This window comes from Culex pipiens, chromosome 1 (assembly GCF_016801865.2).
Source record: "Culex pipiens pallens isolate TS chromosome 1, TS_CPP_V2, whole genome shotgun sequence".
Taxonomy (NCBI): domain Eukaryota; kingdom Metazoa; phylum Arthropoda; class Insecta; order Diptera; family Culicidae; genus Culex; species Culex pipiens.
Genome location: NC_068937.1, coordinates 134,399,257 through 134,543,435, shown reverse-complemented (window position 1 = coordinate 134,543,435; position 144,179 = coordinate 134,399,257). Strand labels below are relative to the sequence as shown.

The window sequence follows — 144,179 nt, the reverse complement described above, 5'->3', positions numbered from 1 at the left end:
TTTCCCGACTTTCTGAGAAAAAATCACAAATTCCCAACTTTTTCCCGATTTTTGGCGGATTTTGACAAATTCCCGACTTTTTCCCGATTTCCCGACTTGAGTGGCCTGATAAAATTATTATAAAGTACAAATTGCTTATGGTACAAAATTGCCGTGCTTTCATTTGCAAAGCAGAGAAAGCTGAAGAAAAAAATTAGAGAAGAGAGTTGCTCTCTTACTAACTGTCCTGCCCGCTAAGAACGGATGAGACAACAATGAAAAAAAGGGATCACCTTTTCAGAACATACAAGAGTTTTGCAATAATCATAAAATTACTAAAATGTTCAGTTTTTATTTTGAGTTATGGTAAAAAGACGTTTTTGTCACTGTTTTGCAAAACTTTTTTTCAAAAATATCCAAGAATGAAAAAAACAATGACGCAACGCAAAGTTGGCAGCCCTGTCCCACTTTGACCGCTGAGAGCAAATCAAAACTCGAGTGTCGCCCTCCAAAGCAGAGAAGAAAAAAAAGAATCCAAATCTCAGCAAGCGCTGCGCTGCGCCCCTTTTTTCCCTCAACGCCCTGCCCTCAGCCCAAAACCGGAAATGGCTGCAGACGTTCTTTCCCTTACAGTAGGCCCTTCCCAAATGAAGTCCCCGGAAAGAAAAAAACAACCTTCCACCTTGGCCACGGCCATCCATGGAGGAACGTCCCCGCAAGAAAAAAAACGCATTGGATCGATTGGCGCACACACACACACGCGCACACACTTTTACCGTCACGGGAGAGGAAAATTTTTCCACGGTCGATTCTGCGGCCACCGGACCGTCCCCAGCACGACACTCGAGCACTTTCGGAGCACACGCGACACGGCCCCCCGTTTGGCACCGAATTCGGCACGAAAAAGCGCACTTTTCAGCCGGAAATCCGCGGAGCAGCAGGAGTTACCTTCATTCTTGAAGCACGAAAAAATCCCGACAGTACCAGACCACAGCACACAGCGACAGAGGGACGATCGATTTTGAAAACGCGGTGTTGCGAAAATGTGCGTGTTCTGACAGACGGAGGACGGAGCGCTGCGCAGCGGATGCCAGGCTGTGCGCTTTTTCTCTGCAGCGGATGTTGGGAACTCTGCGCAACTGGGTTGAGCTCATCTGTGAAAGTGGTGAATGAACTTTTTGAGCAACAATGAAGAAAAGTTTGAACGTTTTATGGCGTGTTCATATAAATTATATTTGAAATTGAATTTTATCCTAATCACAATTTTTTTAAAGTAATTTCTCATCAAGTCCTCCAGGAACATGTATGTAAAGGAACGTGTTTAAATCTGCAAACTTGACGGCATTTGGAAAATTGGCAACCTTGATTTTTTTGGCTCGCATGGCGCAATGTGGTAGTATGAAAGAGGTGTGCACAATTGCGTGACACTTCAAAACAGTGGAGTCCGAACACACGCTCACTAGTGCGCCGTAATATTTTCTAGCCGGTACAAATTTTAACCTCCCTTTCACGTGCGCGAATCAGCAGTGAAAGTGAATATTGCAACCAAATTCTCGCCCTGTTCAAATCATAAGGGAGCGTTCTTTTATTAGTGGTGGGGTTGAAGGCCTTGTTACGCTCCATACAAATTTTTAGAAATTTGTATGAAAATTTTGTTACGAGGGGGGTAGGGGATCAAATAAAAAAAAAATAAAAGAACGCTCCCTTACCACTTTCTGTCAAGAAAGGCCGCGAAGCTAGAGTGTCGAAAAGTAAAGAGAAAAATTTGGTTTGCTCAGATAGAAGAAAAACAAAAATTCCAAAATATGAAATCTAAAATACAAATATTAAAAGAAATAATAAAAAGAAATAGATGTAAATAATACTTATTCAGAAAAAAAACTGCATCTACTTAATCAGAAGTCAACGCCAAAATTTAACGGGTATCTTACTATAGGTTTCTTTCTTCCAAAAATTTTAGAATTTAAGAATTTTAGAATTATGAATCAATAATTAATAATTTAATAATTTAATGTACCGTTTTTATTTGGCTGTGTAAGCGCCAATGTATATTATTTGTTTAAAAGCAACGATATTAAAGTATTACAACAACTGCTAATAATGTTTCAGAGATGGCGAAAAAGATTCCACTTGGTGCAGGTGGGATTTGTACAGTTGTGGGTTCAAATCCCACCTGCACCAAGTGGAATCTTTTTCGCCATCTCTGAAACATTATTAGCAGTTGTTGTAATACTTTAATATCGTTGCTTTTAAACAAATTTAATAATTTAGTAATTAAATAATTGAATATTTAATTAATTAATTTAATAATTTAATAATTCAATAATTTAATAATTTAATAATTTAATAATTTAATAATTTAATAATTTAATAATTTAATAATTTAATAATTTAATAATTTAATAATTTAATAATTTAATAATTTAATAATTTAATAATTTAATAATTTAATAATTTAATAATTTAATAATTTAATTATTTAATAATTTAATTATTTAATAATTTAATAATTTAATAATTTAATAATTTAATAATTTAATAATTTAATAATTTAATAATTTAATAATTTAAAAATTTAATAATTTAATAATTTAATAATTTTATAATTTAATAATTTAATAATTTAATAATTAAGTAATTTAATAATTTAATAATTTAATAATTTAATAATTTAATAATTTATTAATTTAATAATTTAATAATTTTATAATTAAATCATTTAATAATTTAATAATTAAATGATTTAATAATTTAATAATTTAATAATTTAAGAATTTAATAATTTAATAATTAAATAATTTAATAATTTAATAATTTATTAATTTAATAATTTAATAATTTAATAATTTAATAATTTAATAATTGAATAATTTAATTATTTAATAATTTAATAATTTAATAATTTAATAATTTAATAATTTAATAATTTAAAAATTTAATAATTTTAGTATTTAATAATTTCAGGATTTAAGAAAATTAGAATTTAAGAATTTTAAAATTTTAGAAATTAAGGATTTGAGTCAAAAATCTTTAAAAAGTGGATTTTTTTTAATTTAGATTTTAAAAGAATTTTTTAAGTTTTAAATTTTAAACAGTTTTAAACAGCACCGAAAAGGACCTAATAAAAATAAGTTATGAATAAAAAAATATTTTTTTGTGCCTTAAATTTTTCTGCTGACGAAATTTTTCAAAAAAATCAAACGAATTCTATCTAAATCTTATTTTTATAAGGTCCTTTTAAGTACTGTGACCAGGTTAGGACCGACGATCAATAATACAAAAAATAATAAAAGAAAAGAAAAAAAAACCGTAACTGAATTAGATGATCATTTTCTCGTGCCATGTGTCAGCAAGTGTGCGATCACGTCAATCTGTTTCTCGGGTGTCTTGCACTGCCTCAAGCGAACTCTGTATTCTCGGTAAATGGACACAAAAAAAAACACTTGGTTATTGAAGAGTGTGGATTAAAACACGTCTGTAGGGTTTGGAGTTTATTCAGGAAATGAACTAATTTTATGTTTGACTTGAAGTCTTCCTTCTTCGTTAGCACCGGCCTACTCGGTTATCTCCAACACTCCTCCTCGAGGTGCTGGTGCTAATCCGCACGCTCCTGCCAGCTTGGACATCCTGACTCCCGGTAGTGGCTTCGTCAAGATGTCTGCTACCATCTCCTCTGTTGGGCAGTAGATGTACTTCACCTCGTCCTTCTCCTTCACGTCCCGGATGAAGTGGTACTTCGTCGCGATGTGCTTGGTGCGGTTGCTGAACTTCTCCTTCTCCAACATCTTGAGGCAGCTCTGGTTGTCCTCGTTGACCGTCACAGCGCCGTCCTCGTCCAGATCCTCCAGCAATCGCTTCAGCCACAAAGCTTCTTGTGTCGCTTCAGCCAACGCGATGAACTCTGCTTCCGCCGTTGACAGCGCGACGCACGTCTGCTTGCGACAGCTCCAGCTGATCGTCCCACCGTTGAACAGGAATATCTGTCCGCTGTTCGACTTCCTGTCCGCGGTGCTCTCCGCCCAGTCTGCATCCGAGTATCCGATCAGTCCAGCTCGTTCATCGGTCTTGCTCACCTGCAGACGATAGTGGCTGGTCCCCTTCAGGTACCGGATGATCCGCTTGAGCTCGGTCCAGTCCGTTTGAGTCGGTGCAGCTGTCTTCCTGCTCAGTATCGAAATCGCTGCGGAAATGTCCGGTCTCGTGTTCACCGACAGGTACAGCAGCTGTCCGACCACCTTCTGGTACTCGACGTTGTCCGGCAATGGCTCTCCTTCCGCTTCTTGCTTCAGATACCCAGGGTCCAGGGGCATCTTGGAGACCTTCGCATCGCTCAGACCGTTGCTCACGACGACCTGGTTGATGTACTTCGCTTGGTTGATGAAGAAGTCACCTTGGTCATCGCGCTCGACTTCAATTCCGAGATAGTAATGGATGTCGCCCAGTTGACTAATCTCGAAATTCTTCTCCAGTGCAGCTACCAGCTCTTGATGGAGTCCACTCGCATCGCTGGCCACGATCAAATCGTCGACGTACACCAGTACGTAGCAGCACTTGTTCGCCTTCACCTTCTTGTACAGGCAGGGGTCTGCCTTGCACCTAGTGAATCCTTGTTTGGCGAGTACGGTGTGCAGCTTGTTGTTCCACGACCTGGCTGCTTGCTTGAGGCCGTAAAGACTTTTCTTGAGTCTGCACACTTTCCGCTCGTTGCCGTCCGCAACAAACGCTGGTGGTTGGCGCATATAGATCTCCTCCTCAAGATCGCCGTTGAGAAACGCGGTCTTGACATCATACTGCTTCACCACCATGTTCCGCTTCGCAGCTACGGCCAGGAGAGTCCGGAAAGTCGTCTGTCGCACCACGGGCGCAAATACTTCGTCGTAGTCGTACCCGTACTTCTGCGTGAAGCCCTGTGCGACCAATCGGGCCTTGTGACGAACCACTGCGCCTTCCGAGTCACGCTTCGTTTTGAAGATCCATTTGCAGCCGACGATCTTCCGGTTCGGGGGTGGGTCCACCAGGTCCCACGTGCCGTTCTTCATCAGTGAGTCGTACTCCTCCTGCATCGCAGCCGTCCACTGCGCAGATTGCCCACCGCCGAGCGCCTCGCCCACGGTACATGGATCGTCAGTACAGCTGCTCGCTTTGTTCAGCCTCTTCCTTGGACGTCCAGCTGCAATCAGGCCTTGTCGATCGTCTGCCGGCGCAGGTCCAGAGCCGGGGTTGTCTGAAACATTGGATCGGGGTACACCTTTGTTGCCCAAATCAAAATCTTTCAACTTGCCTGGTAACGCGCGCTCCCGACCACTTCGCCTCAACACCTGTGACACGGGTGGATTTGAAGATGTGCGTGGAGGGAGCGCCGGAGAAAGCGTCACTGTCACGTCTGCTGGATCTTCTTCGACTGTCTCGTAGCTCGATTCTCCGGACGTTTCGTCATCCGAGGTGTCCTCGAACTGATCCTCTTGATCCGACGGAATGTCCGGCTCACGACTTGGCCCGGGTTGGCACAGCTCCGGCTGCTGCCCGGTTGGCGTCGTCCTAGTACCGTCCGTACCAGGTTGTGCCCGGTGGCCGCAACTGCCACGTGACTCGTTTCTCCTTCGCTGATGAACCTCACGTCCCGGCTGACCGTGACCGTCCGGGTCGTCTTGTTGAAGATTCGGTAACCTTTGGTGTCCTCCTCGTAACCGACTAGAACGCATTCCTCCGCCTTGGCATCCCACTTACGTCGCTTCTGTTTCGGTACATGAGCCATGACCGATGTTCCAAAGATGCGCAGGTGAGACAAATCCGGCTTCTTGCCAGACCAGACTTCCTCCGGAGTCTTCGCGTGTCCCTTCGTCGGTGATCGGTTCAGCAGGTACACCGCTGTGGATGCTGCCTCTGCCCAGAACCGCTTCGGTAGGTTCGCTTCAAAGAGCATGCACCTGGAGCGCTCGACGATGGATCTGTTGACTCGCTCTGCCATCCCGTTTTGCTCGGGCGTATAGTCAACCGTCGTTTGGTGCCGAATCCCATTCGTCTTCAGATAATCCTGGAACATGCGGTTAATGTACTCCTTACCGTTGTCCGTTCGGATTGTCTTCAGTTTGCGTCCAGTTTGCCTCTCGACCAGACAGTGGTATTCCCGGAACACGGCCAGGACTTCTTCTGCTGACTTGGTCTTCAGGAGATAGAAGTGGATGCGCCGCGACTTGTCATCAATGAAGGTGATGTAATATCGCTTGCCTCCCATCGACGTCTCCTCCATGGGTCCGCAGATGTCGGAATGGACCAATTCCAACAGCTCTTCAGCTCGAGACCCGGCCTTCCCGAACGGTAGTCTCGTCTGCTTCCCGAGGGCACATACCTTGCAATCGCCGATGCCGTCGTCGCTGAACTTGATGCCGGTTACCAAACCATTCTTGAGCTGCTTCAGTCCGTGCACGTTCAGATGACCCATCCGTTTGTGCCACAGCTCCGCTTGTCCAGATTCTCGACACGCCATCGCTCGGGATTGCTTCTCAGCGTCGAATCGGAAGAGATTGTTCACCCTGGTTCCAGTTGCAAACACATCTCCATCCGGGTTCACTACTTGGCAGCCACGCTTGTCGAAGATCACCGTGTTTCCCTTCTCAACTATTTGACTTACGGAAAGCAGGTTCGTGGTTAACTCCGGAATCAGCTGCACGTTGCGGACATCGAGGGCTGGGCTACCAGGGCAACAGCTTGCTTTCAGCTTCGCGTCCCCTGTGGCTACCACCTTCATGGCACCGTTGTTGGCTGCCGTCACTGTTCCGCTACCGTCTCGCAGGTTCTCCAGCAGACCTCTGTCCTTCGTCAGATGCGAGGTCGCTCCAGAGTCGAAATACCACTCGTCTTCTTCAGCTGCGCCAATCGTGGACAGAACGGTGCTTAGGGCGCTCTGTCCTTTTCCTCCTAGTCGGTTCTTGCTTTGGCAGTCCTTGGCGATGTGCCCGAACTTGTGGCAAGACCGACACTTCGGTCCTTTCGACTGACCTGCCGCTTGTTTGGTGGGATACCGCTTGTCCTTCGTTGCCAGGGCTACCGTGACTGGCGGTTCCTCGACCTCTTGCAGCAGTCTCGTCTTGATCACGTCCCCGTTGATCGGCAATCCGGAATTTGAGATCGCCATCACCATGGGCTTGTACTCCGGCGGCAAACCGGCGAGAAGTAGAGCTCCAACCCACTCCTCGTCGACGTTGAATCCGATCCCTCGCAGCTGCATCGACGTCGTCACGATCCGGTTGACGTAGTCGGCCATCGAGCTGCAGTTCACAAGCTTCGTGTTGATGAGCTTGCACAGCAGGCCAATCTTCCGCTCCGGTCCGAGATCTCCGAACGTCTCTTCCAGCTTCATCCACGCCTCGCGCGCCGTTTTCGCCTCCTGGATGTGAACGAAATTCTCCGGATCGACCAGCATCGCGATCTTCGCTCGCGTTTTCCGGTCCAGCTTGGCGTTCACCGCTGGCAACGTTCCGTCGGCGTTCGGGGTTGGCTGCACGATTTCCCACAGTTCTTCGTGTTCCAGGTACATCTGGACCGCGAACTTCCAGGTCGACCAGTTTTCGCGTCCAATCAGCCGTTGAATCGGTGGTAACCCGGCTAGACTTGAACTGGAGCCTGGGGGATTCGTCTGCGCACCATCGCCGCTTCCGGAAGCGTTCGGTAGAACCATCTTGACCAGCAAAACTTCTTGAGAAAATTTTTCAACTTCTAGAATCTTCCAAACTTCCTACTCTGGGCCCATAACCACTTGGTTATTGAAGAGTGTGGATTAAAACACGTCTGTAGGGTTTGGAGTTTATTCAGGTAATGAACTAATTTTAGGTTTGACTTGAAGTCTTCATTCTTCGGTAGCACCGGCCTACTCGGTTATCTCCAACAAAAACTTATTGGATTTGCGATATTCGAGCACATCTCCTTCAAACTGGACATTTTATTTTAAACACCCAAAGAAAAACAACTGTTGAGTAAAAAGTTTCGATGGTTTAGTTTAAAGAACGTATTGGTAGAGTAACAGATTGTGTGGTAAATTTCAGGACAAACCTAGGTACAAACCTACTGAGAATTTTGGCTCGAGCCTCGACTCGATCTGGCTCGAGTTCGAGCCTAAATCGACTCGAGGCTCGAGCCAACGTTCTCAGTGGGAAGTACTCTTGGTTTAAAAGCTACCGTTTGGACCATAGACTTACTACAAGCAACTATAATACTGAACTGTAGAATTCGTTTTGAACTCGCTTTCAAAAAGTGTTTGAGTTCGAAACACGGTTCGAAACTGCCAGCACGTAGAAAAATAAGGCATATTTGAATCAACAAAACGTTTTGTTGATTTGAAAATCAAGATTTTTGTTGAATCAACGCTAAACGTCAAAGCAACTTTTTCAAAACAACAAAATATTTTTGTGGAATTGAAAAAATAAAGATTTGTTTCACCGCAAAATCGGCGTTGATTATATTCAAAAAAAAATTGTTGAATCAATCCTCGTACAGGCTGATTCTACAAAATATTTTTTCTGCGTGAGAACTTGAAAAAAGAAAGTTGTCATTCCCCTCGATCACCCCCAAAATTCTATTCCACTTTCCTTCCGTTCCACCCGCTCACCTTCCTCCATCTACCTACCTTGCGCTTGCCGGTAAAACTTTTTTGACAGCTACCAGGGATGCCAGATTTGCAGATTTCTCTGCAAATTTGAAGATTTCCGAAATTTGTTGCAGACAACTTTTTTGTTGCAGATTTTTGCAGATATTTTACCGGCGAGGTTTGCAAAAAAAACTATAGTCCTTATGTGACATTTTTTTTTGAATAAGTTGAGTAACCCAACTGTACATAGCATTTACAAATTTAGAATTAATCTTCTTAGACCTATGTCAAGTTTGATAACTGTCAAAATATGCAAGTATTCCAAATTTTACCAACCATTTGTCGCAAAAAAAAATACAATTCAGATTGCGCGCTCTACAACATGGCTTTGGTGTACTGTAAGATTCCTACTCAAATCTAGGTGTTAAAAAGGTTGAAATTGCTTGGCTTCAAGATAATTCAATTGTAATTAATCCTTTTTAACATTCGTTTAAACAAGCTCAGTAAATGTTTTCCAAGATTTTGTTGAAAAAACGCTGTCCTTAATTATTTGAAGCAAATATTGTTGTTAACTTCATTGAGTTTTCAGATTCTTATATGGGACAATTTTGAAAACATAATGAGATGAGTTTTGGCATTTTTTATATTAATTTCTTTATGTTTTGTAAATATTAAGAATTAACGGTGAATTTGGTTTTCTACCTCTGTTTATATTTCAGAAACAAAAAAAAATGGAAATGCGAAGTTACATAAGATTTTCAATGCGGTTTTCAAAATATTTTTCTATCGGATGGAGAAGTAAAACGTTGGTCCCGGTCTCAGTTGTTTTTAGGCCGTTTATCCTGGTATATTGCTATTATAAGATTTGAAGAAGAATTTTCAATGGCAAATTCTGAATTAAACATTCAATTTAATTTAATTTACATTCGTTTTTACCTTAGTCGCCAAAAATATTGACCAAAAAACTTAACGAGCTTTTCCTTAAATCACGCAAAAACTCAATTTTCAACCGAAAATTGCGAAAAAGTCAAACAGGCTAAACTGTAGCGATTATGTATACATTATTTTTAAAAGTCCAGTTTTCTTTTTGCGGGAAGCACAGGTACAATATTGTTCAATCTACATGACATTTATGTGTAAGAAAATATTCCGGGGTTCTTTTTTTATTGAGCCGGTACAGTCAAATTTGTCGATGATTTGTTTCACAGTGAGTTTTGGTTTTGATAACTTATTCAGTTTTGTAAGCTTATAAAACGTATGACAAACAGCTAATTTCAATTTTCCAAAAAACATAAACTAACAAGTTATAAAAAATATTATCCCAATTCAATCAACAATGATGTTGCAAATATTTTCTTTTGTTTTTGTCCCCTCTTTTTTTCATAACTTATAAAGTTGAATAAGGAGACGACAAATTACCAACGAATCATATATGAATATGATTCCAAAGAAAGCTGGTCACTTTTTCTAATGAATTTTGTAGCACTTTCTGCATTACTGTTTGTATCACAATAAATATCTGCAGATTTTTTTTCGAATAGGTCCTATAAACATATGAAAGACAATAGCTAATAGGAAAAAACTCTAGATATAAAAGAAAAAAATCTTGTATGATTTTGTCTGATGTATAAAAAACCTAAGGCGTTCACATATAAAGAATGATAACCGTTATCAGGGGTGACATTGCTGAAATTTGTATGACCCAATCTCATCCCCCAGACCCAATGTCACTCCTGATGACGGTAGTTTAGTATTTTCAAGTCAAATGTTCAAACATTCTAAAAACATTTCAACATATATTGTTTGCCTTGTTTTTAATTTTGGGTTTGTGTTTCGAATCATTTCACAATATTTCTTAAATTGCACAAAAACGTTAGTTGCATACTTATTTATCTATGCCTATTATTTTTTTTATTTAATTGGATTGATTTAAATAATTATGATTCGAAATTTCTGAAAGACTATTATTTTAGTTTTAATTTTTTTCCCATTGAAAATTAAGCAGCAGTGCACACAAAAGAAATTTTTAAATTAATAGAATTTTAAAAACTAATGCAATTGATATTTAAAAAGAAATTTTGGCTCACATAAGGATGCAATGGAGATAAACTTAAAAATTTATAAAAATAAAATAAATCAAAGCGTTTCTAGTTTTCTGATAGGGCACAAGGCTTTAGTTTTGATTTTTTTTCTAATATTTAACACGAAATGCACGATTTTGCAGGTCTGATTTTTCGACCCCTTCCATTTTTGAACATGCGAAAAAAGAGGTGTTTTTCAATAATTTGCAGCCTGAAACGGTGATGAGATAGAAATTTGGTGTCAAAGGGACTTTTATGTAAAATTAGACGCCCGATCTGGTGGCGTACTCAGAATTCCGAAAAAACGTATTTTTCATCGAAAAAAACACTAAAAAAGTTTTAAAAATTCTCCCATTTTCCGTTACTCGACTGTAAAAAATTTTGGAACATGTCATTTTATGGGAAATTTAATGTACTTTTCGAATCTACATTAACCCAGAAGAGTCATTTTTTCATTTAGAACAAAATTTTTCATTTTAAAATTTTGTGTTTTTTCTAACTTTGCAGGGTTATTTTTTAGAGTCTAACAATGTTCTACAAAGTTGTAGAGCAGACAATTACAAAAATTTTGATATATAGACATAAGGGGTTTGCTTATAAACATCACGAGTTATCGCGATTTTACGAAAAAAAGTTTTGAAAAAGTTACTTTTTGCGTTTCTCTTTGTTTCGTCGTCCGTGTCTGTCGCGGGTGACCATGAACGGCCATGATCGATGACGACCAACTGTTTCAAAACTTTTTTTCGTAAAATCATGATAACTCCTGATGTTTATAAGCAAACCCCTTATGTCTATATATCAAAATTTTTGTAATTGTCTGTTCTACAACTTTGTAGAACATTGTTACACTCTAAAAAATAACCCTGCAAAGTTAGAAAAAACACGAAATTCTAAAATGAAAAATTTTGTTCTAAATGAAAAAATGACCCTTCTGGGTCAATGTAGATTCGAAAAGTACATTAAATTTCCCATAAAATGACATGTTCCAAAATTTTTTACAGTCGAGTAACGAAAAATGGGAGAGTTTTTAAAACTTTTTTAGTGTTTTTTTCGATGAAAAATACGTTTTTTCGGAATTCTGAGTACGCCTTCAAATCGGGCGTCTAATTTTACATAAAAGTCCCTTTGACACCAAATTTCTATCTTATCACCGTTTCAGGCTGCAAATTATTGAAAAACACCTCTTTTTTCGCATGTTCAAAAATGGAAGGGGTCGTACCGCCCCACCGTCACGAGATATCAAAAATCGGACCTCGGATTCGTGATCAGGGACAAAAGTTACCCCTTAGGACATAGTTTCACGCAAATCGAAGAGGGGTCGGGGCAACTGCTGTGTGAGTTGGCGGAGAATTACCCACAAATAAACTAAATAGTGTTGCAAATAAGATCAATTTATTTGGATTATAAGAAAGAAAAACAAAGATATCTTACAATGTGTTTATTTGATTTATTTTTATTTTGTTTAGAATATTATTGCAATTGTTTGGTCGATTGCATTTGAATACAAATGGTCGTAGCAAGTTTATAAAGTTTAATTTACTCAGCACAACAATATTTATGAAAAAATCGAAATGCACTTTTTGCGTTATTGTGCATTTTTAATCAAATATTTTATAAAATGTTTAAAAATAATTTAATTGCAGTTAATAATTTAAACACCATTTAAAAAAAACTATTCTTCGAATTTCTTCAAACAATTGAATTTTATTTACTCAATATATTTTAAAGTAATTTCTTGACACATTTTTGAACATTTTTTTTTTAAATATTGGCTTTTTAAAACTTTTTCAAAATATTCCTCAAAATAGAAATTTCAATTTAAAATTTATGTTTTAAATAAACACATATAAAAAAATAAAATATTAGAGCCATTCTGAACAATAATCCGAGTTTTTTTATTTTTGATATATTTAATTTTTTTACGAAATTGTTAATTATGTTTTCGGACCAAAAGCAAAAACAGATCAAAACGACAGTTATATATTTATGTATTTTTCAATTTTTGTTTTGTTCAAGAGTCAAGCTTATTGAGGAGGAATATCGCCAATAAAGTGTTGACTTTTACATGTTAACAAAAAAAAAACATTTTTTTAAGAGAACACATACAACTAGAGCGTCCAATTTCCCGTCCCAGGAATTATCGAGATTTCCCGAAAAAAAAAATCCCGAAAATTGTTGATTTCCCGGGATTTCCCGAAATTCAATCAAAAGTATACATTTTCTTATCCTTTTGGAACATTTTTTTAAATAAAAAATAGTTAAATACCATATACCATTTGAAAATAAAGTACCCCTTCCCACCAAGATCAAAATTACAGTATGTAAAAAAAGTATTTACACCCCTTGGGCACTATGCACATTTTGTGATGAAACATGTAAAAAATTTAAAGTTTGACAGGAACCTAGTACTACGTTTTGTTCAGAAACTCATACCAAACATTTTGCTAAAAAAAGCTCATGAAAAGATGATTTCTATAAAAAGTTATATAACAAATACTATTACGAAAATAAAAAAGGTGCAAAAAAAGTTTGTACACCTTTCGAAAAATTAACATAAATAATGTTATTTGTTGACAAATCACCATAAATCCAGTCTCCCAACTCCAAATAGGCATCCTTGACTGATTAAAAAAAGAATTTTCCTCTACGTTTTTGTTTACCATGACCAAATTAGATGAAAATTGAATTGATAACATTAAATGTCTCAAAAAGGGCTGTGCTAGGAGAATTAGGATAATTTGAGAATTTGTTCGAGAAATTTCAGTTTAAAGTTGAAAATGTATATGGAACTAGAGCTACCAAGGGCGTTAGAAGTTTAAATATGAAACTACTGAACTACTTTTTTGCTATGAAAATGATTTTAACCGAAGGTTGCATAATTAAAAAATCATTGAAAAACTTTTTCGTATTACACAAAAGTGCCCAAAACATGCAAACCTTTTTTCAAAAAGCTCGCTCCAAATATTTGAAAACTTTGAGGTGTGATTGCATAAAAATTGTATTTTAAGTGAAAAGGATTATTTTTAAGGCAAATTTAATGCTTATTTATTTATTGCTGAGCTCAAACCAGTAAATTTTTTTCTGGAAAAAATATTTGCCATGAAAAACATATTTTCTGCATTATATATTTTTCATTGCAACTTAATTATCAATATTATGCTTCAGTATATTCTCTCGAGCTGGTCACAGAGATAAATGTAAAAGCATTTTATGGTTTTTGAGCATGAATTAATTTTACTCACTGCCCAAACACTGTGATTAAAAAAATAATACCTACTTTAAAAAAAAAAATTTCATTCAGTGTTTATTAAAATTCAACAGTTCTACTCCAGGATGTTACATTTGCAATTCAGTGATTTGGAGAACCTTTCAACTGAGATCAATTCATAAGCCTTTACAGGGAGGGTACATAGTTCTAAGTAAAGATTTTGCTAGCTAGCTCTTTTAGGAAAAATTAATTTTGAGAAAAAACCCTAGAAAAAAAATACTTATAATTATTTTTTTTTATTTTGTATGCTTATAAATTGAAAAATACATATTTTCTTGAAGTCGTAAGTTTTTTTACAGGCAGTCAAGGTATTAATTGATTCTCACACTTATTTTACCATTGCTATTGCTATTCTCTACAATTTTGTTGCAAAATAATAATCCAAACCAGGATCAGATCAATTTTTGATAAATTTCTAAATTCCCGTTTCCCTGGAATTTTGCAACCCCGGAAAATTGAACGCTCTTCATACAACCCAGACTCGACTGATCAAAGTTTTACATTTATGAATTTCTACAGATTTACTTGTGATAAACAAACAAACACAATATTAAAAAAACATTCTATCGAACATTCTCTTAAGCTGTTGCTCTGGAAGTTTTTTAAAAATTCGTCTTTTTACTTACTTATTGTTCCACAATTTTCAGCATGAGTTACTTTACAAAATGTAGAGCTAGGTTTCAAGTTTTTTTTAATGTTTCAGAACATAAGGTGTTTTTTTTTTTTTATTTTTTTTACAAGGTCGGAATCTGCTACCAGACACCTGAGAATTCATTTCTCAGGTAGTGTGGGGTTGGGAAAACAAAAAGAGTTTTCCCGACCCACTAAACCAGTCCTTGAACGCCGTGCCCTTTTCCCCCCGGGACCACCTTTCGGTATAACTTCGGGGGGAGGCGTTGCATTTTCTGCACTAGTCTACTTACAGGATCCATGCCGGGTGCTAGAACCATTTCCTGTTCTACATACATATGAGTCCATGCGAGGGTTTAACCGCGCCCAAGAATCGCGTTGCTTTTGATCGGTTAGTCATATGCAGCCCTCTCCTTGGACCATCGAGACGTGTACCGATTTGGTAGAGCCGACCATCATAACGTGCTCTCCTTCACAGCCACACTCGTGGGTTTTCGACTAGGCTTCTAGTCGTTCCTCCTCTGGTCGTCTCTCCATCTCCGCTGGAGAGCCGAAGTGATCTGCGTCACCGCTCCGACGACCGCATTCCACTTGGCGATGTCGCTGCACATTCTTCGCACCACATTATCCGGGCTGGTGTCTGCTCCGATAATGGCCAGCATTTCGCTTCGCGCTGCCTCGAAGCGAGGGCAGCTGAACACCACGTGCTCCGGTGTTTCCTCGCAATCGACGCAGTCCGGACAGAGAGGAGACTCTGCATGTCCGAACCTGTGCAGGTACTTCCTGAAGCAGCCATGGCCCGACAGGAACTGTGTGAGGTGGAAGGTGACCTCTCCATGCCTTCTGCTCACCCACGTGGATACGGACGGGATAAGCCGATGCGTCCATCTGCCTTTCTCCGTGGTGTCCCACTCACGTTGCCACCTTAACAGCGATTCGGCTTTCGCAGCTTCCCGGATACCTCTCGTGCCTCTCCGGGTGTAGCGCACGGTGTCCTCCTCCAGTGTGATGCCGATGGGGATCATTCCGGCTATGACGCACACTGCTTCCGACGAAATGGTCCTGTACGCGCTTGCAACCCGCATGGCCATCAGTCTCTGCGTTCTGTCGAGCAGCGCTCGATTTCGCTTCGTCCCCAGCGCCGTCCACCATACCGGTCCGCCGTACCTAAGTATGGACGTCGCGACACTTGCCAAGAGGCGGCGCCTACTGCTCCTGGGTCCAGCGTTGTTCGGCATAATCCTCGACAGTGCCATGATCGCCTTAGCCGCCTTCTCGCAGGCGTAATCGACGTGGCTGTTGAAGTTCAGCCGGTCATCCACCATCACCCCGAGGTACTTGAGCGCTCTCTTCGAGTGCACGACGTGTTCTCCAACGTGTATCTGGGCCTGCTGCACCTTTTTGTGGTTACTAACCAGTATCATCTCCGTCTTGTGGTGAGCGATCCGCAGCTTCACCTCGAGCATCCAGTTCTCGATCATTGCGATTGCCTCCATAGCCAGCACTTCGACCTCCTCGACATAAGGACATAAGAACATAAGGTGTGAAATGCCTAAAGGGTACATATGTATAAAATTTTCAAAAACTGTACATTTTTCCAGATCACTTCGGATGTTTAAGGGGGCATATTAGAGTTCAACGACCCACAATAAGACAAAGACTAAGTTATTTTTAATGTGATTTGATTTTCCATAGTAAATTTTTAGCGAAGTCTTAGGAGATTTAGGTGTGGACGGTATTTTACAATTTTTAAAGTTTAAATTACAGATTTGTTAGCCATTTAATTATCACTTGGTTTTTTAATATTGAATATTTCCACTATCTTGGCTCAAACTAAACCAATTTTAGTTCTTCTGGGTTCGTTCGATCAGTAATTTAACACCGAACACGATGCATCGAAAAAACCTAGATTCCGGGTTCCTGGCCGGAGATATTCCGGATTCTCCAGGGCCAGACTTGAACTACGCTAGCCTGGTTATTTTTCTGATCACAAAAACATCCAAAAATGTTGTTAGCGATGAATTATTGAAATATTTTACCATCTATTGTTAACTGTTTTATTATTACTTTTGACAAAGAACTTTGTCCTAAGGTTTCTATACGTGGTGTCAATCCAAAATTTTCGCGAAGCGAAAACGTTACGTGACGAATTCCCCTCTCGGCAAATTTCCCCTCTTTTTGGTGCACGCTGGTTGGATGAGCGAACGTTTCCCAATCAGTCAATCGAGAGACGTGAGATTGATGTATCTAAAATCACCCCCACTCCACCTCATAATTTTCGGATCGTCGACGAGCCAACAAAACTCGGCTCGGTCGGTCCCGAAAATTCATTCTATTGCTGGACGTCGACGAGAACACATCAGAAGCAGATGGCCTGGTGGCCCGGTAGCAGACGGCCTGGAGGTCCGGGAGCAGATGGCTTGGAGGCAAGGACCAGCTAAGACATGCCAGTCGCGGGAGTCGATCATTGGAACTGGCCACCACCTGGACTGGAGTGGCCAGAGGCCCCGGGGATGTTCCGAAGGGGGGACAATTGCCGAACCGTAAGAGTTGGGGCAATATGGGTATCAAACTTTTGGGTTTTTGATAATGGACATGAAATTTGACATTTCGGCAGTAGTGGCCACAATCCGGAGTGGCCGGAGACCCCGCGGATGTTCCGATGGGGGGACATTTGCCGGACCGTAAGAGTTAGGGCAATATGGGTATCAAACTTTATGGTTTTTGATACTGGACATGAAATTTGACATTTCGGCAGTAGTGGCCACAATCCGGAGTGGCCGGAGGCCCCGCGGATGTTCCGATGGGGGGACATTTGCCGGACCGTAAGAGTTAGGGCAATATGGGTATCAAACTTTATGATTTTTGATACTGGACATTAAAAAGTTGCATTTGGCCATTATCTGAAGTTAAGCAGTTAAAATAAATTGCTTATTAGGCAGGAAGTAATAAATAGATTACTGCGACGCACATTTTTTTGTGCCACTGCGAAAATCTGTTCTGGAAATTTAGAATAACTATCTCGTAATCAATTAGAGCCCAGTAAAGGGCAGTTTTAATGTCTGCTGTTCAAATTTCCTTTACTGTCGCCGATTGCTTGCAACAGCCTTGCAAAAACATTCCCGCATCTTGGTAACTTTCGAGTGGTGAAGGAAAGTCAATTGATTTCACCTCGATTTCTATTTAAGCTCCACTTGCAATTTCCGTCCCCTTAGTTCGATAGGACGTTAATTATAAGGGAATCATGGGGAAATTTGGACCGGAAATTCTAATCGAAATTTCAACAATCATCTTGCAAAGTTCTTTGTCATACTGGTCATGTGTAATATAACCACCTGCACCTTTTTTATTTGTTGAGTAAGTCATCCTTTAATTACAAGTAAAAAAGCGAAGCGAAGCGAACAATGAATTTTCATATGAATGAATTAAGAATTCAGAGACCTACATTTGAAATAAATAAAAACTTTCGTATCAATTTAGAAAATTGTCGCATATGTATTTTTACAGCGAGATGCAACAATAACTCCTTTCCACTTATAAGAATTATGATAAATTTGAAGTTTATGAAAATAACTGACATGACCATACAAATAGTAAACAATTCAAGTAAAGTGGTGCAAGAAAAATAAGCCATTGAAATGGTTATCAAAAAATTAGACTTATCTGAAAATATGCTACATGGACTTTAAAGATTTAAAAATATAATTACGTGAAATCAGCTTAAACCGTTGATAGCCGTTGAAACAATAATTTAGATACAATACTGCACGAAATAATACTATCGCATATTTTTATTTAACTTTTTGTTAAGTTATTCAAAAGTATCACAAAATAGGCAAAACTAAAACCGTCGCGAAAACCATGCCGAAATTATTGAATTAAAATTATTTTAGAAGACAGTTAATTTTTTTTTGTCTTCGAAAACATTGAAAAAAAACCTTAAAAAGTATATTTATATTAGCCTAATCTGGAAATAGGAAAACACAAATTTGAGGAATAAAACATACAAAAGGTATCTTGACAAAAATATGTTAATTTTTAGAATACTGTTTGTATAATTTTAAAGTTATACTAAGGGTATCCTGCCGTTTATCGAAAAGGAATGCAGGTAAATAAGATTTAATTGAAGCTATAGTATATTTTATGAAGACTTTTTCAAATTATTTGAAAATATTGTAAATAATTTTAGCTAAATAGTTTGTTTTCACACAGATTTAAGTACATAAAAAAGACATGTGCACGTTGTTTGAGTTAAACACCATAATTTTGTTAAACAGAATTGTAGGATAGGAATCCATAAACCTAGTTTTTCGTGTATTTGAGTTTGCAGATTTTTGCAGATATTTGAAAAAAAATTTGCAGATAACTCAAAATTTCATCTGGCATCCCTGATCAGCTACCCCGCCGCCGCCGCCGCCATTTTTCTTCTTCTTCACGGGAACCAACCCGAAAACGAGCCGAGCCAGCTTCTTCACTTCACTTCAGTTTTGCCTTTCGTTGCGCGCGGGTCGTTTTCTCTCTGCCACGACTACGACCGATTGAAGAGAGAGAGTGAAAAAAGCAAGGAAAAAAAGCTGCAAGTGTGTTTGTTCCGCGCGCGCCCCTCTCCTTTGCTCGCCTACTTTGTTTCCGGTGCCAGTACTAAAACTACCGGAAGTCGAACCGGATTCGGGTGGAATCCAGTTTAAATTGTGACCAAGAAGGAAAATCTACCGAGCGAAATCATGAGCGAGGACCACCAAAATGGCGATCACCAGAACGGTGACGAGGTAAGTTTCGTTTGATTTGGGGGGATTTTCTGGTTGAAAATAGTGTAGTTTTGTGTCTAGATGTTTGATAGTTGTTTTAAAAGTAATTTGAAAGCTTGTCGAATGATATTTTTGCGAAAATTCTAGTTGAAAGAATCTGGCTTGGGTTTTTGGTGCTTGAAATTGCGCCGCCATGTTGGAAATTTCAAGAAAAAATCGACGCGTCGAAGAAAAAAGAAGCAAAGCAGGCGATGATATCATGCTGCAATCACACCAAAAGCTGAAGAAAATATCGCTCGGCACTTTTCACGACTGATTGATGATTAAACAAGAGTGTTTGTGGTTTGCTTGGTGTGCAAATGTAAACAACGCTTGAAGTTACTTTTTATTTTTCAAACATCTGGAAAATAACGGTGCGATAAGTACCGTGACGTTTTATTGCTTTGAGAAATAAACTCAAGCGATGTTTGCAAAAATGTCCGATTTTTCGCTCGATGCTTCAGTAAAAATTTTACTGTCGACGTGCCAACCGAGCGGTGATGTTATGAAGTGGGCTCTAAAAAATCGAACTCCTTCGACTCACTTCAGACAGTTTTGCTTGATCGCATTTTCTTCAATTAATGAACCGCGGCACGGCATGGAAATGGCTTCTTCGTTTTCTTGCCCTCTCGCGTGAGCACTTCTTTTTCGTTTTGTTCGGTCATTGCCCCCGCACACTTCTTCAACTTCACCCCCTCCCCAGCAATATTATTTCCCGAACGAGCACGTCCAACATTGAGAAACTGCCGCTTCAATGAAAGCCAATCAAAAGTCAGTCCGCCGCCGGAGAGACCGGAAAGCGTTCAGCTCAAAATATTCAATTTTATTTTTATCGATTGATGTGTGTGTGTGCCACTTTCGTGTTGATTTGACTTGTTACCCCCGCGACTTGCTGACTGACTGGAAGAGGAAGTAAGAAGGGCGGGAAGATTGTAACACGAGCGCGCAGGTCCCGGAACCCGAAGGGTGGATGGGGGAAGGGGTTGTAAACTAGAACATCGCGATTGGGCAATGTAAATTCACGTTAATCACGATTTCCGTCTCTCTTCCCCTCTAGGAGATCCGCGAGCCCGAGCACCTGCGCAAGCTGTTCATCGGCGGGCTGGACTACCGCACCACGGACGAAACGCTGAAGGCGTACTTTGAAAAGTGGGGCAAGGTCGTGGACGTGGTGGTCATGAAGGACCCCAAGACGAAGCGGAGCCGCGGCTTCGGCTTCATCACGTACTCGAAGCCGTACATGGTGGACGAGGCGCAGCAGAAGCGACCGCACAAGATCGATGGCCGCGTGGTGGAGCCCAAGCGGGCCGTCCCCCGGCAGGACATTAACCGGCCGGAGGCGGGCGCCTCGGTCAAGAAGCTGTTCGTGGGCGGCCTGCGGGACGACTTTGACGAGGAGCACCTGCGGGACTACTTTGGCAAGTTCGGCAACGTCATCTCGGCGTGCATCGTGACGGAGAAGGAGTCGGGCAAGAAGCGCGGCTTCGGGTTCGTCGAGTTTGACGATTACGACCCCGTGGACAAGATCATCCGTGAGTATTTTTGGGGCGTGGGTTGCGCGACATGACCTTGCGACTAATTTTCTATTTTTCCGCAGTCCAAAAGAGCCACACCATCCAGAACAAGATGCTGGACGTGAAGAAGGCGCTGCCGAAGCAGGAGATGGACCGGTTCAAGAGTGACGGAGTGCGCGGTGGAGGTGGCGGCGGTGGTGGAGCCTGGGGAAATCCGCCCCGTGGTGGTGGACCGTCCCAGAGCTGGGGCCAGGGAGGAGGTCGTGGAGGTGGCGGTTGGGGCCAGGGCCAGCGTGGCGGCCAGGGCGAGTGGGGTAACGGAGGTGGATTCCAGCAGCAGGGTGGATTCAGCAACGGAGGCTACGGAAACGGGGGTGGGTACGGCCAGACCGGAGGTGGCGGAAACTGGAACCAGGGTGGAAACCCGTGGGACCAGAGCTGTGGCCAGCAGGGTGGCTGGGGACAGCAGCAGGGCGGTTGGGGCCAGCAGCAGGGAGGCTTCGAGGCCGGCTTCGGCAACAACTACCAGCAGGGCTACAACGCCGGGCCGGTGCGCGCCGGAGGCTACCAGAACCAGCGGTCGGCACCGTACGGAATGGAATCGTACGAGGGGGGTACGTATGGTACGGTTACCGCTCCGAAACAGCATTACTTGACTGATACTTTGTACACGACTTGAGCACTTTTCACACTAACCAGAGACAAATATAAGAGGACTTTAACGTAAGAATTAGTTATATTTTTGTTTTGGCATGACGAAATAGAGCGTGAGGAAGCTAGCGAGGACAATACACAACCCAGCGAGATGATTTCAGCGAGGAGAAGGGTTAGGAGATCGTAGCGGTTTACTGCGTCCAATATTGTTTTCAGGTGCATGAAGAAGACGTTGATAATTCCAATCCCAAAGGTTTCCGAAGAAGCATAAGGTGCAGTTCTACAGGGATAGCAAATGATCTCAATACCCTAAATGGAAGCTGCAATCTGAGTGATAGACAAAAGAACTCTACATAGGTTTTTGTAAGAGCGCCTTGAGATGAAGTAAGAGAGGAACGGATGGGCATACACGGATGTAGAGTTAGATCAAAGGACACTCAATAATAGACGATAGAATTATCGAAAGATATCTGCTCGTAATCCTTCCATGCTACAAAAACTGTGTATGGGTGGGCCATCCAAGGAAAAAAAAAAAACGTTATTCAAGGACTTCCTTACTTGGAACCGGAATTCATCAAGAAGCTGCTCTCAGACCATCAGTTATATGTCTTGATAGTCTGCGCCATCAAGCGGAAGCAGCAGCTTCCCGCCGTAGATGAAACACCGTTCATCGTAATCGTCCCCAAGGGATATAGACCAGTCTCAAGAAGCTGACCAATGAACTTCACAGCAGCAGCACAGAAAAGTGTAAAGCCAAAGAAACGCAAGCCAAAAAGTGTGTCAACTGCTCCGGATCGGTTTCACCTCCGTTGGCGGGAGAGCGGTGCCCTGCGTTTATCCCAAAGAACAACTCCTCGTAGCGCAGAAAGAAGTCAAGAAAAAACAATCAGTTATGCCGCGACATAACCGGAATGGTGTTGAATAACGTAAACGCAAAATGTTGTGCATTCTTGGTACTTGAAGTTTACATCCGTGTTAGGGAAGCGCTTTTTCGGTGGCCAATTTTATGCATCCTAGGTACTTGACCTTCCCGTCGGTGTTAGGAAAGCGCTCATTTTGCTTGAAAATGTCGGTTTTTCGAAAACTTTTTTTTTGTTTAAATGAATTGATTTGATAGTAAAAATATTTCGCCAGTGTTGAATTGTCCCAGTTTAAGCGATTTGTGATAAGCGAAAAGTTTAAGTGAAAAGTGACCTTTTTCTGCTCGCATTCTTGTTTTGCTATTGAGCGACGGGAATAGGTGGAAATGTCAAGTTGGTGATTTCCTCTAATCAGCGTCTAATTTGTTCAACATTTCTGAAAAGTGCTCAATCGCCAATTACAATTGCGCAGCAACCAGCTAACCTCAACGATATTCCGTCTGTCCCATTCCAGGTAACCAGGGTGGATTCGGCAGCGGGGGCGGCTACGGAGGCGCCGGCAACCGAAGGTATTAAAATGGACCTTTTGGGGACCACCTTCGACAACGGCGGCCTGATGCACCTCTGGAGGACGGACAAAGCTACACATTCTACTGTGTACAAGGTAACTATCGGTTGATTTCGTTTTCCTCTTTTATTTTTCGTTCCTTAAACACACACACCCACCCCTGTTTCTTTTCCCTTCTTGAGTTTTTCGTTCTCCCTGTGTTGATTGCAATTTTTCGGCAAAACGTCTTTGCTGCTTCAGTGAGTTTGTTTCAATTTGTGCCAAGGTTGGGACGGGTGGGAGAGAAAAAGGTGTGAGTTTCAATCACTGTCGGGAGGTTTAGAAGGGCAGCCCAATTTCTAAAGAGCACAGCAGACAGTAATTTTGATTCACATTGAGATCTTCTTGTTCTTTGTTTGTTTTTGTTTTTTCCTTCATTTAGTTTCTGGCAGAGAAAGTAAATTAGTCTGAAAGCGCACTTCGTGAACAGCATTTACATTCAACCCCCCCACCAAAACAATCAAATTCTCTTTCCACTATCTCTAGTTGGTCATTTCTAATGCATGGTATATTCTCTTAATTTTTTGCATTTTTATTAGGTGTGTTGAGAAACAGACAGAGAGAGAGAGAGAGTAAGTCAAGCAAGTTGAGAGGTTCAGAAATCAGGAGTTGATTGACTGAAGCACAGACAAAAAGAAAGAGAGAGAGAGAAGTAAACAGAGGCAGAGAGAACAATAGGCATCAGCGCTCGCCAGAAAGAGGATAACGAAGAAGGAGAAGGATGGCAGATGGGATCGTGAAAGCAGAAACAGAGAAAGAGCGGGAGAGTGCAGGACGCGAAAGCATTCTTATTTTTTTTTATTACGCTAACCAAGAATACAGCAAATTGAGAAGGAAACAACAACACAATTATAATAGACAAATCATGCAAATTTGGGGTGAGGGAGAACTTTTAGTGAGAAGAAGAGGAGTAAGCAGTGGTGGGCAAAACTAGACACGAGAAGAACAAGAACACAACCACCAGCAAAGTACAATCAGTCGCTCGCAGATAAGCTGTTAGTGGAGTCCCGGAGAAACACGCGCGCTTTCTTCTTTCTCTCACTGGAATTTCTTCCCGCGAGAAGCAGATGTAAAAGAGCAGAAATTTTCGGGATCTTTTTTTTGTTTCGTTTTTCTTACGAATTGTGTGACAAATTGAGGTGAAACAAAGCAGAAGAAATATTGATTATGCAAACATTTAAACGTAGACAAACACTACTTTGTAAGGTTCGGTTGTAAGAACAAGTTATCCTTATTTTTCTCTCGCAATATACGCCTACACAAACACATTACACACACATCCACAAATATTACACACACAAAAAAAGAAACAATTAAGTATAGTAAAGGAATGTTTAGGTAAGAAAAAAAAACTCGTAAAAATCGTCCATCAAAAGATAAAGATTATACAAAAAACCACACTAAAAGCATACCAAAACAAAACAAATTTACTAGTTGAGCAGAAGATTAAACAGATGGTAGAAGGTACAGTGAAGAGAAGGCAAGTTATGAGAATCAAACTTAACGCAAACATCTGTACATATTTTCTATCAAATCTTTTTTTTGTTTTATAAATATTTTCTCGACTCAGCAAGTAACCGTTCTGAAGCGTGCTGTTTTTTTTTATGATTCTTGAAACAAATCTGCCCAAATTTTCCACGCAGATTTTCGTTTCCTTTCCTTGGTTTGGATTATTTATTGGTTGGCCTTCCGTCCCACAAAAACAAAGCAAATCCAACTATTTCCCTTTCGTTGAACGGATTTTTTAAACCTCAAACCCAACATTCTGCAGCAAGTCTCGCAGACGAAAACAATAGAATAAATGGTAGTTTGTAAACTTCTATGTCACAGAAGTAGAAAAGAGAGTGGAACGACAAAAGGCATAACAAAGAATGAGAAGCAAGTCACAACAGAAGCGAGAAGTAACGATTCAACTGTACTAACGTGTAGCATTAAAGAACAACTTAAGATTTAATCAAACTAAATGTTCAAATCAAGTAAAAATTTCGAGACTAGTAAAGGATAAAAAGTATAGTGAGAAAAAAACCAAAACCAGTTTGTTTTTCTTTTAGCGAGTAAGTTTGGCGTCAGATTTCACTTTTTTCCCCTTCCAATTAATATAGGTGTGGTAGAGCTTTGTCAGAGAGCGCAGACTATGACAGGGGCCAGGCCAGGCAGAGATCATGGTTAGTAAAAAGGAACGAAACCGCTAGTAAGTTACACGGTCGTGTAGAGAAACACCAACACCAAACAACCCATTCACACCACCACGATCCCTTTTTGATTCCCGGGCGCTGCTCTTAGAGCAAACAAGAGTCGTAGGAGCGAATCTGTCTCAGTTTGGCTGAGAGTTGTACAGAACCTTCTAGGCGAGATCGCTAACTAGACACAATTTCCCGACCATACAATGATTCAACAGCATACTAGATTTTATGTTTTCTCCCAATTTTTAAACGCTAATCCACTAATCGGTTTTTCCTTTCGTCTTCTTTTTGCGTTGGTGCTTTCCCCCAAATCTTGTTGTTGAAAAAACAATAACAGTCCGTAGTTCCTAGTTGCCAAAAGGTCTCACGACGGCGACTCTGGATGACTCCGATGAAAAGGTAAGTATCTGTTTGGCCGAAATTAACGTGACCGTTTGATTAGTTTGTGTTGCATGCATTAACTTGTCAGGTGAAACAAAATGTACAGTCGACCGGCTTCTGGGATCGGTTTGTTCCGGAAGTGTCACTGGTGACTATTGGTTGTGTTCGACGAATAAAAGAATGTCCATTGTAAGCGTAAAATAACTATTGTAAATCCATGATGACAAAATCCTTTAAACTCGACCAAAAAAATTGTCCTCCGGGCTTTATTTCTGATGCGGTGTCAATTCACAAAAAACGAACGATGTATTGCGCGTTACGTCACGTAACCCACGTTATGATTCCCCATTAGATACTTGAAGTTCCCGTCCGTGTTAGGGAAGTGGTCTGCAACGCAACAATTTACTATTGCATGGAAGTTTCAACAATACGCGCATCCAAAAGCGAATGACGTAGGTAGGGGCAGGAGGGGCAGAATGGTCCACCTAAGTAAAATGTACCGAAAACCATGAAATAACATACAATTTTATGAATCCAGTGTAGTAGGCTTATGCTTTGGAATGTTCCCTTCAATGTTGCATACTTGGTTGATGAAATTTTTTTACTTAAAACTATTTTTGAGCCACTTTAAAAAAAAAGTTTGTTCGACCAACTTTCCAGGGTGCGGGGCAGAATGGACCACCCTGTGGGGCAGAATGGGCCACCTTAGAAAACAAGCCATTTCTTCTAATACAACGTTGAAGGGTGATAAGAAATGACTTGAGGGACCTTTCCAACATAGTTTCCATGAAATTTGATCACTTTTATAAAAATAGTAACTTAACAAAACAAAGATTTTTGAAAATAGTGTAAATATGTCGAAAAAATACACATTTTTTATGAATAAGCATCAAAACAATTAAAAAATCAACCAATGTTGCATTGAACGTGATTTTTTAAGCTACCAGGAGTGAAAAAATCCATTTAATAAAAATTTCATAACTTTTGATTGTTTTTATAAGGCAGGATAAGTGTGGCCCATTCTGCCCCCAAGTGGATTTTTATTAAACACTTCCACCACCAAGTCTGTACATGATTTGAAGGTTCCGTTGTTGTTTGATTACCTTCGTAATAGCTCCTCGTAACATTATAAACATTGAACAAACTGTTTCCATCAATCTAACTTTCGAGAAAGCTTATTTAAGAACCTCGAAAAAAAAACAACATTTGCGTGGTTTTGTCAATAATTTACATTTTTGCTCATAATTCGAAAAATACAATGAATTCAAACTTCGTTTTCGGTGTGGTGATGATATTTGACGTCTTTTATAAGACCCTTGCAGGGTGGCCACTCAAGTCGGGAAATCGGGAAAGTCGGGAATTCGCCAAAATCCGCAAAAAATCGGGAAAAAGTCGGGAATTTGTGATTTTTTGTCAAAAAGTCGGGAAAAGTCGGGAATTCTGAGCATACTTGTTTGAAAATTATTTTTCAACTTTTGAACAATTTTAAAATTGAAGTCACTCATTTCTGCTTTAGTAACTTTCTTTAAATTTAAGGTTCTTTTGACTATTTCAATATATTTGAGTATTGAAAAGCTGTTTAAGACATTCAAAATCTTAATGAATATTGGGGTCTTTGACACAGATTTTCATAATATTTTTCTATGAATCAAATGATCGCTATTATTTTTTGTTCATTAAACAAGAGGTAAAGTCAATGAAAAACTAATATAAAAATAAATCCTAATAGATTCTATTTAATTTTGTCACATAAATTGAATATTTGAAAACAGATTCCAAATTGAATGTGGCAATGTTTTTTTTTGTAAATATTATTAATTGTTTAACTAAATTCATTAAGTAATTTAAAATATGTTTTTTTTCCAAATGTTACCCTTGAACATTTTTTTGTGAGTATGGGTAAATTACCTACCATAAATAAAGCTTTATTTTCAGTTTTCGGAAAACTTAATTATCACATAAAATCCAAAATTGAAAAAAAATTACGTTTTTAAAACATAAAGAAAATTTTGAAATTGCAAAAAAAATCAAGGAAATTTTGAGTTTTTTGCAATAAAATTGTTTAAAAAAATAGTCTCATCAAACATTTTGCTTAAAAAAAGTGGGAAAACATACAATCATATCAAACTGAATTTTAATTGAAAAAACAAACAGTTAAATACTGACCACTAGATAAATTAGCATTGATTAGAAAATTCAATATCAAAAATTACAAAATTAAAAAGGAAAAAAAACATTTTGTTATGAATTCCTTGACATTTTTCTAAATCCTTTAAATGAATAATAACAGCAATTGGGTCCTTAAATGAAGCTTAGATTGCTGATATTATTGTTTACAGCGATAAAGCTTATTTTTCTGAGTACAATGACCCTTTGTACGACCACAAAGAGCTTAAAATGGATTTTTAAATCAATTTTGAAAAATTAACCTCGCGGTCCTTCTTGACAGAAAAGCTCCTACTTGGGGTTTGTTCAAATATTACGTCCAGAGATTTTCGGGATTTCAAACCCCCCCCCCCTCCCCCCTGTCACGCACTTTTCCTATACCTTAAACATGGGCTGTCACAAACCACAGACCCCCCCCCCTCCCCCTATTCATGGACGTAATTTTTGAACGAACCCTTGACAGCTTGTTCCAAGGGGACCATAGTTGATCCATCGAAAAAATGTTGTCTTTTCAATATTTTTTTTTTTTTTGCATGAAAATTAAAAAAAAGTGATCAGAAGAGGTTTTTAATCGTGTTGAAAATTAAAAAAAAAAGTGATCAGAAAAGGTTTTTAATCGCGTTTTTTACCGTTGTATAAAAAATTGGCATAGGGCTTTAGTACCCAATTATGTTTGAATCATTCTTTGATTTAAAATGATGATGAAGTTTAAAAAACCAGGATCAAGATTTTAAATTCAGTTATCTTTAACTTGTTGTAATTTCCAGTTGAAACGAAGTATCAAAAACTATACGTTTGCCAATTTAAAAAATAACATGGAAGTTTTAAGTATTGTTGAACTTTCGATTATTTTTTCAAAGACTAATTGTTTGTGTTTCTACTCTGAATCATAATAATGAAATTCAATTTTTGAAGTTTTTTTATTTGTTGTTTAATTTCTGTAATTACAAAAAATGCCTATATTTGGATTTTTTTAAATTCATTGAGAATTTTTTTTTCGGTGGTTAATATTGACTTTTTTATAGAAAGTTTTTTGTTTGAAATCATTATTTAGATAACAAATGCCTATTATTTGAGCATTCTGGAAAAGTCTGGAAAAAAGTCGGGAAAAAGTCGGGAATTTGAAAATGGAATTTGAGTGGTCACCCTGCCCTTGCTTTATAGTTGGTCCAAATTCATTCTAAAGCTGAAATCCAAGGATGGCCCATTCTGCCCCCTCTGCCCCTATGGGATAAACTGTGCAAAGGGGCGGGGCATACGTCTCCATTCTAGGCCAATAAAATCCGGCTTGGCCAGTCCAGGGAAATCATTCTTTCGTTTGACGTCGGGAAGCAAACATCAACCTGGACCTGGCGTCTGGAAGCCCGGAAGCAGATGGCCTGGAGCAAGATGCAGCCCAAGCCGAGACTGGCCATCCAGAATAAAAAAAAGAAAATCATGGTTTTTGATACTGGCCATGAAAATGGACACTTCTGTTGAAGTGGTTAAAATGCTATAAAATAGAATAAATTTTAAGAGCTTTGTACAAAGTTCTTTGTCATATTAATCAAATTAGATCCCGTTTAATAAAATACTGCGTGTCCATTCAACGCTAAATGTTTAAGGTCGTAGATGGTAAAATTCACTTTTTGATTAATGACTGGCAATGATGGTTCCGGATACAGAGGCCAGAAATAGTAAATTCTAAAGAAAAATTACTAATTCTAATGAAACGTTTTTTTAAATTTAAAATATTGTTGAAATTTAAAGCCTAAGTATGCAATTATATCAAAGGTACTTGAGTATGAAGTCCGTAGTCGGCAGATGACAAGAACTAGCTTGCATGAAATTCTCAATTTTAAAAGAAACTCCTTATGTTCATATTTAGCGTAACTTACATAAAGCTTGACTGATGATTGCAAACGAAAGTATAACATATTTACAGAGAATTTATTTTAAACTCGCTTCACTACTTGGCGATTCCGTGGTCATCTTTGCTAAACTGGTCGTAAAAGCTGTGGTGAACCTGCGTGTACTGCGGGTTGAACGGAGTAAACAATCCGTTGACGGCGGCAAATGTCCTGAAAATTAGAGAAAAACATAATTTAGCAAATATCATCAACTGCTATCCCATTTCAAACCGCCCCCTCACCGGTACTGCTGGTCGATCTGGGCCTTTTCGATGCGTTTGTCCTTGGCGCGCCGGTTCTGGAACCAGATCTTGATCTGCGTCTCGGACAGCTTGAGCACCTCGGCCAGCTCGAAGCGGCGCCCTCTGGATATGTACTCGTTGCGGTGAAATTCCACTTCGAGGCGCAGGGTTTGCTCGCTGCTGAAAGTGGTCCGCTGGCGGCGCGGACGGCCTTCCTTTTTCCTCCGGCGTGCCACTGCAAGTAAAACGGTGAAGATTTGGGTTGAAATCTTTAAATCAACTTGTAGAAAGAAAGCCTCATTCAAAAGTGAAGAAGCATCCTTGCCCGAAACATATCTGCCTAGCGACCATCAGGTTCAGTTGAATGAGGGGAAGAAGGATGATGATTATTGTGGCGATAATGGTTATTATGATGGGCGAGTAGAGCATTCAGGAGCAGTTTTCTATTCAATTTCCTGTTGGGCATTTTTATTTTTATTATGAGCGACGATGGCGCAAAGTCGGCTCCGTGGAATAAGCTTATTAGAGCTGGACACGCGCCACGTGGACGGGTTCCCGCGCTCGATGGCCACGTTCTGATAACGCAATTTATCGCTCAAGTTGTGAATATTGTTGTTTGTAAGTTATTTTCAAAACCAAACAGATGGCTATCAACACGATCAATTTCTTTTGTTGATACACGCTTTTGTAAAATTTCATGAAAGTGAATCGATTGTACAATTTTAACTTTTTTTTTGTAATGATTTTTTGCCTTTTTTGTGCCAACTCAAAATATCTCGTTATTATTAACATTCTACTTTAAGACAATTGCGTTTAAAAACTTGTTTATTTTCATTATAATTCAGATTTTTTTGTGAAATTTTTACTAATTTTAATTTATTCATGGTTTAGTATTTAAAAACTTTTAAATGTCTGGATTTTCAAGTCTTTCAAGATATTTATAAAATAATTGTTCAGGAATCTGTGACATTTTAAAATGTGTCACTTATAATCATCACTGTATTACAGTCCAGACTCGATTATCCATACTTTTTATTTTTTTCTTGAATTTCATTTATTTAAAATGCCAAAATCCTTTTCATTCATTTCATTGATTTAAAATGTTAAATTCCGTTTCGTATGCTGGTTTCGTTTATGTTTTCATTTCTCTGCTAGCATTCAAAATGTTGCAAATCTTAAAAGTTTACCAAGGGGCCATCCATAAACCACGTGGACCCCCTGCAGTGTCCACGTGGTTTATGGATGGCCTCCTATGAAATGAACAAATAATCAAGATTCTTCTACCAAATGTATGCATTCAATAACAGTATTTTGATACTCAGGTCCGATTAAAAACAATGTTGATGCAGAAATTTCCTGCCAAATTCCTTCTGGACATTGGAGAGAGCCCCAGGTATTTGAATATCGAAATCTGGTGGCCAAGTCTTAGATAATTATTTTGTTTTAACACTCTACAACTCAACCCCGCCTTTAGTCGGGCTTCGATTTAAAAAATCGCCAAAAATCAAAGAATTTTTGAATTTTTGAAGAAGAACTTTTAAAGTTTTAGAAAATGTATGGATCGGAAATTTTACTTGTTTTATGTGACTTTGCCAATGTTTTAAAAAAATTCATTTTTTGAGGGGTCAACTGTGGTTGTGTTTTTTTACTAACATTTCCTTTATTTTAAGTTAAAAGAAGTATGCAGTTATTTTTCTAGTGTCCCAGACTATGCCTCTACGCATTTTTTTACAACTTAAATGATAATGGTGCCATTTTATAGCAGAAAATGTGAAAAACAAGCAAAAAATTTAAAAAGTGACTGTAAAAACATGAAAAAATTAGATAGGCAAAATGTAATGATAGGAGGTGGTAGAATAGGCCAAAAACTACCGAAAACAAACATAAACTAAACAAGATAAATGCAAATTAAAATACTAAAAATGAAACAAGAAAAACATATAACAAGAGAAGTAAAGTTTTCGTAGAACAAAAGTTGCTCAAAATGACCTCCTGAACACGGGAAAAATAAAAATTTTCGAAAAACAATTTGGGCAGTAGAGTGTTAAATTTTTGCTTGTTTCAGTTTTTTAAGGAAGTTTGCAAACTGAAGACGAAAGGTATTTTCCACATTTCAGCATTTTGGAACATAATGAAACTGCGCCATCCCGTTTTTGGCAACACGAATATTGTAAACATTTCTGCACTGCAAATGTTAATAATGACAAGAGGATGCTAGGCGTTAATCAACCTAAGGCATTTTCCAGGATTCCCTCGAAAGACTGGTTGCGATAATGTTAGATTAGATGTGTGAAGTTTTAGATTGCAATTCGATCAAAATCATGTTTCGAAAAGTTGTTGCCAAAAATGGAATGACACTGTCTGTTTCGTTCTAGGATCCCCGAGGACTTTAAAAGCTGCCCAAAGTTCTCTTAAGCTTACTTTCTTATTTTCATTTATGATGGATATTAAAAAAATAGATTAAAATCTCCTGTTAAAAAGTCATCAAATAGTAAAAGGAACTCAATTTTAAAACCTAATTCTTAATTCATATTCAAAATTATTAAAGGGAAATACCTAATGTCGTTTAGTTACAACTTAAAAAGGTTTTTAGTCTAAAATCAAGTAATGAAAAGCTTTATGAGAAGTAAGAAAGTCTGGTCTTCAAAAACAACATATTTTTTCTGTAGCATTTTGGTAAGTTTTTGCATTCGTACCTAAAAATTATTCCTTTTGTTCGGCTTTCTTTTTCATTTCTAAAACAATAAAAACAACTGTTTACATCGAGGTTTACATTCTGTTAAATGTCATAAAACACACCTACATACTATGGGTACATATCTAGAGTTTTTGTTTTGAATAGGTCATATAAACATATCAAAGAAAATAGTTTATAGGACCGTTTAAAAAAAACTCTAGATAGGTTCTGCTTTCTCTAAAAAGACAAAAATAAGCAAATTGAAATGTATTCTAAATATTTTACAACGGATTGTTTAAGTTCAAAGAAAATTTCTATTTTAGCATTTTTTCCATCTGATATTTTGAACAATCAAAAAATTAAGAGTGAGAAGGGAGATAAAAGCTACAAATAAAATTGGTGTTGGTGATTTGTATCTTTAATAATACTAAATTTTTATTCATCCCCTGAAGTGTTTTCTACTAGAGATGCCTTTACTATCAGTTTGAGAGCTTTTTCCTCTTGGTTTGATGCTGCGCGTCTTTGGGTGTACATATCATTTTTAGATTTTAGTTGAATCAATTTCCTCTAACACTTTGCATCAGTTCCCACGAATCTGTTTTCCATCGATGGCGTGGGTGGGCAGGGGAGTCCCAAACTCAGATCCTAAAATATTCCCAAAAACGATGCTGATGATTATGATTGTTATCAATGCACGGCAAATTCGAATCTCGTCAGCGCAGTGTCCAGCAGTACTTTCTCTCTTCATTCATCACCCACCGAAATCCAACCAATCCAATTCAAATCCGGGAAAGGATTTTTCCTCATCTTCTCTCGGCCAACAAAGTCTATTGTTGTGGCGATTGAAAGTTTTTCACGCCTGGTTGGACCTTCCGTTTTTATTAGCTCCTCCACTCCAGCTTGGGATGTTCCGGGATTTGTGCCGAGGCATGGAACACCAACCCCGATTGGGATTCCTAAAGTTAGGGTTACCAGAATATTGCTTTTTTTAAAGTATTTTGAAAAACTTAATCTTAAGGATGTTTTTATGCAAAACTTTAAATTAAGATTAGAATCTCATAAAATCTTATTATTTTGAATGTTAATTATTAAAAACTTTCCACCCTAATTTTGCACAATTTTCCACAATATCCTAGAACGAGACAGCAGCAAAACTGGGAGTGCGCCTCCTCTGTCGATACATTTATAGGAGGAGCTTAACACAGACAAACATACCCACACAACATATGGTTTTGTCTGTCTCGCCAGATGCTGGGAGACGACTTTCCGGTGCTCGGAAAAGCGGAAAATATGCTCCGTGCGCCGAGATTTCCCAGAAATTTCCTTCCTCTAAATTGTGAAGAGGGCGCAGGATGAGGGGGGAGAGGACGGTTGACAAACATAATAATTGTATAACAATAATAATCTGTGACGCTTCACAAGTGTTCGTCCATTGTGACTTGTGTGTGTCTGTGTTTGATAGTATCAGGGAAAATAACAATAATGGGATTATGCTCAGTGGTGAATAAAATTCTGCGCATTGTTCTTGTCTGCCAGTGTGAGTTTCCGTGGCGTTTTCACACTTGGGAAACGCGCGATCGCGGGAAAATCTGATGAGAGTGTTATGAGGATGTTAGGCTGTTGTCTGTGGCGGCGAGCTGTTTTTTCTCTTCTTTGGCGCGAATGCGTGAAAATCGATATGGTTTGGTGGGTTTGCAAGTGGTTGTATTGGTAGATTGACAATTGAGGAAATTTGTTTTGGAACATTTTGTTTGGGGTGGAAAATTTAGCAACGAATAATTGATATTTTTTATCAATTGAGTGGAAAAGATGATAAAGGAAAGCATTATTGTTGACGAATCATATGCATACAAAAGAACTTATTTTTCTAAAAACCATTAAGTTTTATTTCCTGGCATTAACATTCTTTATTTCTCCTGGATTTCATTTTGCACAATATTCGTAAATTTGTAAAGCACATTCTATTCTATCAACTCAAATAAAATTTGAATAGGCCTATTACACCGACAGTTTTCGTGCATTTCAGAAAAAATGACAAGCTGATAAATTTTCAAATAAACAAATCTAGAGTTTTTTTTTGAATAAGTCCTATAAACATATGAAAGACAATAGTTTATTGGTCCTTTTTTAAAAAAATAAATAAAAAATACTCTGGAAATAGTCCTAACGAAAACAATACACAGAATTGAGTTTGGTGGTTGTATATTAGGGTGACAAAAAAAAAAATCGACACTAGGGATAACCTCTGACTCGATTCCTTAGGCAAAAATAAGTATCTGTGCCAATTTTGAGCCAAATCGGTTAAGGTTTAAGGGTCGCTTTTTATAATTAAAGTTTATATGGGGAAAATCGCTAAAATGTATGCAGAAAAACATCGTTTCAGTATTTTTCTGCTAGGTGGCGCAGGTCTCGCCCAAAATTGTCCAAGTGTGAGATTTTTGTAGGAAATTCAATTTCCTACAATCTTGTCGAAGGGTTTCAGGTATATAAGCCAATTTATTTTCATCGCATTGCTCATCAGGATCAACTCGGATCTTCTTGCACCCTTCGACAAAGTTGGTATTTTTGGGAAAGTGTTATGCTTTTTGCTATTTAAAAATACTTCATGAAGGAAAGGCACCTTTAAAAAAAATATTTTCGAAAAGCTCCAAAAATGTCCTAAAATTTTGCTTTTTTTTACATTAGACTGGTTGTTGTAGAGATTCAGCCTCTTAAAGTTAAAATCTGGTAAAAAAATGTTTTTTGTGTCTTACGTATTTGTTTTTTTGACTCACAATATTTCGAAAATTAAGTTTGATTTTCAATGTTTACAAAATTAAACTTTTGTGGAATTTTCAGCTTTTTTCTGCAAAATAATATCGAATTTTTAGAATCCCTTTTTATGGACATTTTCATATGTTGGGCAATTTTTTTTATTTAGAATTTATTTTTATAGAAAAGTGCAGAATATTTCAAAAAAGTTATTTTTTTATTCTCTTTTTAAGTAGCGATTTTTTTCGGCTTATTGGCAGAGCCTCGTTGGATAAATGTACGACTCGTGCTGAAAAATCTACTTTTTGCACCTTACAGAAGTGTTTTTTTTCATAAAGTAATTACAAAAAAATAAACAAAACAAAAAATCAAAAAATACCTTGAAAAAAATAACTTAAAAACATGTCCCATTATTGAAACATGTGTGAAGTCATTTAGAACAGAAAAAAAGCAAAATTGATTTTTACCCTAAAATGATTGTTTTCGGCAATATTTTCGCTTTAACGGTGCACATCAACCAGAGCTTTTGCACCGAGATTTTTGTTACAGACATTTTAGTATCTTCAAAACTACGGGTAATATCGAAATATGTTTATATTCATCCCCTAAAGTACTGTCCACAAAGTAATTTACTACAAACTTTGACTATTTTTATAATCACGTTGTTGCAGGATTGGGTCCGTAAGTTTGACAATTTTGGAATAAGAAGACAACAACTTCCTTCGTTGCTGTGCACCCTTAAGCTCTTTTTTTTTTTTTTCGTAAAATGAATATTTGGTAACAGAACCATCATAAATGCTACAGCGCAAGACATGCCTTTTTTGGTCTCCTATAACAAACATGAAAATTTTAAATCTGAAGGCCATTTGGATTATGTAGGGGAAGGTGGGGCAAGACGACCATATGGGGCAAGAGGAACAATCGCTCGTAAGGCCGTAATTTTTACAATTTTGATTATTTCCAGTATGAGGAATTGTTGCTAGCAATGTAATTAGCTGATTGTACTACCACATAACCGCCAAAACGACGTAAACGCCACGGGGCATAAGATTGAATGAAGTTTTTTTCAAAACCTTTGTTTCCTTATAATATTTGGAAAGTACAAAATAAGGCTTAGGGTTCGTTTTAAGGCTCATTTTATCAAAATGCTATTTTTCCTAGATCAGTAGTGTCCCTACCAATGACTTGCACGTATTATAAAATATGATTTATGTTTTGGTTATTTTTGTAGAGAGCTTTTAAAAAATCTTGTTTTGGTGGGGTAAGTGTACCATATGGATTTTTAGTATGGAAAAAAATACGAATTGCTGCAGCAACATATTTTATTGTGAAAAAAATACATAAAAGTTCTTAAAAACTGATAAACAATTGTTTAAAAAATTGTCCATACACGATATAATAATATCATGAAAATTTACTATTTATCATCTAAGTAATATTTTTTTTCGTAAAAACGGTCAAATTTTTAGTAAAATATTATTTTTTAATCTAAAAATGAAAGAAACGTTTCAAATACATCCTAATCTGATGTATCAAAGTGATAATAGTTCAATTGTTAGTAAATTAGCATGTTTTTTCATGCATTGTTCTTCTTGCCCCAACGGGTTGTTCGTCTTGCCCCACTAGTTTAGTAGACCGTACGAAAAATCAAAAATTTTAAAATCATTTTTTTACATAAAAAAACAGAATTTTTTAAAAACTTGTTCTATCAAAGTCTCAGTCAAGACCTGGAATAAGATGATTCTAAAAAATCCGACAGATTTTTTAACGTTTTTAATGGGTTATAACGAGCATTTCCTTAGCTTGTTACACTTGCCCCACTTTCCCCTACGATCTCTTAATGTAAAGTCTAAATTTTAAATATTTTACAGTCCAGACTCGATTATCCGAAGTTTGAATTATCCAAAGTTCGATTATCCGAAGGTTTGTATGGGACTTCGAATAGTCGAATGAAAAAAATAAAACCGGCCTTCAGATAATCGAGTTTGCACTGTTTTAGAAATCCAAAAAATCATAATTAGGCTTTGTACAACAGATTAGATACATTAAACAATATTTAACACTACATTCATCAATCATCATAATTATAAAAATTGCACAACTGAAAATGCAAATAACATCATAACTGTGAAAGTGATGTTAACAAAACATTCCAAACCTCAACTCTGTGGCGAATCAGTTTAACGTTCATTAAGCCACCCTTCTTAAAAGTGCTCCCCCTAAATCAGAGTCAATATCGATGAAATTTGATCAGTAACAATGTTTATCCTTTACAAAAGTTCAAAAGGGGTTGTATACACAGGCTGCATCCGTGATTTACCGAAAAACGGAAAGACCACAAAACTGCAGTGTCCGGCATTTTTTTTTTGTTTGCTTGCCGCTACTCGGTAATTTGTAAGGCTTCACCGCATATTTCAGGTATTTACGCTTGCACGGTGTGCATGCGGTGGTACAAAGTAGCGTCGCTCAAGTATTAATTACCTCTTTTACGATGGGAAGGAACGGTTGACACGTCTTGGGGTCATTTTGCAAAGCTCTAATAAGCTGCCGCCAAATTCTCTCCCTCCCGGTTCGAGTAATGCATGCACTAATAAGCCATAAAAATTACCGAACCTGTGACATTATTGACATGCTTCCTGTCGTCTTGTACGGGGTGAAATTGTAGAACTAGGATCATTTTTGATCTGTTTTGCTGTCTCGTTTTTTTGGACAGAGATTATTAACTGTGATTTGTTGTTTTATTTTCCTTTGAAGTGCTTCTATATGTTTTGCCATCCTCGATTCAGAATTAAATTCCGAGCAAATGTCTGAGCGTGTGGGTGATAATTAGTTCGGCACTTGCTAAACCGATTTGGATTTTGGTCTCATAGTCCCTATTGGAAATTATGAAATTTAGTTAAGTTGTTCAAAAGTTATGCTTAAACCATGTTTCCATGTAAAATTATCATTTGAACTTCAAATATGACAAAAAATCGGTTTATCGACACATTAGCTCAATTCTGAGGGCAGATTCAGATTCAGCGGGAAAAATTACATGGAAAAACATATATTTTGACAATTTTCGAATTTCGCTAGGGTCCCTTAAAAATTAGACTTTTTCAAATGAAGATAACTCGATTTTAAAGAAAAACCAATCTTCTCTTTCAAATGTAACCTGGTGCTGAAAATTTGGCTTGCACCTTTTCGAGATATTTAAGTTTTAAATTCGCATCTTTTTAACCTTAAAACGGCTGTAACTAATGACTTGTCAAAAACTAGAAATGTTTGTTTTTTAGAGCTCTAAAAGTGCTCCGAATATCACTTTTCTCTAAAACTTAACCCTGAATTGCCACGTTCAAAAAACTGGTTTTTGAAGGTTTGCTCAGACGCTTTCTATAAATTTGGTCGTAGAAGGCGTAGATCACGAGATAAAATTTTGGTCTCTTGGATTGGCAAGCCCAACAACTTTCTCTAAAACGAAAAAAATCCCGAAAATATTACTGAAAAGTTAGATTTTTTAAATCACCCTAATCGTGAACCACCCTAATTTTCAACCAAACCAAATGTTGCCCCTATCCATTTGCAACAACTCTTCTGAAGACACCAAAACTCCAAAACATATAATTTTTCGGAAAATCAATTTTCCACTTAATTTTGCGATCTGGACTACTGTGCAGTGCTGAAAAGTTCATTATACACTCAAACCCCGATGGTTTGACACAAACTATTGTCAAATGAATGGGGTCACTTTTTAGTTTGACACCCCTTTTACACGGAGTTCACACACACTATCAAACGTTTGTTTTGATAGTTTGAAAGAAAATTTTCAAACGTGTTTTTTTTTGGAATAATAGCAAAACATGTTGACATGTAGACTCCCAAAATCTCAAGAAAAAGCGGGAATTTCAACAAAATTTCCCCTTTGTTCGAAGCCTGCACATTTAGAAGTTAGTTTTTTAAATTAACTGACATTGATATAATTCCAACTCATTTTTCAAATATGATTCAACCGATAATGCTTGTTTCAAAACTTATGTTTTTAAACCATTTATTGGGGATACTGGTAGATATCATAACAATCTAATGCAGACTGTTTTCGAACTTATCGAATTCATTTTCATTGAGAATATCATGCACTTTGAGAACATTTTTTGAAAAAAAAAAAACAAAATCACCCTAAAATGTTTTTAAACCTATCGAGGTTTTTAAGCGAAGATGGCGTTCGAATGGTGAACGCCCGAAATGTCAAAATCACGCAGTGGTACCAACATTACGGAAAAAGTGTGCCATGGCATGACAGCCACATTTTTTTCTAATGTTGGTGCTACTGCGCGATTTTGACATTTCGGGCGTTCACCATTCGAAAGCCATCTTCGCTTAAAAACCTGGATATTTGCCGAACCGTTAAAACCGTGTAATTGATTGGAACTGTGGGAAAAAAGTTGAAAAAATAAAACAAAAATCAAATTTTTTCAAGCCAGGTTTGACGCAGCTGCTACAGTCAAACTTTTATAACATATTAATGAATTCATAAAAAAAGTTGTTTCCTAAAGATTTATGTCTTTTCTGTTCCATGGTCTCAAAATTAGAAATTTGTAAATAGCCTTATATGTTTGAATTACTTAAAATATTTCAAAATGTACAAGGTGTTTCAATTAAAATTTAGCAACCTAATTTAGAGCAAAGCTTTTAACATTCCAACTTCCAAGGCTCCAAAAAAGTTGGAACGGTAACTTCAACCCGCTGCACAGTGGGCGAAATGGAACCAAAAATCGGACCTGATTGAACGCGGCTGGTTCCCTGGTATGAAAAATAGTGTTTCTTATGTGAAAAAATCCGGGAAATCGATTGGTGATGGTTTCATCCACCGCACGTAACGGCAAAGGGTTCATTTTGCCCCAATTCCCCATTTTTTTAACTTTTTTTTCTTGAAAATCGGTCTGTATTTAGAGCGGAGGCTTTTTGCGGCCAACAAAAATGCACTTAACTTATGTGAAAATGTCCCAGGAATTCAGTAAAAATAATCACTTGCACCACAAAAATCATCTAGGGTCCATTTGACCCCAATTCCGCTATAAAAGCATTTTTGGCCGTTTTCAAATGTTAGGTCAGATTTTAAAAATCCGAAAATATTTTTATCGTAAAGATCAGACAATTTAACACAAGAATAACGATTTGCACTTGATTGTTTGACACATTTGTGTTGATATAGAAATTAAACTAAATAAAAAAATTGAAAAATCAGTTTTGGGCCAATTTTCCCAAACGCAGAATAAACTGCCTTTTACATTATTTTTATTTTTATCAACATAAATGTGTTAAACTATCAAGTGCAAATCGTCATTCTTATGTAAAATTGTCTGATCTTTACGATAAAAATATTTTCAGATTTGTTAAATCTGACCTAACATTTGAAAATGACCAAAAATGCTTTTATAGCGGAATTGGGGTTAAATGGACCCTAGATGATTTTTGCTCTGCGAGTGGTTATTTTTACTGGATTCCTGGGGCATTTTCACATAAGATAAGTGCATTTTGGATGGCCGCATAAAGCCTCCACTCTAAATACAGACCGATTTTCAAGAAAAAATGTAAAAAAATGGGGAATTGGGACAAAATGGACCCTTTGCCGTTTCGTGCGGTGGATGAAACCATCACCAATCGATTCCCCGGATTTTTTTACATAAGAAACACTATTTTTCATACCAGGGAACCAGCCGCGTTCAATTAGGTCAGATTTTGGGTTCCAGTTCGCCCACTGTGCGCTGGTTCTCGGGCATAACTCAACCAATCAAGACGATTCTTTTTTCCAGTGATTTGTAAGGATGTCTAGATGTTCCAGAACTTTGCAGAACTCAATTTGATCAAATCTGTTAAAAAAAGTCGCCAAAACTTCCGCGGAGGCAGTTGTTTAAAACAAGTTGGAACGATGTTTTCGGTTGCAGAAATTACAGATTTGATCAAATTGAGTTCTGCAAAGTTCTAGACATCCTTACAAATCACTGGAAACAAGAATCGTCCCGATTGGTTGAGTTATGCCCGAGAACCAGCGAGTTGAAGTTACCGTTCCAACTTTTTTTGGGAGGCTTAGGCGTCCGTGTAAGTTGGGCATGAGTTGGGCATTCCAGTGTTAATAAAATTCAAATTCTACTTTCAATTGTTAAAACAGCCTTAATATTTGCATCCTGTCTTTTAATAAAATCTGATGTTTTTTAGACCTGATAATGGCAAATCAACCACCTTGAAGTCGGCTTTACAAAAAGAAGTATTCCATGAAAACTTTTGATGTTTAATGCTTTTCACATTGAAAAACAATAATCAAGGTTTTTAGATAAATCAGTGTAATAAACTTTCAATCAAACCGAAGTGACGTGTCATTTATATTCGAATTTCCACAGTTGAATTAAAGTTAAGTCACAAAAAATAAAAAAAAATATTAAACATAAACAACATTCATGAAGCTACAATCTAACTTCAAAGCACCGTTGAGACAAAATTAGATTCCAGATGAAAACACGTTCTTTTCCCTTGCAACTGTTTTCAAAATTTTGCTCAGCAAACCCCTCAATAAAAACTTACAAAAAGCGGACAACCCCGCCGGCAGGTGCGTTCCGTCGGCCGAAAGTCCAAAAAACGGTCGAAACGTTCCGGCGGTGGCGTACGCACCGCCTACTGCGGCCACCAGCGACGACGGCGGCTGTCCAAAATGCAACTGCTGCTGATTAATCTGCCCGACTGATTGAGCCATTAATCCATAAGGCTGCGAAAGCTGGTTCTGCTGCTGCGGATCGTAGTAGACACTTGCACTAACGTCTTGCCGCGTGACCTCGTCCGTTTCTTCAATATCCAGCAACGTTGGCGACGATCGGTTTGAACTACCGGAACTAACCGACGGTGACCGGATTGGAACGGGTTCCGGCTCTTTTGAACCGCTGTCTTTGTCGAGATGTCCGTACAATCGCTCGAAAAACTTCCGCGGCGAAGACGGTTTGCTTGGGAGTGTGGTTACAGTCGTCGCGTCACTTCCGGTTGTGAGGCCACTTTCCACTTCTTCTAAACTGTACACCGCAGCTTTGCCGGAATTATTGTCCGTGAGCATCATTGTTGTAAAATTATTATTGTCTTCCTTCCCGCACAGAGCACGTCCTGCCTGCTCGAGGATTAAATCTTAACTGATCGTCGCTACGTCCAACGGAACCATTTTCGTTACAGAGCCCGCCACCTGTTTCACCTTTTTCGAGTCTCACGCCCGAAAGGATATACCGTTTAGTCTCATGAACTTCCATTCTGCGCGGCGCGCGCGACACGTGGTGAGGATGGTTGGCGCGTGAAACTATCTTCTCTCTCAATTTCTCTCTCTCTCGAAAAATCTCTCAATATGTAGAATTTTGCTTAAACAATACAAGTTTTTTTTAACAAGTTCCCAAAACACAAATCAACAATGCGATGCCTACCCACAGGTGAACTTTTTTCTTTTTAAACCTCAACGTTTAAATAATAGATTAAAAAAAATATCTGTGTTATTTGTTCGCAGAGAGTTTAGTGTGAGTTTAGTAACGCCCCTTTTCACGCTCAAACAAAGCCGGTGATGAGAGCGAGATGACACGAACATTGGTTGCATACTTGCGGGCGCTATAAAAGTTGCTTCTTGCTGTCATTGAATAGAAACCGTTTTGTTGAGGGGTTGGACACGAGGAAATAACCCTTAAACTATTACGGATCTGTGAGTTTTCTGAGCACAACACTTTGGGCACAAACACACATTTTTGAGAACTTTTTTTCCAGTTTTTGTGCGTTAATAATTTCATAGAAATTTATCAATAAACAATTGGCAAACAATACGTTTAGGCAAAGTTGTTGTTTATTTTATTAACGTGACTTTAACCTAGAGAGGTCATTCGTCACTTGTTTAGGCAATGAGTTTGTGTTAAATATCTTACATCTGTGCTATTACACAACTTAAAAACACACTTCCTCATCTGGAATCAACACTTTGACTTTCAATCAAAAAGTGACATTCAACTGTAACCAAGTACTAAAAACTACTATTAAAAATAATTAATTTTTATCAAACAAAACAATGCAAGTGGGCCAATGTGATTTTGTGACCATAGATTGTTTTTATCCTGCTCACATCAGTAGAAAAGAATCATGAAAAGAAACTCAACTCGCAATACCTAACTCTCCTACCCCTCGGAATTTGACAGTCCGTGCTGTGTCTTCTTCGTCGCATCGTCCGTCCATCAACCTGCTCGCCGAGCGAACAACAACCGAACTGAGGGAAAGTGTCAGATAAATTTCACTCATCGGCCGCGACGGTTCGGTTTTTTGCGTGTCAAATTCCTCACGCAACACTCGTATTGTGTGGGAATCTGCTGTGGGGTTTCCCCGATTCGCGTCGTCCGGAAAACTCGAAACTTCAAATCATACCGAAATCCGCTTCCAGCAGCAGCGTGGTGTGCCAACCGGGAACCAAATGGTTGCAGAATTTTGCCGAGACAGCGAATTTGAACTGTGAAAAATGGCCGATTCGAGGTGGAAGGAGCGAGTCGGAATCGACATCAATTTCAGTTCCGGCGACGAGGACGACGACGATAGCAGGTACGTTCCCGGTGGCCTAGTACGTGCAAGCAAGATCGTAGCAGGCGAATAAATCAAAACAGATTGCGAGTAGAGAAGTGCGTGGCAAACGGCCGTGAACTTTGTTTTGGATAGTCTGGCCGAAAAAAAACGGGAAGAAAAGAGCAAAAGGTGGTCAAGGTTTTTTCTTCAGCCTGATGTAATCGAACGGCAACTCGATGGAAAGCTGAACATGGACAGGCGACGAGCGCGATATTTTTCGTTTACCTTGCTAATTAGCGTTTGGCAGTGTTTTAAACAAACACTGCGTTGCGGGAAAGAGGAAGCGAAAACGCGAATCGAAATCACCATCAAAGTTGGCCGTTTTGCGCAAATGTTGGTGACGACGACCCAATCCCAATACAAATAGTTTCGCCCCGCACACAGTTGGCGACGCCGCGCGCTATTTGTACAATGATAAGACGACTTTTTGCTGCAAAATGATTGATTGCAGAGTAGGCGCTGGAGCGGCCCGCTAATCTAGTATTCTCTGGGGGTGACGGTGCTGTTACATAGTCTTTGGAGAGCTAGGGCACTGGAACAGTAGTTTGATAAGCGCCGCGAGGGGGATTGGTCTTAGGGGGCGGCAGAGATGAAACCGTAGCGTTCGAGTGCTACACGGTATCAACAGATGTTTTGTTGTATTTGTTAATTATTTATAGCTTGGTTTTTTTCTGTTTGTTTTGATGTAAACCAGTAACCAAATTTAGACAAGGTCAGCGAGGTTTATGGAATGGCGTAGCTGTGACGTAGTAACGATTATCAACTGTGTCGATTTCGTTTTTAATAATTAATTTTAAATGTATTGTTTAGACCGCTGTATAGGTAGATAGTGCCAATATAGTTTGTAACATGAGTAATCCGGATCAACGAACCTTCTTAAAATAGCGCAAGTGGCTAAACGCAATTATCGCCACTTTCTAATAGGTCTAACTCGTTTGCGAATTGTGTTCTATTAGCACTTTGTCATCCCTGTCCACTGAAAAATGTGCTTCGGATTATAGTCCGGCCATGAATCAGCAATGTTGTTCTACCGTCCCTGTCGCTCGTTGAATCCGCTGAAACGAGACCACCGTATCGCTGCGGTCCCCCCAATACACGGTTTCGGCACGGGCTGTCGGACACAGTCTCATACTCGTTCGTCCGTACGTACATCCATCTCGAGATAAGATAACGGCCTCCGCTAGTTCTCACCGACAAGATGTTGCACCTATTCGCCTGACAATCTTGCTGCTGAAAAGTCGTCAATTTGCGCGTGAAGTTCTGTAGATTTCAAATTCTTGTGTTACATCAACTCTTTATTTCCGGTGCAGCTGCACGCTTCACTTTGGCGACGAGCCGGACTTTGTAGGATCGCTCGGTGGCTGTAACTCGCAGGATCTCGAGGAAGCGTTCCGGGTGTCCTCGGTGGACGACGTGCTCAGTCAGTACGAGCAGTATGGTAGTACGCCTCCGCGGACCAGAATAAAGAACAAAAACAGGAGCTCCCGGCAGAGGATGTAAGTATACAGCTTATAAGCGATGATCGCGGAAACACGATCGCGTGGTATCTCAGTAAAGGGCACTTTTCTTCTGCAAATCGGTCGCCATGTTGGATTTTGGAGCACTTTTTCGCTCGCCAAAGTGTGACGCGTGGTTGTGGATGTGGCTGATAAGATTGTCCGTCCGGTACAGGTACTCGACACGCAGACACAGGCGGAAAGATTCGACCACTGGTGTTCGGTGACCAGCTGAAGAATGCACTTTGATAAGATAACGCGTGCGATTGTCGATTGAATGGAGTACTGTAAATATTTTTGTTGTTATCTACACAGGGAAGGAAACGTCCGAATGCGAACCGGTGGACGGTTGGCGCGGCCACGTGCCGACCGGCGAAACACCGTCGATTGTGCCATCCTGAACCAGCTGATCATGGAGCCGACTGATGAAAAAGCACGCGGTGACAAGCGTTCGACGCAGCTGCTTCGTGAATCCGAACGGGACTCCAAGATGGCCACTGCAATCAATACCGTGATTGCGAGGAATTCAGCCAATTTCGGCATCCCACCGGGATCGATTGAAGAACGTGCCGAAAGTATGCCCATTCCTTCGCTCACCTCAGGAATTCCGCAGGCTGTAGTCGAGTCATGTAACAGGTTCATGAGCGTGAAATCACGCCCCGTAGGATGTCGAACGTCGGCTCCGCCATCCGCGTTTGCAAACTTCCGCGACAGTGTACACATTTCAAAGTCGGACATACCACAAAACCGGATTGCATTCCACGATACCTTTTCGAACCTGATTAAATTGGGTAGCATCGACAAGGATCGCACCACTAAGAACATAATTTCCACTGAGGAGAGACTGTGGCAGACGCACGTCAACGATCTTCTGTGGCTGGAACTGCAGGCTTGGCATGCAGATCGTTCCGTTGAGCAGCAGGATAAAATCCTCTGCCAAGCTCGCAACGAGATCGATAGTTTACTGAACGAAATCATGAACTTCCGCTTCCAGCGGCAACTGGCCCGCAATGTAAGTGATCTAAGCATGGCGGACAGTGGCTTTGGATCGGACGCCACGGCTTCAACCGCCAACGGTGAAACCAACAAGCCTTTTTGCTTCGGATGCCTGTCAATGTACTGCAAAGACTGTCTGGAGATACAGACAATTGCGTTGAAACAGGTAGAAGATCTGTTGCTCCGGCTAGAGTCGAAGGAAAGTCTGTTTCCATCGTCCAAGGCAATGGGAGCTGCCTACCCAATCTACCAGAGTGAAGCGTTTGTCGGCAGGGTGAAGGCAATGTGTCTCTGGTACAATATGACGAAACAACATCGACTAACGCTGCTGATCCTGGGCAAACTGCTGGCCAGACTGCAAGGCAACAAGAAATCGTACCACTGGCCAATCATGGAGACGGACAGCTCGACCAGTTCGTCGGTGCAGGAGGAGAACGGTGAGGTCGTAGATAGCGGACAGGGCGATTCGAGTACGACCAGTTCCGTCACCAGCTGTACGACAAAGCGTGTCCAGTTCATGGAAGAAACTGGAAGTGCAACCGAAAGTGCCAACAGTGACGAATCGGACGAAATGGACAACTTTTCGATTCGCAAACATTACGCCTTCACCGGCGATACAGAAATGAGTCAGTACATGAATACACTCAACTTTTACAGTGTCAATTCGATAACGGAAGTTACCTCGCATACGGCAAACAATTCAACCGCGTTGTACCGTAAATACATCGAAAACGTTCTCAAGTGCCGAGGATTGGGCAAGTCGCTAACGTTCCTGCATCGGCTCCACAATGTAGTGCTGCGGAAGGCCCAGCTGACGTTGGAGAAACCTGGCATGCAGGTGCTAGATGACGATTCTTTGTTTGTCGAGGAGGATGTCCCTTGCATCGAGCCACCGCTCGAGAAGGAGCAGGAAGGTGAACTGCGTCGTTTTGGTGCCGCTAGCAAAGAAGCCAAAGAGCTGAACCTTCCATCGTACGTGCCGGCGTTCATCTTCCTGTCGTTGATTCCGCTGGAGGTGATTCAGGAGTTCCTGAAGATGCGCTTGGAAACGCAACCTGTCCAGCCGAATCCGCTCAGCTTAGAGCAGCACATCAAGGAGCTGAAGGAGGGACTAACGCTAGCCATGATCCACCGGGATCGTTTCGAAAAGCACATCAATACGGCGCTGTATGATCGCGAGTCGGAACTGGACCGGTACATGACCGTGCTGGAGACGTTTGACGGGACGGTCAAGCGTATCTTCGAGTTGTATCTGGACTATGCGGAGCAGTGGATACTGGGTGCGACACCGGAATGCCAGCAAAAGTCTGCACTGGACGAGGAGTGGCGCTTTACCAAGTTGATCTGTCCGATGATTCCGGGGCAGCACGCGATCGCCGCTAAAGGGTTCTGTAAGATCGTGGAGAAAGTGTTGGAGAAAACTGGTCGGAAGATGATTACGAGTTTGCGGGAGCTGGAAGATCAGATCAAACAGATAGATAGTAGTGATATTGACCGTGGTGGGAAGAAGTGGCAATTTTTGGCGTTGTGTCGAGAGACGCAAGATGTGTTTACGTTTGCGCGGGAAAAGACGATGAAAACGATGGCCTTTACGAAGGGACTGTTCCGGGATTTGGAGAGTTGTGATTTTCACCGTGATCATTGTGATGATTGTGAGGAAGGGACGGAGGAGGATTGTGTGGTGCTTAGGAAGCCGACCAGTCACGTGTGCCAGGAAGTGGTGGAAGTTTTGCGCATATTGAAGAAGAATGTGTTGCTGTTTCGGAACAAGTTGACGTCGGTAATTGAAAATCTGCAAGACGAGTGCCACGTGCGAAACATGGCCGATATGGACGAAATAGATCGTATTGCGGTTTTGACGCGGACCCGGGAAATTCTTCACCAGGGGTACAAGTTTGGGTTTGAGTTCCACAAGGATCTGTCGAGGCTGTTTGAGTCTAAGGCGGAGATATGTCGAGATATGGAGGGAGAGCTGAAGCTGTCGAACGCGATTGTTCACTTTGCCAAGCTGTGGATGAAGTTTGTGATGGAACGGTGCGAACGAGGCCGCGGGTTACGTCCCCGATGGGCAAATCAAGGGCTGGAGTTTTTGATTTCGGCTTGTGATCCACACTGTACTAGTCATCTGAGTGATACCGAGTTTGAGGATCTAAAAACCAAGATGGACGCTTGTATCTCACACGTGATTGGCAGCATCCGTGATCCGGAGCGACTTCGGCGGTCACCTCGATCGCGCAAGAGCTCTCCTTCGCCGTCTCCGTCGCAAGGACGCGCTTCGATACCGTCGATAACGCTGACCAAAACATTCCAAAACCAGCTCAGTCTACGTGAAGACGGCGTTACGCTGCGTGCTCACCATCTGGTGGACACGAACGACATCTACCGGAAGCAAAGTTCGTACGAGGGTGTCGTCCACGAGGTCAAGATTCGCGTTCCGACGGGGGATGCCCTGTTTGGGACGAAACCGTTGCGTCAGCTACGCGTTCGTGACGCCATCAATCGGCTTGATACGGAGCTCGAGGAACGATTACGCGAGCGAAGTTTGATTGGCAGTGTCAAGGAGATAAGCTACTGTGATAAGGCGCTGAATCGGGCGCGCAGCGTGAACTTCAGCTGGCACCGCGGCATCAAGATAGGTCAGGGCCGGTTTGGGAAGGTTTATACGGCGGTGAACAACAGTACCGGGGAGTTGATGGCCATGAAGGAGATTGCTATTCAGCCGGGAGAGACAAGCGCGATACGGAAGGTCGCTGAAGAGCTGAAGATCTTCGAGGGTATCAACCACCGAAACCTGGTCAAGTACTACGGAGTTGAAGTGCATCGGGTAAGTTTGAAGCGGAAGTTGACGTTTGAAGAAGTCGACTATAGCTTGATTTTGTAGGAAGAACTGCTGATCTTCATGGAGCTCTGTCCGGAGGGGACGTTGGAAAGTCTGGTCGAGCTGAACGGTGGACTGCCGGAGGGTCAAACGCGCCGTTATACGATGCAGCTATTGTGTGGCGTTAAGGAATTGCACCGACATGGCGTCGTGCACCGGGATATTAAAACGGCCAACATTTTCTTGACCAGCGATGGTAACTTTTTGAAGCTTGGAGATTTTGGGTCCGCCGTGAAGATCCAGGCGCATACGACGCTGCCGGGAGAGCTGAAGGGTTACGTCGGAACGCAAGGTGGGTTTGTTCTGTACCGCTACAAGCTCTTGTCGTAAGTTTCGGCTTCGTTCTAGCATATATGGCTCCGGAAGTTTTCACTAAAACGAATAGCGAGGGACACGGACGTGCCGCCGACATCTGGTCCGTTGGGTGTGTCGTCATTGAGATTTGCAGTGGAAAGGTAGAATAAAAGAGGGTAATTTTCTGGAAGTTCGATTCATACTAATCGTCTTTGTGGTTGATATCTTTCAGCGCCCGTGGCACCAGTTTGATTCCAACTTTCAAATCATGTTCAAAGTCGGCATGGGCGAATCACCGGAAATTCCGGACTGCCTGTCCGAAGAAGGGCACGACTTTGTAGAGAGTTGCCTGCAGCACGACCCGAAGCTGCGCAAGTCGGCCGGAGAGCTTCTTCAGCATAACTTTTGCAAGGTCGGTTGATTGTTTTTATTTCTCGAGAACTTATTAATAAATTTGTTTGATTTTTAGGTCAGCGACGATTCTCCAACAGTTGAGCTCGACAAGCAGATCCGGAACTCCTTCCGGCGGCATCTGAATTCCGCTTCAACGATCAGATCGACTGCAAAGTGAGACACCTAAGCATACGTACTATTTGAGTAATTAGCCATGTTTTGAACAAAATAGACTACAGATGATAAAAACACGTTTTAACCACACGATTACGAGTATGAATAAAGACTGTTCAGTATTTGAAGTGACGCAGCGATCAAAGAGAATTCTACGTAGGCATGATAGAGGACATTATTACTTAATCTCACGAGGCGCGATTACAACAAGGGCAGAAATACATTCCGATTGGAAGAGTATGAGCAGTTACCAGTTTGTTGGAGGAAAGTGCCTTGGTTAGCACCTTTTTAAAGGCTTTTACAGAGCAGCACTGATGAGATATGTAGACCAGCACTAGCTAGGCACGCGGTTTGAGGTATTTGATCGACTATTATTAACTACTTAAACGTTGTTCTAAATATATACTGTTTTAATTTAAACCACACTCAAGGGAGGACTTTTTTTTAATATTTGGAAAGAAAACATATTTTCAGTTCCGCCGATAAATTGGTTTATTGACATGCAGGTTCACTTATTCTCAGTTAGTTACATTTGGGGTTCACATGGATTGATATTTTGTGGGGTGAGTTGCAAAACGTGAATGTCGAGCCCAAAGATGATTTTTCTAGTTCATTTGGGAGCTCGTCAAAAACTCGACATTTACACACAGATAACAGATGTTAAAACAGCTAAGTTAACAGTTTCCAATAAAAAAAAAAAATTCTAGAAACAAAATATATTGTTTCTGTTATCTGGGATTTTGCAACTTTACATTGGTTGGGAAAATAAATAGTTTTTCTCGCTCTACAACGATTCAGTCAACAATTGATATGCTTCGTATGATTTAGTTGGGTGGTTTGCTGTTAGGATCAAAATTTAAATATTTTCTGAATGGCGCTTAAACAGCTTTTATAGATTAGACTAGTTAAACTCATTACAACATGCAAACATAACATTTATTGACGGCTGTCAAAGTTCAAATTTGACCATAAATTACTACTAATTATATCAACACAGGTAAAAGATCGATTATACACGAAACGTAACAAGTTATGTTGGGGATAACAATACTGATCAGCAACAATAGAGCTTAGCTTATTTTATTTGCTTCTATTTATAGGAGCTCGCTTATATTGACGTAGACTTACGTCTTTGTCGAAGGTACTGGGGTGTCATTCCAAAAATTCGGGCCGAAGGCCCTGGATAACTGCGTCATCCGTCAAACGCTTATATCTTCCTTCCCTCTAATCGAATCGACACGATTTATGTGCCATTCGATTCGAAAATTATTCAGCAATTTGCTATAAAACTTTCATTGTTGGCAAAATAGTTTAACTATTGAAACAATTGAATGTTTTAAAATGTTTTCAAAATGCACAGATTTTGCAAGCAAAATGAGCGCTTCCCACTCACGGACGGGAATGTCAAGTACCTATTTTGAGGGGAAAATCATCCGAGCAACGCGACCGAGTGTCGGTCGCGAAAAAGGAGGGGAAGTAGCGGACCGAAAGGCTATATAAGAACGCGCGCCAGAGCCCATTCTATCATTCACGTCTCAGACGTCGGACCGGCAGCAGCAGCAGCAGCAGGAAAGCTCAGCCCAGAGCAGCAGCAGCAGCAGGAGAGACCAGAGCAGCAGCAGCAGGAGAGACCAGAGCAGCAGCAGCAGGAGAGAGGGACCAGAACTGGAAAAGAAGCGCGCATCGCCTTCTCGACGTCACCGTCAGCCAGTTGCCTCTCGATGGCCGGACCGTTTGGATCTTTCGTGGTTGCCGTGTTTCTGAGTTGCCTCACTCCCCGTCCCTCGTCCCACCCGGGACGAGGCATCAACGAGATGAGGCGCGCGCCTGCTGCCTTCCGCTGAAGAGCCTCTCGTGGGTCAAGCCGTGGTTGTGAAACAACAACTAGCTCGTCGCATTCGCGGCGAGCGTTTCTGAAAGAATTGCGTCGTGTCCAATTCCAAACTGTTGAAAGAGTTGCCCTCATCCCTCGTTCCACCCGGGACGAGGCAGCGAGCTAATTTGAATTTAAATTTCAGGAACAAATTTTGGTCTGGGGGGGCGACGGAATGCACAGCTTTCTGAGGCTGCTCTCGCCCCCAACCCCTCCCCCCATTCGGCTCGCTAAAATTCCTTCGTCTCTTTCTTTTCTCTCTTTGCCGTTCGAATGGGTGTTCCGTCCAATTAGGGGTCGGCACGGGTCTTGGCACTAAGGGTGTGTAAGTTCTGTTGGGTTGGGGAGTTTGGCTCTAAGAGCAAGAGATCAACCCAGATTTAAAACCAGCAAGTTTGCAAGAGTAACAAATCTGGGAAGATCTCTTGCTCTTAGGCTTGGCTCCCTCAGCGTTCGCCAGTCTGTCGTGTTCGGGGGTTCAGCGTTTGAAATTCGGTTGTGCGTCTTGAAGGGTCGTCCAAAAGCGCAAATTCAAAAGTAAGTTGGTAGAGTAGTCGTCCATAAACGTTTGGGTGGGTTGAAAGTGGCCTAAGGATGTTGTCAACTTGGGATTGTAAGTTGTCTATAAATGGTTTCCTCCAGTGTTGTAAGTCGTCCAAGGCGTTTGTTTTCTTGGGATGCCAGGGCGTAGAACTTTATAACCATTCATAACTTAATCTTCTTTTCAGAAATTCAATAATCTTCAACTTTTCTTTCAGAAATTTGATCCTTTTTAGGACCACCCAAAACAATCACGAAAGAGTTAGCCTTGATCAATTCTGAACACTTAATCCTAATCAGGGGAACATAAATTCTATCATGCCAAGCAGTGCAACACACCTCGAATGGTGGATCTGAGGACGGAACAGCAAAGGCTGAATAATCACCAACTTGTAACGCACAGCGATATTTTGGAGGAGTTTCTGGATTCGACGGACCATAGCTCCAGTCTTATCAGTTTCAACGTTGAAAGTTTAAACGCTCATCATTTGGATGTTTCGACTGATTTCTTGCTCACCAAAGTCGATTTCCTGGCATTGAGTGAAACTTGGTTGAACAATTGTTCTAATGTGGGCATTGAGGGGTACCATTGTATCGCTGAGTTTAAACGTGCCAATGTAAGGGCCGGGGGGGTTGCAATTTTCCATAAAAATTCGTCTTCTTCGACGGCCATGCCTCACGATCTTGAGCAGTTAAGTGAGGAACATGATCCAATTTTACTCGAGGCTGATTCGTTTGGGGATATTTGTGCCACAAAAGTTTCAGAAAATGGGATTCAAACACTGTTTGTTGTTGTGTATATTTCGCCAAGTGCAACATACAAACAGAAAATTTATTTCTTGATCCGGAATTTGTTCTAATATGCAAAGCAGGACATCCGGATTGTTGTGTCTGGGGATTTTAACATTGATATCCTCAAACCGGAAAATTTGTAATTTGTTGATTTTATGAAAGAATACCTCAAGCTTGATCTGCTTTCCGATCCTTTACAGACAACGACATTTGGGCGCACATGCCTTGACCTTGTTTTTGGTAGAAATGTTCTAACACAGTCACGAAGGTATGTTTCGTATTTTAGTTATCATCGGCCGATTTTGACTTTGGTTGATACACCAGCCTAATCTAAATTTCGCACCACAATCATTCGCAAATACTACACGCTTTCCTAAACAACTTTGTCGGTTTCGCATCCATCAACAACGCTAGCACCTGCAGCATCCACCGCGGCCTATCACCCATCTGGACAGAACATCTCCCGGTTGCAGCCTGACGCCAAGATCGAGCCTGATGCCAAGACCGAGCCTTGCGACCAACGCCACCATCCAACTCTAATCGGTCCTTTTTAGGGCCACCAATTTTCCCACGAAAGAGTTCTGCTTGTTCATCATTCCCACCAAACACTACATACAATTTGAAAGAAAACCACCCCGAAATAACGCCCTTAGCTGAATTCCATCTCCCATTCATGATCATATTCCGTAAATCTATTTAAAGAATATAGCTAATTCTTCAAATTAATATATGGAAAACCCACATGTCCACATATCTAAATTTTACGTAAGTCTACGCCATTCCGGTTATGTCTGTGACATAACTTCTTTGACTTTTTTTTCTACTTTTCTCAAATATTCAATGCAACACATTTTAAAGCATACTACTTTGCTAATTGTAATTCCGGCTTGAAATACTATAATTTAATTTTATACTGGTATTTTTTTTACAAAGGAATTTATTTGAAACTTCAAAATTTCATAAAGACCAAACCATTTAATCTTGAACTTGAATTGATATCTACATTCTTATCTTAAAACATTATTTTCTTTGTCAGATTATTTGAAATAAAACTGTTTCAAATAAAATCCTCAAAAAAATACAGTCGTTCGAATTTTGCTCCTGTTTCTTCATTTTTTTTAAATATATCTGCAAAATGTGACTTATGTAGAGATTCTTATTTTTTCAATACGGTTTCAGTTTTTTATATTTGTTTTTCATCAAATTGATATGTTTCAGTTAATATCAGGTTCACTGTAAATGCTATATTACATATCTCGACCGCTAGTTTCAAACTCATCGCTAAATATTGTTGTTTTCACATGTTGATACCTTGTTTTACAATTTTTTTCCTAAAACTGGTTCTGCATTTGTGTAATTTTTTTTTGCTGGTTTATAATAGAGCTGCAAGCATTCACCGTGCTTCACCTTAAACAAACTGCACGCAACGTTGCGTGAAAGCTTGCACGCAACTGTGTGTGTGGGGATGTTCAGTTTCGTTAAACTCTGTCATCGAACCTCAACTTGTTCGGCGCGTGTTCTTTCTATGGCTGCTAAGATTTTGCTTTTTTTTCGATTCGAATGGACAAGAATTTACTGTGCGGGCGCCCGAATCTGTGGCTGCTGCGATCGGATCGATGAGCAACAAGATTCGAACATTCAAAATAACTTTACTCCACATGAATAAATCAAGTTTCACATGCATGTTTGGTACCGATTAGTGTTTTACCCTATGTAAGCTTTTTAAACTTTGAGATCTTTTTTTTTTGAAAACAACTTTAAACTTAACTTATCACGAACGTTTTTCAACTGTGCATTTAAGGTGACTAGATAGGTGAAGCTTTGTTTCACCTTTGGAACATAAAACCGAACAAATTAGAGCTAGTTTTGTTTCTATATATTCAAACAAGAGTTCTAAATCGCTTTGATTTAGATTTTTTAGGGTATTGCTACTACACGCAGTTTCAAATTGAGTAACATAATTTGCATAGAATTCGGCAAACATAATAAGTTCAACTAGATGTACACACATCAGCAACGATATTGATAACAACACTGTTGAGTATATATTAATAGGATATGTATTATTTATACTTCGTATGTTTTCAGTGATATGTTTCGTAGATTCGATTTTTCCTAGTTTCTTAATATAAACCTTACACGCTAATGATATGTTCCTGTTTCTTTGGTTGGATCGGCCTCCTCGGGATGATCTACCCGGGAGGTCCACTAGAAGTGTTGAATCAACTTTTAAAACCTCACAATTTAATTGATATGTATGCGTTCGATTTGTTTGTTTTGTGTTTTTTTAGATCAATGCAGTAGTTTATATGATTCCGTGTTGTAGGGATCCCCAAAGGATTGTTTTCTAACAAGCGTGTACTTTTGACAGCTGTCAAGGTTACACAGTTGTGAAAATTAACCCGGAGACTGAGTTCCAACCCTATCAGGGGTTTCCTCTCTCTGGGAATCCCCGTCATTTTCTAAGGCCTTCGGTGCGGTGGATATTTAGGACAGCAAATCCCGCATGGCGTCCAGCGAATCCTGCAGCGAGCGGGCAAACCGCGAGGCGCTCGTTTTGTCCGACGAGAAGAACGCCGAAATGCAAAAGATGATCTCGTTCGGATGCGGATTGTACGATGCTCCGTAACCATGGGGCGTGACCGGTCCGTAGCCCATGAAGCTGTTGGTGGAACAGGCGACCTTTGGGTGGGGAGAACAAATAGTGAGGTTAGTTTGGGTTTTTGAAGCAGGGTTGGATACTCTTGTTAATCAGGTGCAGTGCCGAAGAGGTGCTTGAACTTGGAAAGTGCTGCATTTGTGGTGCTCCAGTTGTGCGGATCTTCCGGTTGTCGAGCTATACCTGGCTTGTGGACAGTAGGAAACAGTTTGCAATTTTGTAGCAATCGTCGGTGAACAGATCATGGACGGTACCCTGGTTAAGCTCCTTGGAGGCTTCCCGGAGTCCCAACAGATGTATGTCGATGCCGTGACCTAGGATGTTCTGGACCATGACTTCGGTTTGACGGGCCGCCGCACAACGGAACAGCTCGCGCAAGTTATCTCTCTAAAGAATACATTGGGAATATATCAAGATTAAAGAAATTCAAGAGAAATTTAAACATTTATGATATATAAGAATCTAATGACGACCAAGACTACAACGGAGCACGACGACGAAAGTAGAAATGTCTTAGGGCTTGTACATACACTGTAAATACTGAAAGTTACTTTTTTGGCGTCGTTGGCCGCCTCGGCGCTGTAGTCGTCTTCCTTGTCACTCTCGAGCGTTACCTAGGCACACGGGACCTTTTGAAAAAGTACTCTAGAAACCATGGAAAGGCTACTTACGTTGGCGCCCTCGCCCTGGCACATGGCCTTGGCCCACTCGAGAGCCTCCGAGCTGGCCGAGCGAATGCAGTCTACCCGACCGAGCATGAATCGTCGCGTCGAGGCACTCTCATAAGTGCTCACCAGGTGGCCATAGAGTCTGAAAGGAGATCCTCGATTAGTAGGGTCTTGGTCTTTCAAAATAATGTAAACAATAATAAATATATTGACCGGGTAACAATAACCCGAAACAGACCATTCCTTACTGAAGCGTGTACTTGGTTTTGACAGCGAATGAAAAGAGGCGCGTGTTTATGTTTACGCTGTGGACAGTTGAGAGTGAACGTTTGGCGCGGAAGTGTGAGTGTGATTGGATTGTGCACGAACCGGATGGCGGAATCCGGAACAGGACACGACGGAAGCGGACATGAGGTCAGTGGGTGGTTGGAAGGTTAATGATCGGCAGCGGTTGTGACTCTACATGGGGAAGGGTTTCAACGGGTACTAACTTGAAATACGCCAGTTGCAGCGCCAGCTGGATGAAGACGTCCGGGCTGACCTGGCAAGCCTTGATAAAGTTCTTGCCGAACGGTTTGTAGCGATACACGTAAAAGTCCAGGTCCTCGATGCTCCGGTCAATGCTGCGAGCGGCTTCCCGCATTCGGAGATCGATTTCAGGTCGAACGATCCACTCCAGGCGCTCCGGCGGTGGTAGATGATTCTGGGCAGTGTCGTTCCCAGCCTCGGCCGGCATCTCGTCGATCTTTTTCAGGATGCCCTCGAGCAGTTGTACCACGGCTATGCCCTCGGACGGCGAATGTTCGTAGCACAGGCCCCACGTTCCGTCGTTGCAGATGATCAGCTGCATGGTTTTGTCGAACCACCGGTTGGCGGAGTTGAACTCCGAACCGCCGCCGTGTATCATCTCCTGGGCCATGTTGCTCTCGTCACGACCGCCGCAGTAGTGCGCCCCTGCCGGTGACCCGTTGAACCCGCGCGCGTTGTACGTCAACGGGATCGGTTCGTCGATGCAGATCAGCACGAGGGCCTGCTCGATCAGTTCGATGTTGCGGGCGTTCTGCTCCTCCAGCAGCAACATCTGACGATCCCTGGCCCACTGGGGACGCTGCGCGGTGGTCAGGACTCCGATACGGGGTGGTTTCCGCGCCAAACAGGGCGCATCGTTGAGAATGTACAGCAGCTGCGAGGCGATCTCGTCCTCGTTGAGCCGGCCGCGATCACCGGCCTTCACCGGGAGGCAGTACATCTGGGAGAGGGATGTTAACAATAAGTTAATAGAATTTGAAGCTTCTCTAGCTGAAATTACCTGATTGCGGCAGCAAACGACCACGTGCTCGTCGGTCCTCTGTTCGGGCAGATACTGGCTGTCCCTCGGATCCCCAGGTCTACGGCATGACCCTAGCAGACGGTAGTACTGGGCCATGCACAGCGGTTGACCCTTCTCGCGGGAGGTCGCCCGTTCCTGGACCAGCCCACCGCCGTCGAGCATCTCCTTGTGGAGCATCAGATGGTCGATGAGCCGCGCCCCAAACCGGGAGATGTCGTTGACGGTGGTGAACTTGCGCGGTGGCATCACCATGCCCGGGTTGGAGTTGATCGGCAGCGGGAGCGGATTGTCCAGGTACATATCATTCAGCCAGTAGTAATAGGCCCAGTTGTCATCGGCGTCGCGTTTGTCCAGCAGATACTGCTGCAGGGCGGTGCCGGGCCCGTTGGGTGCAGTGAAGTGCTTAATGACGGATCGAGTGTGGTCCAACTGCTGGGCCGTCACGATGGGACTCAGTACCCGCAGGTACTCGGCCATCGTTTGGTCCAGCGTCGGGACGGGCACTTTCGGTAGCATCTGCAAAGGGTGAGCTTCAGTCAGTTTTGGTTCGTGAACAAATGTTCATGAAAACATGAGAAAGCTCCTGTCAAACAATTACCTCCGGGAACCCAAACTCGTCGGTCGCCTCCGACGTGGACAACCATTTCTTCGGAAGTGACAGTATCGAATCTTTCCATCCTGCTCACACCCGAAACACGCGTGGCGTTCACGGAAGGACACAATCAATCAGCGGGATGAAGATGTGTCATGAATGTTTCATGAGATGCGGGAACGATCGATGCATGGAACGATACAAAAGAGATAATCTGGTGTTACTAATCAGGGACAAAGGGGATGGTCCGCTATCGAGAATGCATGATTTAGCCAAAGTTGTATGTTTTATAGTAATTGTGATTTCATGTCGCAAAAAAGGACATCTCATTCTCGAGTTTAAAAAACGCTGCGTCAAGTGCAGTTCCATGTTTGCATTATCTAGTCAGGGTTCTACGGCCTTCATCATGAGTCATGAGTCCCGCTGAGAATTTGCCGAGCTTCAGCGGTGTTGAGTTTTGTACTACGAGTTGGTTGTAGGGTGGCAAAACAAACAGACCAAATTTTGGTAGGACGATAAATGAAAAGTAAACTTTCCTTTTTCGAAGGAAGTTGTCGGTAGCTAAACCGGTACAGTACGTTAGGGTGGTCTTCGACATACAAATCTTGAATTTTTGGCAAATAGAAACAATTTGACAAAAAATTATTATAAAAATCGAAAAAAAAAACTATAAAAAAAGTGAATCAAATCTTAAATCCCTCCAAATTAAAGCAGCACTACCCTTAAACTTCCAGCCCTGTTTTCATCTCGCGCGCGCCAATCCCCGGGGAGTTTTCCCGGAACTGCCGGTGACGTGAGTGGAATCGAATTTCTGCTGCCATACCACCCGGTCCCGGACCTGTCTGGTGCAGGTGAAGCACCATCGGAGATCCCCCGTCGGAACATCAATCGAGCGCTCCCCAGGGGGGGTGGCCTTCCAAAAGGCGCGAACACTGTTCACCTCCGTTGGATGGCAACACTGCACCGTGGGTGGTACCTTAATAAACTGGTTTTGCTGGGAAAGAATGGATTTTTGAGGTTATGAGTTGACGCTGATGTCAATTTCTCTCTCTAACAATTCTTGAATTTTTAAAGCAAAAATTGTTTACGAAAAAGTTTCCTCAGCAAATTAAAGTCCCCTTTTACTGGCAGAATGTTTGATTTCATCATTACGACTGAATAAACCAGATGCCCCTGCGGGTTGTTGGATGCTGAGGCAGCTAGCCCAGGACGAATCCTCCCCCTGTCCTAGCCATGGTCCTCCGGGGGTAAGGTTTGCGTTAGTAATTAGTCTAATTTGTGCACCCTCTCGCCCAACTTCAGGCGCGTCTGTGTTTACCTTACTTCCAACCGCCGCGGCGTGTGTATCCGAGGGCGTTGTTGGGTTGCTTCTGGACGAACGTTTCGAAAGGGTCCATCGTATATATTTTGCTAGAAAGCAGAAATTTTTAACCGTTGCCTAACTTTTGTCTACAATATTTCCCCTGGGGGATGCCGATTGTAGATTTGTCTGATCTTTCCCCCTGTATTCAAATCGCACAAAAGAAGGGCAATGCAATTAATGTCTCAATTTTAACGAAGAACAAATTCTACTCGGGAAATGACTTTTTGATGTAGATTTATTTCACGATAAAATAATGAGTTTCACTGGTTTCACTTGTCATTTTTTTCGTTTTTTGTTTTATGTCCGCCCGACAATCGCACAAACTGCTCTACACTGAACTGTCAAAAACAGCCTTTGCTCCATGCAGAAAAATGTTTTGTAGAATCAGCCTGTACGAGGTTTGAATCAAGAAATTTTTTGTTAAATATAATCAACGCCGATTTTGCGTTGAAACAAACCTTGATTTTCACAATTCCACAAAAGTCTTTTGTTGTTTTGAAAAAGCTGCTTTGACGTTTACGTTGATTCAACAAAAATAATGATTTTCAAATCAACAAAACGTTTTGTTGATTCAAATATGCCTTATTTTTCTGCTTGTCGTTGGGACGCTACACGCTTGTCGAATTTAACCCATTTTAAGATTAATTTGAATTTTTATTAGAAGTAAGCTGATCCACCAGCAGTTCCACTTTAAAAGTTCACCTATAGCCAGGGTAAACACAACGGGAAAGTTCAACAAAGCCCCACACGAAACTCTTCCGCAAATTGGGACGGAGGGAAAACCTAGGGACCTACATAGGGAAATGAAATGTTCTGGGAGAAATTTCAAACACCCAAAGTCATTTAAATATAAGGTTGAAAAACTTGTAGTTTTTTTTGGTGCTGGCACTTTTTTTGTACCGAACAAGCACAAACATAACAAAAACTACCAGATTATTATCAACGACAGTTTTACAATACTTGTGATTGTTATAAGTCTCATTTTTTTGCCAAAATAATTTTAAATTGATTCCAACCTTGTTCTTGCATGATCTTGTTGCTCGATTGGAACCCCGATTTGACAGTTCGATTGGAACCCTGAGAGTGACATTTCGCCTCTCCATATAGGCTCTCTAGGAAAACCTTGGAAAGACGAGCTACTCTCGCCGTGTTATCTGATATGTTTTGCTTGTACCAGAAGATCCACCGTTCATCGGAGTCGTGTCTTCATCGCATCTCCCCCTTTTTTGCTGGATTGTAGTTGAATTTATTTCCCTGTTCTATGGTTTGAGCTGGATACCCTCCCCCTTCCATGTTCTGGGCTAACGAACAACAAAGGATGAACTTGTTCCAGGGGGCCAACAATGGCAGTTAACACACACTTTGAACTAAAGGTTGGATCCGATTCCGGTTGAAATAAAATGCTCCATTGGATTCGATGGAGACTTCTGGTAGGGGAGAGTGACCTGTTTTGAGCAACAAATTTAAACTTGATTAAACAAGCATAAAACAGCCAACAATCGAGCAAGCTACCTTAGAAAATGCACATCGATTTAAGGAGTTTTTCTCTTCTTTGGTCCAAAAGTTCTTTTTTACGTCGAGGATAACGAGGGAAAGGCACTCTTGAAAACTGCAAATCGGAAACGACCACACTTCCGGCTCGTTATTGGTGGTATTGCTACTAGTGGAACTGTAGTTTCTGGCTACAATCCGTAAACGCACGTCCGGAAACGGGCAACGGATAGCCAAGATAATGATCCGACTTTTTTTGGGATGGATGAGAGTTTTTAATCTAGAATATTAGTCTATGCTTTGGTGTTTCTTTGGCGTAAACTCCAGTGAAAGATTGTTCGTCCCTCGAGACAACACGTTCACCGAAATGACTTTGAGGCTCATCCCCAAGCCCATCTGCGTTGCAAAAGCAAGCGAAAGTCTGATTCCTTCGGGACCTGCTCGGCAAAAATAACTTTCTCCGTCAGTATTTGTTCTATCTTGGCCAAAGTTTGCTGGAGTTGGGAGCCTCCCTTACGAAATGCCTTTAGCTGTTTGAGTTGAGATTTGGGGTAAAATGGGTCTCGTGGCGCAGGGGTAGCGGCTTCGGCTGCCGATCCCGATGATGCTATGAGACGCGGGTTCGATTCCCGCCTTATCCACTGAGCTTCTATATCGGATGGTGAAGTAAAACGTCGGTCCCGGTTTCTCCTGTCTCGTCAGAGGCGCTGGAGCAGAAATCCCACGTTAGAGGAAGGCCATGCCCCGGGGGGCGTAGTGCCAATAGTTTCGTTTTTTTTTTTTTTTTTTTTCGGGGAACAGAGCAGAAAAGCAACTCGCGAAACAATTTTGAGGCGTCAGAAATGAAATAAAATCACTCAAAGTTCATTTCTAGAGTTTTTTTTGATTAGGTCCTATAAACATATGAAAGACAATAGTTTATTGGTCCTTTAAAAAAAAAACTCTGGATTTTGTGAGTGACTTTAACATTTTGGCCTAGTTTGACAGTTACATTGTCCCCAGTTTTCTGTGGGAAAGAAAAGGAGGCGAATACTTTATGAAAATCATACCTGTCAAAATTCCTAGCCTCAAAATTTTGTCGCGAGTTGCTTTTCTCCTATATTGATTTAAAAGTTTAAAAATGTTCTGGAAATATTGACAATTCCAGTGAATTTTTAATTTCCAGGAAAATAAAAAAACGCCCATTTTACCCAACCGAACCTAAAACTTCCCTGAAGATGGGTGCAAATCGCGGTGCTTCGCAGATCGTTCCGTTCCGTTTGCTGATTGCATTACCTTACTCTCTTGTGTCGGAGCATCTTCAGCAAGAACAGAACACCCAGACTAATTCCAACTTTTGTGGAAAGGTGGTGGCACGAAAAAAGGAAGAAAAGAAATAAATAGTACAACATTCTATTACAGTTAATTAAGATATTGTTCGCGAAGCCGGTGGAGATGCCCTAAGACGACGCAACGGAGCAGATGAGTTTTGTAATTTCCCCTTAAACTGTTAAGGTGAAGTTGTGTTGGATTATGTAGGGGGTGGTGAAAATTTTACGAATTTCTTTTGAAACTGTAACAATTTGGAAGGCTTCCATGAGATTCGATTTCGGTTAAGTAATGTTTCTTATTTTGAAGAATAAATCGAATTTTTTGGTTGTTTTTCTGATCAAAATTTGATTGATTACACCTAACCTAAAAAACATCAGTTTTGATACGTCAACGTGTGTTATTTTGACACACCACCAAAGCCATGAACTGCGTTAGATTACCGGCGGCGTCCAAATTCGATTACGTATCGACGCATGGCCCAACTTTTAATGCTATTAATTATACACACCGAACCCAATTAGTGGTGCCGTGTCACCCCTATTGCGTAATTAGGTTGATTGCCAGGTGAGGGGACGGAACATAAGGTGAAATGTTTGGGGGAAAATCGTTGAATTTTGAGTATTTATTTGTGAATTTGATGTTTTACACTTAAACCTCGATAGTTTGACATTTGTTGCACTTCGTTAAATCGACAAAAATAATGTAAAAATAGTCAATTTGTCACTTTTTACTCAGCGCTCGCACACACTACTAAAGCCAACGTTTCGAAGTTTCGTTTGTCCATGGAATTCCATTAAAATTTGATAGCTTCAAAGTGAATTATTTTGTAAAAATCGAGGATTACTCAAACTTTAAACTCTTTCTTCACTCTCTTGTGCCCCCTTAAGGGCATCATAGTGTCAAGACAAACTTTGGCGCCACAAACACAAAAAAGAAGAAGAAGAAACAACTTAAGTGGAAACGCAAGCACTTCACTCCTTCTCATCTTCATCCATTGTAGGAGACTTGGCTGAAAAAAGACACTTGATTCGAGAGTGCTCTTCATTGATTTTCACTTCCGACCCGGACTCCTGACTCCTGTTGCCACCACCGGGAGGGGAGCTAAATTACGGTTCCAGGGCGGAAGGTTGAAGTTTTGGTTTAAGTGGATTCCTCCCCACGCTCCGTGTGCCCGTTCCAGGGGATAGACTCAAATTACCAACTTTTCCTCGGTCCCTGCCTCCACATGTGCGAGTAATATCCGGACTAATGTTTTTGATGGCATTACGTGGCGGCGTGGTTGAGCACCATCCCGTAACGTGTTCCCGACGGTAAATTGAGTTTACTGCGAGATCCCCTGCTTAAAACGGGCCTCGCAGTGGAGTTTGGTGGTTTTCAGATATTTTTAGAAGGTTTTGAGAAATTTGATTTGAAATAAAACATTTTTAATTAACTTTAGCTTGATTTCAATATTTTTTTTTGGGATGTAACCGAAGAAACTGAAAACATGGGTTCGAATAAGCTAAATAATATTTTAGCGACCTTTAAGAAGAAAAAAATCAATTTTCAAAACAAAGTGGCACCTTAACCAGATTACTACTGCCTTAAGTTGTTTACAAATAACAAAAAAAAAAAGCTTTACAGAGTGGATTCGCTAATTGGGATGTTTGCTAGTTCGAACATATTTGAATTTTAAAAAACAATCAAACGTAAAAATCAGTTTTCAAATGGATGATGACATTTCAACTGCATTTTTGGACGATTTCAGAGCACGTGGTTTCGTACTTTTGACAGCTGATTCGTTAGTTCGAGTGCAGTTCAATTCACTCTGTAAACGGTTCCTAAATTTGTTCAAAACTTTAAATGCTTCAAATTCCTCGCTTATCTCGATGAATCTCGGTCGATTTCCGAACCACGGCCACGATGTGTGTGTCCTTAAGCCTCGCTGATTACCGGGACAAACTTTTAAATCGATTTTAAATTCCCGACGTCGTCGTTCCCCTCGTCACTTAGTCATCACATCCTTTGAAACCGCTGCCATGGTGTAGGGGAAAAACACGCTCCAAAGGATACGCCACTTACTGGAAACAAAAGAATCCACCCCTCACCGCAAACCAAAGTACAAACACACCCCCCGGTTTGCTTCGCCGTGTGTACAGCAAAAGGTCGATCTGGAAGCGTTGGTAAGCCCCTCGGCTTAAGTGGACTTAGCTGATGTCGGTCGGTCGGCGGTGATGTTCTTTCCCGTTTTCCGTTCAAGAACTGGGGAGAGAGCTCTCAGCGGGATTTATTTTTTCATTTAAAGGTGGAAAATGAAAGAAAATTGGATGTTCTAGTACTTGTCGAGAAGAACAGGTTGTCTTCGAATTAGGGCGTTTAGAAATCTTAAAATTATATTTTCAAAAGCAAAATACATATTTCATCAAATATAAAAAAAATGTGCGCATAAAATGTTAAAATACTTGTAGTCCTACGCCAAAATCTGGGTGCTGAATAGTGGTTCGCAAAACGGCCTCAATTTTGAACTGTCAAAGTGGAACCAATTTACTGTTCGCCAAAAGTAGAGAGTATTGTTATCGATCCTTAAAAAATTGTTTCTTTATTGTTTTTTTGCAAGAATGAGAAATGTGTGGTTTGAAGGTTGAAGGCGAGATCGTCATTTTTTTTATAATAATTAATGGAAGTTGTTCATGGAGTCGATGCGGTTGTATCCATCCAGAAGCTGTCTTCATTGTTTGATTTTATTTGAAAACCTGTTGGTTTAGTGAAAATCTTCTTTGTTTGTTGGATAGGGACCATCCATAAACCACGTAGATACTTTAGGGGGGTATGGCGATTGTCCACGCTCCATACAAAAAAGTTTTTCGCGTTACGCATTCTCTCTATTCATCACCCAGGCTAAAACCAACCCCTCGGCGCACATTTCACGTTAATTCATCACATTACACTTCCACTGTCACCGATAGAGGGCAATAAAATGAGATTACACTTGCTCCCGGGGCTTGTCGCTCTAGTGTGGATGTGCTTTATCAACCGGTTGGATCAACTCCTCCTCACAGAAAACGAGATTTATGATGGTCTGTCCGTATTTGCCGACGCAATCTTCGTCACGTTGGACTGGAAAATGAAAGTCTTGGAGGAAGAGCTCCGCCGAGGGGTTGTCTTCAACCACCTTAGGCATAGAGAAGGAAGGGATGTGACATTGCCACAAGATGATGACCCAATTTTGGCCACAAACTCCTGGCGAAGAGTTGAGCCTTGCAATCTTGGTGGAATCACGTACAAGCCGAGTGTGGTTGGTCGTCACGTTGCGATGGAATGGTTCTGACGGTTGAAATTGGACAGGTGATATTTTGCTGAACAAGAACTGATTAAATTCTGTGTGGAAAAATGCAATACCTAAAAAGTATTCCGTTTGCCCTAAGGCAAAGATACCATATTATCCAGGTTTTTAAGCGAAGATGGCGTTCGAATGGTGAACGCCCGAAATGTCAAAATCGCGCAGTAGCACCAACAATAGAAAAAAATGTGGCTGTCATGCCATGGCACACTTGTTCCGTAATGTTGGTACACGGAGAAACCGTGCCCAGAAATTTTAACAATTAAAATTGTTGATTTTACTTTCGTAAATTTTAACAAAAACGTACTTGTCACTGCCAATTTTCTGTTAAATTAACCAAAATTTAGTATTAATTTAATAACCTGTTTGTTGAAAATGCTAAAGGCAAAAAGCTAACAGATTTCCCGAACTCGAATGAACGTGCTCGACTGTTAGCTTTGGTTTTAGGAAAATCAAAAATTTTGTTGGTTGAATATAATTTACATTCAGTTGAATATTTAGAAGATGAACTTGGGTTTGTTTACGTCTGTCATTTGAAGTCAGGATTCGAACGAGAGCGGTCGATTTGTTGAGTTTGTGTTGTTAATTGTGAAGTGAGAGGATGTGAAAGGTGAAAATTACACTATTTAGCTAATGTTGAAGTGGCAAATCAAAGTGTTGCAACTGGGGAGGTGGAATTGGTGAGTAGGTTTGTTGATGATTTCTTTGCAGGTGATAAACTATGAAGAGCAAGAGGACGACCTTCGCCATGAGGACCTCTAATGCGAGTGAGTTGAACACGTTATAAGAATGTTTGATGGAACGAGAGGGCAATAGAAGGGAAATGCGGGCCGACTCTTCACGGATAGAGCAGCCCGGGCAAATTTAACAAAATGTTGGTTAATCCAAGTAAGTATGGGTTTATTTTTGCACAATAATTTATCTAATGTGATTTTCATTAGAAAACTGAATCATTAAAAAGCTTCGTGCTTACGACGGATAAAATCTTAATGAACCATTATTTTTTTCAGAATCATCAATTATAAAATACATAGAAATGCGTACACATGACAACATAAAAAATAGAGATGAAGTAAAATATAAAAAAAAATATATAAAAGAAGATAATTATTATCTTGAAAGTTTTGTTGCATTACGACTGCTCAATAAACTGGTAAGTTGAACTCATATTTTTTTTCAGGAATCGGAGTACGTTGAATAAATTGAATCAAATGCAATGAAAGCTTGTTGCCAAAAGTAATTGTTAAATTAATGCAACCTTGGTAAGTAGCATTATTGATATTTCTTCTTTCCACAATATAATTACATTTATTTACGTTCCTTTTTTCATTTTATAGCCGAAATAAATAATTTTGTATTAAATTACTAATACATTTCACATGTCTATTTACAGCAAAAGGTTCACTTTGGTGAAAATTCTGTGTCCCACCACAAGAAAAATAACTCTACCTGAGATCGTTGTAGATGATGAGGACTTATCGGATGATTTTACAGTGATGGTAAGTGGATACAACACTTAATTTTATACAACATAGTAAAAATATAAGCTTTATACTTGGTGAAATTTTTTCTCGATTTCTATTTTTCAGGAATTCATGGTAAATTAAACATCTTTTTTAAATATGTTTAACAAAATGTGTAACATGCTTTTTTTTATTATTTTTAGTTTAATGCAACGTAATGTTTTAAAATATAAATCAAACTTTACATGTTTTATAACAACAGTTAAAATAAGGTTTGTTTTGATGCTTTTTATCAGTAATTTAACAACTTCATGCAAAAAAAAAACAAATTAGTACAAACCGTTAAAATTTTAGGCAGAATAAATGCGAACATAAAAACACTCAGCATTAATTTGTGAGGCATTATTACAAAATTTACTGCAAATTCAATAAAAATATTGCTAAAAACTGCTAGTTATTGACTACATGTACACATATTTTTCTGTATTCAAGTAAGACATTAGTTAAAATATAGCTAGAAATTCGACGCAGCCTGTATCGTTAGATAATTAAAGAAAATATATATGGACACTTACATAAATTCGTGCTTTCCATTTCATTAGGGCACAAAACATTTGTAAACAAGAGTGTATCCCTCTCACACCTTATGCAAACTGTCATTAGAGTGAAAGGGATACACTATTGTTTACAAAAGTTTTGTGCCCTTTTGAAATGTTAGGCTCCAATTATGTCTAATTAAGAAATTTTTTGTTATAAACCACTAATAATTTGCTGCATTCAAAAATATTTCGGTTGATACAACGACAAAAAAATGTTGAAAAATATTTCCCAGCCAGTTTTAAGCAGAATATTCCACAATATTTCAGCTGAAAACAAGAAATTTTTAGTTAATTTTCTGAAAAAAATATTCTAGCAGTCGACTGCTAGAATTATTTTCGGCCATTTAACCAACAAAAATGGCAATTCCAACTATTTCTTTAGTTAATTTTAATTACTGGTGGTCAGCAATTTCAGGTTAACAAAATCAACAATCGATTGTTGAAAAAAAGCTGTGTAAAAAATTAACCCATACTTTTAGTTAAATTACGTGTACCACTGCGTGATTTTGACATTTCGGGTGTTCACCATTCGAACGCCATCTTCGCTTAAAAACCTCGATAAAAGCAGAGCCCTCTGTTGGTTATAGCTCAATTTAGCTCAAGTCCGATTTTTTGTCTTTTTCACATAAAAAGCAAAATTCCACAAAGATACATGGGTCACGATTATGAAACCCTCTCCAAATTTAGATTTTCACTAATAATACCTAAACAATAAAACATAACCCCAAAAACGGCAATAAAATCGCCCAAATCCTCTTGACTTCTCTCGACGCGATAACGATCTTCCCGGACAAAGACCAGCAAACCAGCGGAACTAATCAGTTACAAGCATCCGGATCGAATCCGATTCCGGTTCGGCACTCCTTTCTCTCTCTCTCTAATGCTCATTAACTTATTTACATTCGAAACGACCTCATCATCGTCGTCGTCTTCTTCTTCTCATAGGTCACGTGTCCCATTGTGTGCAAATCAGGCCACGTGCCGGCAATTTTAGGATCTGCCCGGCTCGTTGTTGTTGTTCCGCCGGTGCCGTGGCACGTGGCCTAACCCTATATTTTCGGGCCCCGATGATTTACGGGAAGGTTGTATCCAAGTCTGGCGAAATGCATTAATTTAAATTAAAAGAGGCGATATGGGATAGGCACGGGGGAAACAGCGAAAGGTGCGGAAGTTTTCCGTTCTAATCAAACTCTAATTTACCTGGTTGGAATAATGCATGACACGAAGAACATCCAATCCATCCAAATTATATTTTAAAAGGAAGCAATTCAGGTGCTAGAACAGTTTCTGACAGATGGCAGTTCAACAACTGTCCGCATGGTGGCGGTAGTGTGATGTGATGGTGAAATGAAAGCCGGAATATGGTAATTAGCTAATTTTGCGTTTGTTCTGAGCAAATGCCCGTAAGGCATTCTACAAAATGAACATTCGTTTGATGTTACAGCGAGAATGGAAAATTTACTGTTTTATTCAGTCCAAATTAAATATGCATTTCAACGTGCTTTATCTACAGAAACAACTTCAAGTGCTCTTCATCTTGAACAACTCGGCGAGTCCACTTGTCAAGTTCTTCGATCAACTCCGGCGAAAGCTCATCCCTCCATCCATCAAGCTGACCTCGCCGTATAAATCGATCGTCTGGAGCCTTTTCACCGCTTGGTGCACCATCATCTTGGTCGTCCTTGTCCTCGTAGTTGCAGGCCTTGTTGACCCGCATGGAATCGAACGAAAGGTGTTCACACAACTGGTCGATCTGCTCGTCACTGTAAGATCTTCCGAAAAATTCGCAAACCTTCACGATGGTACCTCTCAAATTTCTCTTCATTTCTTCGTAGCTCAAGTACAAAATATTGCTGCAATTTTCAAGTGAATGATACCCGATCACGTGACTATGAATCGGCGAATAGAACTCCAAATCTTGCATGAAGGATCTTATGAACTCCTCCTTCGTTCCACGATAAAAGTAGTTTTTCGAATGATGGTAGTACGACACTGCAACGGATTTAACATTCCTGCTAATGTAGACCGTTTTTGGACGAACCTTCCAGTATTGACTTGGCAGCATCGAAACTGGCAGATGCGTTTTGATGAATCGTGGTGACGGCATGTTTCGAACTCTTTCGAAAGATGATTCATCATTTGGTAGATCGTGAATCAAGCTAACGCTGAAAGTAAATCGTCGTCATTTTATGTTGATTCTCAAACTAACTTGAGCCTTACTCCAGGAAAGGAAATCGAGTCCTCAGCGATTCCGACTTGGCCCGATCAAAATCTAGATCATTACATATGAGCCAGACCATCTCTTGACTCCACGTGGTGCCACTTTTAGGATACGAAGCGACCCAGATATCATCAGACTTCACTTTCATGTTCAGCAGTTCTTCCTCGTATCGAGAAAATCTGGGAATTTTAAAAAATTTAAAAAATAATCACTTCAAAAAACCCATGAATTTCACCTTGTCGTAAAACAGTACGCTGGAGGGTCCCACTTCTCAATGGGGACATCGCTGGCAGTTTTAGCCCTTACTAAAAGGTAATCCTCCTCTGCACGTTCCTTATTGGTAGCCAAAAAGGTGGGATCGTCAATCTCAATGTACTCGAATGACATGATTCCAGCCGCTCTGAAATTCAACCACAAACTGACGAGAGGAGAATTTACATAACTAAAGTTTCGTTATCTTGCGGTTGCTGGTCGTTAATGCACGTACACTAATCAGTAACAAAACAGAAACCATTCCTTGTCAAGAGATAGCAGTATTATTGTTCATGATGGTGCACAGTTAGGCCACAAACAAACGTTGGATCTTTTTTTTCAAATCCCTGAATGAAATCATTAACGGTAATTTTGAATGCTTGGAGGAAACTCACCACGCCAATTTCGAATTCACCACTGTTTTTAAAAGCGATTGAAAGATACTAGATAGATATCACCGCCTCGAGTAAGCACGCAAATGTATGCCACTTACTGGCCAAAAAGATCAAATTTAATGCACTGATCATAATTTCTATTTTGCGAGACCATTTCTCATCATTTTGGTGGCACACACATCCACACGCAAGATGAGAGGTTGACTGCTTAACGAAAGTCGCCATCAATATCTTTTCACTTGCGCTGACGATTTCAAAACGCTTAAGATATAAAATTGCTTCCAACTACCGGCAACATGTTCTTTTGCACATTAGTTAGTCACTCACTTAAACAATAATCCCGAAAAATGTAAATAATTATCCAGCGCCATAAAAAAAACAAACGCGCTAAGTCTTTGGACGTTTCAATTTTGACCACCCATTCCAATCGAAGGCTGAAGAAAACCTAGCGAGAAGCGAAGGCAAATAAAAAACAAAGTGTGGCCACCAACACCACCAGCAGCGTTTGTGGTGTTGCCAGGAAACTTTCTCTATCAATGCTACTTTTCGTGAGTGTTCGCTTAAAATTTCATCAATTTTGGCAGCTCTAAGCAGACCCAAAAGAGCGTTGGAAGAAAAAAAGAATTAAGCTGAAAATAGAAAAATGGGCGTGGCCCAATGCACTCGACTGATTAGAATGCATTTTTGAAATATTTTTTTTAACTGCTTGTAAACGGAATAGCATAACTTTTAATAAAAGTGAAAATAAACAGAAATGTTTACAAAAAGTTGCACTACTCGTTGGTGTACTTGGTTTTAGTGAATTTCAAGGAACACTCCAGATTATCCAGCATCATTCAAACACGACCGCTTATTAGGCTTAAAATGGGAACATTTCCCCTAGAATGTTTTTTTTTTGCGATGCATGACAAACAATTTCGGTCAAAAAACTAACGAAAAAGAACGCAAAAAATAAATTCTTATTATACAAACATACACCCCTTCCAACAAATTCGATAGTAGACGAATACAGTATTATCAAATTGTATCCCAGAGCTACAATTTCCAGCTTAATTTGATATATCCATCGATGCGTTATGTTTCGGGAATGTAATATAGGGTAACAGGTTTCGATACAGAAAGTTTTGTGTTTGATTTAAAACTGTATAAATGTAAAGAAGAGTGCCCAATTATGACAGCTAAACAAATTTAACTTCAAATCGAAAATGTTCATGTTATGTATTTTGACATTTTGAAAAAAGTAACCCCACTATAAGTTTCAATTCCATTAAAAAAACACACACACCTCGCCGATGAGTGCACATTTTCCGGCAAACATAGCAGTCGTGCGTTCTATGTTTATGTTTGCTCAGGAGCGCGCCTACCTGAATCCCCCACCTCCTTCGCAATGTCAAACTGACAACGCAGCAAAGCATGCCGCGTGTGGGAGGTTGGTGGACGTTTCCATGGTATCCAACGTTTTGCGACGCAGCAATCAAATTGGGGGAGGTTTTTTTTAAAGAGCAACTTAAAATTGAGTAATTTTTGTTTCCATTTCGGTGCGAATAATTGCAAACAACAGCTGCTTTTTGTGTTGAACTAAATTTTATTTCTATAGATTTACCCATTCTCGCATTCGATCAGTTCTTGTTTGACGAATGGAGCTGCTTACAAGCTTGTTTCCTTTTTTTTCTGTCCAATCATTAGCCTAGCCCGTTCTCAAGAGAGAGAAGGCAGTTCACGTGTTTTTTTTTACTTAACTTGCATTCCACTTACATACTTGCTGTACTTATTTGCTTGTGTAATGTTATCATGCAATACAACTATAACTTTGGTTTGTTTAGCTTATGTTTAGTTTTGTTTTATTTTCATCATTTTTTATCGATTCGTTTTTAAAGAACAGCTATTGATTATATTTTTTGATACTTTTTTTTTGCTTGTTTTCTTCTTCTTTCTTTCGCCTTAAAGTGTGAACGTAATATTTATTTGTTTTGCTTGTATAGATAATATTTTCCTATTTGTGTTTTTTTCTTTCTTTTTTTTGCTTCAACAGAGTATATCCTTTAATATAATACGGCGATGATAATGTTTTTGAATGAGTGTGATTTGAATCCGATTCCGAGTCGGAACAATAATTGCAATCTCCGGGAGCGTCGTCTGGGGGGTGGGTTATCATTCGTATATGTCTTTATGTGAGACTCTACGTGAGTGGTTTTGCTTATTTGACTTTGATGATATGGTTAATATGTATATCGCATCAACGTTAACCAAAAACTGAAAACGAATGCTAGAATATATCAAATAAAAAAAAAGAAATGAAACTCAAATAATATGATATAAGAGACTCGTCAAGAACAAAACCTTATCGACAAAGTATTAAACAAATTTAAACAATTTTACAAGTTTGAACGATTGAATTTTAATTCCTAGAAACCCCAAGTCTAGTAAAATTTTATGTCATTTACACATAGTTTTTCAAACGACATTTAGTCAATCTGGAGTACTAACGAGAACTGTCAAAAACAGAATAAAATAAACGTTGAAAACAAAACAAAACAAGTCTGTTTAAATGCTATTGATGACGTTTGTCTTTAGCGTGATTCGATAGCTCGACCAGTCTGGCTAATACCGCTGCGTGTATTTTAGCTTTGTGTCTAAACTACGAATATTATTACACGTGCCGGCGTATGTTTTGTTTCTATCTTCAAGTTACAGTTTTTTTGTTTGTTGTATGTACATGATCGATCTGATCGATTGTTTAATTTCGGTGAAATAAGGTGAAGGGTGAAGCAATTGTCCGGAAAGTTTTCCATCCGTTAGTTCAATGAAGAGTGAGAGTGAGTGAGTAAGGTCATATTGGATAGTTTGAAATAACAGTGTATAACGAGAAGTACGAGAAGGGGGGGATTATCGATACACACTTATTTGATTCAGGGGGAGTGAAAAGGAACAGCGTAGGAATGAGTTTGAGTGTATTTTTTGTTTATTTTTATGTGTGTGAATGTGACAATGTTAACGTGGACGTAGCACAGATAAAGGGGCAGTAGATGCGATATCGTTTAGTAAGAGGATTCTGGTGCTATTAATGTGATTAACAGGGGTTTAGGCATGGGTTATATGCGATAGTTAAGGTATCTACGTTCTAAACAGTATTTGGTTTGCGGTCTAACAAGTGTTGGTTTGTTATATACTAGGATTACGATTACTACAATTAAATTGTGGTATTTTTTTTGTAGTTTTTGTGATGTTATAATTTGTTTAATTTGTTTTCCATTTCGTCGTGATACAGTACATTTAACAATATCTTTTTACATTTCGTAAGCTATGAACATTCACAAAATATTAAAATTGGATGTGTCAACTCATCGAAAATTTAGATAGCGTCTGTTGAAATATCTTCGTTGTCTTCCATAACCATAGTAAAGATTGTAAGGAAGCGCAACCAAATAATTAGTAGCGGAAATGTCTGGTAAGGTAAAAAAACTCATTAAAATTAAACGACTGAGGATTTATAGAATGTGCCGTTTTCTAGGATTTATTGCGAAATTATCCAAAATGCCTTCATTCCGTTTAAAGATTAACTCAAATGTTGGTTTATGTTAGCTATTTCATCCTGTGTTCGTTCTAGGTTTCCTGTTGCATACCATTAGGATTAAAATTTCATCTTTATTGCTTTCGTTTATTAGATTCGTCTCTCCTCCAAATCAGTACAATTATCTTTAAGTATCTGATGTCTATCTAACCATGTTTTAAGCTTGTCGGTCAAAACCGTCACCAATGTTTATGTTTTTGTGCGTTTGCTCTGAATTTTGACGTTTTGCGTAACGAATCGACCGCACGTCGCATTGTGACGCCTTCGACCGACGCGACGTGACCAATTAAATTAATTATAGGTAAACAGTTTCTACACCTTGAAGCGTGTACCACATTGCGTGGTTTTGTTGTAATGCCAACGTAACAAAACCAATATTTACAGCTACTTTACACTAAAGGTAATACTTTTACACGCTGCAACCGTTTTACCGAGTTGCAATGCGTTTTACCACGTTAAATCGACGAACCTATCGTTTAGTAATTGTTTCGATTAGAGTGAGTCCCAGAACGTCAACGGCGAACGGTAATTGTTTTTAAAGTTTTTCTCTTTTTGTTTTTACATAAACCACGCGTACCCTTACAAAACGGTAACAATGTATTTGCTAAGGAAATACGACAATCGACGTGACGTTTTGGATTAGTCTACAATGTACACATCAACTAAGCTAGTAAGTAAACTTATGTTTGGAATGTCGCCCCGACTCTAAGCGACATCTTTGTAAAGTCAACTCAATTTGACCTTGAATACGATGTTATGCACTCTTCTTCCGAAAACGCAAAATTTACCAGTCTTGAACTTATTAACCCTTGTATATACTTTCTCTGCTTTGTGTTGCTATTTCCGTCTGTGTGTATAGTTGATATGACTGCGATAATTTTGTAATTTGCTGTTGCATTTGTCTGTGTTTCTCTAATAAATACATCTGTTTAGCTGTTTGTTTTTGTATATATTTCTAATGTGAATATGTATAATCATTCGAGTGTGTGGTTGTGCCCTGGTGTTTGTAGCGTTGATAACGCACACACATACAGAAGGGGCACCGCCCACCACTTGCCGTTGCGTTTAACTATTTTAATTGATATCATTAGAGATCGTTTTTCATTGTTTTCTTTGTTTGCTTCACACCATTTTCTGTTGGGAACCGAAGAAAGCATTAATGTACACAGGAGTAAGATGAATTCACAAGTTTTGGAAGTTTATACACCTTGAAGTGGTTTATCTTGATGTTTGACAGCTTATGAGTCAGGATTCGCGTTACCTTTATGTTCATTAACATTGAACTGATTTGAGATATGGCAGAGCCAAGGTCAATCAACATCGAGGTAAAGTAATCTCAACATGAAACTCTACTGAAACTTCATTGGCAAGCAACATTTCCCAAGTGTCTAAACTTCCAAATGCCTTTCAACATAATCATTGACTTATAACCTACGTAGAATTGTATGCTTAGCTAGATATTGACCGTAAGTCGCTTGCACCCTTCCGGAAGTCTCCGATAAATAGAGTGCTTCCGGTGGTGGGCAAATACTATCCTTCCAATGTACAGTTACTATTTATCTTTCAAGTTTGTGTAACCTACGCGCTAAAAGTATTTAATATTTATATAATATCACTTTGGTAAATTCAGGCGAGCCGAAGCTCTGATATGTATCGTTACCTTGGTTGTGTCTTATGTTAGAAAATACTTGGTGGGCCCCGTGGGACCATCCAAAACCGAAGCGTTCAAAACAACTGAAACGTCACACCCGAAAACCGTCCCGGCGTCGGCTTCCCTGCACCCAAAGTGGCTTGAACTTGATTTGATATGTCAACGATACCGGTGCAGATCGCACCGAGCCGGAACCCGCCGGAGTGACTTCTTATCGACTAAGCCCTTACGATGCTAGGTGTGTCTGTGTGTTTTAGCATGATGTATGCTTGATATATACTCTGGTTTTTAAATAGTTTCGTCTATACCTCTTTTATACGCCTTTGACGAGCTTCCGCGAACCTTGGCTACCACCCGTCGGTGTCCATAACTCTAGAGCAGCAGAAGCTTGTACAGAAAACTGAATTTTCAACATTTAGCAACAATTTACGGATTCTAACCTCAACGATCTTTCAGCAGTTTTGAACTGCACCCACAAACCATTCGTTTCGCGATCATTCCTCAGTAGTCTACCTGCGCAGAACTAGTTTAATCTATATAAGTAATACTTCGTGTTAGACGCAACAAAAAACAACGGAACAATAAAGTTTGAAAACTGTTAACGAAAACACTTTACCGATAACCACGAATTTAAAAACCTTGCCTAAACGGATTCGAGATCCGGGGTTGCGACGGAGCTTGCGGTTGTTGTTGCTGTTGCTCCTGCTGCTGCCGGAACGGATTGGCCACCGGTTGCGATGGAAGATGTCTCGACGATTGTTGTTGTTGCTGCTGCTGGTAGGCTCCACCCTGTTCCTGGTAGCCGGGTTGGTAGTTTTGGTAGCCGCCCTGCTGTTGGTAGCCCTGCTCGTAGCTTCCGTTCTGCGAGTAGCCCTGATCGATGTTGGTCTCCTGTTGTTGGTGCTGTTGGTAGCCTTGGTCGTCCTGGGGTCGGCCGTACTCCAGGTGGTTCTTGTATTCGGTGCCGACGGCTTGCTGGTCCTGCATCGTGTACGTCTGGTACTCTTTGGTCGGTGGTTCACCCATCAGGATGTTGGCTTCGTTCTCAAAGTGTTTAAAGTCGTAGATGTTGCGGAGATAAAACAGTACCGGCGCGTAGAACAGGTTAGCGAAGGCAATCATAAAGTTGAGGGCGGTGAATCCGATCGCTTCCACGACTCCACCGGCGATGATTGGTCCGACGGCGTACGCTATCGAGTATGAAATGTCCGCAATGGCGTAAATACTGCCGTACACGGACACGTACCGGACGTCCACCAGGTAGCCGAGCGTGGGCAGTAGTGCTGTATCGATGAGGGCGATTCCGAAGCAGATGCCACAGATCGGGATCATCAGTACGATGTACGTGCTGCTGAAGGGGATTATAAAGCAGCAGAGACCTTCCAGGGCAAGACCACCGGCAGCCATCAGCCATTGCTTCTCCGGATATATGCGAGCCAGCTTGACTGTGATGACCACACCTAGCACGTGCGGGAAGAACGCTGGCAGCCAGACCATTCCGATCTTCCAGTTTTCGGCCGTGAGGTTGTCTTCCATCCACAGTGAGATGGTTGGTTCGAGGAATGCCAGTGCTACGTTGGACATGGTCAACGCTCCAGCGCACACCGCAATGTACGGATCGATCAGCAGCCTCCAGATCGGAACAGTTTCCTGGGGAAGTTCTTGTCTATCGGCCATGATTTCCTTGATCGGCTTCATCACCAGCAGTAGCATGAATCCGTCTAGCAGCGACACCAAAGCAAGGATAATGAACGGAACTTCCTTGCCGGCGAACTGGTACAGGGCACCACCAAACGGAGGCGCGACCAGACATCCGAAGCTGATGAATGCCAGCGCGATTCCAAGTGCCTTCGATCGCTCATTTTCTTCGGTGAACCGATCGGCGATCATAGCCAAGCCCGATGTATCGGCGAACGCCGATCCAACGCCCTGCAACGATCGCGCGAAGAACAGCATGCTGTAGCTACGGCCACAGGCAAACACCATCGTCGACAGGAACATGATGATCAGCCCGACCATCATCGGCAGATCGTACCCGATGCGATCGATCAACGCACCGGAGAACGGGTTCACCATCAGCTGGACGATCGCCTTCGACGCAAACAGTACTCCGGTGGCCGTATCCTGACCGTGGTGGGCGTGTGCATGGGGAGTCCACACTGTCGTTGGGGCGCTTGCGTTTACCGGCTCCTCGGGACCCCACGTGCCGATGTACCGCAGGTAATCGGGAATGATTGGCACGATCACCATGTACAGCATGTTATCCAGCAGTAGCGCAATGGACACGATCACGAGGATCAGCCGACGCTGCGATCCGGGCTCTTTCACCTTGGTCCAGAATATCTCCTTCACCTCGCTCGGCTCGAGGTTTATCACCGGTAGTGGCGCCATCTTGGTTTGTTGGTTCTCTCGTCTTTCTTCGAACTTTGACTAGTTCTCTTACTTTACTTGTTTCGGCTGCTTAGCTGCTGGTTTCTAACTGGGGCATCATAGTAGGCTTGTGGGGGCCCTTTTTCTGTCTCCTGGTTTGATCTGTCGGGTCTCTCTCTCTCTCTTTGTGTATGGTCCCTAGCGCAAGCGTCCAAGATGGCAACCTTGAGAACACAGAAACAATAGGACTTTAGTCAGTTTGGTTGGAAGTGATGAGAGGTGAGTTATTTGTTAGAATGAATAAGTTGGAATGTGGGACAGTGGGATATTCTTTGAGGGAAATGGCGCCATATGCGAGTTTTCTTAGGTCGAAGTAGGCGCTTGCATGATTTTAGGTTGAAGCTTTACAGATCGTATAGATTCGTATGATTGAAATGCTGTTTTCGCAATTGTTTCTGTGCTCGTCAAGGGTGCCTCTGGGTAACTTTTGGCAATTTTTGGGAATTTCTCTTGCTAGTGGCTACACAAACCGGCTTAAACTAAAAGAAATATTGGGAAGTGTTAGGGGTAAGGGAAGAACAGAAGCTGGTGACGGTCTTGATGGATCATCCTCGTTGAGGTTTGAAGGGAACTAGGTGATTGATGGATCAAGAAGAAGCAGAAGAAGCTTGCCAGAGACTTGAACAAAGAAAGAGAGAAAGAGACAACGCATCAAAACAGATCTCGACAGATAAAACAATTGTTAGAGATTATTAACATACATTTCAATCATAGCAAATTATACGCTCTGTGCGTAAGGCGTTTGGTTCGCGTGTTTACCGCATGGCGGAGCCACAGCTTTACGAGTGGAATATTTCGGTAATGTGATAATTGCTGGAGCTGGAGCAGCGATGATTCGATAATTGACGACTTGCATTAGCCGCACCGAAGCCGTTAAAACTAATGGATCTGTCATTGGGCGGCTTCGGAATCAGTACGTACGCCAGTGGTGGCCAAAACCCCTTTATATCGCTCGATCTTTGCTGGTCGGGGTGATCCAGCAAAATGGGATCTTCCGCGTGGCGGCCCGTATCATACCGGGTAATGGAAGGAAAACAAATCAATAAAAAGCGGTGCAACCTCCTTTGGACCACTTTTTGTTTCGGTATCTCTAGCCGAGAGGGGTCAAGAGCGGTTGGCTGGGCCAAGCTTAAGTCGCCATTTGCTTCGGTTATTGACCGCCGATGGCGCGCGAAAAAGTTGCGATCTTTTCCTGATCTGGATCGACGTCACCGTGCAAGAGTGATCGTGGGTCACTGGCTTCGGTTCCCCTTTAAATGTGTAGATTCTTTGTCGGAAGTATTTTTGTTTGTATTCAAGTTGTTATTTGCTCAATTAAATAGCATTGTTTGTTGGAAAATATTTCATCCAATCAGTTCGAAAGTTCAAATATTTCAAACATTTCTCACAATCATAACCTCCAAACAATGTGCACTATCTTTGCCCAGATCCGACACCTAATTACGCCCGGTTCATTCTCTGGTGGCACACCAAATTCCCTGCATTCCATTAAAGCTAATAACTTCATTCATCTCGCACTTTCCGGATATCCTTCCCCCTGCCTGCTTTAATGTAGAGGCTGGCTGGTCCTACATCTCATGTTTTATTCAGAGCCTGCTGCGATGGAAATTTCACCGACGGAGGGATTGGATGGTCCTAGCATTTTGTGGCTTCTCCTGTGTTGGGATTTCAAGGGGGGAGCCGAACTTTATCATCAGGCAGGTTTTATTACCTTAGACACACCGCATCTGATCTCTCGTCTTGTTGTTGTGGGGGAGTGAAATTCTGGTCTAATGTTTTTATATCTTTATTTATAGACAGTGGTGGAACCAAGTTGGTTGAAAAATCAAATGCTTTATGATTTGTCCATGCGGTAAACGCAGCACAGTAGGCCTGTCCAATATGCATCTCAAAGTGAAATTTCCCATCCCTGTCTGAACCAGCGGACTGGAAGCCCAACGAACCCTGTTTCTGCTGGTCTCAGCTAGATATTGATCAACATCATGTTCATTAAATCATTTGCCATGTACCTTAATATCCCGTCTGTACGTTTACTTTGGTCTGGTCATGGCTTCCTGCGTCGCGCCGTCTTCTATCAACGACGTTTTCCCCCTCGTCATTTTGCCAGCCCCACAGCCGCCTACTGTAACATGCCACGGTTGATTTGGCTCCGAAGCGCCTACTGGGTGTGATGTTTGGTCCATTTACTGCGGAATATATCCCGGCAAGGAAATGATTTATTTGAACGCTCGGCGTCTTTTATTAACTGGAACCCCGTTTGACACGTTTTCTTCCGGGGGACCTTTGACCATCCGAAAATTTATCGGCACTGAAATTAGTTTTCGATCCCTATCGGGGGAAATTCCAGCTGGGAAGGGAAAGCGAACCACAATGAAACGATTACTGCTAATCCCCGGGAATCCATAATCTCGGCAACAATTTATTTTGACGCCGCACAATTGTTGTGCGGTTTTTGCCCCTCCCTTATTCCAGGCCTGGTGGAAAACTTTGTCTCGTAGGGCTTCCTCCTTCCCGGTGCGGTAATCCGGCAAAGACAGTTGGACACGAACTTGGGCGGGGAGGGGGCACTCAACAAGGTGTCGGGAATTTAACACCTCGTTGGCCACTGGCCAACAGGCTTATAGTTGTTCAAAGGTTGCACAATTGTTCAGCTAGTGAGTGCGTCTTCACAGCGCCTACTTGATCCACCCGGTAAGAAATTTGACATCGACTGACATCGACCAACAACAGCCTGATGACTCGTTTTATGGTTAATAAAATTCCAAGATTATCAAAACACATGAAACTTTTAAAGGTCTGTTTCCCGTGAAAACAAAATTATTGCCATTTATCAACGTCAGAACTTTTCTCTCCACTTTCCAACCGGCACAGCACCAGGAAAATCAAATAAAAGTCATTACGGGGCCTCGAAAAGGTTTCCCATTTTTGCGCTCAATAAGATCTCGATGAGTGTCCCTCCAGAATACGCAATGAACACGATAAGAGCACCGAAAAGGACTGGACCGGAAAATGTATGTCATTTTCCCTTCCGAATTGGATTGCTTCCTTCTTTTCTTCTTTTTTTTCTTTTTGTGCTTCCTTCTTTTGACAACTTTTTCTATTGAATGTCGTGTCCTTTTATTCGACGTCAGTCGTTTTTCTTCCGAAGTCGCTCCTCGCTTCTCTTATCCAATTGTACTGATTACCAGATTAGCGTCTGTGCTGGTCTGTGAACCGTCGACGGGAGGAAAACTTGATCAAACAGAGAGGGCGCACCATTAGGATTGACGAAACAGGGTACACGATTCAAATTAGATTGTGATTTGTTTGGAGATGTTTTGACGTTAATCAGGGAAAATAAGCAATTTATCAAGTGGAAACATTGGCGCGAGATGTTGGGGAAGTGACGTTTGCGAGTGATTGAGTCTTTAAAAAATATTTTATGCTACAAGTTGCAAAATTAGGTTTCTCTCAAGTTGAATAAATACGCTGAGTGCTGAAAAAATCGAGTTTTGCATTTTGATGAGTCAAAATTTGGAAAAAAAAAACACAGAACCCTGTACTAAAAGCCGCAATCAAAAATGGGTCCATGAAGCAACGATTTAATTTAATAAAATAACATTTAAAATTCCTCTCATCCTTCGCGCCCACTCACTACAGAATAACCATAATGTTTTCGCTCAAAAGCTGTTGAAAACGAGCAATCAATTCATCGTGACTTAATCCGGACCATATTGCGAGCACTTTTCATTACCCATCACCCATTTCAACCAGCTCTCCGGCACTTGAATATGTGAGTGGGGGCAAAAGTTTACCTTTGATCTTTCAACCCTCTTGGAGGTGGCTCATCACCCCCATGTTTTGAGAGAGCAAGCGGAAATGAATCCCTTTTCCGGTGAAATGGATTGAAAAGTTGGGATTAATTTGAATTATGCATTAAAAAAATATTTTTTTGTTCAAGCTCAAATTTGAATATAAAATAAAATTTAACAAAGCTTGGATTTTCTGCCCCCTTAATGTTATTTTTGCCAAGCATTTTTTTAACCCTCTCCAGACCACTTGTCTCAGCTGCACCAGCTCGTCAAGAGGACACACTCGTCTAGTCCTTGCCAACGAAAAGGGTTGTGTGACGCTAGCGAAAATATTTGCTCAGATCTTGAACGGGCTTAGTCTCGAATCCCCGGGGGGGTGCTGCTAGACAAACGCTAGAATTCCCTTTTGATCCTGCTCGACAGAGGGGGCGCATCCATTGATGGAGTGACGAACGAGCGCGGCGTGGGTGGTTGATTGAAGGTCAACCGTAAAAAATAAATTGGACGCTCGACGAAGACCTCGTTTCTTGGACTGTGGATCGAATTTGAATGGGGCAAGAAGGAGAGCGTGTCGAATCGATTTTACCTTTCCATTTGAGAAGGGAGGGGGGGTTTTTTGGGCTCGCAGGTTGCGTGTGTGATGACGATTTCAATGAACGAATTTTGTTGTTCTACTTTTCGAGTGCTCACACGTGCGTTCACTCCCACATTTTCCTTTGTCTGACGCACGTGCACATGGTTGACCTTTGGCAAAAGGTGGTTCAATTGATTTTTATGGTGTTTGAGTCGGGTTTCTGAATTTAAAATCGCTGTAGATTGAAAATTCTGATTTTATGCAGAAACAATATTGAAGATTATCTTCCGTTCAATTGCTAAGGATAAATTTTCTTAGGAAATTGCAAATTTTATCTAATTTTTTTTTTATCCTCCCCTTTTAAGTTCCACAAAAATCGGGGAGCAAAAAATTTTTTTTGCTGAATTTCATTGCAACAACTTGTACAATCAATTGTAAACTACATTTACTTAAAAAGGTTCTTTTATGCAAGAAAAAAATAACTCATTTTTTTGTTCAGGGAAGTAAGAAGTAGGGAAGGAAAACTGGTCCTGGATATTTCAAAATGTATGGAACGGTATAGAAACCAAAAAAAAAAAAAAGCTAAGCGATCCACTTTAAGGACCCCCAGGTCTTTTATGGTATCTGTTGCTAGTTTATGCTCATTTCTAGGCGTCCGAAGGTTATGTGTGGTGAGTCACCCAAAACCTCTTTTACGCAAATGGATCGACGTTTCACTTCCTCATCCGATAGAAGGCGTGATCAGGCTAATCTCGCACGCAGAAAAATAAGGCATATTTGAATCAACAAAACGTTTTGTTGTTTTGAAAATCAAGATTTTTGTTGAATCAACGCTAAACGTCAAAGCAACTGTTTCAAATCAACAAAAGATTTTTGTGGAATTGAGAAAATCAAGGTTTGTTTCAACGCAAAATCGGCGTTGATAATATTCAACAAATTTTTTGTTGAATCAAACCTCGTACAGGCTGATTCTACAAAATATTTTTCTGCGTGCGGCAAAACAAAAGTTTGAAGATTTTTTTGCACAGCTTGTTTTTTGGTTTACCATTCTTTATTTTTGTCTTCAAAAATTTGTATGGTGTGTTTTTATCAATTCTACAAGAAAAAGAACAAATAGAGTAAAGTACAGACTTGGCTATCCGAAGTTAGATTTACCGAAGTTCGACTGTACGAAGGTTTCTTTAATGCATGTTTTCGTGTTTTTTAATTTTCTTTTTTTACTATCTTTTCTAGTTCGGCGACCCCATTTTGGCGAAATTGGAGTGGCGAATTGCCTGTTAGTTCACCAATATTTTATCAGCGCATTTTTAGCCGCTATCTTGGATTTAAAATTTAGATATTTTTCGAGATTATATCTTGGATTATATTTTTGGTCATTGACCTAAAATAAAATAAAAAATGACGAAAAAAAATATAAAAATTGTGATTTGATTATTTTGCTAGGACTACGATTTATGAAGCCTGTGAATCGGCATTTTACAGCCTTCCAGTTTAGGGCAGAGTAGCCTACTACAAGTGTCCAGTTCAGGGTTTGCGAAATTTCGACTTTGTTTCTGATAGCTGACAGAACACTCCAATCGTCTTCACCACGACAACCTGATTTTTACATTCTACTTTCGTTCGTTTCACACACAAAGCAATGAGTGCTACGCAAAGTCACTCACACAATCATTGACTTCCCTCCAGGAGAAAAATCGCCTAGAGAGCGGACGTTTGACATTCTACCGAGATTCCGATCATCTCTCCAATGATAGCAATCATATGATTTCTGTCACCACGCAGTATACACTAGGAAGAGAGAGACAAAAACGAGAGAAAGAGAAAGAGCACGTTGTCTCGTTCGGGTGGCTGCTTGAGTGGTGCTCATTTTTCGTTCGTTTCGTCTTCGTGTTTACGTTCATCGACCGTCGCCAAGCAATGACGATCATGATAGGCGTTGTGTGTCAGCGATCAAATATCGTTTTGGGAAATGATCGCTGACAGAAAGTTCTATCGAATTTCGAGCAGTCCCGTTCAGAGATAGATCCCTTTTCAAGCATTGGTCCAGTTATTAAAACATTTAATTATGACCTACTGTGACCGGTTACAGGTGCTTCTGGGGAAGAATTGGCTTTTTGGTCCAGTAAAAAGGGCAAGATGCATGTCAAACCTTATTATCAGGGCTAGTGATTTTTCGTGATTTCACGGAAGCCGCGTAATCAGTGAAATTCGCTCCTGGCCGTTAAATTTGGGAAATACCGTGAAATGCCGCGAAATTTTAAATATTCAATCGATGAATCGTTACTCAAAGCATTTAAGTTTAATTTTTTTTAATTCAAACATTTAAAAAAATATTAACAAGCGCTTTAAAAACAGTTTACAAATAAAAAAGTATTCCTTATCAGATCTACTACTATTTTTAAAAGATATTGCTCATCAATTGTTTTTTTATTTCCACATTCCAAAAATATTTTAAAAGAACATGAATCAACACTTCTTTGAAAGAAAACGCAAAAAATAGCCTTTTTATTTTAAATTTTATTGTAAAATTTATTGTAAAATTTATTTTAAATAATCAACGATATTAAACACGTTGAACAAATTCCATTTAAATATTTCGAATATAAATTATGTGTTTTAATTCAATTGAGTATTAAAATAATACATAATGAAATCATATTTGGTAACCATTTTGCAATGTACATATTACATTTTTCTTGAATTATCAATAAATATAAAAACTGCTTTTAATGAAGTTTTGCCTGAACTTTATTAAAAAACTAAAATTTTCCTATAGAGAATTTGCAGCAAAGCTAAAAGACACATGTCGCCACCTATGAACAAATAGCGTAAACCTATGATTTTTTGAATAAATGTGTTTTTTCCTTCACAATCAACATTTTTAAAAAACTTATGCCGGATTCGAATGAGAAAAATTATTTCCAACAATTTGGTGTACAACTTTCCAATATTTGTTTGATTTTTCTATGAGAAAACTGTAAATTTAGAAAAAGATAGTAATTTGGAGTATTTGGCAAGACAGTTGTAACCGTTGTTACAGGTTTCCTTAACTTATAAATAATTAAATGCGAACGTTCACGATCTTCAAGGTTATGGTTAGTAGGGAAAAGGGAAACAAATAAAATTATAAACCAGCTAGTAGGGATTTGGTACAAAACGATTGAAAAACACAATTTGTTAACACACTGATACAACACAACAACAAGGTGGGACCAATATCAACAAGAATAACAAACTACAGAATCCATCTCCGGTGGGTGGAAAATGGAACGACTCCAGAGGGTGGTGTGACCTCCCTCTGTGACGTCATGCCGTGTCACTGGCATCGGAGGCTTAAAGGAATCTAGGGAAGGCCGCCATCGGTCTATTCCCCTCAGGCAAGTGTGCGATCAACAAGTAAATTTGTGGAGCTTAAATTAGAGAAGTGAGAGTAATTTGGTGGAATTCCGGAAGTTTACACCTCACGTCGTTCAGGTATGCCAAACACCCTGCAGTACGGCTCTGTAGTACGGACGACGTTGCTTAGCCTAGATAGTACGGTTAAAGTAACTCCTCTCACTAATCTCCGTCCAACAGGACCTTTTGTGTTGCCGTTTAACGGCCATTTTGTCGGTCAGCAGGAAGCTGGTCCGACACCCCGATCGCACACTCTCGGCCTAGCAGCAGTAAGAGCGGAGGAGCCAGCTGCTACGCCTAACCCGTCAAGGATCGTCGTTTTGCTCTGGCCAGGGTGGCCATCAACACCAAGGAGCACGCTCGGACCGGAAGGTCCTAATTCCCAAGGAGCGTTTTCCCCTCTCGGGTTGGCCGGATTGGGCAGGTCCCAGGTCGCCCGATTGCGTCAAAGAGGGAAGGCCTGAGATTCCAGCCGTGCTCTACACCACCACCACCACCACCGTCGACACTGTTCCGGAGAACCGGTGTCCACCTGTACGCGAGCGCTCGCCGGCCGAACGGATTCGGCCCAGAAGTCGTCGTCATCAAGGTAGCAGCGGTACGTACCGGCAGCGTCTAAACCCCCCCCCCCCCCCCACACACACACACACACACACACACATACACTTACAATAAAACACTTTAAAACTGATTTAGAATTTATTAAATTATTGAACCCGACCTGTAAAGAAAGTGAACGTTTTAGTCCCTTGTCCGCGATCTCCTCTGTTGACCACCGTAGCGCAGCCGACCCTAAGATTAACCCTTAAGTGCCTCATGCCCTTAACCTGAGTTAGTCGTTGGCCTAGTATACAAGAGTTTCAATTGGCACCCAACACAAAATCGCGAAAATCAGCAGAGGATCGATTCAAAATTTTTAATCAAATTTTCAACTCGAGCGGGAGGAGAATACTCATCAAACTTCATTTGATGAGTAGGATCCGTCTCTAACTTCCACTTAGGTTGCCTAGAAAATATATTATTTAATTTTGTTTGTGTTAAAGTGGTGGTAGTTGAACACGAAAATATGTATTTAGAAGTTTAAAATTGATTTAATGAACATCCCTAGAATAACAAATTAAAATTGAATAGCATTTCATTAACAAAAAGGTCCTGAGCGATACATACTGAGAAATCAGCACACGAAGAGCAAACATAAAGACAACAACAAAATCTTGCGTTGTACTTCGCGACGAGCACCGATCGTTTAGCCGCCGATCGGCCGTCGGTAATTGATATTGTTTATTGTACACACTAGTCATACTCACGCGAGTACGAACGATGAAAGAGAAGAACAAAACAGAATACAGAAAGATGGAGTGGCAAGAACAGGAATACGACGCGGACTGCTCGGACGTGGAAGGTTCGTCCGAGATGGCCTGTCCAGTCGACCCTGGCCACGAGAATTACCCTCTTCACAGGGCAGTACAAGACGTGGAATTCAGTCTGGAGTTTCTCGAGCAGCTGCGCGCTGAAGGAACCGTGAAGCCGGTGGACGTCGCCAAGATTACCCGGTTGGTCATCATGTTCCGGCGTGAGCTGAACTTAGCTCTTGAGGCCGCCACCTCAAGACAGCCGCCGACATCGGTGTCGGCTTCGTCCGATGATCCACCCACGGAACAGCGAGGTCCTTCATTGACCTCAGGTTCCTATTCCGGGGATCGGGACGCACGGGCGGTACGATTCGCGTGCCAGGCTCAAGGTAGGAACCGTCGGTCGGATACCGGCGAGGGACGATCGTCTGATCCAGGCAAGTCGACTTCCCTGGAGAGATCGCCGGCCAGGAAGGCCAAGAAGAAGAAGAAGAGTAAGTCGTTGGAATCGGCGGGAATGTCCCCGAAGAAGCGACCGGAACTTAAGAAACAACAAGGAAAGAAAAAGAAAACTAAGAAGGAAAAGGAAAGGTCGTCTGATTCGGGTGTACATTCCCCGAAGAACCGACCAAAACTCACGAACGCATCAGAACACCGAAAAACCAAGAAACCCAAGGAACCCACTAAGGAAATCAAGGAACAAGCCAAAGAATACGTCAACAATCTGTTGAATGGAACCGAAGATGAGGACCCGGATTACGCCAAGATTAGGGCAATGATTTCGAAGTTGCTCGTCGTTGATCCCGATTACCCGATTGCGGAAGAACTGGAAAGGTTCTCCGCCAAATTTATTCAAAAACTTTATTAAATTTTCTCAATTAAATCTAGGAGCATCCGCAGTGATCCTCTGGGTTGGCCATAGGTTGGCGTGACAAGGCGTTAGTAGTTGGTGAGGGGTTAAATTGTTTCCCTCGGAACTCGTCATAGTCCTCGACCGTTCACCGACCGGCCAGTTCCAGGAGTGATTACCGGATTGCATCTGAAAGATAGAAAAAGCTAAAATTTATCACACCGTACTATAAATGTTGCATTTGTGTTAATTTATTGAAATATTTGTTAATTTATTTGTTTGTCTGAAAGATTTTTATATTTGTTTGTTTGAAAACATTTTGTGAACTTTTTACTCATAAGACTGGTGGGTATTGAACACCCCTAGTCGTAATAAATGAGTCAATCAGTTTAGTAGTGGTACCGCTGTAAACAAAGAAAGCGTGCCAACTATGCTTATGTTGGGACTTCATAGTTGCACTGGCAGATCGACAGAAGGCTAAGGGATTATCAAGTTTGCCCTTTGCCTGAGTGTCGACTGTGGAGCTGTCGCGAGTGAAGTGCCTAACGACCTGCATGGTCAAAATTGAAATGGTTACGATCATTAAATCACCATTTTTATGATCTTAATTGATCAACTTTTAGTTGCAACTTTTTAATGTGTTAACACTTACCTGATGTGCTTCTTGCTTGGCAAGATGGCCATCATGGTGATCCCGGGATTATTGGGGTTTCTGCAGTCTGTTCTTCCTCGGGAAGTACCGGATCTGGCAGCAAAACACCCGCCACTTTCACTCATTCACTAAGTTGAAATGTGAAGAAAACGTTTTTAACGAAGAGGTTCTTCGTGTGAATCAATGAAAGTACGTACTTACCAGATCATACCGTTCGTCAAATCGGTGGCTATTGGCCATAAACCACCGATAAAAATGTTCGCGGTCACATATCGAACCGAACTACAGCTAACTGCTTTGTTTACAAACAATTATGCTGGTGACAGTTCGGTGAGATGACAGTGACGTTGACGTTTCGCACTCTGTCAACTGCAGGACAGTGTGCAGCAGGGGTTTAGATTATTTTGATTTGAATCACCCCTCACGGATCGAAAATGATCTAAAATGTAAATAAATCGTAGATATTGCATGTTTGTAGTTTTGCTGCGCAGCATAAAATAGAGTTGTCTACCCAATTTTCGGGATTATTTTTATTAGTATTTTAAATTTGTTTGTTTGCATGCTCAGTTTAATTTATTCATTTTAATTCGTTATTTATTTTGTGATTGTTATTGTTTTCATTGATTTTCAACTACTACGCGGTAAAACAAGTTCTACTTAACCATTTTATAGCTTTCAAAGTTGAGTGATAGTTTTTCGTTGGTTACAATAATTGAACTTAACCAGTTCAATTATTAACCGAAGTGGGGGATAGTGTAACCGTTGTTACAGGTTTCCTTAACTTATAAATAATTAAATGCGAACGTTCACGATCTTCAAGGTTATGGTTAGTAGGGAAAAGGGAAACAAATAAAATTATAAACCAGCTAGTAGGGATTTGGTACAAAACGATTGAAAAACACAATTTGTTAACACACTGATACAACACAACAACAAGGTGGGACCAATATCAACAAGAATAACAAACTACAGAATCCATCTCCGGTGGGTGGAAAATGGAACGACTCCAGAGGGTGGTGTGACCTCCCTCTGTGACGTCATGCCGTGTCACTGGCATCGGAGGCTTAAAGGAATCTAGGGAAGGCCGCCATCGGTCTATTCCCCTCAGGCAAGTGTGCGATCAACAAGTAAATTTGTGGAGCTTAAATTAGAGAAGTGAGAGTAATTTGGTGGAATTCCGGAAGTTTACACCTCACGTCGTTCAGGTATGCCAAACACCCTGCAGTACGGCTCTGTAGTACGGACGACGTTGCTTAGCCTAGATAGTACGGTTAAAGTAACTCCTCTCACTAATCTCCGTCCAACAGGACCTTTTGTGTTGCCGTTTAACGGCCATTTTGTCGGTCAGCAGGAAGCTGGTCCGACACCCCGATCGCACACTCTCGGCCTAGCAGCAGTAAGAGCGGAGGAGCCAGCTGCTACGCCTAACCCGTCAAGGATCGTCGTTTTGCTCTGGCCAGGGTGGCCATCAACACCAAGGAGCACGCTCGGACCGGAAGGTCCTAATTCCCAAGGAGCGTTTTCCCCTCTCGGGTTGGCCGGATTGGGCAGGTCCCAGGTCGCCCGATTGCGTCAAAGAGGGAAGGCCTGAGATTCCAGCCGTGCTCTACACCACCACCACCACCACCGTCGACACTGTTCCGGAGAACCGGTGTCCACCTGTACGCGAGCGCTCGCCGGCCGAACGGATTCGGCCCAGAAGTCGTCGTCATCAAGGTAGCAGCGGTACGTACCGGCAGCGTCTAAACCCCCCCCCCCCCCCCACACACACACACACACACACATACACTTACAATAAAACACTTTAAAACTGATTTAGAATTTATTAAATTATTGAACCCGACCTGTAAAGAAAGTGAACGTTTTAGTCCCTTGTCCGCGATCTCCTCTGTTGACCACCGTAGCGCAGCCGACCCTAAGATTAACCCTTAAGTGCCTCATGCCCTTAACCTGAGTTAGTCGTTGCCGAGTTTTACAAGAGTTTCACAGTCTGTCAAAAATCAATAAAAATTGTTGAATATACGTTAACACATCTGTTATCAACTATATAACTGTTTATTTCATTGATATATACGGGGAAACTCATTTTTTCGTGTTCCAAAACATGTTTTTTAAAGAAAAAGGTCACAAATTTTTGCACGCCCAAAAAATGATGTTCATTATTTTAAAGCAAAAAATTTTTCTCGTCTTTTGCAACCAGTTTCATTAAGATTGATGCAGGGAATCATGAGAAATAAGCGATTTTGTTCTTCAATCCAGCAGAAAGAAATGCGATTTTTGGCAAGTAACCTCATTTTGGCGCCACCTACATTTGAAACACAGTCGCGCTGCAAAACCTCAATTGCTGAAATTAAGGAAAGCAAAACAAACATTTATTGCACTTATTTTAATGCTTCTAGTTTTGATGAATCCCTTTCACACCTTATGTCAATGTTCATTGGAGTAATCGCGATACAGTCTATGTTTACATTTGTTTGTAAGACCTAATAAAAAAAAAATCTAAAATTTAACTGACGGTGCAAATTTTTAAGTTTCGGACAACAGATAGAAAAAAGATAAAAAAAAATGGAAAAAAGTTTTCATGGATTCAATGATATTTTGCTAATTTTTGGTACTAGAATATCTGTAAAAAAGTGGTGTAAAATTTTGAATGTTGGGCTTAAAATTTAAAATTTAGTTTTTATCTGTTTCTGCCTCGACCTTGTCCAGAGTCGAGGGATAAAAACTTTAAATAAAATTAGTACCAGCGTAAAAAAATTAAGACATTTTTTAACCTACTCTGTTCAAATCATGACGTTTGAAATGCAAAATGCCAAAATGACTGGACTGTCGTGGTCAATCTTCCAGGGTGGTAACAGAACAATTCTTGTGGCCAATTCTGAACTGTCTTTATACGTCGTATCATGTCAAGTGCGATATTATTTGATATTTAATCGTAAAGAAATTTTATAAAATCATTGGAATAAAAGTTCCGGTGAAAGTCCGGCCATATTTTTGATGAAACCCTCTCCAATCGTTTCCGAGGATTACAAAAAAGGTCTTGGCTGGGCTTGGGGAACTAGCCGCGTTCCGAGATGTGGACGGCATTTTCCCCGATTTTATCCCACAGTGTGTTGAACAGACCATACGCAAAACTCGATTTTTAAGCACTTTTCATATTAATCCAGCTCGATAAAACTTATTTTTTTTTCAACAGGTTGAAAAAGCTACAATTTCATTGCAACATTTCATTCACTGCATAGAATTTCAACCTTTCGTTAATAAATTGACACTCATGAAATGTTATGGCCTATTCTTTTAATGACCATCGAAACTTATTTATCTACCAGCCTGATTGCTGCCCATCGCCCCAAGAGGAAACACGTGTGACACATTGCATTTCGCCATTGACACTTAACCTGCACTCGAAGCAGCAAATTGCACCGTCTATAATTAAGGCCTAGTACGACGGAGCAAAAAAGGAAAAAAAAATGTGAATCAGTCGTCCCTCAAGAGTCCTTTAGTCGCGTGACTCGATTCTACGAACTTACAAACGTTACAAAACTTTACCTATTCCTTGAATTTAGGGTAAACCTCTTCGGGGAGGTAGGGTGGAAGAAAAAAGTAGTTTACTGCTTCTCGAAATAGAGGAAAACGGCGGTAGCCAGTAATTACGTCGAAACACGCACGTGTCCGTTTTCAGTTAATGTATGTGTGTGTGGGTTCACGTGCTGCCTTCCATTCAGGCGCGCACCTTAACTTGCCACCAGCTCAAACAACATCAACAACACGAACACGCGGTAAAGATTTACGATGACGACTTTGGACGCCCCTCTTCGGTGGTCGTGACTCTACTCCACTTGCAGCAGGAAATAAAACGAATAAGACGAATAAGAAAAATCGATATTTTGGGAAAAACGGACCAGGTCCTGGAAGGGGCGGAAAAGCGAGCCTGTTTCCACCTGGCCCTGCTCTCACAGGCAAATTTCCGTTTGCATTTTCCGTGGTAAAGTTGTGGGCGACCGAGGGGGGTTAGAATTGAAGCAAAACAGGTCGTTAGTTTAATTGGAAATTCAAGCTCGTTTTGTGGAAATCATTTTTCTGAGTGTGTTGATGGGGTGAACCATTTTCCACTGAATGGAAAAATACAAGCACAGTTGTTCTGTTTTAAATCCATGATTTTTGTTTTACCAATTTTCAACCATAAATCTTAAAACGTAATTGACTTTGACACAGAGAACCGATATCTTAATCTGGGCGCAAACATATTTCTACATCGCTATCATCGACACCCTCTTGAAATCATTGACATACCGAAACTCGTTACTCAACCCCCTAAAACGCCGCTAAGGCATCCTCCGAGGGGGTCGACACTCGCGAAGGAAGAGTGTCGAAAATTGCCTTTTAGTGTTTGCCGAAATTTGATTTCGTGGGAGTTGAATGCGGATGGTAATTTGAATAATTTTCGCATCGTCTTGCAAACACCACCGAAGCCAGCCGTGCTGAAGCAAAAACACACATCCACAAAATCACAAAACGACCTAAACGACAAAACACACACCCATGCGATTCTTCCTTTGAAGTTATTGCCAACAACCCTGGTTTCCCTCTTTTTTGCTGATGCTCTTTGCCTGCTCTATTTCGAGCGATTGTTTTGCTCGAGAAAGTCGGGGTTCGGGGTAAATGGAAAATCCCGGAAGCACCCCCCTTGGGAGGGCCATTTTTTGCGCTTCCAAGGCGTCATAATCTGAACTTTTTACGAGCAACCGGGTCCCAGGAGGTGGTTTGAAATAAGCTTCCTAAAAGATGATCCAAAATCAGTCAGGTTTTGTGAAAAAAAAAATTCATGGAATAAAGTTTTAAGGTTAATTTAAAATTCAAGTGATTTTAACCCAAATTGAGTGAAATTTACCCAAATTCGAAAACGATACACTTTGTCAAAATTACTCCAATATTGTATTAAGAAACGGTAACATTTCCGAAAACAATTCGTCTGTCATACACTTTAAGTCAAAAGTTGGTATTTTTTGTCCACATAAACAAATAAAAAAAAAAATAATTGAGGAAAAGTTAGTCAAAATTGATTTTTTGGAATGGAAGGTTTATTGATCTAATCTTATCTAATCTAACACAGACGTACCAAGCCATATGAAAGCATGCTTGAAAACGCCCGAAATTGCATAAAAAATAGGTCAGCCCTACTTCGTTGTGTTTACCGTAGAGACGATTCTGAGAACGGAACACATTTCACAGAATCTACAAAATGAGGAAGGATGCGTGGACATACCGTAACTAATAATATGAATAAATTGCAGAAACTTTTCATATACAACCCCTTCCAAACATCACCTCGAGAACCATCCCATCTGTTCAACCTTTCCCAAAAAACCCCGAAAACCTGCTTCCAACCCATAACAAGAACCATTTCTATCATCCCCCTCCCCACCTCTCGTGCCAGCAGCCAGGAAGCAGTTGGGCAAACTTGTAAAACATCCCCAGTTGTTTAGATAAGGCATCCAACCGACAACGACGACGACTAAAAGCGTAACACCAACAATAACAAAACTCGGGGAAAAAGTGCCCCAACCCCTAACGGGATGATGATAATAATCCCACCATGACGGTGGGATCGCTGCACTGTGAAAAAATCACTTTACTTGCACGCAATTTCGCTTTCAAGCGCGTTTGACAGTTTCGTGCACGCTGATTGCATTTTAACTTAATCTTGAGTTTAATCCACTTTTGCTGCATGGGCAAAGCAAACATTTCGTTTCATTTTCACCGTGTCCCAGCAGGCTTAGCCCAAACGGTCCACAATAAGATTGCAAGTTTGTGTTTGTGACCGCCTCCGCGCACACACAAAGACAAAGACGACGCAAGACGAATTGTGATGTCAAAACAAAGTATTATAAGAGAATCATAATGATAAAATAAAATATCTCGTGTTTTGTTATCCTCGTGCTTCAACGCAGGGGTGCCCGAAAAAAAGAGCGATGAAGGGTCGTGCAGCATCCCTTTGAATTGGGGTGGCGGAAAAAGGACCTGTTCTCTTTCGAGCAACGAGAGGGGTGACAATTATGATTGCCGGCAATAATTTTGGGTGGTGGTGGTTTGTGGCGTGACGAAAGCGATACACAATTTGGGAAATTTTAAAGCAAAAGATAGAAGGGGAGAGTGGCAGCGTAAAGTGGCCCTTGACTGGGACGGGACGGGTTGGAAAGGTGAAAATCTCTTCACCTCGCGTCGGAAAATGTGGAATGCTGGAACGTGACAAATTTTCGTGATGAGGTGATGTCGGGAGAAAACCAACATCAGATGGGTTATTTTTTGTGGGGGTGTTGGTGGGTTTTATTGTGCGTGTGTTAGGGGTTTGTTTTCTGTACGAATATTCGTGCAATTTTGGACTTGAGTACTTGGTAGTTAAATATTCATGATGTTTGTTACTTTATTCTGACGACAGATGGAATACTTGCTTCGAAAAAATACTTGAACGAAAGAAAAAGGTTATGAATTTTTGATGGGATTGGTATCATAAACCGTCTGGGTTCATTTCAGGGTTGCTTTTAGCCTTCGTTAAATATTTCTTCATTGAGACAAAGCTGGCATAAGTGACATTTCTCTGGAAATAAAATCTACTTTTTTTGTTTGATGGGATTAATAATTTTACTATTGAATTTATACCCTAACGTTGCCTTCCCAGCTATGGTAGTGTAGCAATGACACAAACGCTGGTGAATACTTAAGTCACTTAAGTCTTAAAGTCTATGCTAAAGTGAACAGAACGAACACTCACACACACAGTTTTAAAGAAAGAGTATGGAACAACTTTCAGTTTCAAAGTAAAATTGCCTTTGAACAAAACCAGTACAGTCCAGACTCGATTATCCGAAGGTTTTGGCAACTTCGGATAATCGAAACTGCTGATAATCGAATCATAAAAAAAACATATTTTTCGTTGTCTTATTTTTGATTGTTCAGCTTTAGTACAACCCCTAAACTACTCTAAAGTGATTTAGAATTTTTAAATCCAACATGGCGACCTAAATGATGGGCATTCAAATTTGACTAAAATGAGGTCGCAGTACTCGAATTTGATGTTAAAAAATTGAAAATAAAAAAAAAAACGAATTTGTTTTTTGTTCGTGGTTCGATTATCCAGGTCTCGTACAAACCTTTGGATAATCGAACTTCGGATAATCGAAACTTCGGTAATCGAGGCTTCGGATAATCGAGTCTGGACTGTATTCCATGGAATTACTAAGTATATATAAATATATATATTTTCGCTGTTTTATTTTTGATTTTCGAGCTCAAGAATGATCCCTAAACTACTGTTCGGGCCAGGCTTGGCCCCACAAAAACGACGGAGTTGGCACCACCCGAGTTTCGGTGTGCCGGAGCAGAAAGCGACGGTGGACACTTTCGGCGGACTTTGAACTGTTGGACGTAGTCGTGGGCGAAGAAAGAAAACGCCTTAGCAGTTACTAGACTAACTTATTTTAATAAAACTCAAATTTTATCGCTAAGAACTTTCGCGCCGACTGGTGAAAAACGACTGTTGACGGAACTTGGGTTTACGCGCTCTCGGCTCTCCTTCGCGCGCCTTTTTCTTCTTTCTTTTTCTCGTTCATCGCAGCAACCGCTGCGCGCAGGGTGATTCGGTTCGCACAAAACTGTCAAAATTGGCGTTGACCAGTGTTGCCGACTTTGCTTACACGTTGGGGCTCCAACATCCTCCCCCCGGGCTGGGGGAAATCCCAGCAGAAGCTTTCTCCAGTGCTGTCCCTTGATGTGGCTTTTTGGCCTCCAGTACTGCTGTGTTCGCGAGCGGCTGAGTGGTGGCAGTTCCTTCAGCACCTCCGACGACAACCCAACCCAGGTGAGTCTCACGCAGTTCCGGGTAGTTGTCCCACATGTAAACGAATCCTCGTTTCAACAGGCGGAAGTACAGCGATGCACCAACGAGCATGTCAATGCGGTCGGGAGTGTGGAACTTTGGGTCGGCTAGCTGGAAACCCTTCGGAATTGGCCAATCGTTGACATTGACTGGAGACGGAGGAATTTTTCCGGTCACTCTCGGGACGACCAAGCACTCCACGTCCGCTGTGAATTCGCTGTACCGGGACTGAAGCTGCACGATCACTGACTCCCTGGTGTTAATCCCTTCACCTCCGATGCCGCAGATCGGGACGTTTGCAGGAACCCCTTTCAGATTTAGGCGATTTGCCATCGAGGTGGAAATAAAATTTACCTGTGATCCGCAGTCCAGCAAGATGCGACACGGCACAGGTCGGTTGTTGTCGTCGCGCAGATCGACGACCGCAGTTTGAAGCATCGGGGAGGGGCTGTCGAGCACTTTCGCTGGCGGAAGTGTTTCAACGGGTTGGCGCATAGCAGAAGCTGGTCTCTGCGGCGCGGTTGACTTCCGGTAGAAGTCGTGTAGAAGAGTGTGGTGTCTGCGTTGGCACTTACCACACGAGCTCGCTCGTCTGCATTTCTTAGCGCCGTGCCCAGCGCGCAGGCAGTTAAAGCAGACGCGCTTTTCTCTGACCTTCTCCATGCGCTGGTCCACTCGAAGGGCATTGAAGGCAGCGCACTTGAAGGTAAGGTGGGTGTCTTCGCACAAGTCACACTGAGGTCCCAGCTGCGACTTGATAGCTGTGTTAGCGATCTGGTACGGTTGTTCGATGGAGTCTGCTCGGGGTTTCTGCTGCGGACTTGGCTGCGGTGCTGCGTCGAAGGTGGTCCCACATCTCTCCAGAACTGAGACGCGATCCTTGAGAAATTGGATCGTCTCGGGGTATTTCAGCAGCTCACCTTTCTTGATCGTTGACTCTAGCAGCTTCCTGGTCCCTCCATCGAGTGCTTGAGCTACCAGATGTGTGACGATCAGCTCGGATACGCCGGAGAACTCTTGACCAAGGAATTTGAGGTTCTCGACGTGGCTGACAACGCTTTCGACAAGAGACCGCAGCTCGGTGTGGCTCTCTTGGGTCAGTTTCCGCACCTTTAACAGGCCACTGATGTGAAGGTCGATCATTCGTCGCTTGTTCTCGTACTTCTCCTCCAGTTGCGCCCAGGCGAGGTCGTAGTTCCCGTCCTGGATGGTTTTCGCGTCTACCGACCCAGTTGCTTCTCCGACCAGGGCATCCTCCAACCGGTAGAGCTTCATGCGGGGTGACTCGTTGGATTTGTCCACGACGTCCCGGAATATGACCTTGAATTTTTCCCAATTTTCATATTTACCGTCGAACTTAGGAAGAATCCGAGGCAGCTGTTGGATGACAACTGGCTGCTGGACGGCCGGTACGACGGCGTTCGATGGACCTGCAGTAACGGGAACCAGTTCCTGCGTCCACTTCTCGAGCGTAACGAAGATTCTGTCGTAGGCAGTCTCGACGCTAAGTTGAAGGTCATCGTGCGGGTCTCGCTCGGCGGAATCCACCAGGGTGATGACTTTCTCATGGATGGTGGAGAATTCCGAGTAGGCCATCTCCAGCTTACGTTGGTTGAGCTTGACTGTCGGGACAGTGCGCTCCGGCTGCGACAGGGTGTCGAGCTTCTCCTTGAGACGGTTTAGCTTCTCCACCGCCTTTCCTCGGAGGTGGACTAGGGCGCCCAACTCCTCTTTGCGGGCATCTACTTCCACCTTTTTCTCCTTCGCAGGAGTGTTCTTCGTTGGAGTACGTTTTGGCGGCATTTTCAGAATCACTTTTAAGGTTCTCTTTAACTTATCACTTCTTCTTCTTCACACTTGTTGTCCACGGTTACTTCCGGGATAGATCCGGGGCCGGTTTGCCGCTCGGAAGTTCGCCGGGTTTACGGTTTGGTGTGATCCACTCGCGGAAGCCGGTTTGCTTCACACTCGCGAAACTTCCGGAAGCCGGTTTGCTTCTCGGAGTCGGTTGAGGCCGGTTTGCCTCCCGTTTTCACCAGGTTTTCTTTCTTCCGTCCACGCCGGTAGTCCAATCCGGGGTGAAGGACCAATGTTCGGGCCAGGCTTGGCCCCACAAAAACGACGGAGTTGGCACCACCCGAGTTTCGGTGTGCCGGAGCAGAAAGCGACGGTGGACACTTTCGGCGGACTTTGAACTGTTGGACGTAGTCGTGGGCGAAGAAAGAAAACGCCTTAGCAGTTACTAGACTAACTTATTTTAATAAAACTCAAATTTTATCGCTAAGAACTTTCGCGCCGACTGGTGAAAAACGACTGTTGACGGAACTTGGGTTTACGCGCTCTCGGCTCTCCTTCGCGCGCCTTTTTCTTCTTTCTTTTTCTCGTTCATCGCAGCAACCGCTGCGCGCAGGGTGATTCGGTTCGCACAAAACTGTCAAAATTGGCGTTGACCAGTGTTGCCGACTTTGCTTACACGTTGGGGCTCCAACAACTACTCTAAAGTGATTAAGATTTTTTTTTATTCAATAGATAATTTTTTTTCCATATTCAAAATTTTTAAAAAAATTTACGTTTTACGAAAATATTCAAATTTTTATAATTATCAATATGGGTATCAAAAGATGCGGAATTTCTCATGCATTTTCATTTCATTTGAGCTTTTTATTTTTACAAAATATCGAATTTCAAGGAAGTTCTTCAATTTTCATTACTTTTAATATTGGTGTGAAACGTTGCACAGTTTTGTATATATTTTTAGTTTATTTGAGATTTTTGATGTCTTTAAATTAAATCGTTTTTTGTAAAAAAATAGTATTTAATTCCTTAAACTCTAAAACAGCGAAAATGCATACCAAATCGTATCGTTTAGTTCTCATATTGAAAATTATGAAAATTTTAGTATAACCATCAAGTACTCTATTTTGTAAAATTTTTAGTATTTTACGAAAAAAACATAAATCAAGTGATAACAATTAATTTGCATCGTTTAATACTAATATTTTAAATAATGAAAATTTGAGTTTTTTTAGTGTAAAATATTCAAGCTTTCCAAAAATACCGCATTTTATGAAAATACTAAAATTTTATAAATTTTTAATATCGAAAACAAATATAAATTTTCAGTTTATTTGCGATTTTTGATGTTTTTTTTCATAAAATACGGTATTTTGTGAAAGTTTGAGTATTTAATTCCAAAAAACTCTAAAACATTGCAAATGCATAACAAGTTGCGCATTGTTTAAATTATAAAATGTCATGAAACACGTTATTTCGTAAAAAAATTAGTTTTTTATGAAAAAACTCTAATTCAGTGAAAATAATAACAAAATTTCTCATCGTTTGATACTTTTATCGAAAATTATTAAAAATTCGAGCATTTTTAGGAAATATGATATTCTGTGAAAAGTATTGAGTATTTTACAACAAACTCTAATAAATTGAATTTAAAACCGCCTCGTTTGATATCATTATTGAAAATTATAAAAATTGAGAATTTAAAAAAAGGTATTTTTCTGAAAAAAAAATCAAAAATATCATGTTATTGAAAGCTTTAACCCTCTACAACCCAACCCCCTTTAGCCTTTAGACGGGCTTCAATTTGCTTCGATTTTAAAAAAATGCCAAAAATCCATTATTCAACCAATTTTTGATCTTTAAAAAGCATTGGAAAGAAGAACTCTTAAAATTTTAGAAAATTTATTGGTTGGAAGTTTTACTTGTTTTATGTGGTTTGCCAATGTTTTTAAAAATGTCATTTATTTAGGGATCAACTTTGGCTGTGTTTTTTACTAACATTTCCTATATTTTAAGTAAAAAGAAGTATGCAGTAATTTTTCTAGTGTCCAAGACTATGCCTCTACGCATTTTTTTACAATTTAAATGATCATGGTGCCATTTTATAGCAGAAAATGTGAAAAACATGCAAAAAAATGAAAAAGTGACTGTAAAAACATGAAAAAATTAGATAGGCAAAATGTAATGATAGGAGGTGTTAGAATATGCCAAATACTACCAAAAACAAACATAAACATAAATTAAAATACAATAAATTAAACAAGAAAAACATAAAACAAGAGAAGTAAAGTTTTTCGTAGATCAAAAGTTGCTCAAAATGACCTCTAAAAAATTTCGAGCAAAAACAATTGGGCAGTAGAGGGTTAAAGGTTTATCAGGATTTGGTTTCAGGAAGGTAATTTTAGTAAGATGTTATAAATGAGTTATATTCCATTATCGTCGATAAGGTTATTTATCACCGATAGAACAATCAAAATTCGATAACGACTTATCAAGATACACCTGTGTTTAATATTCGCAAGCCAGAAAATTGTGTAGAAAAACTGGTGATGCAAAATGGCTTCGGATTATATAGGGACAAGTGTCCCTATGGAATCATATTTCAATGAAATTTTCAAAGCAAAAAAAAAAAAACAAAAAAAACTTTGAGAAACCGTTATTTTTTTTTGTTAGCTTTTGAGAACGAGTTTAAAAAAAAAATGTCCTTTTCAAAGAGGTAACACATATAGGATACTTAAACAAGAACTACATTTTATTTTCTTTGCAGCACCATGAAATCTTTTCATAAAATTATTCAAAAAATCATTCATAATTCAACGATTTTACACCCTTCATTCCTCATCGCTCAACTCAAATACGTCCTGCCCGTTGAAGTGCAGGAAGCAATCGCACACTGCTTTCAAATTTATTCATGAAATCATTAATCCCACTTCCCGCGCGCCCTGTACCTGAATCTTCAGCCTGGAGAACGTAATTCCAGGTTTCCTTCCGGAAAGTCCTCGCCTTTTTTCCGAATGCAAAAGCATCCTTAAAGCGATTTCAGCAAACGAGGCAAAAATACGACAAAAGTGACGTTAAAGAAATTGTATTACAATTTCGCACACATCCGAGAGCGAAACGAGTTTTTGCTTCCCTCCAACTGCCGGCCAAATCCAGGGGGAAAATGATGGAAAAGGCCCTTCTTGCCTACTCCTCTTCACTAGCTCGTCCGCCCCGAGGGAATAAACACAATTTCGAGTCGGCCGGAGCACACCGGAGTAGAAATCCAAGCATTTGCTATTTGCCTTATGTTTTGCTCATAAAATATTCACACGAATGTTGTTAAATAATTCACGGGCGGTGGTGTATACTTTTGGGCGCATTCGCGAGGGGTTGCTACAGTGTATAGCTGTATACCTTCAGGATGAGAGTTTTGTATAACAGGAGGGTTGGGGAAAAGTTATAATTTTTGCCCTCGAGGCTGGATGGTGTGGCGTGGTTGATTGGGGTTTGGTCCTGTCAGTCACCGGCCTAGCCCGGCACGAGTTTTTGATGTCTGGTGGAAAATTGTACTGACGAAAAACGTGGTGGTTACAGTTTGCAGGTAAACACAGCGGGATACGAAAATTCGTAGGAAGTTGGACTCCCCTATTTTTCAGTTCGCTGGAAGCGAATCTTTTTTGAGGAAAATGGAATCGATTTTTTTTCGCTCAGACTAGATGAAGTTTTTACCTAGCGTTTAAATTGGAACATGAAGGGATGGGGCAGTTTGCAAAACAAATTTAGTATTTACGTTACGATGAAATGGTTGAATGCACTTGGATGCCGTGACTAACGAGATTGGTGGAAAATATAAACACTTCTATCAAACACATTTTTATTGTTAAAAAGAACCAACATTTAATTATGATAAATCTGTTATGATGAAGATAATTTTCCTATGTCAAGGCAATTTACGTTTAAAACATATTCCCTTGTGGAACACCAATCAGTGAGGTACTCCTGGATATTAGCTCCTGAAAAGTGCCAAAAAAGTGCAAAAATGCCTCACGGCAAGAAAAAGAGGCGGTCCTCACCAGCCGGATCGGCAGATTTGATGAAGCTAAAGAATACCGAAGCGCTACCTGCAAAGCCAGGCAGTTTGAGCAAGGACGCTCAAAATTCGTCTGGAAACCAGTTCGCTACCCTCCCTGTGGACGTGAGCGAGAAGGAAGAATTTGAACGACGGGAAAAGTTGCCACCCATATTTGTGGAAACATCGTCATCGGACTCGGTGCGAAAGTGGCTGACCGGGATTATCAAATCTGGTGCTCGCTTGTGTGCTGATGGACTCAAAATTCTGCTACCTACCAGAAAGGATTACAACTACGTTCGGGATTTCCTGAACAACACCAAGATTGAATACTACAGCCATGACGATCCAGGTAAACGCCCCATGAAACAGGTCCTCCGAGGCCTGTATGACATGGATGTGAGTGTGCTGAAAGAAGAGCTCAAAACTCTTAAGTTGAACGTGATCGAAGTCTTCAAGATGACGAGACACAACAAGGACATCAAGTATCGTGATCAACTGTACCTGGTTCATCTCGAGAAAGGATCGACAACGCCGTCTGAGCTGAAAGCAGTTCGGGCAATTTTCAACATCATCGTGACTTGGGAACGTTATCGTCCAGTGCACCGTGACGTGACACAATGTTCGAACTGCTTGCAGTTTGGGCATGGTGGAAGGAATTGTTTCATCAAGAGTCGTTGTGCAACCTGCGGAGGTGAGCACAAAACTCAAGCTTGCGAAACAATCAACGAGAACATCGAAGCGAAATGCTTCAATTGCGGCGGCGACCATTCTACCAAGAATCGAAGCTGCCCAAAACGTGCCGAGTTTGTAAAAATTCGTCAGCAAGCGACGACGAGGCACCAACCAAATCGTCGCAAAACACCACCAGCATACACGGACGTGGATTTTCCTGCTTTGGCGTCACCAGGAGCAGGAGCTGTTCGAGTGGTTCCAAATCTGCAGCCATTGCCGTTGAATCAGCGGCAAAGACAGGGGGTAGCGAAGAAGCCGCCATCTTGGAAGTTCAGATAACAAACACTCAGAATCAGTATTATTCATATTACTTTGGTAACACGAAGTGTGTTATCCTGGTTGAACTCAAAAGTCCCATGCAAATGTGTAAAAGCAAACTGGAAAATGTGTAATGCCGATTCTGAGTGTACGGGCGCACTGTTTTGTCGACCAAAAGAAAAAAAGCAAAAAAAGGTAAACAGCAAAATCACTTTTTTCGATATGAATTTTCAGCCAATATTGGGATGGAATCTACAAGAATATGATAGAATTTGTCCATCAGCAACACGATTCACGTGTTTTTTTCAGGAATTTATCGTTTAAATTGCGGAAAATTTGAAAATCAAAAACCCAAACAATGATTTGTTATGGGCTACCATTTGACAGCTAGTGCTTTTGTTGTGGGCTCTCATTTGACAACCGTGCTAATGTCGACTGTTGTCAGTTTGCTTTGGTCGGAATAGGGTTGCCATCCCCCCGGGCAAAGAGTTGCAGAGAATACAACACCTCCAGGCTTCAGTCAGCAACCGAGGGAAAACCAACCAACATCAACGGATGAAGGCAGTAGTGACCTGTTTTCACCACAAGAACTTTTGAACATTTTCATCGAGATGACAACAACACTGCGTGGTTGCAAAACTCGCCAGGAACAAGTAAGAACGCTTGGAGCATTCATCTTAAAATACAGTTCGTAGTTTACTCGTTCTAGTGATTTTGAATATTTCAATGATTTTTTTTTTTTTTTTAGTTTTAAGTTAGGATTAGTTGTTAAAGTGATTTTTTTTTCTTTTTTACCTAAATGTATTCGATTCAATGCAATAATGTAAAACAATTTGAAGTAAATAAAATAAATGTGATCAGTTAATAATAAAACGAAAAATACAACAAAGATGAAGAGCATTAGGCCATAAGGCTTTCTAGGCCCAGTGAAAAAAATATATTTTAACCCAAAAATGACGAACTTCTCGTCACAGTGTCCTGATGCAAACATTGATCGAGCTCGAGCTGTCACTGCCCTGTGAAGTATGTTTTCTGACATATCGGGCGGCCAGTCAAAAAAACCAGCTAGAAGTCGCCTGACAAAAAACTTTTGCTAGAAAGAGATAGGAAACCTGATGCAATCAAACGTCCAGCTGTAACGTAAACATACTTTGAATGTATTGGTAAATCTCTGACTAGAAAGCCTTATACCACTTAGCATGTAAAACAAATGTAATTATTATAAGAATATTCAATAAAGACATTTTTAATTTAAAAAAAAATAAAAAAATAAAAACGTTTAAAATATGGAGATGTCATCAATCGAATTTCGAGCTAAACTTTCAAAGTTTTTAACAAGCGTGCCACAATTTTTTTACACATGGCAACAGTTAGGTTGTTGGAAATATTTTTCAAATTTTATGTCGCCCCCCCCTCCTTAATAATCGGCCCGAAAAATCGGGGGGCAAAAAACATATTTAAAAAAAAAAACAATGTTTTAATGGAAATAAATGTCAAATCAACTGAAAACAATTTAAATGCATTTCCTGCATTTAAAGTCATATTTAGCATGTTTGGGCTGGATTAAAACGATTTTAACGATTTAAATATTTTAGATTTTTTTTAAGTTTCAATGTTTTCAGGAATCTATCATTTTATAAAACATGAATAATTCTTTCCTATTTACAAAATGGAAACTATTAACGTTTCTTATACAATTTTGTATTTATTATAATAATATTGAAAATAAAAAAATACCTCATGAAGCCGAATCTCAAAACGCAGAATCTTGAAATGCCGAAAACTAAAAAGAAGGATTTTGTTTTTTGCTCAGAATGAAGTTAAACAAAGGGAAAAACACTAATCAATTAAATTTCTGACAAAACAAAAAAAGTCAATACTTTAGAAATTGAAAAAAATTAAAATTTAAAAATTTAAAAAATCAAAGACTTGAATTTTTTGAAAATTTCAATGTTGGGTCCTAAAATTATGCTTATATTGCTGATATTACTGTTCATAATGGAGTAGCTTATTTTAATCAGCACAATGATTGTTTGTACAACCAAAGAGTGGTTAAATGATTTTTTTCAAAATTCATTTAAAAATCAGCGGTCTTCCTTGACAGAAAGTATCTTGCTGCTTGTTCCAAGGGGACAATTGTAAATTCATCGGAAAATGTTGTCTTGTCGATTTAACGTTTTAGCATTAAAATTAAAATGTCACCAAACATGATTTTTAAACGTGTTTTTCATACCGTTGAAAATAGAAACAGGCATAGAGCATAGGGACCTATATTTTAAAAAATAAGAAATTCAAAAAAACAATGAATAAGGCCGTTGCAAATTTTTTCAAAGTTTATGTTGCCCCCCCTTCAAAATCGGTCTGAAAAATCAGGGGGCAAAAAAAATATTTTTCCAAAAAACTTCAAAATTTCCATGAAAATAGAAGTCTTATCAACTGAAAACAATCTAAAAAGCATTTTTCTGCATTAATAATCATATTTAGCATGTTTGGGCTTGTTTAAAAATGTTTTTAATTTTTATAAAATTCCAATGTACAGCACCGCAAAAAAAATATTTTTCGCAAAAAATAAAATTTTCGTCAATACTTAGATATTTTGGAAACTAATGATGGCAAAACAACTGGACAGGTGTATAATGCATTTTAAAACACTTTTCATTAAAATGTTGAAACCATGGCTCGTAATTTCAATTTTTATCCTTTTTTTTTTTTGCCCCCCCCTCGACTTTGGTCAGAGTCGAGGGACATAAACATCAAAAAATATTTGCAACGGCCTAACAAAATAAAAAAAATATTTGAAAACAAAATTATCTAATACAGGCATTTTAGAATTCTGAATTTAAAAAAATCATAAATTCGAAAATTTAAAATTTCATAGGATCAAAAATTTAAAAAAATATATAATTGAATACAGTTAGTTCTTGAGTACCTGCCCCAAGTAACATTTTTTTCCAGGAGTTCTACAAGAGCTCTTCAAGACAGCTACAGCATAGCAGTTTGGACCGCGGTAGGATAAAACTCTCTTCAAGTACTCTTCCAAACTCCTGAAGAAGTTTAGAAGAGAATTTTATTCTACCGCGGTCCAAACTGCTATGCTGCAGCTATCTTGAAGAGCTCTTGTAGAACTCCTGGAAAAAAATGTTACTTGGGTGAACTCCTCGCAAAAAATTGACTAAGAATAATCGAATCTAAATTCGACTTCAAAAATGCTCTAAAGTCTGATTTTCAGAAATTTAAGCTGGCAAAATTTAAGAATTCAAAAATTGAGAATTTAAGGATAAAAATTTAGCCTAAAATATAGTTGAAGTTTTAGAGGGGACTTTTAAAATATTTAATGTTATGTTTTTACGCCCCCCCCCTTCCCTTCCTGTTAAATAAAAAAAACAGGGAGAAAACAATATTGCTTTAAACAAAAAATTTAATGTTTTATGTATGTTTAATAAACTTAACGCCTTTTTAATCTATTTCCAAATTTTGAATTTGAAGATCATGTCAAATGGATTTAAATAAACTTTTAGGGACAAAATACTAACGTTTCTCCGTAATTTATTTCATTTTTGCTTTTTTTCTTATTTAATTGCTAAATAAACACACTTATTTAATATTCCATCCACTTTCAAAGTTTGTTTTAAAATAGAAGAGTTTTTCCTTTTTTAAGAAATATAAATCTGATTGTTTGCAAAACCATACACAGCAGCGTCTAAAAATAATTGCTAGCGCAATAAACGTTTCTGGCTTCCATTCAACCAACAATCGATTACATAAACCTTCCTGGCAAGAAAAGCCAAAGAATGCAGAACGAGCCCAATCAAAAATCACGGAAACATCCACCTCTCCGAGTGGCAAAACCGCACCCCGACTTATTGGATTATCTGCCAATTTATTTTTGGAAACTGTGCTCATCAGTGCCAATTCCGGCAATTTGTTTTCCGATTTCTGGTTTTGCATTTCCTTATTTCCAACAAGAACGATTGGAAAAGTCTTGAACTTGCAGCCAACCGCCAAACATCCCAGCAACCACTGATCTATTTTGGTTTCGAAAGGTGAGTGTGAGCTCCACAGCCAACTTCGTTATCGATTCGCGTGGTCTCTCCCCAATGGGGCCGATTTGCGGGCGCTTGTGTGCGTGCGTGTTTGACGGGAATGCCTTCATTCACAAAAGCTCCGCGCGCCATCCGGCGTAAGAACCAGTAAGAACAGGCACCCATACATGCGGCGATTATGTAACCCCCCACACAGTCCCCCCTTTTGGTTAGGAAGGACCCCCTCCATGGTGGAATTTCACCACGGTTTACCAACACATTGACCCCGGAATCTCTCTCACACATACACGTGAGTGTGAGAGAGCGGAGCTGGAGAAAACGACTTTGGGGAGCAAACGACCCCCCCGAACACCCCAACTCCTCGAAGAAAAAATGGGAGCAGGTGGAAAAGACTAAAATCTCGGCCGCCATTTTGTTTTTCTGAATGTTTAATTTTCAGTACGATGGAAAATGAGAAGAATTGAATTGTTTTTGCTAAATTGTTTAATTAGCGTCTAATTTGACAGCTCCGCTATTGTTCTCTTCTACGTTGAGGTTAGGTTTCAAAATGCGCTGCAAAGGGTGGCCCTTTTAAGGGGGGAGAAAACTGTCTGTTTAATCGAATTACTCGTCTTGTCTTGTGCCGTGTCGTCGCAGGGACAAAGACAAATTGCTGCGACGAAGATTGAATAAAGTTTAATTACATAATTGGCTCGTTGACGTTTATTGAATTGTGGGCTGACCTCTTTCGTTGGTCTAAGAAAACTCGCTTGGTAGCGCGTGGTTCTGGGGGGATTTCGGTGGGATGGGAAGGATTCAAGGGAAAAACCCGTACCTGTATCGGGGATGGACACTCCGGTCAGCCGGTTCGACAGGAATCCTCGGATGTTAGTGACGACCTTTTGGGGTGAGCTGGTGGGCCCGAACAGCGAGCTTCCGAACTTGGAGAACAGGGCGGACGATTCACCCCCACCGTTTCCCTCGGATGACGACGCCACTGTCACGGGTTGGCAAAGGGCCTTAGAACCCTCCCTTCTTTTTTGGTCGCCGCCGCGGCACACTAGATAAATCCACGGGTGTCTTGGATTGCGACCCGCGCTGCGTTATCCGATTAGCGGTGGACTCCTTCGATCGGCTTCAAGATTCACTGATTTTCACCTAGAACTTTCCTCGGAAAATGGTTGTCTCGGCACTTTGCACACTGCTCTCACCAACCCCCGGAGGGCACCACAAAACTGAAGAAAAGAAAGTTGCGCATCAGGAATTGATTCACACACTCACACTCGCGATTTCTCAAAAACAAAATTCAAAATTTCAAACGGAAAAAAACTCGGAAAAATCCTAAAATTTTCACACTTTTCACTTAGAACTCCGGTGAAAAACGGCGGTGGTGTGAGTGAGGAAAATTCCTCAGTGGCCGCACGACGACGACGACGACGACGGAGAGGACCACGACGAGAGGACCGTTCGACCTGGTCGCAGCAAACGTGGAAACATTCTAGCCAGGTGCTCGGAATTCTTGAGCTCACGAACCCCCATCAGGCTGCACACAACGGCCGTGCTCCCGTGAGAGCGAATCCTGGCCAAATTCACCACGCCAGGATTCGCTCGCGAGTCCCTCCGAAAAAAGTGGTGCGCATGTCCGCTCGGTGCCGACGGCCCTGATTGGTCCTTCCCCGGTGTGACGTCACCGTATCGACAAACCCATTAAATATTAACGGCACGGCCGAAGAAACCATCAACATCCAGGAGAACCTGCGACTTATTCCCGGCTATTAATAAGAACCGTAGTAGGCCGTTAATCCTTGGGTCGAAATAGTTTCGACCTAACCGTATCCGTCAGAGGAGCCTATTTTCGGCCCACTAGATGAATCTTCTTGGTCTTCTTGTGTTTGTGGGGCACCCGTCAGATGGGGAGGGGGGAGTTGGGGAACCAAAAATGGCGCTCGCGTACTCCACATACCATCACATGCAAACCCACTCTTCCGTAATGGACGATTCCCTGGAGAGGGAACCCCTCTCAACACACCCACTCCTCCTACGAGTAGTCGAAGTGGACAGTGCAAAACAAAAAGTTGTCTTTTTTTTTTATTTCGGTGAAATGTTTGTTGTTTCGATTTTTTTTTCTTTTGTTGTTGTCAACTTGGCTTGGTTACAGTTTTCCGAGAGATTTTGTGAGGGCGTAAAAGAGGGGTTCAGAGTTGGATCATTCCAGGATTGCGGAACGCTACGTTTGCTGGAATCGAGAGATTGTGGAATTTTTAATTGAATTTTGTTCGCAGCTCAGTCGAGCGTCAAATCTGTAGTTTTTTATTTAAAGGGGTTTTTTTAAACAGGCCAAAATATACTCAACCCCCGGTGGTTGGTCACTTTTTTGTTTGACACTTTTTAGTTGGTACCCCATTGGTTTGACAAAGTCAAACTAAAAAGTGACGAACTGTCACTTTTTACACGGCGCTCACGCACATTATCAAAACAAACGTTTGGTAGTATGTGTGAACTCCGTGTAAATGGGGTGTCAAACTAAAAAGTGACCCCGTTCGTTTGACACCAGTTGGTGTCAAACCATCGGGGGTTGTACATTTTGAAATGTTAAGCTAGATATTAAAAATAGGAAAATAATACTTAATTTCACAAAGGTTTCATTTTTTAACACTGAAAATAAAACTAATATATATCGCGTGTTGAAAAATAGAGGCTGAATAATGGTACGTTCGTTTGAAGAGGCAGTGCAGCACTAAGTACCGCACTCGTTGGTGCCAATTTTGGTTCAATCGAACATCATTTGTCAGTGTGCGTGGAACTCGCATGAAACTGAAAAAAAAATCGAGTGCGGCACTAGCGCGAGTTTCTTCAAAAAAACTCTTTGACAGCTCTGAGTGTGGCACTCAGTGCGGAACTAGCCCTCAATCGAACGTACCAATTACCAACAGTGACAATAAAAACTATTTTTTTTATCAAATTTTAACTTCTTAGCTGTTTATTATTTGGTATTAGATATGACAAACAAACAATCAAACTCGCACTTATTCGTGTTTGACAGTTTGCCAAACTAGCAAACAACACAAAATATATGTAGCCTGACGTTTCTGCAAACAAATGCAGGCAAACTGCCAAACTGTCAAAAAGTGTGAGTTTGTTTTTTATAGTCAAATACCTGCTTGAGAAACCGCAAACTGGATGGAATTCCTCAACCTGCTTCACCAGTGAAAATTTTCCCTCGTTTGCCGTGAAAATCAGGATGATTTGTTTTAACTTATACTTTTGACTTGAGAAAATTGTGTGTGTGTGTTTTTTCTTTCAGGGAGACTTTCTGGTTGTCGATTTTCGCTATCTCAATATTTCACCATTTTTCTATGTTTTCTTCAATCTCCTCAAACGATGCTTTCTTTTCTCGATGTCCTCTCTAGCTAGGATAATCTTACTTCGATGGAACTTCGCTTGCTAGAAAAATCTCTTCCATTTGTCAATATTTTCGCTTTCTTATGGCTTGCATAGACATTTGTTTGTTGGCCGTAGGCATGATTCTTTTCGTAAGCTGGATACAGTCCAGACTCAATTATCCGAAGGCCTCGAAAAAATTTCACTTCGGATAATCGAATCACAATTTTTTTTTTTCGTTGTCTAATTTTTGATTGTCGAGCTTAGGTATGACCCCTAAACTACGCTAAAATGATTTAGAATTTTTAAATCCAAGATGGCGGCCAAAATGGCGGTGATGCAATATTGAAAAAAATGCATTTTATTTTTTAATAGGCAATCAACAACTCAAATTTGACTAAAATGAGGTCGTAGAACTCAAATTTAACGTTAAAAACAAGAAAATGAAAAAAAAAACGAAAACAAAAATTTTTTGTTCGTGATTCAATTATCCGAAGTCCCATACAAACCTTCGGGTAATCGAACTTCGGATAATCGGAACTTTGGATAATCGAGGCTTCGGATAATCGAGTCTGGGCTGTATAAGGAAAACATGCTTTTAGTCGAGTCTTTTCATGGGTTTTCACGCTTTTCAGAAGATTTTTTCAGACTACAGTGGACTCTCTCTTTGTCGATATTGAAGGGACCGTCGAGAGTGGGAGTTATCGAATTATAGAACGAAATATCAAAGCAATCTATTTGAAGGGACTGCAAAAATTATTGACAGATGGAGCAATATTGATATCGAGGAAATAGACAGCCAGAGAGTCCACTGTATTTATCTCTGTTTTTTTTTTAACTAAAAGCTCATGTTGGTATTTTTCGTGCCAAACGGTAATTCAAGCTGTCCGGATGATTCTTTACGACACCATTTCAATCCAAAAGAGACCCTCACTGAAAGCTGTTTGAGCAAACAGCCAACAAACTTTATTGGACGGGGAAAAATTCATATTCATTGCTCCCACAGCACCGTTTGCACGCAAATGGCCAATAGTTTTCCATCGTTTTTCCTTCTTTTCTGGGCTTTCTTTCTGTTTTCCAGCAATCAGCAGCAGTTCTTTTGCGTGTCCTTTCAATTTTCCACGTGAGTGTTTCTTCTTTCTAGCAAGCCATTTATGTAGATTTATGTTAATTTCGTGCCCCCTTCAAGTAATGAACGTGGCTTATGTTTCCCTTTGATCATCTCTGCAAATTTGATTTTTACTAATCGTTAATAGGTGGATTTGATCTGACTTACTGTGGAAAAAGTTGGAAATTTTAGCGTAGGTTGAAGTAAGCAATTAAAACTTTACTGGCTAATCCCTAGAGCACCAACTGGGAAGCTTTCGAAATCATAATCAATTAATGTTCGTTTTCCAGCTAGATGAGTCGGAAAACCTTGCTGGAAACCATGATAAATTAACACACTTAGATGAACAGAAGCTGCTTAATGGTACAAGTAATTGCAAATCTTGTTTGCAATTTTATTATGATAATTTAAAAGTAGTATTTGCTTTTGAGAGACAAATTTTCATTTGAAAATAAATAACCATAAAATTCTGGTATTTAGAAGATCATAACATTTTTTAACCCCTTTCCAAATGTTCTTCCTCACATTTGAATTATTCGTTTGTTTATTAAACTGGACACACACACACGGCGGTACTGTTTTCGAAATAATGTAGTCCATATCATCTGGTGGCGCTGGTAGATTGCTGCCCTGAATTTGAGAAACCCGGTAGAATCGATTTTTTGCCCGCTACGGCATTTGCAACAACACCCCCATCAACATCCATAAACCCCTTTTTTCCACCTCGCGCCCGCGGGGTCAAACGGAAAACAACAACTGGGGAACATTTGCGATGGTTAGTTCGGGGAGGGTTGTTAGTATTAAAATTACTTCAAAATTTAAGGAACAATTTTCAATTAATATGACATAATTAAATTTCGATTTAAGGCGGTTTTTGTTGTTGTTTCAGTATCCATTAATATGTCTTTCTTTCAAAATTAATTTGGTGCAAATTCATATTTGTTTTATACTTTCTCATAATTTCGGTGCCGGCCAGCGGGTATTGTACTTGAAGAAGGAAGCTAGTAGCATGCTCTAACGTATTCAATACAATTATTATTATTTTAAATAAATTTTCTCAAACAAAGTAATGATTTCACACAATATTTCGAAGAAAATTGCGAAAATTGTTATTTTATGAAGAAATCTTTGAAGAACACACCTTACAATGCTTTTTTGAAAACCGAACAACCCTCCCTTTTCGCTGTAACTGGATACGCCGACGGACGGCCGTTCCGGGATGATGAATGCAGGCCACGTTTATGAATATTTCATTAGCACGTTTTTGTTCCTCCGAAATGTGCACCGTCCCGGGGCCAAGAGGCCATCCGGGAGTGGCGGCAAACGGAAGCAGGAGACACGGTTTACCATCGCCCTGGGGGGATGGAATCGAGGACCGGGAAATTATGGTTCAGCCTTTTGAATAGTTGAATGATTGAATGTATTTGGCATTTTTTTAATATATGGAGTTTTAAATCATTCAGAAAACTAGTAATTTTGAACTTCCATGAATATTTATTATTTGAAATTTGTTTGTTGAACAATAGTAAACATCAAGTCACATGTGTTGTGACACTTCTCATTTGTGGTGCAAAAACAAAATCAAATCGGATTTCCAAAACAGTTCCATACATATGAAGCAGTTCAACCACACGATAATACACCTCACGTTTGGGGTATAACACTTGAAAGGGGCATTTTTAAGCTTATTTCAATTTTAAGTTTATTGTTAAATTTTCATTGATGCAGTGAACTCTATCGTTGTCGATATTGAAGGCACCGTCGAGAGCGGGAGTTATCAAATTATAGAACGAAAAATCACAGCAATCTATTTGAAGGGACTGCAAATATTATTGACAGCTGGAGCAATATTCATATCCAGAAGATCGACAGCCAGAAGTTCCACTGTATTTATAATTCTGAAATAAGTTTTCAGCCTTCTACAAATGTTACCCCTGATTTCTGCACCAGATTCAACCACCAGGTCAGTCAGGTGTGAAAAGTGTGACCTGCCTTCTAGGCGTCTCTAGATGCCCCGCAGGGTGAATTTTCTGCGCAAACTGAAAAGATTTTATCACCGCAAGCATGGCACACTGCGATGGCGCATGACGCGGGAAGCTTTCGCAAAAAAAAAACGCGCTCAACCGCAAAAGCTCAGCCCGGGCTTGGGGCGTTGCTGCCTGATGGCTGTTTACGCAGCTTCCATCAATTATTGCTTTATGCTACACTTTGATAATATGCATATGAGTGGGGAAATTTGTCAATTCACGCCAAAATCAATTTATTTCAAAAAAAGGTTATTTTTTCCCTTTTTTCTTTGCTGAAATGGTTCAAAATTTGATTTTGGAAAATGAAAATAAAAACCAACACAAAAACAGATCTTGACTTTTTTTTGATAAGGTCCTATAAACAAATGTAAACATTGAGTGTATCCCGCTTACTCCGATGGACTTTGACATAAGGTGTGAAAGGGATACACTCAATGTTTACATTTGTTTATAGGACCTTATCAAAAAAAAGTCAAGAGATTCAAATTTGCTCAGCACGATTGTCAAACTACCCCAAACGGTGTGGCATTTGCAACTGATGTTTCTTTCGGTATCTGTCCCTCCACGGGCATATTTTCGACTTTGTTGTGTTTTGTTTCGACTGCCACAGGCAGTGTTCCACACGTGGTACACCACGTCGTGCCAACCGTTTTGTGCAATTCTCACCTTCTGTAGAATGAGCCAACCGTTATTATTGTTTACCTTGCTGCCTACCCCCACACTACCCTCCCAACATAGAATTTATGTTGCCGGTACAACACGATTTCGAAAAGTGCCTCGAAAAATTTAACGATCTGATTAGGATTGCTGCAAAAAGTTGAGTACACACCTGCCACGTGAAAAAAAAAAACTCATTTGAGGGTTATTTTTACATAAATTTCGTTACACAATGTGTGAACGTACAAAAAAACACCCGAAACTCAGTGTTAATGCAAAAATTACAAAAAATGAGTAATTTGGGATTAGCGTACACAAAAGAAAGAAGCTCAAAACAGAAAAGAAGAAGAAAATGCAGCACGCACAAGAGGCTGTGAGGATGATTGGCGCGCAAAAATGCGATTAACGGCTCAATTGTGAGTCTTATTTTTATGAAGAGAGAGATAGAGACTTTATAATGGCGGCAGTGTGGATTACATGTTGCGTGTTGTGTGTTGTACCGATTAAGTAGTGAATTAATGTGGGTACACAAATTGTTGTTATTTGTGGCACTAAACTGGTACACCCAAACGGCGGTCGCATGATTGTGATGCATGGCGGCATGAAAGTATATCAGAATCTGCATGAAAACTGTCCTCATGCATTTTTTGCGAAATAGGGGTATGCCATTTTTGCCCGTTACTTACAATTATCGACATTACTGACGGCTTTTTGGTTGTATTTCACAAAAAAAAACCCTTAACAGAACGAGAATTAAACTACCGTAAACTGGGGTCAATCGGGACACATGGGGTGAATTGGGACAGCAGTTTTAACCATGTTGGAGCACAATATTTTGATTTTTCAGGTTGGTTTCGGTTAGAACAGACTCAGACCAACAAAATGTGTACATCCATTTCCAAATTTAAAAGCTTTTAGTGCTCTAAAAACTGCTGTCCCTATTCAGACTGTAGTCCCGATTCGCCCCAGATTACGGTACCAACTTTTTGGATATTGATCCGACACGCTACCACCACGCCATAGACGCTTGATGAATTATGAGGGACCAACCAGAGCACCAACATATTCTTCTCTTTGGAGTGTTGCTCGAAGACGGGCCAGCATTATATGTGTTGGTGAGAACTGCAGATCGCTGAAATGTTTACACGCGGGCAAAAATGATCTACGGGCTTGCTGCAAAAAATGTTATAAAATGTGACATTTTCTGCAGCAAATCCACTGTTGCAGATTTTGAGATATATTTTTTCTTTGGGTGTAATGATAGCATGCAGGTGCGATGCATTTTTCAGGTTAAGATTGACACATTTTATTTTTTTTTGATTTTCTATTTTACACCCAAAGGAAATATATAGCTCAAAACCTGCAACATTGATTTGCTACAGAAAATGTTACATTTTATAACAGTTTTTGCAGCAAGCCCGTAGATCATTTTTGCCCGCGTGTAAACATGTCAGCGATCTGCAGTTCTCACCAACACATATAATGCTAGCGCATCTCCGAGCAACACTTTAAAGAGAAGAAAATGTTGGTGCTATGGATGGTCCCTCATAATTCAGCAAGCGTCCATGGCGTGGTGGTAGCGTGTCGGATCTGCAACCAAGAAGTTGATGGTTCAATCCTCGTTCTGTTAAGAAATTTTTTTGTGCAATACAATCAATCAGCCGTCGGTAATGGTGATAATTGTCGGTAACGGGCAAAATGTCATACCCCTATATCGCAAAAAATGCATGAGGACAGATTTCATGCAGGTTATGATATACTTTCATGCCGCCATGCATCACAATTATGCGACCGCCGTATCGTTCAAATTAGGTAAGAGGAAAAGAGAAAAATTAGGATAATTTTGAAGGTGAAGGTTGGAAAGTGTAATTTCACTTTTTTTTATAATAAACAATACATTTATTTTTAGATTGATATCAATTCAAAATCTTTTTTAAATTTCTCTGCTCTTCTTCGTCTTGGGATAGCTAAAATCCAGGGAAACGGGAGTTTTCAACAAAAATCTTGGAAAATACTTGGGAACCTCGGAAAATTTGATAATTCTTGAATTTTTTTAATAAGGTCCATCGGAATAAGCGGGATACACTTAATGTTTGCAATTGTTTATAAATCCTAATAAAAAAAGTCCAGATATTTACTCTAAGCAACAAAATAGTATATGGCAGCCAATTTAATGATTAAAATAAGTTCAAGGAGCTATTAATGGGTTGATTTTTTATACCTCAGATTTTTGTTTTGAAAAATATTTGTATTGTATTTGTATTTGTATTGCTGGACAGCAAAGTACATGGTATTGACTGTTTTTAAGCTTTTTAAAATATTTTTTCATTTGTTGATATCTTATTGGTTATATTTTACAAATTTTGTTGTTGTTGTTGTTTGTTTCATTGTTTCAACATTCATCTCTCTTAACGCAAAAAGTTGTTTCAAGTATAACAATGAAAAAACAAAATGTCACTCTCTGGCTTTGGAAATGTTTTTTTTTTTTTCAAATATATAAAATTGTTTAAATATACATTTAACTAAAGTATTACTAAACCAAAATTCTGATCTCTCTTATCCCAATTTTTTGTCGATTATTTTTTTAATTTTTCCGTGTTCAGTAAGTCATTTTTAGCAACTTTGGCGCTTGGAAAAACATTTCTTTTCTTGTTTCATTTTTAGTCTTTTAATTTGCATTTATCTTGTTCAGTTTATGTTTGTTTTTGATAATATTATGCTTGTTCCACCAACTCCTATCATTACCTTTTCCCTTTTTCAGTTTGTTTCATGTTTTTAAGTCACTTTTTCAATTGTTTTGCTTGTTTTTAACATTTTCTACTATAGAATTATACCATTATACTTTAAATTTGCGTAGAGTCTGAGACATTCAAAAGTTATTGCAGAGTTGTTTTTGCTTAAATTATTGAAAATATTGGAACAGCTATTGTATTTCAAGTTTTTGTCCTAAAAATTTCCCAGAAAAATCAGGTGGCAATTTTATTTTACTAAAATCTAAATTTTTATTGAAAAACCTTGTAAATTCGATTTGAAATGATTCAAAATATATTGTTTAAAATTTATTTATAAATTTTAAATCAAAAAAGACTATTTTATCTTTAAAAAAAAATAATTTTGGGACCACAATTGCGTAAAAAAGATGAATTATGACAATCAGGCTTGAAATTTGAAAAAAAGATGGGAAAAAAACTTTTACGTTCATAACTGATAACTGAGAATCTGATATTAGATTATATTTCATTTTAGGTGGTTATATTCTACGTATTGTACTTGAACTTTTAGGAAAAACATTCAAATTGTGATTTAAAGCTATGCCAAAGTCCATGAGGCTTCTTCTAATATTATTTCAAATCTTGATCTTTCGATTCTGACCGGGATCAACATTTATATTTTAAACCATTAATGCAAAACAATACTAATACTAATTTTGAAAGGTTCCAAATTAAACGACAATTCTCGTAGATATTTTTATTTCATATTTGTTTGCGATCTGTGGCATGAAATATTTAGTTAATTTTTTGACAGGAGATTTGTGAGGCAATTTTGAGACAAAATTTTTAAAAAATTGCCTTAGCTGTAAATTTTGAGCAAATTAATTTAATTTATGAAAAAAATAATGCAAATTACGAATCGTTGGATAATAAATGTATTTATTTTTATGAAAATGGCTTTCCTTTACACTTTTTTGTTTTTTCATTACTTTTAAAATATCACATCACACTAACTAACGAGTGTTAACCTTTAAAATAGTAAAACCAACGTTTAAGTGTCGTAGTAATATTTATGAGATAATGAAGGTTATCATTAAATCAAATGGCACACACATAAATAAATAAAAATAAACGCATTTCTAAGAACCTGCCTTAAACTTTGAAGGGTCACAGTAACATTAAACTACATTAACTCTAAAGTACATAATGACCGGACCGCAGGTCCGGAACCATTTTATGAACTAGCTCATAGCTTTGATAGTTTATGTTCTAACGCGATCTCTGTCGTAAACTCAGCTTCGATAATGTTCATTCGAGGCCAACCGAATCTTCGCGTTTGTGATTTATATCACACTCAAAGTGATGTAATTTAGCGTGAAACTTCTTACATTATGCTCGGATACGGTTGTTTTTCATCTTGTGAACTTCCAGTTTCGCGCAGGTGTACCTGCATCCACTATCCACCACCAATCTAAGTACTACCTTTGCTACGCCGGGATCTTTTTGTAGCCCATCGACGGTATTTCGCCGGTCGTTTTTCTCATCATCAAAAACGGTCGCCGCCGCCACCGGAGCTCATCAAAAGGTACCTTCCTTTTTTATATATTTGGACGGCGGCACGAGCCGTCATAAATCGTGCCGACGTCGTAAAAACGAAGTCAAAGCCTCCAAGAACCTGCAGCAGGGCTTTTGTTTCCTAACACGCTCAGCATCCTCACCGCGGGCCCAACTAATTGAAGTTTACAATCTAATTGAATCTAATCTGTTGGCAGGCCGCGAGGAGTCGCAGTCAGTCAGACCACGTGTCGTCGTCGTACCTTGTAGAGTCAGAACGTCACGTCATACGCCAGCCAGCCAGCCAGTCGCGGTCTCAAAAGGGTGATCAAATTATGACTTTCGAAATTTGGCACGGTTGAGTTGAGAGCAGATGGCAGAGGGGCCACCTCAAGTCACCTGTTCATCGTTGTCATAATCGTGAATAGAGAATCGCGCCAAGGTCGAAACCCAGTTCCGAATTGATGATTAGAGTGCGCGCTGCTCTTCAAACTGGTAATTTTTCAATTAGCTATTCGGAAGTTGATGATTTGGCAGTTTAAAAATAGTGATTTTACGCGAATTATTCCGGAACAACTGAGGTGTTCAATAACAACAATAAACCAAAAGCTGTACATCAATTTGATAAAGTCGACGGTCCTTACCGTTGATTTTTTTTGTTTGCAACAGTGATTTATGACTGATTAAATATCAATAGAATAGTTAGGTTTTGAAACAAGGCAACACATGTCAAGGTTCCATCGGCAAACAAAGCTTGTTAGCATATTTTTTGAATATTTGCCGTTTTAGCCAATGTCCAATAATCCAAATTTTATTTTTTTGCTTTTCAGGTGTTTTTGAAACCCCCGTAAGAAAAGGGTCTTCAAAAATACCCAAAAGCAATGGATAATTGAACATTTTCAAAAAAATAACTCTGGAATATGTTATTGACAACACGTAAAACATTAGGGAGTAAAATGGTTGTATGGAAAAAAATAAAATTGTCCAAATTTAGCGAGCACAGCAATTTTTCAGTTCGATTCAATTTTCTGTGGGAATTTATATGGGATTTTTTTTTTGGGATTTTGATTTTTGTAAACGCTATATTAAAACCAGATTCATATTCGGTTGCTCTGAGAGTGCTTTATAAAAAAAATCGTGGTGTTGCAACGCAAGAATATGTCATTTGTTTATTTATTAAAAGATCAAAAAGTAATTACAATAGTAGGGTAGAGTAGTCATCAATGAGACACGGGGAACAATGATAAAATGGCTCTCACAAGACGTAGTTTCAACCAATCAGGCTCATATTTGGGGGAAAGGTGTGTCTACTAGATACACGTCTGCCATAAAAGTGGCTTTGGTTATGGAAGCTCCCTTGCAAAGTTATTCATACATGTTTGATTCTGGGGTGTAAAAGTAAATTATGACTAAAAATTACACTTTCGCTCATAGGCTGCCATTAACACAAAAACTAATATTTCTCCAAATTACTTTCATCATTTCATAGGGCATGAGTTGGGCTACAATGTCCTTTTATTAGGTTTGACCTAAATTAAGAATATACCCAGAATCCAGGGCTGTCTCATTGTTCCCCACTCTTTTCGACACATGGGTAACAATGAGACACTTTGATTTTACTTTATTAAACTTTTCAAAATCTATGAATTGGAAGTGATTTATGGCATATTCATTGAGTTTGAACCAAGGGTCCTGATTTTCAGTTCAAAGATCAGAAATCACTCACTCATCACCGAACGAATCTTTGCCAACCTGAGCGCGCAACCATTCGCGAGCGAACACAACAAGCTGGCGGCCAGCGGCTTGCTCAATCGCTTCACTCAGCGAAACAAATACTTCGTGAATTTCTTTTCCTACCCCGTCCGTCAACCCGAGTCACACACGAATATGCTCAGAGAGGAGAGAACCAAAAAAAAATACCAGCGCGGTGCTCAAAATATTATTTATATCATTGTTTTTAAGCAATTTCTTAAATGATCAAGGCAAGCCGATCGCAAAGTATTCCCAGTCAACTTTGAGCGACTTAACGAAATCGGTCTCTCTGACCCATTCGCTGTACTACCCGATTGGAATGAGAGGGAGAGCAAAGAGAGAGTGTTCGGTAGCGATTGGTTTGGAAGTGACAAACGGTAGAAATACATCAGAGCAGGTTTTCGTCGCTCTAGATTTGTGCTCGCGAGTGACTGATTCTTTTTGGAGCAATCAGGACCCTTGGTTTGAACTTCATTTAACCAAAAATAAAAGTTATTTGGTAAAATATATGGATTTTACAAAATTTAAATACTTTTTAGTACAACTTTTGTTAATATAAGTTCATGTTGATAAAATTGCTTGAAAATGTTCAAAGCAAGTCACCTGTAATGGAACAATACAAAAACATGATGTTTTACTAGAAAAGTATTGATTTTTGTAGAGTGTCTCATTGTTCCCCAGCTGTCTCATTGTTCCTGCCAAGTGCGTCTACAATGAGACAGTTGAATAACGCTGGCTGTAGACGTCAGATCGATCTCATATTTTGGTCAACGTTAGAACAAATTAAAAGAAAGAAAATGCAACAAAAAGCTCTTTAAAACATGCTAATGAAAAAAATACAAAAATCGTTGAAGTTTAAAACCCAAAAGTGTCTCATTGATGATTACCCTACCCTAATTCGATAGACATGACATTTTCAGTTAATTCTGATGATTGGATAAGATAAAGGTTTGAAACTGACAAAAAAAAACAAAATTCTTTATTTTGATTATTTGAAGCTATACGAAAAGTTGATATTTTCGATTATAAATAATGTTTAAGAGATCTTTCATTACATGTTCTTGAGTTTCTCCGAAAAAAAAGTAGATTTCTTGGGCTTTGTAAATATTTTCATTAACTTTACCACGGGTCCCCCACAGACCGTTATTATAAAGAAAAAAATTCCACCCAAACCAATGATTGGACATGGTTTCTGGGACCATTCTGCACCTCTGGGCCAAGTTTCAAAATATTTGCCGGCAGAAATTTCGAATACGGTCAGTTTTAGTATTTTTAGTTGAAATTAAGGGGAAATCGCATGTAAAATGCGTAGGAAAAGTTCAAAGTTTCAATGTTTTAACTCTTAAACGTTACTGGTCATGGTGTTAAATTGTACTTACATGTAGCAGAATGATGTAAAACGATTTACGGAACTGACTTATCCGGATTAAGCCTTAGTTAAGTGACTTAAGTACATTATTTACAAGTTTATATCTAAATATTTTTTAAAAACTCCTACATTAAGCAATTTTAAGTCTAGGAAGATTAGATTGCATAAAAATAATTAAAATGGGGTGACTTTGAGCCAAGGGGTGATAATGTACAAAATATTGTTTCGATAAGCATTAAGTTTATGTCAATATTTGTTTGTAGATTGCTTGATTTGGTCTATTTATGTTCCCAAATCCACAAATAATTTGATGATATTGCTTCGCAGATCGTTTAAAATGTTGAAAAGGGCCTATGGATTTTAAATCACCTATGAGAGACAAATTTAAAAATGATGCGTACATTTTCCAGTTCTGAATCGATACGTTCTGAATACAAATAAAAGTTTTTGTTTTAAAACGTTTAGAAATTTGAACCATACGAATGAAATGTAGTGAGTATTTCAGCTATCATTTAGCTCAAACATTTTTGTTGCCCTGTGTAATGATTATAATTAGCAAAAGTTTAATGGCACAACTTCCCACAGGATTAATATTTCAAACCAATTATGATTTTGCAAAATTGCAGTTAATCATCATAAAAACTGTATTTTATAATTGATAACCCTCCGGCTCCTTCGGGGCGTCTGGTAGTACACATCGACACATCACCAGCACAACGTCGAAGCAAATCTCACTAGTATTTATCAATTTAGGTTATCCAATTATTACGTTTATGTTTTATAAACAACATTTATATTATGTCAAATAAACAACATTTATATAAAAAAAATTATGTATTGTTGATACAGTTTGATCATCGTTGAAATTCAACAAAACATATTATTGATCAGCAAGTACTTTTACTAATAATATATTCAGTAAAACAAAACCTACTCCTATATCATGTGAACTCATCAACTATTTTAACAAGCCTGGCATATCTTAACGAAATGTGAAAATAGTATAGTCTAATATGTATAGGTTATTAAACTTATAAATATTTACATATGAAGGACGATGTAAGTTTTTAATGTAGTTTGTGTCTTAAAACTTGTGGGGTCCAACAATAAGGCTAATAATCCTTTGTAGTTTTTTTCGTTCTTATTCAACTTTCTATGGATTTTTTCAAAATTGTGGGAGAGGACAACAATATTTGCAACGAGTAATCCTTACAATTCAAGCTTATCGAGCTTGTTGTTAAGCTATTTAGTTATTAAACAAACGTAAAATTTGGTACAATGTCACCCCTTGGCTCAAAGTCACCCCATTTTAATTATTTTTATGCAATCTAATCTTCCTAAACTTAAAATTGCCTAATGTAGGAGTTTTAAAAAAATATTTAGATATAAACTTGTAAATAATGTACTTAAGTCACTTAACTAAGGCTTAATCCGGCTAAGTCAGTTCCGTAAATCGTTTTATATCATTCTGCTACATGTAAGTACAATTTAAAACCATGACCAGTAACGTTTAAGAGTTAAAACATTGAAACTTTGAACTTTTCCTACGCATTTTACATGCGATTTCCCCTTAATTTCAACTAAAAATACTAAAACTGACCGTATTCGAAATTTCTGCCGGCAAATATTTTGAAACATGGCCAAGAGGTGCAGAATGGTCCCAGAAACCATGTCCAATCATTGGTTTGGGTGGAAATTTTTTCTTCATAATAACGGTCTATGGGGGACCCGTGTTTACTTTTTGTTTTCTTTGCTTGGTGTCTGACAGTTGACATAATTGACTGAATGTCGGTTAGTGGCCGGTTATCGAAACCCATCAACACGTTGGCAACTTCCCAACCCGATCGGGGTCGCCCTTAGGGGTCTCGGCTCCTCTTGATGCATAATTTCAACTCTTTGTTTTTTTTTTTTTTGTCGAACATTTTTGCATATGAGTAACTCTCTACGAAATCGGCCGATTTCGACCATTTTTATTTTTTGTATTTTTTTGATTTGGGTCAAACTTTGTGGGGGCCTTCCCTATGACCAAATAAGCTATTTTGTGTCATTGGTTCACCCATACAAGTCTCCATACAATTTAGGCTGCTGTCCATACACAAATGGTATGTAAATATTCAAACAGCTGTAACTTTTGAATGAATTTTCTGATCAATTTTGTGTCTTCGGCAAAGTTGTAGGTATTGTTTAGAACTATTGAGAAAAAATAGGTACACGGAAAAAAAATTGCCGATTTTTTTATTAACTTTTTTTCACAAAAACTCAATTTCCTTTTTAAATGGGCGTAATATTCAATGTTTGGCCCTTTTAAAATGTTAGTCTCGATTTAACATTTTAAAAGATATTTTTTTCGAAAAGATCGGAAAATTTCACGAATGTTTCATAATTAACATTGAAAATCGGACCATTAGTTGCTGAGATATCGACATTAGAAAATGGTGGGTTGTTTTGGTGAGACTTAGAAAACTTCAATTTTCGTGTTTCTTTTTCTTAAAGCGGCTGTATTTCAGCAACCCGAGGTCCAATCTTCAATGTTTCTTAGACAATTTTATAGCAAATTTTCTGAACTTTTCAAAAAAAATATTTTTAGAAATGGTCACTTATGGTCACTATTTTTAAAAATCGAAAAACTGCAAATATTTCACTAAAATCAAACTTTCGGTGGCTATATCTTGAAAACGGAGCTCTTTATCAAAAAATCTGTAAAGTAGTTTTCGATTGCAAATTAAATTTTGCATTGCAAATAACGTCAAATTTGTTTTTGCATAAAATTTAATTTTTTCCAAAAATCACTATTTTTTCAAAAATTCTAGGTCGGCGGCAGATTTTTTGACCATGTTTCTCTATGGCTCAAAAGTTGCGAATTTTTGTCCCCTAAAACATATCAAAAAATCTCGAAAATCAAAAAATACGTTTTTTTGGGAAATTGAGTTTTGTGTGAAAAAAAAGTTAATCAAAAAATCGTCAAATTGTTTTTTCCGTGTACCTATTTTTTTCACAATAGTCCTCAACAATACCTACAACTTTGCCGAAGACACCAAATTGATCAGAAAATTCATTCAAAAGTTACAGCTGTTTGAATATTTACATACAATTTTTGTATGGACAGCAGCCAAAATTGTATGGAGACTTGTATGGGTGAACCAATGACACAAAATAGCTTATTTGGTCATAGGAAAGGCCCCCACAAAGTTAGACCCAAACCAAAAAATACAAATAAAATCCATTTCCGGTTTTGGTAGAGAATTGCTCATATCACATCTATCTAGTTGGCGGCGTGCAAATTGCTCCATGGTACCGAACACGTCAGGGTCGGATCTGCGATCAGTTGGGACTGACAATTGCTGGCGTAGGTTTTTCGCTGTTGGCCACCGTTGACAGCCAGATCACGGATTGCGTACAAGGTCTGACGCTTCATTTGTTTAATTTGATTGTTTTTAATTTTTCACGTTCTGCACATCTCTGTGTCATGTGGGGATCCTAGGGGGGTTATTAATAGGAAAAAATGATGACTTTGGAATATCGTCCAAATAAAAACTAGACATTTTGCAAAAAAAATATTCCACCTGAAAAGCGTGTTAAATGTTTAAAAACCACCCTAAGTGTTCAAACAACGGTTCACCTCGGTGTTAAGTTTGCGCACATTTTGCGATACCTTTTGACTAGAGAGCCTGGAGCTTATTAGAGAACGGACATCTCAAACCAAAAGTACCAATCGAAGCACGACAACTGTCAAACGGAGGTACCAATCGAGCATAAGACAAAGGATTTTGCTCGATTGGTACCTCCGTTTGACAGTTCTCGTGCTTCGATTGGTACTTTTGGTTTGAGATGTCCGTTCTCTAATAAGCTCCAGGCTCTCTACTTTTGACTCCTGCCGAAGGCAGCATCAGTAATATTGTTGTCGCTAGGGTGAACGATTTTATTTGCCAATCTATCAAATTGTCGCCGCGCCGTGATGAGTCGAAGGTGAACCCGTAACAAATTGGAAAGGATTATTTGCTGGAATAAATGGCGATTGCGAAAAGTTTTGTGCAATTCTTGAAGACACTTTTGATTTGTGAAACTGAAAATTTGCTTTAGAACATTATTTTCTCCGACAATATTTGTCATCATCGCAATTGACTATTGACAAACCAAAATTTGAGGTTTTATTTACATGGCAAACAACATCATCATCTTCTTCAGATGAGGGTCACACTCGCATGACAAAGCCTCAATTTTTGGCCTTTTGATGCCTTATGAGCCCAAAAGCCATCGAAACTTGCAATGCAATAATATGATCGACCGAGCAGCATCCGTCGATTTAGAGTTGCTGCAGCAGGTCTAAGATTTTGTCTATTTTTAGTGCCCCCTTTGGGCCCATCACTTTTTCGGCTCTTTTTTTTAGGGGTATGCTGATGTAGTGCGCCAAAAGTGTGTGTGTGTGTTTGCTCGAATGTTTGTTGATGCTCTTCAGCTCAGCTTAGGGAGGTCTCTTCGCGTATGAATTGATACTAGGGTAGCCAGAAGAAACTAAAAACTAAGTGCGGAGCTCAACTTTTTAGTACCGTCATCAGGGGTGACATTGGGTCATGTTTTGGATTTTGAGACTTACCTTGACGAATTGCTAAAAATTCAGACTTTTTTTGACTAGGCTTTATAAATATTGCCACCCTAATGCACACACTTATTTTGAGGCTGCTGGTTGATAATTGCATGTTGCGCGAGGTTTGTTGTTTTTTAAGCATCATCCTCCTCCTCCTCCTCCTTCTTGGTCTCTCAAACGAACGCAGCAGACTGCCATTTGAATGCGATTTGCATTCTACCGTTGCTTGCCTTCACTCTTGGCTGGACGACTCATCGACTGTTGTTGGTGCTTGGTGCGGTGAAATTGAAGTCTCAATTATGGTGACCTGGTAATGATTTAATTAAGGGTCTCTGTATTTGGGATGATGGGCAAACTGCGGCCTGCAGCAAAAGTCGAATAAAATATGTTTGAAAAAAAAATCCAACGGAGGCGGAGGCGTTTCGAAAGGCACATAACAAAAGGCATAAAAGGATGAAACAGAACAAATTAATTGAAATTGGATACATTTGAAAACGCGATTTGGCAACAACAGAAAGGCGAACCACAAAACATGAACGTAACTTAGGAACGCTCCCCAGCCTTACCGTGTAATCTACAAACCTCATTCAATGCCCTTCGGTACGGCATTCCTTGGCAGCTCATACTGCGCATCACCTTCACGTAATCAGCGTAAGTTCACCGAACGTGACCCGCCGAAAAAGTACCAAATTACCCTACAACTGTTTGATGTGCATCTTTGGCTGTTGGCGGACCAGATTTACGATGCACTTTCCTCACTGGGTCAATGTTGACAACGTAGCGTAACTTCCCATGCGACACAATTCGAGGTGGCGCGAAAATTATGTACAAAACTGCCAGTTTATGTGATGACCCTCGTGACTAAAATCCTAATCTTTACGAGTTAATTAGGGCGCGATAGCATCTGGTGTTGAATCTCTTGAAGAAGGGGGGGTACCAAAGACTGATTTACGCCAAAACGAACGCGCCCAAGGTTCCGCTCAAAATTTGTCTTTGTCAAATGGGATTGCTAATTGGAGGCGCCACCGGCCTCCAAGAAGTAAAGCAAATTTAATTCATTTGACAGCACCGTAGGATGAAGTTACTTTATCAATATTTTTTTCTGAAAATCTCCACATTCCGAAAATGTCAAGGATTTTTGAAATCAATCCACTCACAAAAAAAATTAAAAGCAAACAAAATGTATAAAAAATTAGGTTAAAAGGCATGGTTTCAACATTTGAATGAAAATAATGTATTAAAATGCATTATACACCTGTCCAGTTGTTTTGAAATCATTCGTTTCCAGAATATCTAAGAACCGACGATTTTTTTTTCGCGTGAAAAAGTTTTGGCGGTGCTTTGGAATTTCATAAAAATTCCAAATATTTGCAAACTGGCCCAAACATGCTAAATGCAATGCGGAAAAATTAATTTTAAATTGTTTACAGTTGATTACACTTCTGTTTTCATTAAAAATTTAAATTTTTTGACTAAATATTGGCTCCGGGTGGGTACATAAACTTTAAAAATATTTGCAACGTCCTAAGTACTTTTGAGAAATTATGATAGATTACACCGTTTTCGAGTTATAACAATTTGTATGTATTTTAGATACATAAAATACATAAAAATTGTTATAACTCGAAAACGGTGTAATCTATCATAATTTCCCAAAAGTACTTAGGACGTTGCAAATATTTTTAAAGTTTATGTACCCACCCGGAGCCAATATTTAGTCAAAAAATTTAAATTTTTAATGAAAACAGAAGTGTAATCAACTGTAAACAATTTAAAATTAAGTTCCATATTTTCATTAACTTTTCAACCGATTTTATACATTGAAAATCAAAATTACAGAATAATTATGTAAAACAAGCTCTTCCCGGCAAACTTCGTCCTGCCTTTTTTGGTTTCCTGACGTTTCTTGCTTGTTTGCTTATTCAGCCTCCTGTGATCAAAATTAGATTTTACGCAGCTTTTCCCATACAATCTGCAGATTTTCCGGAATCGGTTCCAGAGTGGTCAAAATTGTCACTTTTTGACGTATGAACCTTCCTTGGACTTTTACGAACCCAACGCAATAAAGCGCACCTCGATCAGACGCTCCGTATTGAACTGATTCGCGTTCGAACAAAACCGTCGAAATTTTTTTTATATATATATAGATTCCACAACAATTTCTTGCAAGAGATTATCATGCAAAATTACTACCTTAAGACATGTTCGTCTGAAATCAATGTCATTCAAAAACTGTTATTTGTTTTCGCTGCAATCGAACTATATTTGGAATATTTGGATGTATCTTAAATATGATGGAATTTAACACATTTATGTTTAGTAACTAAACAAATAAAAAAAAGGATAAAAACGCAAAGAACAACAGTGGAAGTAAATTTATGTTTTACTCTATACCACGGTTATTGTCCAATTACGACCCAATCTTGGTCCCACGCCGTCAACCGACGACAATTAATCTTTCCTCGGTCTTTATTATTACTTTTGATACTTTTGGGGTTTGCGCTTCTAAGCCCGTGCAGCGTGCTTTGACGTGAGAATTTTGTTGGTCTCTAAATTCGGTCGTATCGCTTGATTAAGTGCAAATTTTTCTATGTCAAGCATTTGCTTAAAAGCTACCACAGTTTCTCGGGATTTTTTATGACACTAATTTGCGAGTTGTTAAAAAAGTTGAGCTTTTGCTGCTGGTCTGGAAGTCACCTGATTTACAAACAATTAGCTTTATGATGGTGACAACGAATTGTAATTTCGACGGAAGTTTCGGAAGCTACTCGGTAGAAATTTACAGCTTGACCTTGGAAAAGAAACTATTTGCAAACATACAACTCAAGGTTATGGCATGTTTTGAACTTTAACCTAATACCAAAATTATACAGGTTCTCCTCTATTTATTTGCCAAAAACTGCAAACAATTTATTAACGTTACACAACAGAGTCGTTGCACCGAAATGTGTGCACCAACGTGAGCTTCTTCCAACGTTCACCACTGTAACAGCTGTCTTTAACCTCAAAAAGCCTGAACAGCCCTGCTAGTGGTCCAACTGCCCAAAAGTCGTCTCCGCACACACTTTCGGGCCGAAAATCGTTCTGCCCGCAACCGTGGATTTGCATTTCATCCACGAGGGGCAGCATGCAATTTGGCACTTCTGGGCCACCCCTCGGCCATACCCCCTTTGCGTTGCAGTAGGCTGTGAGCTGCGATGATCCAACCGCATAACCTCAAACCTTGCGTCGTAGGTGGTCAAGTTTTTGGGTTTAGTCGGTTAGTTGGACGTTTATTATTTTGACGATTTGCTCGTCTTCTTCAGAATGCGTGTTTGTGTGCAGGCACACGCACACACTATAAGTAGTCATTTGGTCGGAGTTTGGGTATGTTCGTTGGGTCTGGTTTACTAAATTTAATGCCAAAGTGCAACGTAACCCGAATGATTGAGAGTGCCAAAAATATATTAATAAGCAAATGTTGTTCTTGCTTTGTTAATGTCAAATAGTTGTAAGCACAACGGAAAAAAATAATTTTCTAAACTTTATGGAATCAATTTTGAAAACCAACACAAAACTCCCTCCTGTACTTTTTCCAAGTCGGGAAACTCATGAAGCATTAGTAGGCTATGCTGGGGTTCGAGCATAGTTGAACATGTGTTTTCCTTTTGTTGATACTCATTGCGTTTTAGCTTCCCTTGTTGTTAGCAAACATTGATTGTTAATAAATTATGCTCCAGAAGGGCTCGTGCATAAACCACGTGGCCTCCAAATTGTAAATTTTAGTTGCCTGTTGCGTGCAATGAAACGCTTTAACAAAACAAATAAATCGCATATTTGCTAACACTAAAGATATATTAAAACTCACCTTTAAGGTTTAATTTATAAAGTAAAAGTAATTCTTTCCCTGTTCCTGAGGGGATCACCCGTGAAGAGTATCGGGGCCGGCATTTACAAAGCGGATTCAGTGACAGTTTATTAATCAACTTAATATTAACACGATACGGTTAATGTTAACATCCCATAGGTTGTCTTCCTAAGGTGTCTTGATAAGGTTCAGTTTGTGACGATACACTACCTTCCCTTTACTAAGCAATCGAATCCAGAAGGGAAAAGATCACCAGTTGTGTTGGTCCGAGCCAGGATTTGAACCCCGATCTGTCGCTTACGGGGTGGAAGCGTTACCACTGGGCTACGTGGCTCGGTCAAATTTATGAAGGCTAAAAAATGTATGGTTGTGTGTTAGCTCTTTTTCGATGTAATTATACCTAAATTAATGTGGAAAAAGTGCAATAACACATAAAAGGATGTAAATTTACACATTTCTCAAGGTAATATAACACATTTTTGCCGACTCAGAATCTGTGCACATTCCCAGATGAAACCTTGAATAGCCTTGTTATATCACAGGAAAAAGTATTTTGATTGTTTCCAGTTTTTGTTCTTTTATTTCTTCCTTTTTGATGTCCTAAAAACGGTTATAACCCAAAAACTTTGAAAAATTTCGCAAAAAAAAAATATTTATTTTTCATAAAAATCCGAAGTGAATGGTACACATCAACCATGGAAGTTGTTGTCTTCTGCTTCTCCCAACATGTTTACATTGACTAACCCAATCCTTAAATAATTTGATTTTAAAAAGAAGAACATTGTTGTAAATTCTCAGCGATTCCACGTCAAGCCAGCAGGCTCCAGATCAAAAAAACGGAATCGACGTAACACCTTATAATGTGGCCCTCTTAAACCTTGCGGTTTCGTCAACGGATCCACAGGTGTGTATCGTTCTTTTTGCGACAAGACTCCGCCTCCCGGGTCTCCTAAGTGTGAAGGTATGGCACGGGGAGAGGGCACCGAATACCTATATTTACACTTAGAATTTTTTGCGTCCGCCTCGTGATTCGAACCAGCAACCTCTGGATTGTGAGTCCAGCGCGCGGTCCGATTGATCCACACAGGCAGACGAGCAGGCTCCAGATCATAAATGCTCCAATTTAGAAATAAAGTGGTCAAATAATTGCAGTTTTAAAATTTTCGCAAAATCCGAAATAGCTGAACCAATTTTAGTCCACCACGTTTCAAAAGAAAAGTGTTTGGTTGGGTTTTTTAATGTGTGTAATACCAAGATATGTTAAAACATAGCCGAATACATTACAGATCAAACTAAAACTTTGTTTGCTGATTTGAAGGTCTCGGGACCAAAGAGATCACAGCTGAAGATATTTTACTATGATGGTGATTTTTTGAAAATCGAATATCGGTATATCAATCGAATTTAAAGTACCATGCTTCTCCATCGATATTAGTTTCCAGTACATTTCACTGGAGACGCCTGGTGCTTTATGTTCAAGTATTGTACCGAATTCCGATAAATATTTGTTTACAGAAAATCGTTTCTCAGAATTCTGTTAACGGATATTCACCATTTTTTATACGTCACACAGCAAAAAATCCGATGGTAAAATCGCATGCAAAAGCATGCACATCACCTTTGTGAGCAAAAGCATGTGATATTGTATGAGAAAACGTGTACACAAAAAGCATGTATGGATGAAAAAAAAAATATGCACGCCCCCAAAAATAACATCAAACTAGTTAGAGTCATATCCAGATTACCTAGTCCGCGCCCCAACCATCTCGGCTATCCCAGCGTCTTGTAAAAGTTGTGTTCAACGCCGTTGTAGCAGTAGGTTTCCCGTACGTCGTATGCTGTATTAACTGTATTCGATGTATGGGGAACTACATCGGTGTTGATCCAGACAAATTCACAGTGGTGTGATAGCCGAGATGGTTGGGGCGCGGACTTGGTAATCTGGATATGACTCTCACCAGATTGATGTTATTTTTGGGGGTGTGTATAATGTTTTTTTTTTCATCCGTACACGTTTCTCATACAATATTACATGCTTTTGCTCACAAAGGTGATGTGCATGCTTTTGCATGCGATTTTACACCGATATTTTTTGCTGTGCACGTAAAGCATCACAATTTTTTTTTGCTGTGAGCTCTTTGCTTCATATTAGCATTTAGAAACATGTTTATATGTTTTGGAATTTGTTGTTTAAACTTTGATGTAGTGCCAAGTTAACAAACACTTAAATACAGTACACGCAACCGAGATCGGCGAAAATTCGTGCGGAATCCCTCCCGAACCGAGTGAAAAATACTTCCAGACGCGGACAGGTGAGAAGTCTCTCTCGATTTTTGAGAGGGAGTTCCGCAAGAAATATTTCGAGCTAAAACAAATCAATTTTACACACACAATCATGACTGCGCTCATGTATTGGTAATGTTTTGGATTGGTTTGCCACTTTGAGTGTGTTGGTGACATATGCAGTAGTTGCAATAGTATTAGTGTGTTCGATTCCGGTAAAAATGGCTTCCTTATAAGGAAAAATAAAATGCTTAATTTGGTCAAAAACTGTTTTATTCACAACACAAACATGATCATCACACACTTATTTATCACGTGGCACAAAAAAAAACACTTCTGGAAGCTTTCAGCTCTCGCAAACGGTGCCGTCGGGGGCCTTGTCGTTTTGCACACCCGGCCTTGTCATTTTGGAACACCCGGCTCGATCTCGTCATTCTGCACTTTTCGTTGCGGCCGGAACTCGATCTCCACTAGCCCGCGGCCTGCGGCCCGCCTTTGCAGTTGCATTGAATATGCCGTAAATCCTCCAACGAACCAACGAGCTGAAAACATTGGAGATGAAATTAGGCTTAAGTTAATCATCCAAATCAATGATTGCTATTATATAAACTAACCTTTTCGAGCTGCATGATCTGGTAAACCATTCGTTGATCTGGAATTTCAATATTTTCAATCGATTCTGGACGGAATTCTCCGGAAATTTGTTCCCGACAACGCAGAAAATCTCCCGTTGCAAACGAACTAAACCGCAACTTTTAGCCAACTGTCACAACACACACAGCAAAGGCCCGTCCAAGAAAATTGATGATAGAAGGTATGACAGTTTTCTTTTGACTCAACATAAATAAGATCAATAAATAATGATTTTTATACAAAAATTTGCAGCAAAATAGTTTTCCTTAACTGGTGAAAAATGTTAAGATTTTTGTTTGAATTTCCCTGAATGAAAAAAAACCATAACAATGTATTTCGATTGCGACAATTTGAAAAATGAAAAGTTCCGCATACCTTTAGTAACTCAGAAACTTTGTGCATTTAGCAGCACGGTTACCGTTCTTATATAGCAATAAGAAAAGTATTGCACTTAAAAAAAATTAAAAATTGTTAGAATGTTTGAAAGTTTAAATGAAAAAATGTAAAAATGTAAAAATGTAAAAATGTAAAAATGTAAAAATGTAAAAATGTAAAAATGTAAAAATGTAAAAATGTAAAAATGTAAAAATGTAAAAATATAAAAATGTAAAAATGTAAAAATGTAAAAATGTAAAAATGTAAAAATGTAAAAATGTAAAAATGTAAAAATGTAAAAATGTAAAAATGTAAAAATGTAAAAATTTAAAAATGTAAAAATGTAAAAATGTAAAAATGTAAAAATGTAAAAATGTAAAAATGTAAAAATGTAAAAATGTAAAAATGTAAAAATGTAAAAATGTAAAAATGTAAACATGTAAAAATGTAAAAATGTAAAAATGTAAAAATGTAAAAATGTAAAAATGTAAAAATGTAAAAATGTAAAAATGTAAAAATGTAAAAATGTGAAAATGTAAAAATGTAAAAATGTAAAAATGTAAAAATGTAAAACTGTAAAAATGTAAAAATGTAAAAATGTAAAAATGTAAAAATGTAAAAATGTAAAAATGTAAAAATGTAAAAATGTAAAAATGTAAAAATGTAAAAATGTAAAAATGTAAAAATGTAAAAATATAAAAATGTAAAAATGTAAAAATGTAAAAATGTAAAAATGTAAAAATGTAAAAATGTAAAAATGTAAAAATGTAAAAATGTAAAATGTAAAAATGTAAAAATGTAAAACTGTAAAAATGTAAAAATGTAAAAATGTAAAAATGTAAAAATGTAAAAATGTAAAAATGTAAAAATGTAAAAATGTAAAAATGTAAAAATGTAAAAATGTAAAAATGTAAAAATGTAAAAATGTAAAAATATAAAAATGTAAAAATGTAAAAATGTAAAAATGTAAAAATGTAAAAATGTAAAAATGTAAAAATGTAAAAATGTAAAAATGTAAAAATGTAAAAATGTAAAAATGTAAAAATGTAAAAATGTAAAAATGTAAAAATGTAAAAATGTAAAAATGTAAAAATGTAAAAATGTAAAAATGTAAAAATGTAAAAATGTAAAAATGTAAAAATGTAAAAATGTAAAAATGTAAAAATGTAAAAATGTAAAAATGTAAAAATGTAAAAATGTAAAAATGTAAAAATGTAAAAATGTAAAAATGTAAAAATGTAAAAATGTAAAAATGTAAAAATGTAAAAATGTAAAATGTAAAAATGTAAAAATGTAAAAATGTAAAAATGTAAAAATGTAAAAATGTAAAAATGTAAAAATGTAAAAATGTAAAAATGTAAAAGTGTAAAAATGTAAAAATGTAAAAATGTAAAAATGTAAAAATGTAAAAATGTAAAAATGTAAAAATGTAAAAATGTAAAAATGTAAAAATGTAAAAATGTAAAAATGTAAAAATGTAAAAATGTAAAAATGTAAAAATGTAAAAATGTAAAAATGTAAAAATGTAAAAATGTAAAAATGTAAAAATGTAAAAATGTAAAAATGTAAAAATGTAAAAATGTAAAAATGTAAAAATGTAAAAATGTAAAAATGTAAAAATGTAAAAATGTCAAAATGTCAAAATGTCAAAATGTCAAAATGTCAAAATGTCAAAATGTAAAAATGTCAAAATGTCAAAATGTCAAAATGTCAAAATGTCAAAATGTCAAAATGTCAAAATGTCAAAATGTCAAAATGTCAAAATGTCAAAATGTCAAAATGTCAAAATGTCAAAATGTCAAAATGTCAAAATGTCAAAATGTCAAAATGTCAAAATGTCAAAATGTCAAAATGTCAAAATGTCAAAATGTCAAAATGTCAAAATGTCAAAATGTCAAAATGTCAAAATGTCAAAATGTCAAAATGTCAAAATGTCAAAATGTCAAAATGTCAAAATTTCAAAATGTCAAATTGTCAAATTGTCAAATTGTCAAATTGTCAATTGTCTTGTCAAAATGATAAACAATTAAAAAAATAAACAATTAAACAATTAAACAATTAAACAATTAAACAATTAAACAATTAAACAATTAAACAATTAAACAATTAAACAATTAAACAATTAAACAATTAAACAATTAAACAATTAAACAATTAAACAATTAAACAATTAAACAATTAAACAATTAAACAATTAAACAATTAAACAATTAAACAATTAAACAATTAAACAATTAAACAATTAAACAATTAAACAATTAAACAATTAAACAATTAAACAATTAAACAATTAAACAATTAAACAATTAAACAATTAAACAATTAAACAATTAAACAATTAAACAATTAAACAATTAAACAATTAAACAATTAAACAATTAAACAATTAAACAATTAAACAATTAAACAATTAAACAATTAAACAATTAAACAATTAAACAATTAAACAATTAAACAATTAAACAATTAAACAATCAAACAATTAAACAATTAAACAATTAAACAATTAAACAATTAAACAATTAAACAATTAAACAATTAAACAATTAAACAATTAAACAATTAAACAATTAAACAATTAAACAATTAAACAATTAATTAATTAAACAATTAGATTATGTCAGTCTTGCTTGCACCACACTGTTAAGTGAATTTGTGCTGATCGGCGATACAAATTAAGCACGCATACTTGTTCAAAGCACTGACGTGTGAGATGCAACTGCCCTTCGAGTGTTTACGTTCTTGGTCAATGAATTTGAAACATTTCGACATTTTTCTGTGATGGTATGCGTGAATTTTCGAGACCGTTCAAATCGGGAGGGCTTTCCGCGCGATATCAGCACTGTCCCACTCAAATCAAATTGGGAGGGCCTCCCTCAACGATTTCTCGTTTGCGTGTACATAGTAAGAGAATACACTATAATTTCTTACCAATTTGCCCAGAAAACTATACGTAAGGTTCTATTTCATTTCCAACCATCGGATTCACGACTCTCTCGATCACTTCGGCCATGGAGTAGCGCCACTTCCGTCCAAGATCCGACGATCCAGACGACGAGTAATCAAGGCTTTGGTGATTAAACTTGTTCCTCTCTCTAACAACCTCCAAACGACTTCGACGACGACGACACCGACTACCTTCGACTCAGATGTCCAGATATTTTGCACAGCTTCGATGATCCCGTCGGCGGCGGCCATCACGTGTGAAGTTCGTCGACGACAGCGGGGGTCAACTCCATTTTCGGACCCTCCGAAGGCGACGACACCTTCAGCCCGTCATGCTTGTTAATGAGCGTAGAAAATTAGGATGAACGCAAAATATCTCTTAATAGGCGCACATTTTGGCCAAATAGTTTGGAAAACAATAAGCGACAGCAACAGTGGAGAAGAACAGAGCTTTTGGAAAGACTTGGACTTGGAAGGTCAAAACTTTTATACAAAAACAACAGCAAAAAAAACGTTCACTTTAACCCCCGCGGTGGGCTCAGAAAAGTTCACGTCTGTACCCGATCGCGCTCCACTTGAAGTTTTGAAGCTGTTGTACATACACAATAACGAAACTCTGCAACATGAACCATCACGTACGGTTTACGACTCTATTTCCAAACTCCAAACAATATTTTGCCCCAGCATGCTGATGAACATTCACCACTTTGAATGCGGGGTAGAATGTTGCAGGGAGAACGTCCTGCGCAGTGGAGGAATTAGAAAACATAAAAATTTGAAATAATATTTGAAAATTTATCAATTGTTTCGTGAAAATAACGGACTCAATGTAAGTAAATGATAAGATCATAAGCATTCAATAATTTTATTCTTTTCTTATGCACCCCCTCAACAAAAAAAAAAACCCCAGCATCCTCGACTACGGGTCATCACGGCTCGTGCACATCGAGTGCCAGAGGTCTTACCTTAAGCGCTTCTCACTCGAGGACCTCTTCGGCGCGGTGCTGAAGAGCCATCGATAATTGCACGAGCGCGCGCACTCGTGCTTTTCGGCACAAATTTGCACTAAACTGAGCGGGGTGACGCGACGGCTCGGACGGACTGCAATTAATCATTTTGTACTTGGAGGTCCCTCGCGGAGATCGGAGGTCTCCCTGGGTGTCTGACTCATCTCGGTGTAGCGAGCGCGCGCGGGAGGTAAACCAGGTCTGACTTGGAGGTCTAAAGATTTCGCACAGTTCAAAATGCTGGTAATTTAATACTTTGTTCGTGTTTAGTAGTTAGAATTAGATTAATCTTCGACTGAATGAAGACCGGTTTCGTCAGAGAACATCACCAGAACTACACTATTCGGAAGCCTCTTCAAGGACTTTTATATTGCAACTCGAATCAAGTCCGTCCGTAAAAAGAGTAAAACGCAAGGAAAATTTGTCCCGACCATAAGGCTACGTGTTAGGATTTAACGAAAAAGTTGGATTTACTACGTTTTTCTAGAATAAAGTACTAAATTTTAATAATTTTTTTTCTGAAAGTTTACTTGATTTGGAACCGAACTGCATCATTAACTCAAAATTGAAGAAACTGCATATCTTGAGCGACATTTTGTCAGTGCGAGTTTTTGTCACAGTCTAATACCCCCTTAAGTGATTTCGAAACTGCAGACTGTTTCCCGATTAGAGAATTGAGGTAATTTTGATCATCAAAATTTAGGTAATTATGGTTAGTTTGATTCCAGAAATGTATGCCTTCTGACAAATCATTTTTTATAATGTGCATTGTTAACTCTCCATAAATATTTCAGTAATGATTCTGGGAAATGTCAAGACATAGAGGAAGTCGTAATTACATTCTTAACAAGCTTTTAAAACTAAAGTATCGATAACCCGTTCGACCTTTTAAATCAGAATTTATAAAGCATTTATAAATAACTTTACTGCAATTTGGTGCATCCCCCGTCAAGTCAGCTAATAAGTGACGGTATTTTATCGTTTTTCACAGCTTCCAGACGCGACTCAATTACCAACGGTGCGAGCTGCCGCCTCTTGAGATGATGACTTTTTAGTTTACTTCTTGAACCCGCCATAATCACCCCCAGGTCGTCGTCCCTCTCGCAGCACAAGCAGCAGTCAAAAGCGATAAAAATCGTAATAAATTCTGAGTGTGCAACAAACAGAAACAACCCTGCTGATCAGCATGCACATTTTTTTTTTTGCAAACCGCCGCCGTAACCGTCATCATCCGAAAGTAAATCAAGGCTCGTGTCGGCGTCATCTTCTCGCGGCCTGAAGCTTCCTCTCACCACCAACAGTCACAGCAGGCCAGGTGTTGCTGAACCTTTCAGATCGAATTGCTTGGCGGCAGGTCGTCATGGCCTGCTAAGGATTAGCGAAGCCAACTGTCAACGGAGTTCAAAGTCAAATATTAGATGGGAGGCCTCCCCCCTCTTTGTAGGGTGGGTGGTCCCTGATTGGTATTGTGGAGTTTCGAAACTGCATCAAGTCGTATCATATTTTGGACTCGGTTGCAGAAAAATCGGGGTTAAAATCATGACCGCGTCCAGGTCTCTCTAGTGGCAGATCTCTCGGAGCAGCGAAAGAAGTGGCACTTCTCCGGAGGGGTTTCTCGCCGTAGAACGTGTGCAGCTGCGCTGCCAAGTCCCATCACCATACTTCTCGGCGGCCAACTTGGATTGTCTTCACCGGTGAGACGTAACGTCTCTCTGAAAAGTGAGCGCGAATTGGCCTGGCGGTTCCATCACCTTGAACCATCTTCAGATGGATGCTGGTGGCACGTGTGGTTTCGTTTGAATCTTCAAATACCTAAGATCTGATAAGTTTAGGATTTGTTTCGCACGAACAATCTACAGAGCAGACTCGATTATCCGAAGTTTTGATTATCCTAAGTTTCGATTATCCGTAATATGGAATAATCAGTAAAAATGGAAAATATTTATAAAACTAATTTCAAGCCAATCATTTCCCCTTGAATAATATCACAATAAAAAAATATTATTTTTTTAAGGTCGATTCAAATGATTTCCACATTCACACCCTCTGCGCACTTATAATTAGCCGGAAAAACTCACCACCTAACACTGAAATTCTAAACTCACCACCATCAAGTCTCTCTCCCTCTCTTCCTGCAATCCTCTCTGCCAGACCCGCCAGACCAGACACGGACTTTTCCAGGACAATTCATTTTCCCCTTCGCCAAACCTCGGTCGCAGTAAGCCAAACCAAGAAAAACAACAAGAAGAAATTAACAAAATTATGTAATGGAACGCCAGGAGAGATTTTCCGAGTATTTGCTTAGCTTGCTATGATTCTTTTATCATTTTTCCTTCCTCCAGGCAATTTCGCCCTCATTCGGATCAGTCTTTTCTCTTATCAGAGCTGGTTTGTTCCTTTTTTTTCTGCAGAAAATCAACTCCTACCGGGAAGCTTGCCAAAGCGGAAGTGGCAGTAGCTAGTCGGAAGCCGTAGTCAATGACTTTTTGATGACCTTTTCCGACTAAAAAAGCTACAATCAGAGTGGCAGCTCGGGAAAACTTGCTTCAGGTCATAGATTTTCCTCCTTCCAGCAAGTTGGTGCTCGGCCAGAGAGGCGTGTCCTTTGGCCGCCTGCTTAGATGTGGCTGGTTCTTACAGACCGCGCCGGTATCGATCCAATGCTCCATGGCTATATCGATTGGTTCTGGTCTTGGGGCGCTATTTTTAGTCCGCGGGAGCCAACTCTGCCGTGTTCGAGGCCGTACCGGAGTGGAATCACGTGGGGCCCTTGAACTGGCTTTTTGTATAAAAATCATTTTTAAGAAATTAGTGGTAAATTAATGGCCCTTACAAATTTGATTTCAAGTTTTTGTCCTCCGACTCAGGTCGAGGTCGAAGGGACATGGTTGCATTTATGATGTTTCCATAATTTTAGATTTTTTTTCGGAAGTCAAGGCAAATCAAAATGTACAAAAAATAAAATTCCACAAAAGGATGATTTCTTTGAGAGTGTTGAGTGGGTTCAGGAAACATTTTAACGAACATCCGAATTTTTTTCAAAATTTTAGAGGGCCACAAAGAGCGCTGCTGCTTATGCACTATTTATGAATGGTTCATGAGAAGTGCCAACAAACCTGTCACGTGCCATTTTGGGATTATGGTAATGCTCAGCTGTCGTTTTCGTTTGGTTTGAAAGCATTCCTCGGCTTGATTCTTGATACACCCATGTTTCGGCTTTTATAAACTATTTGATTCATCTTCCAAAAAAATGTCCCCATCACGCAAATCTAATTAATCTGGACAACATCTCGTGCAAGCAACAACAACAACACCAGTCATTACAATAATTTGTATAACCAGCTAATTTGAGCTTTTTAACGAAGCTGAGCACACTCGATGTCGGTGGCGGCGTCGGCTAAACGCGTTGTAATTACAAGCCAGAGATAAATAATCTGCTCCCCGGGACCACCCACCCTGAATCACCTCAGAATCTGCCTGTCATCGGTCGTGGGGTGAGAATTTGCATGTCAGACAACGATTTGTACACGACGACGACCCGCACACAATTGCCATCGGCCACCGTTTGCAAAGAGTTAGTAAATATCCATCCAAACAGAGCTGGTTTATGTTTGCCTTTGCACTTGTGAGTATAGGGAAAAACGTGGAAATCTCGGCTTTTCCAACCCCCTCCCACTCACATTTGAGGAACGACGGTTCTGACGCTTTGCTAGGTTTTCAAGATTAATTTATGCATCGAGATGTGACGATTCCGATATAATTGTGTGCCTGACTGGCTGTTTGTTTTTGCATCAGATGATTTGCAAACTACTTCTAGCTAGAGTGGCTAGAGTGACTACGTGGCCAGAGGGCACATGCGAGAGACGTTGCGGAAATCTCCAGACATGGCTGATGAAACGTCACCGGCTCAGACTGGCCTGAAATGCGTGAGTCTCAGGTCTGTCGCAAGGTGTGGGAGGAAGCGTTTACTACAGCTTTTCCTATCTGCTGCCATTTTCTAGGGCAGATATGGAATGGTGAATGAGAGTTGAGAACGATTTTTTATCGTTTCAACTGAGAATAATCTTTATACTATATGTAAAACGTTTCACAAAACAAATGTATTTTTTTTTTCATAAGACAAATTACGTTGAAAAAACAAAAATAAAAAGGAATTAACTGCATATGTTTATTAAAGCAAAATGATTTGAAATAACTTTGTTATTTGTTTTGGCAATGTTTCAATAAAAGCAAGTGCAAATAGTACAAACAAGTTGCAAAAAGAAGATTTTTTCAGCACGAGTCGTACTTTTATCCAATGAGGTTCACCGAGTTAGATAAATAAGCCGAATGCTGAAAAATGAATTATAAGTAAAATGTCAATGTATTTAGTCAATCCACCGTTAAAATCAAAACATTGTTGAAAAGTATTATTTTTCAAAACAAGTGCTTAAAAGTACAACTTTTCAGCATTCATTTCAGCATTTGTTTTGAAAAGTGTTTCTACTCGATTCTGTTATTTTTGGTAGTGAAAAGTAGTCTGTTTCGTCGTTCAAGAATGACAGAAAAAGTAAGTACTGTATCGTTTTTTAAAAAAAATGAAATTTCCAAGAAAATTTAAGTTAAAGCTATTGAAACTAATTCAAAACGTCATTTGTCATATGATTATATTTCAATTTTATGCAATTAATTAATTGATTAATTTATGAGTATCAAACAATATTATGAAAAATAAAAAAAAACAAATCAAAGACATAATTTAGGAATAAGCTAACTTAAACCAACTATGTGGTTGGAGCCTTCCTCACTTATTACCAACAATGGATGATATGATGGGGTTGGACACAAATTTATTCTATTTATTAGATCCAGAATAAAAAAAGTACATACAAATCACTTAAGTGGCCATATCTCGAGACATGTTTGCCAGATCTTCAATAAGTTGGACTTGTTGGAAAGGTCTTTTAATAACCTAATCAACGATGGGTCGGATGGTGGATCCGGACATTGTTTACATACATTTAAGTGAGATCCAGCTTTAAATGGTACATAAATATAACTTAAGTGGTCATAACTTAAGACAGGGTTGCCAGATCATCAATGTTTTGGAATCGTTAGAAAGGTCTTTCAATTACCTAATCAACGATGGGTCGGATAATGGATCCGGACATAGTTTATGAACATTTAACAGATCCGGCTTCAAACAACTACATAAATATCACTTAAGCCAGGGGTGCCCAAAGTTTTAAATGGAGGGCCAAATTTGATGCTAACATGAGCTTGTGGGCTAAATGTGGAAAATTTATTATATTCAAAAATTATATTTCCTCTTAGACTATAAAAACGTCTATCAATTGAAGTTTACTATATTTTTAGACATTTTCGTCAGTATAAAACAACACAAAAGAAATTGCCAGAATTTGCCAAAAGTTTTTTTTTCAAAAATGCAAATAATGAACATTTTTTTGTTAAATTCAAATCAACAAATCCAAAAAAGCAAAAACATATTATTAATAAGCGTTTTATTGTGTATTTCAAGTCACATCAAAAATTGGAATTTGGTTAGGCCGCTGCAAATGTTTTTACACATATAATGAAAATGAAAAAGAAACGTTTTTTCAATGCAATTGTGTTTTCAATTAAATTTTAAAAGATTTTGAAAAAAAATGTTTAGAATTTGTGACATAAACTTACGTAAGGGATTTTTTGTTTAATTAAGTACAACTTATGATGATAAATCGTTGTGAAAAGAATTTCTACAATTATCTCTTCAATTTCAATAAATTCAGATAATAGTCACTATGATTTGTAATCTAAATGTCATAAGATCGAATCCTGAGGTAGGAGTTTTCTATGTGTAAAATATGGTTAAGGCCCAGTCCTTGAGAAAATGATGCATTATGACTTTTATATTAATACAAGCCTTACCCGACAAACTTTCTGCCTTTTTTTCGTTTGTTGACGTTTTTAGATTTTTTGCTTATTCAGCCTCCTGTGATCAAAATATGA

At 39.4% G+C, this 144,179-nt stretch overlaps 8 protein-coding genes and 1 long non-coding RNA gene across 13 annotated transcripts in view; 2 read left to right on the top strand and 7 right to left on the bottom strand.

Moving 5' to 3' along the window:
* Positions 1-1,086, bottom strand: part of LOC120422577 (brain tumor protein) — an 18,461-nt gene extending 17,375 nt beyond the window's left edge. Inside the window, exon 1 of one of the 2 annotated variants that reach the window (XM_039586063.2) lies at positions 928-1,086. The gene's annotated coding sequence lies outside the window, so the exon portion shown is untranslated. The remainder of the gene's footprint in view (positions 1-927) is intronic. The other variant, XM_039586064.2, reaches the window with a different exon arrangement.
* Positions 1,087-19,046: 17,960 nt separating this feature from the next.
* LOC120422557 (heterogeneous nuclear ribonucleoprotein 87F-like) lies at positions 19,047-25,664 on the top strand. 4 transcript variants are annotated; one of them, XM_039586037.2, is made up of 5 exons: positions 19,047-19,311; positions 20,387-20,861; positions 20,927-21,466; positions 22,872-23,021; positions 25,485-25,664. In XM_039586037.2, exons 1-4 carry the CDS (start codon positions 19,267-19,269, stop codon positions 22,931-22,933), a joined length of 1,122 nt encoding a protein of 373 aa, XP_039441971.1. In that variant the 5' UTR covers positions 19,047-19,266; the 3' UTR covers positions 22,934-23,021; positions 25,485-25,664. The 4 variants fall into 4 exon arrangements, with proteins under 4 accessions (XP_039441971.1, XP_039441972.1, XP_039441974.1 ...); XM_039586038.2 differs by having other exon boundaries at positions 25,492-25,663; XM_039586040.2 differs by lacking the exon at positions 25,485-25,664 and adding an exon at positions 23,504-24,989 and having other exon boundaries at positions 20,927-21,457.
* Positions 25,665-29,545: 3,881 nt separating this feature from the next.
* Positions 29,546-42,620, bottom strand: LOC120422583 (homeobox protein rough). The gene is made up of 3 exons (XM_039586071.2): positions 41,812-42,620; positions 29,826-30,060; positions 29,546-29,754 (listed from the first exon to the last, which is right to left on the bottom strand). The coding sequence occupies exons 1-3, from the start codon at positions 42,332-42,334 to the stop codon at positions 29,643-29,645; spliced, it is 870 nt and encodes a 289-aa protein (XP_039442005.1). The 5' UTR covers positions 42,335-42,620; the 3' UTR covers positions 29,546-29,642.
* Positions 42,621-43,520: 900 nt separating this feature from the next.
* LOC120422541 (mitogen-activated protein kinase kinase kinase 4) lies at positions 43,521-50,510 on the top strand. Its single transcript, XM_039586005.2, has 7 exons — positions 43,521-43,833; positions 45,165-45,350; positions 45,666-49,170; positions 49,228-49,516; positions 49,573-49,679; positions 49,751-49,930; positions 49,988-50,510. The coding sequence occupies exons 1-7, from the start codon at positions 43,754-43,756 to the stop codon at positions 50,087-50,089; spliced, it is 4,449 nt and encodes a 1,482-aa protein (XP_039441939.1). The 5' UTR covers positions 43,521-43,753; the 3' UTR covers positions 50,090-50,510.
* A 524-nt stretch (positions 50,511-51,034) lies between these two features.
* Positions 51,035-108,925, bottom strand: LOC120422544 (choline O-acetyltransferase). The gene is made up of 8 exons (XM_039586008.2): positions 108,792-108,925; positions 58,546-58,625; positions 57,927-58,463; positions 57,109-57,866; positions 56,621-56,759; positions 56,501-56,563; positions 56,133-56,336; positions 51,035-55,972 (listed from the first exon to the last, which is right to left on the bottom strand). Exons 3-8 carry the CDS (start codon positions 58,461-58,463, stop codon positions 55,778-55,780), a joined length of 1,896 nt encoding a protein of 631 aa, XP_039441942.2. The 5' UTR covers positions 58,546-58,625; positions 108,792-108,925; the 3' UTR covers positions 51,035-55,777.
* On the bottom strand, positions 69,538-70,752 carry LOC120422543 (luciferin sulfotransferase-like). Its single transcript, XM_039586007.2, has 3 exons — positions 70,542-70,752; positions 70,306-70,485; positions 69,538-70,250 (listed from the first exon to the last, which is right to left on the bottom strand). Exons 1-3 carry the CDS (start codon positions 70,691-70,693, stop codon positions 69,593-69,595), a joined length of 990 nt encoding a protein of 329 aa, XP_039441941.1. The 5' UTR covers positions 70,694-70,752; the 3' UTR covers positions 69,538-69,592.
* On the bottom strand, positions 72,699-108,931 carry LOC120422542 (vesicular acetylcholine transporter). Its single transcript, XM_039586006.2, has 2 exons — positions 108,792-108,931; positions 72,699-78,769 (listed from the first exon to the last, which is right to left on the bottom strand). Exon 2 carries the CDS (start codon positions 78,564-78,566, stop codon positions 76,806-76,808), a length of 1,761 nt encoding a protein of 586 aa, XP_039441940.1. The 5' UTR covers positions 78,567-78,769; positions 108,792-108,931; the 3' UTR covers positions 72,699-76,805.
* LOC120422570 (uncharacterized) lies at positions 96,911-98,899 on the bottom strand. Its single transcript, XM_039586054.1, has one exon. The coding sequence runs from the start codon at positions 98,897-98,899 to the stop codon at positions 96,911-96,913; it is 1,989 nt and encodes a 662-aa protein (XP_039441988.1).
* A 24,554-nt stretch (positions 108,932-133,485) lies between the features above and the next one.
* LOC120422582 (uncharacterized) lies at positions 133,486-134,251 on the bottom strand. The gene is made up of 2 exons (XR_005606151.2): positions 133,845-134,251; positions 133,486-133,772 (listed from the first exon to the last, which is right to left on the bottom strand). It is a non-coding gene; the product is annotated as an uncharacterized LOC120422582 (long non-coding RNA).
* Positions 134,252-144,179: the final 9,928 nt, after the last annotated feature.

Coding starts and splice junctions, on each gene's coding strand:
- LOC120422541 (XM_039586005.2), top strand. CDS start 43,754: ATGGCCGATTCGAGGTGGAAGGAGCGAGTCGGAATCGACATCAATTTC. Junction 45,351..45,665: donor AGGAGCTCCCGGCAGAGGAT/GTAAGTATACAG, acceptor TTATCTACACAG/GGAAGGAAACGTCCGAATGC. Junction 49,171..49,227: donor ACGGAGTTGAAGTGCATCGG/GTAAGTTTGAAG, acceptor TTGATTTTGTAG/GAAGAACTGCTGATCTTCAT.
- LOC120422544 (XM_039586008.2), bottom strand. CDS start 58,463: ATGCTACCGAAAGTGCCCGTCCCGACGCTGGACCAAACGATGGCCGAG. Junction 56,337..56,500: donor CGGCCAACGACGCCAAAAAA/GTAACTTTCAGT, acceptor TGTATTCTTTAG/AGAGATAACTTGCGCGAGCT. Junction 55,973..56,132: donor TCCTACTGTCCACAAGCCAG/GTATAGCTCGAC, acceptor CCCCACCCAAAG/GTCGCCTGTTCCACCAACAG.
- LOC120422570 (XM_039586054.1), bottom strand. CDS start 98,899: ATGCCGCCAAAACGTACTCCAACGAAGAACACTCCTGCGAAGGAGAAA.
- LOC120422583 (XM_039586071.2), bottom strand. CDS start 42,334: ATGATGCTCACGGACAATAATTCCGGCAAAGCTGCGGTGTACAGTTTA. Junction 30,061..41,811: donor GGCGGGGTTGTCCGCTTTTT/GTAAGTTTTTAT, acceptor TTTTACTTGCAG/TGGCACGCCGGAGGAAAAAG. Junction 29,755..29,825: donor CAGATCGACCAGCAGTACCG/GTGAGGGGGCGG, acceptor TCTAATTTTCAG/GACATTTGCCGCCGTCAACG.
- LOC120422543 (XM_039586007.2), bottom strand. CDS start 70,693: ATGTCATTCGAGTACATTGAGATTGACGATCCCACCTTTTTGGCTACC. Junction 70,486..70,541: donor GCGTACTGTTTTACGACAAG/GTGAAATTCATG, acceptor TAAAATTCCCAG/ATTTTCTCGATACGAGGAAG. Junction 70,251..70,305: donor ACTCGATTTCCTTTCCTGGA/GTAAGGCTCAAG, acceptor ATTTACTTTCAG/CGTTAGCTTGATTCACGATC.
- LOC120422557 (XM_039586037.2), top strand. CDS start 19,267: ATGAGCGAGGACCACCAAAATGGCGATCACCAGAACGGTGACGAG. Junction 20,862..20,926: donor CCCCGTGGACAAGATCATCC/GTGAGTATTTTT, acceptor ATTTTTCCGCAG/TCCAAAAGAGCCACACCATC. Junction 21,467..22,871: donor GTACGAGGGGGGTACGTATG/GTACGGTTACCG, acceptor GTCCCATTCCAG/GTAACCAGGGTGGATTCGGC.
- LOC120422542 (XM_039586006.2), bottom strand. CDS start 78,566: ATGGCGCCACTACCGGTGATAAACCTCGAGCCGAGCGAGGTGAAGGAG.